General features: G+C 47.3%; 4 protein-coding genes across 7 annotated transcripts; all 4 read left to right on the top strand.

Annotated features, from left to right (window-relative positions):
• The first annotated feature begins 63,258 nt into the window (after window positions 1–63,258).
• On the top strand, window positions 63,259–78,818 carry HMGXB4 (HMG-box containing 4). Of its 2 annotated transcripts, XM_065658444.1 has the most exons (11): window positions 63,296–63,422; window positions 65,937–66,042; window positions 66,623–66,741; window positions 68,089–68,164; window positions 69,131–70,332; window positions 71,490–71,571; window positions 72,051–72,115; window positions 72,393–72,498; window positions 73,043–73,212; window positions 74,402–74,524; window positions 76,469–78,818. In XM_065658444.1, the coding sequence occupies exons 2-11, from the start codon at window positions 66,012–66,014 to the stop codon at window positions 76,511–76,513; spliced, it is 2,019 nt and encodes a 672-aa protein (XP_065514516.1). In that variant the 5' UTR covers window positions 63,296–63,422; window positions 65,937–66,011; the 3' UTR covers window positions 76,514–78,818. The 2 variants fall into 2 exon arrangements, with proteins under 2 accessions (XP_065514517.1, XP_065514516.1); XM_065658445.1 differs by lacking the exon at window positions 65,937–66,042 and having other exon boundaries at window positions 63,259–63,422.
• A 778-nt stretch (window positions 78,819–79,596) lies between these two features.
• On the top strand, window positions 79,597–100,613 carry TOM1 (target of myb1 membrane trafficking protein). 2 transcript variants are annotated; one of them, XM_065633406.1, is made up of 16 exons: window positions 79,597–79,702; window positions 87,266–87,350; window positions 89,072–89,150; window positions 89,296–89,445; window positions 89,549–89,683; window positions 89,932–90,078; window positions 90,855–90,971; window positions 91,408–91,541; window positions 92,204–92,237; window positions 92,797–92,902; window positions 93,906–94,026; window positions 96,458–96,533; window positions 96,977–97,039; window positions 98,692–98,751; window positions 99,090–99,126; window positions 99,231–100,613. In XM_065633406.1, exons 1-16 carry the CDS (start codon window positions 79,651–79,653, stop codon window positions 99,377–99,379), a joined length of 1,545 nt encoding a protein of 514 aa, XP_065489478.1. In that variant the 5' UTR covers window positions 79,597–79,650; the 3' UTR covers window positions 99,380–100,613. The 2 variants fall into 2 exon arrangements, with proteins under 2 accessions (XP_065489478.1, XP_065489487.1); XM_065633415.1 differs by lacking the exon at window positions 96,977–97,039.
• Window positions 100,614–111,599: 10,986 nt separating this feature from the next.
• HMOX1 (heme oxygenase 1) lies at window positions 111,600–117,949 on the top strand. Its single transcript, XM_065649773.1, has 5 exons — window positions 111,600–111,700; window positions 112,025–112,145; window positions 114,536–115,027; window positions 115,635–115,743; window positions 117,244–117,949. Exons 1-5 carry the CDS (start codon window positions 111,669–111,671, stop codon window positions 117,378–117,380), a joined length of 891 nt encoding a protein of 296 aa, XP_065505845.1. The 5' UTR covers window positions 111,600–111,668; the 3' UTR covers window positions 117,381–117,949.
• A 2,138-nt stretch (window positions 117,950–120,087) lies between these two features.
• MCM5 (minichromosome maintenance complex component 5) lies at window positions 120,088–130,882 on the top strand. 2 transcript variants are annotated; one of them, XM_065652747.1, is made up of 17 exons: window positions 120,088–120,130; window positions 120,344–120,526; window positions 121,438–121,564; window positions 121,676–121,804; window positions 122,459–122,631; window positions 124,518–124,673; window positions 124,778–124,944; window positions 125,549–125,720; window positions 125,899–126,010; window positions 126,788–126,931; window positions 127,228–127,293; window positions 128,246–128,422; window positions 128,528–128,640; window positions 128,885–129,013; window positions 129,274–129,416; window positions 130,010–130,137; window positions 130,586–130,882. In XM_065652747.1, exons 2-17 carry the CDS (start codon window positions 120,360–120,362, stop codon window positions 130,685–130,687), a joined length of 2,205 nt encoding a protein of 734 aa, XP_065508819.1. In that variant the 5' UTR covers window positions 120,088–120,130; window positions 120,344–120,359; the 3' UTR covers window positions 130,688–130,882. The 2 variants fall into 2 exon arrangements, with proteins under 2 accessions (XP_065508819.1, XP_065508827.1); XM_065652755.1 differs by lacking the exon at window positions 127,228–127,293.
• Window positions 130,883–141,492: the final 10,610 nt, after the last annotated feature.

The following is a 141,492-nucleotide window of genomic DNA, read 5'->3' as shown; positions in this document are numbered from 1 at the left end:
ACCAGCCAGCTCAAGCTTAGTCCAAAAAGTATTAATAAGGCATACCACTTCATATCCCCTACACAGAATCATAGAATTATTTCAGTTGGAAGAGACCCTCATGATCATCAAGTCCAACTGTAACCTAACCTAATTCTAGCACTCAACCATGTCCCTAAGAACCTCGTCTAAATGCCTTTTAAACACCTGCAGGGATGGTGACTCCATCACTTTCCTGGGCAGCCTGTTCCAATGCCTGACAACCCTTTCCATGAAGAAATTTTTCCTAATATCCAATCTAAACCTCCCCATAGTGCAACTTGAGACCATTTCCTCTTGTCCTATCACTTGTTACTTGGGAGAAGAGATCAACACCCTCCATGCTACAACCTCCTTATCATAGAGAGTGATAAGGTCTCCCCTCAGTGAGTGGCCATGGTATATACCCAGAAGATACACAAGATTGGTCAGAAGTCCTTCAACGCCCTGAGACGAAGTGCTCCTCAGCATCTGGGAAATATCTCATTCTGTATCTATGTCATTCCTGGGGCAAATTTGATGTCCAGTCCTGGACACGTCCCCTATCTTAGTGTACCCTGCATTGATAACAGCAGGCAAAGTTACAAATCCTGCTGAACTTCCTACTCTTTCTCCCACCTGCAGGAGCCCAGCATGAAAACTCGTGCCTGCACCTCCATTTGGAGGGGTGGATGTGACGGCGGGAGGGCATCTCCTCCTCCCAGGCTGAGCTCGAGCCAGAGGCCCTGGAGAGGCGGCGATGAGCATCACCAGCAGCCTGGCCCTGGGGAGCTCAGCACAAGCTCCCTGCGCTGGGAGAGAGGAACACAACCGCTCAGAAAAGCCAGCAGACAGCAGGGCTTTGCCTGTCATCCAGAGGGCAAACAGAACTCAGCAGAAGGGAACACAATTTTGAAATAACAAAATGGCCGTCTGCCTGTCTGTGCAATCAGCAAGCCTAAGCAGTTCTCTCTTACCCCAGGCCCTTCACCTGCCTCCCAATCCTAAGCACAGGTGTGCCTTGAAAACTGAACCCGTGCTCCGCAGTCCCTTAGCCCCTGTACAGGGTGTTTCCAAAAGATGGACCCAGTTTCAAAGCAGTATATTTCATGATGGCAACGTGTTACAATTACGCAAAAATTTACATCTAGCGGTAATCTAGCATCTAGTGGTAATCTTTTGAAACTCAATGTCCTGCCTTTTCAAGCGGTAAGGGTTTCATTCGTGGGTGGTTCGTGGTTGCAGAAATATAGTGATTTCAAATTGGGTCCATCTTTTGGAAACACCCTGTAGTTTGGCCTGCTGCCTAAAATCCCTAGGTGTGCTCTGGGGGTGGCTGGAACTAGATGCCAACATGCCGCCATGCCATGAGCGTGTCTGCCTCTGTTCCACCTCTCTTCTCCAGGCAGCACTGGATCCAAACCAGCTTGGCACGAGCATGCTGTAAAACAGGCCCACAACCAGGTCAGCTCGCAGCGGCCACCAAAAAAGCACTTGCAGCTCCAACCCCAGCCCACGCAGCTACCCACCACCCAGCAGCGCTGAGCAAAGAGGGTTATGTTTTAATCTGATTTGGGGCTTAGAAAGAGTGTGGCAGGGAGAGGGAGCCCTCAGCTGGTGCCTCCCTGGGGCGGGTGATTTGTGAGATCTGGGTTGTGTAAGGAGCAGGGGGAGAGGTGGACTGCAGAGCACCATGGGGAGCAGCATCTTCGCTGTGGCATGACAGGAGTCTCACAGTATCCAAGGCAAAGCCAGCGAGGGGGCCCAAAGCTTTCACCCTTCGCTGTCTGCACCGAGTTACCAATCTCCAGGTATGAGAAATCTCAGCAGCACCTCAGTCCCAGGGGAACTGAGGGGTTAGCAAGCCTTTGGCAAGCTCCTCTCCTCCACCAGCTCAGCCACATTGCCACAGAGCTTTCATTTCCCTTCCCATGCTGCACTTACTTACTGGGAACAAAATGTCAAAACAGGGAAAAGAGGGATCCCACAGCACCAGCCAGACAGGAGGGGGAAAGCTGCTCCCTAAAGCCAGGCAGAAGCGAGGGAGTTTGCTCTTTCATTTTGAGCAGAAGAGGAGCAGCTGTCTTCCCACCTGTTCCTCTTAAGCATAACTCCTGGATTTCAGTTTCTGAGGCTGTCAGCCTGCTATCAGTTTAAAATGCATTCCCATCGCAACTACACAAAATACCCAGCACTGTAAGCCAGCACTGGTTAAAGAGAGTTATTTTAGCTACATCAATTTATACCTGGAAGGAAAGCAGACAGCTTCTAAAGCATACATTACTTTGGAAGTAAGGCTTTGATAATAGGGGAAATTAAACTGATGCAAACTCCCAGAGATTGCTGCGCTAAGAGGGGTCAGATCAGTTTTCATCTCCTGTGAATCCAGCACATCAGATTCTTTTTTTCATTAATTTTTTCATAATTATTCCTGTATTTGCCAATTACCAGTAAAACAGCATCATGTGTTCAAACAAACTCACATCTTCCCAGCCTGTCTTTGCATCTTATTAGATCCGGCAGTGAAGTCATCGTGCTAAATTTGTGCCTTCCTGTTTATTTCCACCGCGCCAGATTGCAAGGAGCTGTAGACTTTGTGTTCCTTATAAATAATGATAGCGCTTTGCATTTATATAACCTTCCATCTGTGGATCAAAGAACTCCACAAAACAAGGTTTGATGTTCACATTTTATTATCATCTCCTCTTCTAGCACAGGAAGAGAGGAAGCACAGGGTGAAAGTCCCTCATTTCATTGGTTGGGGAACAGATCCTTTTGAGTCCCCGATTTTATAAGCCCAGGATGATTTTAAAGCCCCTAAGGCCACACCTGAAATAAAGGGGAAGCTGTAGGTAGCCAGGATCCTCTTGACTTCGGGTTTACCAAAAGCCCAACACATTGCTGCCTCTGTGGGTTATCCTACCTAAAGAAGATGAGGGGGAGTCCAGATGGCTTTTGCAGGAAGACACGGGGTCATGTCAAGCAAAGCAGGAGCCAGGTAACTGTGCTAGCCAGGATGCTGGCCTCAGTGGATACGCTGCCTCTCAGATGGGCTTGGTGAAGTGGATAACTGCTCGGTTCTAGTCCACTCAGAGTGTGAACCCAGTGAGACACTTCCTGAGAGAAAGGGGCAAAACAGCCAGGGCAGAGGCTTATTAAATAGCTTTACACCAGGAGGACTTTCAATTACAGTAAACAACTTAGGGCACTCTCTAGAATTAGGTGCCTGAGGCCAAATACCAAGAATAAGGACAGACAGACAGACATAGCAAAAACACCCTCCTCAACAGCAGGCCTGGTGTGACCACTCAGCCAAGTCCATGTGTTAACAGCATTTCTGGCTGTCACCTCCGTGGCTGCACACACAAAATCATTTCTGAGTCAGCAAACACACCCTGTTCCATTGCTTTTCATCACTGCCTGGTTGTTTCCTCTCTCCAGTACACACAGCTTAAAGTCCCTGTGTTGGAATACAGAACCTCGAGTGCCTGGAAACTGCTCAAGGTGCTATATTTTTTTTGGTGACAGTTTAATGCTTACATGTTCTAATGCACAATGGAGGGCCAGGGCTGGGGAAAAGGGGAGTGGAGATGCCCTGCGAAATATCAGCAGCAACTTTTCAGTCTCTGAATGGAATTTCAAGGATAAAAGAGCAAACCAGTTGACAGAGGAAACTGCTTTTAGTCTAAGTACTTGCTTTCATGCTGGTTTCTTTAAGTCCCCTTTAAAGAAATCTTGCATTGCTCTCCCTGCACTTCTAGACATTGCTTTTCCTTTGAAAACCTGCAACACAGTGGTTCTGAGCAGCTCTTCCTTTATCTACTGGCTGGAGATACATGTCAAATAAATACTCTGTATCCCCTGATGTGTTCTTATCCATCAAAGAACAAGCATGGCTTTAGGCAGTGTGACATTGATTCTGCATTTTGTGTTGTTTCCTCCTTCTCCCCTTCCTAATGCCTGGCCCCTGAGCAGCCCCACTCTCACACACACACACATCGAGGCACAAATTTGTCTTTTTGGCATTGTGTCAGCTCATAAGAGTCCGAGTTTAAATATGGCTGAGGGAAATGCAGAGATAAAGAGCTTGCAGGCAGCTAATCGGTGTGTGGAAGCTCAATGCAATATCCTTAAATAAGGAAAACAGCATTTTTAGGCAATGGCTGTATTAAGTCAAGAATATACTTACATTAACTTTTCCAGAATATGTAAAACCACCAAATATGTTACATATGTGCCGGAATACCAATCTGCATTTTGTCCATATGACCCAGTATCCCACACTCTATAGGTGCGATGACAAATCCCATATGCTCCTAAGCCAGCCAACCCTGGCCAGGGGTTTCAAGGGACATGCTCAGTTATTTGTTTTCCAGAAAACCTTGGTCCTGGTGTTTTTATTTTTTTTTTTAAATAAGAAATTCTTGCTGTTCAGTCAAAACTAGTCATTAATCCTCTTTTACTTAACTAAACCAAAACACATTTGTGACCGTGTTCTAGTATTCTCCACTTGATAAACACCCATCTATCTGTGATCTTTTATGGAGGTATGGAATTACTATTGTTTTAAAACAGAGGAAATTTACTTTCTATGGCCTATCTGTACATTACTAAGGTCCAGCATCAGACACAAACGTAGTGCTCTTCATCTCTCTCTGCAGTGCCGTATGGCTTTCACCATTCTGACACCCTACAGAACAACTATCTCCAAAAGCACCCTGATGCCAAACACATCTTCCTCAGCAGTCCAGGAAAGGGCTGAGGACAACATACCAGCACAGGGCGAGATTCTTCTCTGTCCTCTTCTCTGAGCATTTCCCTGAAATGGTTCGGTTCCACCTGCAAGGCAGATGCCAAAAACCCAGTGAGAGAGCAAACACTGCTAGCCTGTGTGATAGACCCTAGCATTCTTTGGCATCCTAAATCCTTCTTATTGCCCGTTACTTTTGTTATTGATTTTGTTCTTAGAAACTGAAACCTTGGCTGCGGAAATACAAGTGTTTGTCAGGTACTGTAATAAACAAAAAAAGACAGAAGTACCCTAAAGGCTGTAGCTTCACTACTCTTCAAGAGCTGTCGTGGGACTGGCCAGAAGCCACCCACTCAGGGGAACCCAATAAGCAGCACTAGATGACTACAGAGGCTGCCCTTCCTTCGCCTTCCACACACCACCATCCATCCCAGGACACACTCTCTTTTCTTGGAAAATCCCCCTGTCCTAATCCAAGGCAGCAGATGGGACAAGATGCAAAGCCAATGCAGATGAGGCTGGGCACCTCCACCTCTCAGCCACCTGGACCTTTGCCAGCGGCACAAGGCAGCAGCATGAGGAGGCCACAAAAATGATCAGATGGATGGAACACCTCTCCTGTGAGGACAGGCTGAGAAATTTGAGTTTTTTCAGCCCAGAGAAGGCTCTGGGGAGACCTCATTGTAGCCTTTCAGTGCTTAAAAGTGGCCAATAAGAAAGATGGGGACAGACTTTTTAGAAGGGCCTGTTGCGATAGGACAAGGGGTAATGGTATTAAACTAAAAGAGGGGAGATTCAGGCCAGACATGAGGAAGAAATTTTTTACAATGAGGGTGGCGAAACCTTGGCACAGGTTGCCCAGAGAGGTGGTCGATGCCCCATCCTGGAGACATCCAAGGCCAGGCTGGACGGGGCTCTGAGCAACCTGATCTAGTTGAAGATGTCCCTGCTCATGGCAGGGGGTTGGACTGGATGAGCTTTGAAGGTCCCTTCCAACCCAAACTATTTATGATTCTATGATCCTTGGCAGTTCAGCCCTGGGTTCCAGGGGCCTTGACAGACACACCACAAAGAAGGGGACAAAACAGTTATGAAGAACAACAAAGAAAAGGCACACGCACAGAATGAGGGATAGGGGAAGAGCTGGCAAACAGCTCCCCAAGGACAATGTGATTCTGTAAGTCTCAACAACACCAATCAAGCACCGCAGATTTTAATCTTCGCTGTAATTAACTTTATCCAAACGAGCAGCAGGCTGACTGGCTTTGTTTGGGAGTCTTCTGGCAATTTAATGTGTCTTTAAAATGACTTGGCACTCTTAGAGAAAGAGGAGAGGGAGAAGAAGATTGATGTAGTGCCAAGTGTTTACTCCACTAATGAAAAGGGATTGCTAAGGCTGTTTGATCATATATTGTACCCTATTCACTAGGTGCTACTCAAACGGAAGCATTGTTGTAAGCAGAGCGTTCTCAACACTGCCAGCAAAATAACCTACTTCCCAACACGTGTGTAGCATGTAGCACAAAGTGAATGGCACAGGTATTTAAAATTACATCTGCAGCATGTAAAAAGGTAATGTGGCATGAAATCGGTCTCACTTAGGCTGAAGCAATGGGAATGACAGTGCCTGCACTTCTGGGCAGGCTTTGGCTCTGAGATTTGCATAATGCCTTGACGAGCCATGCATGTTGACACAGAGAGGCCAGTTGCAAAGAAGGTCGCTCTGTTTGTTCAGCCTTTTTGCTGGAGAAGGGGATATTTTGCATCCCTTGCAAATGACTTGCTGTGAATGCTTTGGCCACCTCAGAGGCCATCTCAGAGCCTGGGGTGGAGCTCAGAGCTCTGGGACAGGATGTGAACTGATGGCTAGGAGGTACTTTACGGTAACACTTGGCCTTAGGCAGATGGCTTAAATGGTACATACTTCCCTGCGGTTAATGCTTCATGTTGGCTGGCTCTGACTATGGTCTCACTCCACATCTTATTTAAGCCCATAGAATAATTTATCAGAGGTCTTCAGAGGCACCTAACTCTCCCCTGCGCAGCACAGGAACTTTGATGGAATTCAGACCACCCAAATGTAATTAATTTTCTTAAGTTATTTATAAAAACTGCTTTTCTGCCTCCACATTTCTGTCTGCTCTAGTGGACTTCTTGTGCTCTTGAGAAAAAAGATATGATGAATATCTGTGAACAGCTGTGTTTCTTTGTGCTGTGACCTCTGCATAGGGACAGGAGGCCAGAGTTAGGTTTATACTTCCGTCGGCTGTGTAAGTGCTATGAGCATGGTGTCATGAGGTTGCACATCTCAACAGTGACATGGGTGGAGCAGGACTGGCAGTTCAGGAGGGACAAGCATGGGGTGGCCAAGAAGAAGTAAGCAGCAGTGCCTTGGTGTATCATAACAACTTCTTGGTGTAGTTAAGATTTGTTTCTAAACACTCTCCCCAGCCTGTTGCATCACTTACGGCTGATGTCCATTACTGTCTGATGCATCCCTCCTCTGGAGACACCACAGTGTTGCCTGATCTCATAAAGGGGGCTACATAAAGGAAGGTACTGCCTTTTGGAGGGAGTTTAGTGTCTGTGAGGTCAGGATTTTAGTGAAGATCCTGCAGTACTTCCTGCTATTATCAACACCTCATCCTCAGCATAATGGCCATACACCAGCTGCCTGGGTTCTTCTGGCTGTTTCTGTTGAACCTGGTATTAACTCTTCTCTGATGCTGGTGTTCAGGTCAACCCTCATAGCATTTGAGCCCAGGCAAGCCTGGCGTCAGTGCATGACCTGACTACAGCAAGCCATGCCGTCAGGGGCAAGTGCTGTGTTGGAAACATAAGCCGCTCTTTTTTCAGGGCTGAAAAGAGACTTTCCACAAATCTGGTGCTTTCCTACAATGGCCCAAACAGAAGGCAGACAGAGTGACCAAGAGGGTGAAGGAGTCACTGGATACAGCTATACTAACAAATCGGAGTTTGGGAATATCCCTATGCCAAGCGCCACAGAGCAGCCTGCAGCTGCCTAGTGCTCTGCTGCATCCAGAGCAGGGCAGCCTAATGCAAACTACCTCTGGGGAACAATCTGTGAAACAATCCAGTGCCCAAACCATGCCCAGCAATCCCATGGGCAAACGTGAGCTGGCACAGGCCAGCAGCGTGCCTGAGAAGTCTGTAATAGTATAGCAAATAATATTTTCATATCCAAGAGTGTTCCTGTGCACTGACTGTTTGGTTTACTGCTGTAAATGTAGCCACTCTGTCCCACCCTGCTATAACCACAATTCCTCGCAAATACCTTTACCAATACTTCCACCTTCTCCCAAAGCTTTGGCAATAAACAAGCCAATTCACCACCTGCTACAAGGACTGCTAGACCAGCAGGGATTAACATTTTAAAAAATTAATGACGTGTGGCTGAGATGAAATAACGCATGATCAAACACACAAGCCAGAAGTGAGGAGAAAAGAGAAGCTACCAGCACTTTAAGCCCACTGTGCACCAGGCAGTGCTGCATCAATCATGATATAGTGGGATGGGGGGTGCTGCGTTCCCAGGTTTCAATGAAAATTGCCCAATACCGCAAGTGATGCTGAGTATCAGGGAGAAAATCTCAATCCCCCTGACATCAGTGGCAAACCTCTCTGGGTGCATCATGCCAGGTGTCTCTGCGCTCCCCGTTTGGCTCCTTCCTCCCAGCCAGCTGCCTACAACGCATCTCAGCACCTGCACCAGGCTGCTTCAGCTGCTTGGAGCGAGTTTCTAGGATGCTTGAATTGCTTAGCCCTGGACTAATGATCTTTGAAGGCAGTGGAAACCTGAGGGCTCTGGGCTTTCAGGGGGAAGTATTCCTTTGGATGGACCAACACACCACTCCCTCTCCCTACATCCACATTCCTCATTCCTTAATAGGAGCGGCCAAGGGGCACATACACTCATCTGCACTGAGAGCTTCACAGTGGGAAGTCAGGCCTCTTTATTGATCACTAGCATTTTATTTAGCAGCAAGCTCTGCTGAGTTCAGGGGCTTTATCCCAGGGTAAAACACTAATTAAAAACAACATTAATATAGGGAAATCTAGCCCCATTGCTACACTCAATTTTACAGCTTATTACCTTAAATTTGTTTTGTAGTCAAATTTAAGGATTCACTCTTTTTGTTTGTCTGCTTTGGGTTGGTTTTTTTGTTGTTTAAAAATAGAGCCTTTATTGATAAATCATTGACAGAACATAGCCTTGTGCTCCCTGTGAGAATCTGATAACAAGATGAATGCCTGGACTGCTTTGAAATGGACAGATCAATATTACAATATGAAAGTGAGAAAATGATTTAGGGTTAGAGGTGGCATGCTTGATTCTGATCTCACACAGGACATAAATCAGGTATTATACCACTGGAGTCAATGCCAGTGCCCTGGGGTAAATCTATTAACACAATCCTGAATCAAACCAAATAATTTTCAGGGTTGTGGAAAGTGAGGAAGGACAGTTAAGTGGGACAAAACAGCAAATGAAATAATGTATGGAGCAATTATGGACTGTTGAAAGAAAAAATCCAGCTTCCACTTGCTTAAAATGGAGATGCTCTGAATTTCTGCCGGGGGGGAACAGAGAGGGCAATGGAATGGATTTATGCATTTATTCCTGAAATGAGCTGAAGTGCAACACCACCATAAGTGCATGTAATACAACCAAAGCTCCATGGGGCAAAAAATGTAAGTTGTTTCAGTAGAAATCCTCTGGTTCACCCCAGTGGTCGAAGGTTTCAAAGGTTTCAAAGTCTAGCTAGCCTAGAGAAGTACTTTTGACGCAGTCTATCTTTCACCTGGGAAGCTGACTCATATCCGGCAGATTGCCTTGGGCACCAGCTTTTCTTGTCTCTAAATATTTCTGTCCACAACAGCCTTAATTGTTTCTTCCAGAAGGAAAAGGTTGGTGACCCCCCAACCTTACCCAAGCCTGCAATTGCTATCAGCCATTGAGCTTGCCCATTGTGGCAGCAGTAACACGCTCCCTGATTTCCAAAGCACTTGTCCAGTCCATTCTACATTTTTTTAACTCACTAGCAGCAGATTTGTACCTAGCATCACTGCCCTCCCTTGCTTATTATCTTTGTACTTTCCACCACGCAACATGCGCTTCAGCGCCGCAGCATCTGGAAGGCTGTCTGTAAAGACAATCCGCTTCCTTCCACAGACAAGCAACAGCCGTGCCAGGATTAAACTGCTCATTTAAGAGCGATCAAGTTTACATGTGTTGTGTTTTCTTTTATTTTACTAAAGGAAACACATGAGTGAGTGATTAAAGCAGACACTTGGGTCGGTGCAATTCATTGAGATTGCTGTTGTTTGCTTTGATGAGATTCCAGTCCGCAGCAAATTTCCTCCCCATGATTAGCCTGCTGTGGAATACACAATGCTCACTCCACCAGAATAAGACCCAAGGAGAGTGCAGGCAGCATGTTTATGCACTGATGCGCTTGATTATTTATTGCAGTATCATCTCGGTGGAATAGCACAGGTTAACAGAGGGGTTGCAGCTAATCCATGCCAGAGCTACTATTGTGCCCTTCATTAAGCATTACAGGATGATCCTAAGTAGGGAAACAAAGCCGGCCTCAACCAAACTGATCACCCCTCTGCACCCCACAAACAGCCTGTGGCAATTTTTAACCTTATTTGATAGTCATGAATTCTCACCGGAGAAAAACTACCAGGGATTAACTATGATAATATGTGGCTGCCCGCTACGCTTCTCTCCCTCAGTCCGGGATTTTTGCCTGCTGTCACAGTTTCATAATCATGCAGAGCTTTTGCTGGGAAGGGAAGGAGGACCCAGGGAGAAAGCCCACAGCACGTGTGAAAGAGAGGCTGGCCCTCCTCCTCATGTCCCTGTGCCTGCAGACTTGAGTGGTATCTCTTCCCTGTACAAGCATTATTTCCCCATTATCTCAGGGCTACTACAGAAACTCACCTCCTGACAAGAGGCTAGCATGAACAGTTGTGCTTCTGCTGCAGCATTAGAGATGGACTAAAATCATCTTAAATGCTGCAAGTTCATGACTTGCATGTTTTCTGTTTGCACCACAACTACTCATCCATCTGGTGCTCCAGCTGTGTCTACAGTGCACCTGGAGGAACACCTCCAGGTCACCGTTGCATGCAGATTGACTGCTCACACACAGCCGGCAAGCACAGCCTCACACATAGCTGGAGGGTGCCTGAGCTCAGACATGCTCCCTGCCATACCATGGAACAGTGTGCGTTAGTAGGAAGCCACCAGAAAGAAGTTAGCGAGCGCCTGGAGGCACATGTGAGACAGCTGGGCTGGCAGAGGACCAGAGCTAGCCAGAAGAGCCGTGTAGCACCCAGGCTGTGCTTGGGAAGGGCCGAGCACAGAGCTGTGCTGGTGGCCTGTTGAGGCATTGGTGCAAGTTCAGGCTCTGCTATGGGGCCAAGCGCCCTCAGCTCTCCTCTCAGTGGATCCCTGCTGGGTTGCAGGTGACCAGTTTAAGTGAACAATGTGGCCAATAGCTTTCATAGCCTGGCTTACAGTCTATGAAAAAGGTGCTCAAAGCAGCACTAAACACACTCGGTGCACCCCTCCTGCAGAAAATATCCTGCCACGCAGTTTGCACCAGTGCCTGGGCTGTCCACCAGTCCATGGGAAGCAGAGGCAGAAATGCCCTGCTGGTATCTCCTCAGCCCACAGGGACAATGTCTGATGTGTCCGACAGGGCATGGGCAGGGGCAGAAGCACAGCCCAGCAGTACTGTGTCTCTCCTGGCCAGCCCTGCAAGCTGCAGGAGCAACCATCAGAGCAGCGCTGGCAACCTGGTCCAGAAGACAGGGATGCTTTCCCAATTACATCTCTGTGGCCCAGTGGGGCTTGAAAACTGGCAGAAAGAGACCTTGCAGTTTCAGTTGCCTCCTGGCCAGCTGGACTTTGCCTAAAGACTGTCTGCTGGCCTCCGCCTGAGACAAGCATACAGCACAAGGCCACCACGGGTCTTGGTGAGAGTCCCTGCTGGGCAGCCCTCGTACACAAGTGGCAGGACCTCCACATGGACCTAGTCTAAAAGAAGCAAAGCAGCGGGCAGAGGCAGCCCCTGTGCAAAGGGGAGAGGTCAATCATGCAGTTGGTGGCCGTGGTGACATCACACCACCCATGTAGCATTCCTAGGAGACCATGGGTGAAACCAAGGTTGCTTAAAGCTCCCTTTGCCAACTGGAAGGCAGTCCTTTAGAAACCGAAGCATGAGAAACTGAGGGAGAGAAGGGGCCCAGAGAAACTGATCTAGCAGGTTACTAGCCAGCACTAGTCCTCCAGAGAAGAGCAGAACTTTGCTTTACATCCTCTTGTCCCATCATCATCCTTTCAGGAGAGGTCTGGATGAACCTGAGTATGATCCAGCCTTTTAATGTCTCCCCTGTAACCAGCCAGATTTGTTCAGGATTGCCGTATTCCCCAGAGGTGCCCACACTTTACCTCATGGAGCTGCTCAGCAGTCACCTGCCCAAAGCAAGATATTTCATTATTTATGCATATAATCTGTTTCAAAAAGCCAGGGTAAGAATCCATCTGAACTCACAGGGCACAGACTGCAGCTGTTCTCTCTGGCAGCCTCAGCTGGTCTCTTCTCTGCTGTCACCTTTGCTGGAGAGCTGTCATTTGGTGAGGGACACCCACTGCCCCTTGTAACCAACCACACTACTTCCTATAAAGCAACTGAAGCAAGTCCGGTGCTCCAAGAAATATGAGAGGCTTGGCATTTGGCTAGCAGGTCACACAAAAACCAACTCCGATATTAATGGATATAGCTCATATATTGATGGTTAAATGAAAATTAAAATTTTTTAAAAAATCCTGCCAGGGATAACAAAAGCTTTGCCAGCACTAATACACTGCAGAATCCACTGTGCCCAACAATAGGATGAGGGGCAATGGGCACTGACTGAAACATAGGAGGTTCCATCTCAATATGAGGAGAAACTACTTTGAGGGTGTCAGAGCACTGGAACAGGCTGCCCAGAGAGGCTGTGGAGTCTCCTTCTCTGGAGACATTCAAGACCAGCCTGGACACGTTCCTGTGTGATCTGCTCTGGTGAACCTGCTTTAGCAGGTGGGTTGGACTGGATGATCTCCAGAGGTCACTTCCAACTCCAGCCATTCTGTGATTCTGTAATAGGCATGTTAAAATGCTAAGTATTCTATGGACTTCATTCCTTGATAGAGGGGGAGATATTTGGATTTGGTATCTTGGATAGCACCACAAGCACCTTCACCCCTTTCTATAATTCCCAGGAGCATTGCCACTGTGTCTTCTTTAGCACAGCGGGAAACCTAACCAAACCTAAGACACACAGGGATACCCAGGCCCTGAATGGGGCTTGGTCTGCTCCTAGCAGCAGAGCGGCTGCAGTAGCACAAGCTCTTTTTTGAGCTGCTCTCACTCTATTTCTCTAGAGGCAATGCTGGCATTCAGCTGGACCTCTTATGGTTTGGGAGCAGACCCACTGGACACTGTCTCCTGCTGCCTGCCCCGGCCATGCCTGGAGTGGCCAGGAACCAGGGCTGACCACGCTCACCACAGCTGCCTGCACACCCCACAGAGAAGGGCTGGGCCCCTGAACAGCAGAAATCCGTCCACGGCTTGTCTGTTTGCTTCTCCTGCTTGCTACATGTCACCTCTCTCTCTGAAACCTTAGACTGGGTTCTGCATAAGCAAATTTTCTTGTCAGTTCCTCATCACTTTGTTGCTTGTACACCTGTTTGATAACCCTCAGCATCCCCTTTATTTCCTGTTCTGGAGCTTTTCCTCTAACAACATTCCTATCATAGACCGAATTGGTCTTGTTGCACTTCTACAAGCACCTGTGTCCTTCTTTCACCTTTGTGGCTAACATTGCCTACCACATGATTTGCTGCTATACCTTTTTGCCCACCACAAAACAGCTGCCAACACAGAGTCACAGGCCACTAAAAGCTCTGCCAAGTGAAGTCACATCACCTCTCAGCGTTTCAGAAACTCCTGGCTTTCCTGGGAGCGCTGGGTATTTGGTGTAAGGCAGAGCAGCGTTCTGGCTATCCAGGTGGTGGTCTGGAGCAGATATTCCCTTATGTCTTGTGCTGAGAAGAGGCTGGCCACACTGGCCTTGGGGGACTCCTTTTTTTGCAGGGAGCCCCTATTTTTGCTGCCCCAGTGAAATGAGCTTTCAGCCTGTCCCCACATTTCAAACACAGGTCACCTCAGAGCAAATATCCTGCCCTGGCAACAGCAATTTGGCCCCACCTGCTCTATGCCAACAGAGTAATCCTTGTGTCCTAAGGGGAGCTTCAGAAGAGCTTTATTCCTGGCAAACAAGGCAGGAGAGATAAGGGAGGGAGGCATTCCCTTTGGAAAGCAGTTTCATACAAATAACTGCTTGTAGTCAAATGTTGCTCTCTTTATGACAGCACATAACACGAAGGAGGCCGTGAGAGGGTGATCCTGTATTACAACAACAGTCCTTCCTTTCCTCTTGTGCACCATCTTTGCTTCCTCTCTCGCCACTTGCTGGTCACCCCAGCCTGGAGATCAGCAAGCAGGAGGTTGTCTGCAAGCACAGGTGCTGCTCTGGCCATCAGGGGATATTGTCAGGGGAAGGAGTACTCTTTGCTGTGTGCATTTAGTTTTAGCTCCTTCAGACAACGATGGGAGAGACAGGCTGGACTGGGCTCAGACTGGTGTTTGTATCTCAGGCACATGGAAAACAGCCAGCATTGAAAAGACCGTCTCAAAAAAACAACCATTGCATGGTGTGGGTTCTGCTTATCTTCTGAACTCACAAGTCCTAGCCTTCAGAAAACCGCATTGGATTCTCCAGTCATCTTGGATATAAGGAAGGAGAAAAAAAGAAAACATAAAACTGTCAATCCTTCTCATTCTTAGATCTCTCATTTAATTTATTTGACTTTTTTTTCCTATCTTTGTAATTACAATATTGTACAAAGTGTAAGATAACATTCAATCACTGTAAAATAAGATTTAATTATGTCATGATGAGATTCATTAGTTAATATTTGTATAGCACATTGAACATGTAAAGTGGTTAGCAAGTGCTAAGTATTAATCTTGCTGTTTCAGAAAACAATTCACTTTGGGGTAGCAGAAAAAGCACACTAAACACATGCATTTGTGGTGGATCTTCAGTTGGAATAAAATCAGTACTAGCTCTTTGGCTGGGCCACCTTTGCACCTTTGGTAGAAGCCTTGCCCTCCTTTTGGACTATGGTTATACCAACAAGGTCCTCAGTGATGAGGCTCTGATGAAGCCACCACAGGGGCAGGAGATTTTTCCTACCATAATGGTCTGCTGTATTATTCAGTACGTCTAGTGCTGAGATGCTTTAACCTCTGTACTTTCCATCATCCAGGATTTCCACAGCTCCAAAGATACCGTATGACTGTATGGTCTCAGCCCCTAACCCAATGCTTGCACTAGCTGGGATTTCTTTTTCTCTGAAAAGGGCTGGGGCATCACAAACTTAGTTTGGGTGGCCAGGCTCATGGATACAAACTCTCAGCTTTTCAAAAATTTCACTAGCTTTGCTCATACAGAGGCACATTTGCCAAGACAGAGCACTTCTCCATAGAGCAAAGGAAAGACAGGAGGTCTGAAAGTTGATGATCTTTCATTGTACTCTGAAGCTGTTCTCCACTTATGGTAGTCACTGCTCTGCTGGTAGCAGCTATCACTTTCTCAGTGACTACAGCACCATGCAAAATAAAACCAAAACTAGGGATGTATTGCAGGCCACTGATTCTGGAGCAGCAGCAACCTTCCTTCTAGGCACTCTGAGACATACAGAGGGGGAAGAACAAGAGGTACTTTGCTCTGCCGTCATGAACCAGACCACCACGGCCTCAGGAGCAACGTCTTGCAGCATGCAAGGAAAGCAGTAGGTCTGGCACCTGACTCTTTTGCTTCTACAGACGGTCTATGGAGAAGCGCAGAAGATGGTCTGGAGAGACAGGCATTTCTTTAGTGTTCCCTCCAGCAATTTCCCTTTGGCTGCTATGTATGGCCTCTAAGAAGTAATTAATGTGTTATAATATCCACCAAGGACCATGTTATGAAAATGTAAAGGGCATAAGGAAAATAAATTTTGGGGGAAGGAGTATATTCATATGTAATAATGTGTGTCTCCTAATGTGTACACTTAAGGGACTAACCTAAGGTTGCGCAGCTTTGACTTACAGGAGCATGTACCAAAAAACACACTAATCCAAAATGCTAGATGGCTGCGTCACTGTTAGCTGGCTAGCTGCATCCCAACCCGTCATCTCTCTGTTGTGTGAAATAGCACAGTTAATCTGGTCTGAGAAGCAGCCCGGAGGCAGCAGTCTCCTAAAACGGGCTGCCCTGACCTTTTGGCTTAGCTTCAGCGCCTGGGAGGCTGGGACATCACAGTGACAGGGACAGACAGTTCCCTGAAAGGCTCTCTTGAGAGAGCTACCCAAAAGACAACAACCCTTAAGGCAATAAACATGGAGGGGTTGCTGCCGCAGGGTAACCTGATTAAGTTCCTACTTGCATGAGTCCTCCTAAGTTTTATATGATTGAGTCTGTGTAGTTTGTCCCCTTAACTCACAGTTTTTCCTTATAGCTCCAAGAAGAGTGGTATTAAAAGGCATTCACTTATTTTCATCATCCTCCTCTTCCACCCAGCATGCAATGAGGTGGTCTTGCCAGAAAGCTGGTATTTAACTCTCAGCGTCCAGTCCTCCACCTTAGCTGGCTTGCACAGAGAGGTTTACAGACCTATCACACTGCAATTTCCATACCTGTGTACACTGAGATTGTGCAACGTTCTCCAAATTAATCCCCCATCCCCAGATTGACTTATGCCTCCTGTAGGTCCAAGCTCCTCATGGTCAGGCAGACCAAAAAGGCAGTAAAGAGAAGCAGTGGGTTTGGTGAGTTCCACACAGCCACCGCAGAGCACAGAAATGCAGCAGCCCTGGGAACCCTGCTGTGTGAGCGAGACTGTGCACCAACGTATTTATTGCTGGAGCACTTTAATTAAGTGGGAACTGTTGGGAGAGTAAATACCGAAGTAAAGCAGCAGCTTCCCACGCAGGAACACCTCCCTCCACTGGTAAACCTGCTCTCTCTGGCTGCAAAAAAACCCTCGCTGCCCCTCTCCTTCATGCTTTAAGAGAAGCAAAAAGCCTATACCTTCCTCAGAGTCATCCTGGAGGAAGAAATCTTCATGGCACGGAGGTTTAAAGGGACCCTCCAGTGTCCAAGGGAGGCAGCAGCCAAGCTGCCCCATGGGCTACGAGTCCCATCTCTGCGTGCAACAAGCCCCCATCACTCAGAGCAGACGGGCAGGCTGTGGTCGCGGTGCTCAGCCTCCCTGTCGTGATCACTCTTCCTCACGACACTGAAGGCAGCGTGTACCCCTGCGTCACCCCCTTCATCTCAGCAAGGCTGGGGGCTCAGGGAAGCACCCCAACTCTGCGGCTCTCCCAATGACTGCGCCAACTCTTCCCCAGCCAAAACCATCTATCTGATCATCAGCCAAAAACTCATTTCCCCCAGAATTTTCAACTTGCAGCAAAATAGGGCATAAGGAAGTACCAGGAAAACACGGCAGGCCAAGATTGTCAGAGGCTGGTCCCTAAAGCCAAGGGGGTTGTGTTGGTTGTTTTTATATTTTTTAAGGCACTTGAATGAATGGATGTATTTTTCAGAACTGCTGAGCTCAGCAGGAACTCTGCATTTGCCAGTGTTTCTTGGAATCGGCTTCCTTATTATGGCTGCCTCGAAGAGTTGTTTACTCACCTCAAGTTGTAATTTCTCTGTTTATTTTAATCAACAGCAAGTTGTAAAGCAATGCACCAGCAGAATGACAGAGTGTTTTCTCCAGTGGTGCCTTCCACTCAGGCTGAGCCTGAGTCAGGGCTGCTCGCCCAGATGTTCCTAAAGGGAAAGCAAGGCAAGAACTCTGGACGTTTTCATCTCTCGCTTAGCTTGTCATCTCCTGAGCTTGCTCAGCCAACACTTCCACCTAGTGGCCTGCTCCATGCATGCTGTGGTGATAGATGTCTCTGGGTGTAACAGGGGATAACAACTTTCTGCGGAGGAAAAACGATAATCTTATGGAATAATCAATTTATTTCTCACTGGTAAGGGGGTCTGGATTGTATCGAGCCAGCTAGCGTTCCCCTCCAAAGTGCAGGGCTGATTATCAGGTAATGCTGTGCAGCTGCATACAACTAGCATGCATATTATAAAAGTAATCAGTAGTAAATTACTTCTGAGACAATACTCAGTTGCATGTAAATGATTACTTTGGGTAGTCATTTGGAATAGATGAGTTTTTCAAATGAAGTTTAAACAATCCTAGCAGGGGATTCTGCTCTCCTTAAGGGCACAAACTGCAAACAGCCGGCGCAGAAGATTGCACGCACATGGGTCCATCTAAGCTCCCACTCTGCTCCTGGCCTGTGTGCTTTGTGGGATAAATTGCTTAAGCTCTTTGCCTTGCTTTCCTTACCTGACCCATGCAGATAATATTCTGGGGGTCGTCTGTGAGCTAGCTACCATGTTACTGGTTTGGATTATTACTCATACCAGTTCATAATTCCCTTACAGATAATCTTTGTGCTTGCTCTCTGATGCCTCATCTGGATCTTGGCATTGCAGGACTTATAGAAGATAGTGAGGGAGAAAGCTGCCATCAGGTACTCTCTCTTTCTCAGGGCATGCGTGAACAGGTCTGAGATCACAGCTAACAGACATTGATTTTTTACCTTTAGAGCTAGGGGTTTATTTTTATGAGAGTATTGGGACATTGCCTTAGAGACTGGTGACAGCCAGTATCACCTGAAAGATGGCCGAAAACCCCCCACAGTGCAGTTACATCTGTTTCCCAGACCCTCTCCCAATCAGCGTCAATGCTCCCTACATTACTATATGCGTTTCAACAGCAGTTAAATTCCCCCATGTGACACTATTCCCCTGGACCACCGTCTCCTCTGCAGAGTACGAAGCAAGAAAACTAAAGGCTCAAAAGAAAGCACATGCCAGGGAAATATGTCTTGTTCTGCACCACAGTTAGGCAGCGAGAGCACAGAGGTGACAGTGGACACCCATGGCACAGTCAAGAACAAAAGTGAGGTTCTTGAAGTCTCTATCTGATACTTTATTTGTTAGGTTATTCTTTCTCCTTCAAATATCTTGCTGTGGGATAAAGCCTCCAGGCAGTTACAAGACAAAGCTTTACTATTATTCTTTCTTTCAGAGTAGAACGGCTCTGCTTAATACATTTTTAAAGACTATATTCATCTAGGAAGACTATCAATAATTAAGAGAATAAAACAATATTATCATGGAAATTAAGGAACCTCTGGGTCTGTGAGAATATGGTATTTCCTGGTGACTTACTGGCATCCCCTCCAGCCCCTGGACAAACAGCACAGAAAGCAAGAGACATTTGTACCCCAGAGGGACCACCCTTATTTTTCCAAATTTCATAAAATCAGATAATTTTCTTCGGACTGAGCAGTACCCATCTAGTTTGAGAAGCAAGAAGCTCCTCTCTCTCCCAGTGAAAAAGCACCAACGAGCCAGCACCCCACCACCTGCAGGGACTGTGGGCACAAAAAAACGCTTCTTCTTCCCTTCTTTCTTCTGCACGTCCTGATTTCCGCTCCTTTAAAGTAGTGCTGGAATGAGCAGCAGAATATCTGCAATACGTCTGTAGCAGAGTGGCCACCAAAAATGGAATTACCACTCATTGGCCAAACTCTCGTAACCAACTGAGATCAGGTGTTTCTGGATCAGTCCAAAAGGGAAATAAAATTTCTTGTCTCAGGTGACCTCCGTAAAGCCACTGAGCTACATGAACTTGCTTGCCTGTGCCCCTGGAATCTGCAAGGATTAAAGATTTCAGCCTTTTCATACCAGCTCTGCACCTAAGAAAGCTTTTCCTCGAGTCTGCTCTACACTGAGAGCTACAAATAAACTTGACAAGTTTTTGGTTGAGCTTTAAATGTGGCTACTTCCTCTCTAAGCAATGCTAGTAATGATGGGTGTGTCAAGTCTTCAGATTTTGCTGCCTTCTTGTGTCCCCAGTAAATACCAGCGCCCTCAGCTCAGGCTGGGAGTTCAGTAACTGACTCCAGTTTTGGCTTGTTTTCCTGCAGGCAAGCAAGAGTTAATGCCACAATACCATCTTCCCCAGGGTGTGCTTCATCATTATCCCCATGCTCTGAGTTGCATGCTAGGGTGGGTGCTTTATGGTCGATGAGTGGCTTCAGTGCTGCTCTCAGTGCCACTTCATTTATTTGCTATCAGAAAAGCAGAGAGACAAATAGTGTGTCAGTCCCTACCTATTCTTTAGGGTTCATCCCTGAGAGGTAAATCAATGACTCAGCCTCTTCCTGAAGCATCTATGTTAAAAAACACGGAGTGGAGTCTGACATTTTGTGTGTGTGTGGTTCAGCATTGCCATTCATCTTCACTCTCCAAATTAACAATTATCTGGAGTCCCCCAGGAGGGAAATGTGCTTCTCTCATAAGCTTGGAGTAATGACTCGGAAGCAGTGGTGTGTAACAGGATCCCCAGTGCTAGGCTTTGCCTGATAACCACAGACGCTAATAAAATAACCCTGAGTTGGTTCCATTCCTTAACATCCCCTTATTACTATTCTATGGGGCCTGTGTTGGGAAGAGAAACATCACTTGCCTGCAAACTAATATCCAAATGCAAGCCGTGCTTAGCATCTTGTATGGGTCCTCATAAATTCGAGTGAGTTCTCTGTGTCTCTTCCATCTCATTGACCTGACAGGATGATCACTCCCTGCTACTGCGCTGGCTGTATTCCTTGTCAATAGCCCAGGAGGAAAAATTCTACATTGACATACTTCCTTCCTAATTTCTGGGTCTATAACTTCTTTTTTTTTTTTTTTAACCTTTTCTCCCTGCCTAACTCAGGCCACTTCTGGAAGCAAAGATCAGTAACCCTTGAGATTTTTTTCTCCAAACAGCAGATCTCTTTTTTCTCAGAAGGCAAGAGAAGGAGTTGAAGGAGGTCAGCATAAGGGGTCCATGGAGAACCTTGCAATGAAAGTTTCTTGGCTTTGGGATGAGACAGCACAACGCACCCAAAGACATAGATCAAATGAAAACGCTGAAATACATACCTGGAAAAGAATCAGCCATTAAACTATGGGTTACATCTAACCTGGCTTGACAGGGGCACTCCTTTTCAGTACCTTCATCCTCTGTGTGTATGTGCTGACTCTTGTTTGCACTTACATGAGTGGGGAGAGCAGGAGCTTGTGTATTTGCTCTATGATGTTATTGATATTATTGATTATGAACTCTTTCCTGTACATAAGTCTGCTTGCCTCCTTACAGAAGTTCTAGCTATTCATGCCAATTTTTAGTTATATATTGAAAGATGTCTGTCTCTCACCCAGGAGACCTTGACATTGGTTAAAATCACAGCCTACACATAGAAGAACAGCTCCAGAGCATGAAAGCCACAGCACTCATCTTGTGGTCCGACACACTGTGGATTCTTGTACCTACGAGCAGATGCATTTGTTTTAGTCAGACCCTGCCTGGGTATGATAACAGCAGCAGAATCCCAAACAAAGACAAGGGTTAAGAAGCTGGCACGAGCAAAGAAAAAAAATTATGGAGAAGGTGGAGGAAAAGAAGGGAAAACAAAAAGAAAAAAGAACACAAAGCATATATTAACATTTACCTCCTCTCATGTACAGACCACAAAGCTCTCTGCCAAGGAACAGTCTCCCCCATTTTGCCTGCCAGGAGACTCAGCATCAAAAGGAGAACCACTTGTTCAGGGCTGCTCCCCAGGCAAAAGGCAGAGCTGCCAGACACACCATCACCTCTTGGGTCCCAGCAGCCCAGTGCTCCAGCAGCACAGCTACCGCAATGGGGACATCCTTAGCTTCGGCCGCCCACAGCTGGGATGTGCTCCCCAGGGGGCATGGCTCCACCAAGACCCCGGCTCTGATCCCAAAAGCCCACGGTCTGGAAGCCAGGACTGTGGTATGGAGCAGAAGAAAGGCATCACGTAGTGGTGCTGGGAGGAAAGGGGGACCTGCGCTCATGGAAACAGGGCAAGCGGCCAAAGTTCAACTTTCCTGACTATGTGTAATGACACCAAGGAGGCTGGGAGACACCTGAATATGGCAGGTGACAGGGAGCAAGAGAAGACAGCCTTGTCCTGCCCTGTGCTGCTTTGGCTACAGCTCTCTGTACTATGAAGATTAATTTTCCATAACTCATGGAGCAGCAGGGAATTTCCACAGGACTGACAGAAAACTTGTGTTGAGCTAATATTTTAAAAGGGTAAAGGAGACAACCCAGGTAATTATAGGCCTGTCAGGCTGACATCGATCCCAGGTAAAATAATGGAGCAGCTAATACGGGAAATATAATTCACACCCATCAGCAGGGGGTTATGGAAAACAGACCCTGTCAAGTGAACTTAATATCTTTCTTTGCCTTGATTACAAGTTTAGTTGATGAAGTCAATGGTGTTGATGAAAAAAACATTAAGATTTTCCAAAGCATTCATCTTGGTATCCCACACCAGCTGGATTTAAATCCTAGAACAATACAAAGCCAACGGAGTACGTAGTAAATGGACTGAAGTGACAGATGACTCTGAAAATATGATTGAACACTGAAAGCTATCATCCTGCAGTTGTCTCATGCGTTGGGCCCCACAAGGTTAGGTGGGTGGCAGGATGGTATTTTACATTCATATCTGTGATCTATTAAAATGTGTTACTAAAATATGTCATACTAAGAATGGATGAGTGGAAAATTATAAGGAGAGGTCACTCGTAAAAACGACTTTTTAATTTATTGGCGAACTTGGCAGGAACAAGTATGGCAGAACTACATGTGTTCCAGTTCAGTCATACATGAAATAAACATATCTAGGGACAGAAAATACAAGTGACACCTACAGGATGAGGAACAGGCAGGAACATCTTCAAAAATGAGTTATAGACCCCAATTAGTCAAGCACAAGTATCCAGTGTGATACTATCACCAAAACATCTGATAAAATGCCCGAGCAGGACTATCTCTGAGGACAGCAAGGAGATAATTTCACCTTTTATTTGAAACTGCTGCAACCACACCAGGAACCCAGACTGCTCAGCTCAAGAAACAGTTTGATGAGGCGGAGATGCTCCAGAGAAGATCCAGGACAACAGTCCCAGGATTTGCAAACCTGTCTGCCAAGGCACAACTCCAAGAGCCAGACTGCTCGGTTTAACCAAAGTGACGGCTGCGGGAGGGATCTGACCACCATCTTTTGGCATCCAACAGAGAAGAAGACATCAACAGCAAAAGTACAACTGATTTCCGTGAAGTAGCTACTTGCTGAGTGACGCCTGCCTCTGATGCTGGTCCTTGATGCATAACTCTACTCCCAGTATTTACCTCCTGTGTGTTGGAAAAGAACATTTACTTGCCCGCTGTGTTAGGACATTGTAGCAACAACTAAGATAACAGTCGAAAAGTGCTGCCTCAGTGCCAATTCACTATATTGTTATGCATTTTACTATTGTGTCTGCTTAGCACTGAGCAGACTGCAAAGTTTCCCTTTTGTCCCAAATGGCTTCTTTCGCCTCAGAGGCACCAGGAAGGGCTGTAGATGCTCTCACAAAACCTTCCTGCTGGGAATACTAACGTGCGTTATGCACCGCCTAAGTGCATGCCCTTTACTGTGGTTTAAGCCATGATGCCAAGTTAAGCTAGTACAGATGGCTGTACATTATTAACTGATTGCTAATAGTAATAAATGGCTCCATAGTGTGGACTTGTAATCTTATAAATATAGTCTCTGGCATCTGCATTGATGGTAGACAGCATGTGGGAATGTTCTGGAGAGATGTGATCTTCCAGTCCCTGTGGAATGCAAGCTGCCACCCCACATCTTAGCCAAGCAACTATTTATTTTGTATTTCAACTAGCAAAGAGCTCATCGGATCCTGGGCAACAAAATAAAAATAAGGCTGACCTCTAAGCCTACCTTGGGGGGTGGATTTTCTTATTTGTTTAACATTTCCCAGGTCCAGAAATAGAAAGGGTGGGTGACTAATAGACTTAAGATCTCCAAGGTGAGATGATGCTAGTGGCTGAAGAATATGCATTAGCTGCCATCAGCACAGCCAGAAAAAGGAGAAATCCACTTAGAGCTGCTTCTCCTGTAAGATAAGCCCCAGGTTCACAGAGTGAGATGCCTCCTCCCTGCTGCAGCAGTGAATTAAGTTTGTCATTTGTTATTGTGTCTTGCCAGCGCGCAAAATAGCAGCCCTGGGCTGTAATCTCCACTCATCTGAGTTCTGCACAGTAATTGCTGGCAGCCATGGAAACCAAACTTCCCACAGTCATTTATAAACTTGACCCTCCTTGCTTCCTTATTGCTGCATTCAACCGAGCCCTTGGTGGGGGTAAGTGAAGAAAGAGGAAATCGTAAACTGCATTTGCAAACTAACGTTTGGCGGCAGAGCCCAGAGAACTGGCCAAAAGCTCACCGTGCGTGTGGGAGCCCTTCCAAGGCACCGCTAGGCTTTGCAGCAGGCTGCTGGTGAAGAAGATGGAGCGGTGCAATCAGCCATGATAAACTCCAGTTAATGACTGACAGGCCTTAATCTGCATCGTGTGGGGTGTGAGGATGGCCTCCTCGCCTCCAAATCCCACCACTGGCTTCCTGGAGACCCTTGGCCACTTGATTTGCCTTCTGCCTGAGATCTCCCAGCCATAAACTGGGGATAGCCTATTTCACAGCATCATGATAAAGGTGATGTTATGAAGGCCTCCCAGTAGCTCTAAGATTTGGGCTGTAGAAGGCCAAAGAACTCATTTGGTTATTTTCCTCAAGGGTACAATATAAGTATTCTAAAAATATTTCCAGCCCAGATGAGGCTGGAGGACTAGTGCCTAGTTGACGTCACTTGGAGAACTCATTTCCTCTGCTGAGTCCTAAAAAGAAAGACAGGGAAAGCAGTGTCCAAGGGAACCCTTCCACCATGCCTGCCTCTGCCCCGCAAGCAGCTCCTGGGGCTGTTTCTAGTGGTGAGACTGGGTCTTTTCAGCCCCATCTGGTCACAGCCCACTATGAGAAGTGCAGGAGCGATGCAGGGCTTTGCAGGCAGTGAAAGGAGCACAGGTAACTTCCAAGCTTGCTCACTGCCAGCTCAGGAAGATCTGCAGCCAGAAGCTTGACACAGGACACCCCAAATTCAGCGCTCCTCCAAGCCTTCATTGCTCTGCTGTGGGCACTTGGCCAGCACTGTGGCTTGGACTGAGGCTGCCAATCTGATCCACATCAATCACCAAATACCACACACACAACCTTTAGATGACTGAAGCCAGGTGAGACCTTTGGCATGACTGTTAATTTCACAACTTTGTGGCCATCCAAAAATCTGTTTGTTTTATAATCACTATAAAATACGCACTGCACCAACAAAAAGCAAAGAATTAGTTGTGTGAAGTTTTGAAAGTTGTTATATTTTGTCTAGTTTAATCATTCAAGCATGCTAACCTCTCACACTTCAGGAATAGCAATGACTGAAGACTGACAGGAGTTTCACCACTACTGAAAAACACAACATCATTGACCATTGGGACCATCAGATAACACCATCTATCAAATAGCTGATCTAACACATCTCACTCCTACAATCTACTTATAAGGGTTTCTTTCTTTTTTTTGTAGTATTTTTTCTATATCAATATTATTAGATCTAAAGCCTAGTCCAAAAGGATTACTATTTCTTCTTAATATGCTGCACCAGGTTATTATACCCTGTCAAGACATGTTAAGCCAAGCTGAGTTATGTTAAGAAGTGACACATCTCTAACAGGTTGGGTATTCAAAGATGGTCCTTTCTGGCAAGGCAAATTAAGGAGTATATTACCTCATTCATTTTTTTTTCCTTTGGGAAGATGGAAGCTAATTAAGATATGCTAAGCTTGGTCAATTTTTCTCAAAGACAGACCTCCGTAATTCTTTGGACCTTATTTAAAAGGAAAAGAATATGCTTTAGCATCATTATTTACCCAAGAGCTATGTGCTAGCCACAAAGTTTGGCTCTAGTGGTTAAATTCTCTTGTATTCAGATTTGTTTTGAGCCAAGGTTTTCAGCTTGAGCCTAATGCAAAGTGTTACAGCTCTGGGAAGGATTCAGTCTCTTCCTCTTTAAGTACTGCATGATGCAACACGCTACTCTGGGTCATAGGAAAGAATAGCAACTGCACAACACTCCCTTTTCTTTTCCCAAATCCATGTAGCCATTTCATCTACATCTCCCCACAACCTTCTTTACATTTCCCATATTTGTCCATTGTTAGAAAGCCTATGTGGGGCTCGTATGAGCTTTTGCACCTCTGTGGTGTATATCACAGACTGGAAATTTTGCAGGAGAGAAGTTCAAGCAGCAGCATTTGCTGTGCCCAGTTGCCTCTGCTCAAATTTGGCCTATTAAAACCAGTGGAATATCAACCTTTCCCATCTGTGTTTTCCTCTGTAGAACTTGGTATTAAACTTGGTTGTTACTAAACTTAGTCACGAGAAATTATGCACCACAGCATCTGAAAAAAATAGCATGTGGTCACATAATCAATGAGTGCACCATGATGAACTGGCAGAAAGGGTCACAATTAAGCTTGGAGGGAGATCCTTGTATTTTCAGAATTCAGGGTGTTTGGTTTAACATGCTGAGTGTCTCTTTGGCATGCTTTGTTTTATAGAGGGACAGAGATCTTATTAGGCAAGTTCACTAGCCCTGAAGTTGTTGGTAGTCTAGAATCCACTCATGAGCTAACCTGCTTTAAAGATGCACACATGCAAGTGGAACACATGCACCACAAGTACTTTCATAGCTAGTAGTCTTAGAGGAGGCTAAAGGGACAGCATATGAGCAAGAACAGCAAGTTGAGAAACATACTAATAGCACCTTTTTCACAGCTTCCAGACCCACCCAAATCCACTCTGCGACCTAAAGGACATAACAGGTCAGCAGGGAGGTCCTGTCTGTCCCTAGAGTAAGATCCACTTCAGGTGATCACCAACTCCTTATCTGCAGCGCTGCCCACCACCTGGATAGGCACCATCATCTGTCATTTGCCCTAACAAATTTACCTGGGATTCAGGTGCAACACTGAACAAAATAGAATAAACCTACAGCTTTCTCAGCACACACTTAATTAAGTTGCTGTGATTTCTGTGTATTGACTTGGCCTAAATTATTTAACAAGGGAAGTTTGTTAGAAGAAGCAGCACATATGCTTGCCCTGTTCTTATTCTTCACCAGGCATCTGCTTACAGCCACGTTTTTTTAGGGGACCGAGGGAAAGTTGCTGCTTTTTGTTTGCATTTTTTTGGCTGGTTTTGGTTTTGTGTTGGTTTTGTTGGTTTTGTTTTGTTTTGATTTGAGGCTGACACATTTCCTGATGACTACAAAAGATATTCTCTGGGTGAGGTTTTTGGCCCACCGAAATGTCCCATTGGCTGCAGGGCCAGCCAGCAGGGTGTGGGACAAAGGCAGGCAGGACCAACCCCATTCTTCTCTCCTTCCCAGTCAGGCCTACGAAGGTGTTGTCTTGCTGCTGGCCATGCCAGGGTACAGGACAGGTGGCACCATGGTGTGGGGCGCTACAGCTGCACTGGTGCTCTGTGGCACAGTGGCTGGGTGCAGGTGGGAAGGGGCTGCTGGAACTTAAGGGTAGCAATGTCTCCTGCAGACAGGATGACAGGAGCTGCAGGTCAGGATAAGCATCACAGGATCTCAGCCCTGATGATCTAGAGGAACACTGTCAGCCCCACAGCATCAGGCACAGACCCTCACAATCACAGGCAGCAAGTATGAGTTATGCAGTCCTGAAATTTTTCCCCAAAAGCTTTTCTGGTGGTCCTTCCATCCCATCCCAAACCACCACCCCCTCCCCCTAGAGTCCCAGCCATTGCAGGATCCTTGTCCGTTGGGCTTACTATAGCATTTGGTTAGCTTTACTGCAACTCTAGAGGCTTAGATATTTTATAGCCAGTCTTTATGTTGTCAGCTGCTCTATCTAAATGCGGTGCCTGGGAGCTGACATTTAAAAGCTGTTTCTGTGCGTGCACAGCATTCTGGTGGCAATGCTTCCATGAGGGTTTGCATGTGTGCTGCTTCTGAAGCCCATCTGTTTCCCTCAGCATAGCTGGGCTGGGGTGGGCTCCACTGCTGTTTGCCCCAAAAGATCAAGAGAAATAAGGGAAGACGCAATGACTTGTCTGTACCTGTTCTTCAGTAGGAGGTAGGAAAGATGCAAGTGGGAAACGGCTAGGTAAGTTTCCTCCAAAATCTAACTGGGCATGGCAAAATGGGCAGGCAGACCATGGATTGTTGCCTTCTGTAGGACTAACAGCCCTGGTGCTAGCCAGACAGAATGACAGAAAACAAAGCTGTAAGGGCTCAGACAACAACTTGTCCACATCATTTCCACACGGCACTGCCTACTGTTTGTCTAGTCAGCTCTTCAAAGCCTCCCACGATGGAGATGTCACTGCCTTCCCAGGCAACCTGCTCCGCTGCTTTATCTGCCATTACTATCAGAAAGTTTTGTCCTAATGCCAGAACTTAATCTCTCTTTCTACAACATAAGTCCGTTATTTCTTTCCCTCACCACAGCAGGCAGGAAAATAAAGGTATATTCCTGTTCTCCTTACTGCGGCTTTTTGTGTGTTTAGAGATAATTCTTATGTCTGCTTTCAGTCACCTTTTCTCTTGGTTAAGCCCAGTTCTTTTGCTTTTTCCTCACCCATTGTGTTTTTTACCCTCTCTGCTCTCTGTCTGACTGCCATCAGTTGGCTCAGACTTCTTTTGAAGTGTAGTGATACTGAATCCAAAAGAGGACTCAGCAGTCTTCTGACTGGTGGCTGTCCTTCTGAAACCACAGACTATTATCCAAGGCCACTTTTCCCCTTAGCCATTTCAAATCCTGCCTTCCAGATGTGTGTAAAGCCCCTTCCAGCTCACCCTCACCTGCAGATTTTATAATTCCCTAATCCATCCACCAAGCTGCTAATGAAAACACAGTATTATAGGAGACCCAGAGAACCCACTCAATAAATCTTCACAGCCTGACAGCCAGTCATTGAAAACTTATCTTTAGACCTGTTTATCCATTTTTAGCTAGACTATTTTCTAGTTTGTGTAGCTCACTGGCTGCAGTAGACAGATGTCTTGCTGCTGCCACAGTTTGGACAGCTGAAGCACTAGCAGCGGAGCAGCGTGAGAGTAACCCTTTGGAAGGCGGTTACTCTAGGTGCACCTTCCGAAGAGGTGGAGTTTTCCCTTGCAGGAGCTCTTGGTACAGGAACATGACTATGGGTGGCTGAATTCCACTTCTGGTAACTGCAGTAAATGGAAGACCAGACTCCACAGAGTATTTAAGAAGGGAAAGCTTTCTAGAGCCATTAACTTACTAACGTCCATGTACGCAGACCTGAAAGAAAGGCGTTGAATTGATGGATGTACTTGTCATATTTATGGTTTGTAGCAGAGTGATGAATGTGCTTTGTGGTTTATAATGCGATGCTCATTTAACTCTCCTTTTTAAGATCTGGTTGATTTATAGAAGCCGGAATTACTATTGCATTTCAGTGGGGTGACAGGGATAATATTATAGCGCAAAGGTTTGTCAATTAGTCTTGCATGACAAAGCCAGGCTCCAAATGGAGGCCTCTGATTAGGAAGAGTTAACCCTGGCAAAAATGGATTCATTTTAAACACATCTCTTGTGCTGGACTGACACACTGTTTTATGTCCTTACTCTTCCAGTTTTGTCAAAGTCCTAATTTATGGGGCTAAAACTTCAGCTGCCTCAGGCAGTCAGCCCGCGAAGGTGTGCGTCGGCACACAGTGCATCTCCAGCTGTTGCTGACCAGCGTGACAGTTGTCAGGTATCACAACCCAGCTGTGAAGAGCACAGCCCAGCCCAGCCCCTGCCCTACTTTTCCAACAATGGCTAGTGGCTTGCAGTACATTTGTTTTTGTTACCTATGGAGAAGCACTTGTTTTTCTGAAGTCAGGGGTTCAGTATGCACCAGAATGTGAGGGATGCAGAACCTCTAATCATGCAAGGTAGTGCATGCAGATAGTGCTAATGAGAGCTTTGATTTACCAGACTTAGCATACATCAGCATCCATGGTTTCAACCTCTGCTCAGCGGTGGACCCTTTCTGAATTTTTTAGTGTCTCTCTTCCTCCATCAGCCTCATCTTTCCTCTCTTTTTAAAGCTAATGGAGTACTTACCTCACACAAGTAATTAGCAATCGGAGAGGTTTATAAAACCACCAGGCACATATGTGTTTTAAGCTTTTTCATCCCAGTAGGGAAAATGGCAGAAAAAGAAGCCCATGTGTAGTACAAAATATCGTATTATTTATGGTAGGATCTTCCATATTCATTTAGCTCAAAATTTGCAAGGTTACTGGAAATGCAGTTAGTTATCAAGCTAAATATAGCAAAACATCAGAGGTGGAGGCAAGAAATTTAGAAAAGTGAAAATGTGTGCAGACAGAGAAGCCACAATGGCCCATTTAAATCAGCTGACACACCTAGTTATTCTTCATTCGCTTTCTCGGACTCTTTGGACTATGTTTACTGCTGTCACTTTTACGATGGCTTCCCCTCAGGAGTTCATTACACACTCAATTTAATCCCTGGGACAGAGACATTTTAAGCCACTGGATGGCATGAGAAACAAAAAGCCGGGTCCACAGCCACCCCGTGCTGGTGGGCAGCCAGAGGTCAGGCTGCAGGAGGGCAAAGTGAGGGCAGCATCGTTTTGGGAATGGAGGGGGCAGACCTGGCCAAAGATGCTGTCAGGGATGGGGACGGAGAGGCACCCACTGATGGAAGGGTCCCAGCAGCAGAGCTGGTATGGGGCTGGTGGCATGAAGATGTGGTTGGGTTTGGGGAAAAACCTCTTCTGTTGGCTCAAATAAAACCAAACCTTCCTGATTTGGGATGGTTTTGAAGGCTAGTGAGAGCACCCCGAGATAGCCCCAGAAAAATACCTCCCTATGAGTGGAAAATGTTCACAATAAAACATCTGTTAGCGGTGATGTGGCAGTCAGGCTCTGTCACAAGAAAGGCCACAGACAGCCTATATATTGCTCTGACGTGGGTCTCCTGCTGGTTAGTTCTCACTGCTATTTTTAGGCCAAGGCTCTTTATACCTTCAACTTTCCTCTTTTTCTTTTTTTTTCCCACCGTCTAATGGCCATGAACTCTCTCACAGTCGGCAGAAATTTGTATCCTTCAGCAGTAATAGATCCATCAAGAACAGGCTGAGGTAACTGAATGCAAAAATGCATATTTGAGATGCTGTTCATTTTAATAAACTACACTGCATGAATGGAATAGATATTGAATTTAACACATACTGGCATGAAATAACTCTTACTAAGTGGTGTCTGGAGTCAGCTTTCAATCTAATTTCCCCTTTGTAGATTTTGTTATAAATAGATTCTATAAAGATCAGCAAATTAATTTTTTTAGCATGTAGCAGGTTTCCCTATGATGAAGAGGACAAGTCCAGTTAAGCATCCACCTGTACACTTAAGGGACTGAGATTGTTTGTTGGCCCCGATAAGCTGAAATTCATCTGAATGCACCTCATCAGAGAAAAAATTGAATTTTCAGAGGTCCAGCAGGCTTTTGGAATGCTAAGGCTTGTGTCAAGGTTAGTTAGCAGATAACTTTGGAATGGCACCAAGGTAGCTGGCCCAGCAAGGAAGACAGAGCCATCAGGCTGGCCCTCATCACAGAATCACAGAATGTTAGGAATTGGAAGGGACCTCGAAAGATCATCTAGTCCAATCCCCCTGCCAGGGCAGGAACACCCAGATGAGGTTACACAGGAAGGCGTCCAGGCGGGTTTTGAATGTCTCCAGAGAAGGAGACTCCACAACCTCCTTGGGCAACCTGTTCCAGTGCTCTGTCACCCTCATTGAGAAGAAATTTCTCATATTTAAGTGGAAGCTCCTGTGTTCCAGTTTGTACCCATTGCCCCTTGTCCTATCATTGGTTGTCACTGAGAAGAGCCTGGCTCCATCCTCGTGACACTCACCCTTTACATATCTATAAACATTAATGAGGTCGCCCCTCAGTCTCCTCTTCTCCAAGCTAAAGAGACCCAGCTCCCTCAGCCTTTCCTCATAAGGGAGATGCTCCACTCCCTTCATCATCTTCGTTGCCCTGTGCTGGACTCTCTCCAGCAGTTCCCTGTCCTTCTGGAACTGGGGGCCCCAGAACTGGACACAATATTCCAGATGAGGTCTCACCAGGGCAAGCCCTGCTGAGGCTCAATGAGGCTGGCTGAAGCTGTGCAGCCAGAGAGACTCCTTCACACGCCCTGGGGTGAGGTGGTGGAAGAATTGGCTTTGCTAGGGTGAAAGGCAGCTCTCCACAGCAACCGCTCAATACTTCTGCCCTTTCTCCCCAATGCATCCTTCAAAATGGGGTCCCAGCAGGAGGGTAAGAGCTCCACACAGGTGTGATTTCTTTCTCCAGATTTTATTTTTCTTGTTGTCGTCTTATTCGTCTTCAAGACAGGAAGTCGACAGTTACAAAGCCAAGAAGAACATCATGATTATCCAGTCTGCCTGCAACAGGCAGTGCAAACAGGGGTGGTGTTCATCCTCGCCAGCAGCCTTCAGAGAGGACAGGAGAGATGCTGCCCTCAGGCACACAGCCTGTGTACACAGCAGATGAACATGTTTGGTGGATATTTCCTATTAAAACAAATAGGGGGAGGACAATATAATATGTTGCAGCCATTAAAAAATGAAAGATGCTGATTTCCCCAAAGGCTTTACTACAGGTCTTCAGCCCAAAGCAGTTTGCACCATACACCACATGGCCATCATTCAGTACACTATCATTTTACCCCCTCGCTGGAGGAGAGACTTGTCTGAGCAAACCCCTCTTCCTGGCTGCTAGTTTCACGATGAAATCTGAGCCAGCCTGTTCCTCCTCGACAATATGCTGAAACCAGCCCAGTCTCTAAGCAGCTAGAGCTGTTGGTATCTGACGGGTGGTTGAGCTCAGCCCAGTTCCCTGCTGGGGGGAAAAACAAGCATGTTTTCTATCCACAAGGCTCCACAGCTTTTGACAGAGCTCCCAGGATGTGACAGCGTGGGAAACCCCTCGTCATCCCCCAAAGATGTACCTCTAGGTTCGGGCCACTGCAGGGACACATCACCCCACTCACCTTCTTGGTTCTGTGGTTTTTTTAATGCCCTGTGTGTAGTGATCACGCAGCTGGGAACTTCAGATCTGCCCACCTTCAGCAAGTAGCTGATTTACAGAGTCCTGCTGCCACCTCAAAGAGACTTTGTATAAGATACACTCTCACTGAAGCCTAAGCTCAAGATCAGTCTTCAACTCAGGAGCCCAACCTCAGCAGCTCACTTGAAGAGACAAATATTACACTTTAGCCCAGACCCAAGCTCTCATTCAGGAGGTTGGCATTGACAGGGGAGAGAGCCAAGCACACTCCTGCTCTGCCCACTGACAGATACCTCCTGCTGACTCTTCCTATGAAGAATATGGACACATTGGGCTTAATTCACAGGTCACAGGACTTGGAGAATACTTAACCTCTCAGTCAAGGCATAGCCTTGCCAGGTCTAAACAGAATCAAGTGGGAGAAGGACTCTTCACTGCTCCAAATTCTTGCAGCTCCAAACCAACCACATAGCTATGGTGAGCCACAGAGACTAAGCTGCAGGCAAGTTATCAAATAACAGCTGTACAGATTGTTTATTGTCCACTTGATGCCAGTCCTCGTCAGCATCAACATCCCAATTTCTCTTGCTACAAACAAAGGTTAAGTGAGTCAAATTGCTCTAGTAAGGCAATATCAATAATGCTACTAATTACAGCAATTGCATTATGGATCATTAGTTAGTGATTATGACTTTGTCAAGTGCTTGGCAATTTTATGCAAGAATCACTCACAATGTGTCATGGAAAAGAAATATCTTCTTGGCATTGCTAGTTTCCAGCCTGTATAAACGATCTTAAAAGTTCAAGTGAAGACTGCCAGAAGCTTTGTAGGAAGAGAGATGTCTGTCTAGTATTTGTAGCTCCACAACACAAAAGAGCAAGAGGGTGATGGTAAGAGAGAGATGGAGACCTCCTACCATATGCAAATGAAAAATCATTAGTTTGAGTCCTGAAGAGTTCGAGAAAACAGGATCCCATGCAAATAAAATGGCCCCAGTTTGTGTGAGGTATTGACACGTTTTTCTCATAAGAAGCATCATTATCCTTAGAGCCTCCCTGGAGAGTCTTGACATGTCTTATTTTATTTGAATAAATAATTAATTTAATTTAATTAAGATCATCCAACAGCTTGGAGACAGGTTTTAGTAATTCAAAATTCATGGGGGGATCTAAGTATGTAGATGGTAACCACGGAGACTGATTTTTTTTTTCTTTAAATTAAATTGAAGGTGGTTGAAAGCTCCCCTTGTCCTGTAAATTTTCCACTGCCTGTAGCTCTGCTGTCAGAGCATTGCGACCAGGGACACTACGCTCCAAAAGACAAGCAGTGGGGACCCTCTCTGTGATCCCTTCCTAGGTAAAAAAACAGGTGAGGTCCAAATGTCTAGATCACATTGAGGAACTTTTTGCTGATTTAATGGCTTTTTCAAGGCTTTTTCCAAGATGCTCCATACCTGATGATAACCGATATTTTCAACTGCTTGCTTAGGTGAGTACTAAAATAATTCCAATGCAATTTTCATTAAAAATAGAAAGAAAAAATAATTTAAAGCCACAGAAGAGACCATTAAGATCTACTAAACTCACACACATGATAGACCATGGATTTCACCCTTCACTTCTTGCACCAATATGCAGTAGGATTAAAATGCTTCTTCTAGAAAAGGTCCTTGTCTGGAAGATTATGAGCTTCCTCAGCTTATCGTCCTATTAACAACTTCAAGGACTCTTTAGCATTTTGAAGGGTCATATGAAAGTCTGGAAATGTTGCAAAGCTAGAGCAAACAGCTGGAAACTAGATTTATTCACAGACAACCCTGGGATGCTGGAATATCCCTGGAACACGTAGGCATCTTGTCTACGCAAGTCTTGACCTCTATATTGTGCTCTTCACTGGCCTTCTGGACCTGCTGCAGGAGTCAAACTGGCAAAATAATCAAAGTGGAAGTCCAACACACAAGAATGCTGTAACCTACCACCACTCATCATATTTTCAGAAAAGGGGTAAAGTCTTTCTTGACATTTCTAGCCTTAACAGTGAAATTCATGGCTGGATACGTGCCAAGCTGCATGGCTGGGCAAGTGCTGCAAAAAAGCAAGTAAAATTGAGAGATCTCAAAGAGCATGAGATGGTAAATCTGAGATGAACATGACTGTAGAAAAGTGGTACTCAGAAAATGCAGCCTCCCAGACCAATTTCTGCCACTTCTTGTCAAAACAAATCTCAATAGACACCAGTGCTCTTTTGGCCATAAAGCTGTAATACAAGCCATGATGTATTTGCACTGCTTCTGTCAAGGTTAGAGCAAGCCAAAGTAGTAGGAGAGAAATCCAACCCCTCACACATGTTGTATATACCACAATGAAATCTGAGAAGACAAGGACTTGACTTCATTTACTGCCATGTAATCCCTCAGACTTAGGAAGCTGGCTCAGGCAGAGCTGAAAGCAACGTTTGGTCCACAGTTGTGTGAGATATTTAGCTGGAACAGCAGATGCTTACTAAGATTTTAAATTACACATTGGAGGAAACCTTAAGCAAGAGACAATATACACAAGCACATTAAACAGAACATCATCATGAACTTTCCTGTTCCCTTTTTAACGTACAAGTAAGCAACCAAAGAGAAAAAAATTCTTAAACTATCATAGTATTGAAGCTCCTGTCCACATCATAGGAATACCAGCTGGAAAAAGACAGATAATTCACCTCTATTTTCATTTGACAAGATCAGATTAATTGTGATGGTGTTTAGCTTTGGGTCACAAGAGTAAAATCTGCAATGTTAGTTCTCTGTGGTCAGCATTGATTTACCCTCACTTGAACTGAGAGGTTATTTAAGCAATAATTTCAGCTTCCTGCAACTCAGAAGCAATAAATGGATTCTCTCGTGCATTTGAGACATTTTTACTAAGCACATTCATGGGGAGACAACTGTTGATTACACTCCAAAGGCATCTGAAATAATTATTACGATAACAAAATGTCACAAGAAAAGCATGCCTTCTAATGGCTTTCTAGCAAGCCTGCTACTTGTTTCTCTTCTGTCTCACTGATGGGCCTATAAATATCCACGCTCCTCTTTCTTCTTAGGGCTCCAGGAAAAGAGGTTTCAGGGTGGGGGGAAGGGAGTGAGATACAGGCAGTGGGGCCACTACTGACACCCCTGGTGACTGGGACAACTGGCTCTTGTCATTCATTGCTGTATGTTGGGCAGCTTCATAGCAATGGGAAGTGCTGTTGTACAAAAGAACTGGGAGTTCATTCCTTTTTCCCCATGGGACCATTTGGCCTGTCCTGAAGACCCTGCATCCAGTACATTGGTTGGTTGTGCTTCAAGTGGGCCAAGAAGTCCAGTCCAGACTTGAAGTCGCTGTTCTCCGCTGCCTTCAAGGGTACAGCAGGGACCACAGCCTAGTCCTACGCGTTAACGTGCCCAAGTCCATGACAGGTGGCTGGAGACCACTGTTACCCTGCTGTTTGCTTTGTGGTTCATACAACCCGATTTCTGGCAGTCCCATTGCCAGGGGACATGGGAGGACTCATCTCATGGTCCCTGAGAGTGCACCAAGGAGACATCAGCACCAATAATTCCCATCCAAGCAATAGGGACATGGTTTAGTGGTGGGCGTGGTAGTGTTAGGGTTGGAGTCAATGATCCTAAGGGTCTTTTCCAACCTAAATGATTCTGTGATTCTGTGTTTCTATAATAAAGCTCGAGGCACAAGGAGCAGCCCTTATGCAGGCAGACATAGACCCTTGCTAGCTGGGCTGCACCGCTTCCATGACCTAACCCCCCAGAGACCCTTTGGGCTACATGGGTGTTGGGAGTTCAAATAAATGCTGTCTCTGAGAGAAGAAAAGAGACTCTTCACTCCACTGCACACTGTATGCACGCCCCATTACCACTGTCAGGCACAAGGCAACAGCGTCTAAGTGCTGCACAAGCGTAGAATCTTCTTCCGCCTACTCCCTATAGTCCAAAAATTATTCCTTTCACCAGGAAAATAAGAATGTGCCTTGTGTAGCTGAGATAGGGCTGCAAAAAGTGGCAAAGATGCCACTTCATCCTCAGCACTGGGACAATGCACCACACCACTAAAGGAGGAGGTGCAGCTGACTGAACCGTGCTTCCTCAGTGCATCCACTCCTGAGCAAAGCATCTCTTGCTCATACTGTGCTAGGACTAGTTCCCTGGCTGCAGGCTGCAGAGCTGTCATTTTGGCACCGTTCACCAGCAGTAAATTCAATTTTGAAAAGGAAAAGACAAAAGGGAAGAACATATCTGTGGGTTCTTGGCACTAATCAGTGAAAATTACTTCGGTAGCACCAAATGAACGTAAAGGTAATTGAAATGCAATGGCCAGCAAGCTGACCACCTCAAATGCAATAGCAGCATGGTCTTTGTGCCAATTTAGGAATTATTTGGGTTTTTCTCAGGGGTTTTCATAGGTATAATTACATTTGCATATAGGACCCCTGTAATATGCCAAGCTGACAGACCTAAAGAGCACAGTCCCCTGTTTTTATACAGAACAGATTCAATCCAGGAACAGATGCTGCCCTCTCAGGGAGTCTCATCCTGTCCATTAGAGGTGCAGCTACTCCAGATTGTTGTCCAGTTACTGACCAGCACTGGTACTAGTGCTAGAGTAGTTCGAGCAAAGATGTTTATCCCCACACCTGTATTTTACCACCTCTGACCTTTAATTAGGAGCAACCAGCCTGTGCCTCCTCAGCCAAGACTCCCAAGCAACTCAAACACAGGTCAAATGTAGGATCTATCCCACAAGAGGGGCAGGCCGGGAGTTGCAGGTAATCCATATCCCCAGCTGTGATGGGAAGTGGATCAAACCAGCCCCATCCTCATGTCTGAGTTAAACTGGTCCCCTGTTACCATGGAGAACTAGGACTCCTGGCCAGCCTTTGTCAATCCCAGCCTGTAAACCTCTCCTAGCATTTCTCTGAGGCTTGGCTCTAGGAAGTACTTGTCTGCTGACTTTTGCCTGGAGAAAGATGTTGACATGATTTTTTAGGGTCAATAAAATCAGACACACCTATACCATAGATAGTTTTCTTCCTAAAGAAGGTCCCTGGAAGGCAAGGAAGCTGCCCAGTCACCACTCCTGCCCAGCTTTTGGCCACAGTGTCCAAACTGTTCATACATGAGATGTTAGTGTTTCTTTCCACGACCAAAGAGTCCACAAAGCACAGATCCCAAACACAGGAGGTTTTGCTGTGTCTGTCTTCACGTAGCCCAGCCTGTGACAAGCAGCAGTGCTGACCTCACCCAGGTGGCTGGTCCCTCTCCTCCACGCACACGTGGATGCAGCCTTTGGGGATCTGAACCAGCCCAGGTCACTGGTTCACACAAAGCCAGCCTGGGAAGTCACCTCAGAAAAGAGCTGGGTGTAGCATGAATGCTGTGTGTAAAATCAGGAAAGGAGGATTCGAGGGATGACCAGCATGACTACCAACACAATAGTCTCATTTCATAAAAACTTACTGATGAATGCAACTGGCACTTGGTCACCTCCAGTCTCCTCTGAATCTGAGCCATGAGAGTGTTTTGGTTTCCATTATTAACTCTCCAAACCCGACCTGTCTTGCAGTGAGTCTGCTTTTGAGATTTCTTGCTTGGCAGAATGAGAAAAATGGCTTCTCAAAATGTCCAGACAGGGAGGACAAACTGCACTGAGCATCTCCTGTATCTGTAATGCAGGCACAAAACGGAGGGTGCGACCACAGAGCACAGCAGAGCTTGCTGATTATTCTGTCAGGAACAACTTAAGGTGGCAAATTTTAAGCTCTTGCTTCTGATCATGAAGTGCCTACAAACACATCAAGATTTTAGCACCTGCACTCATTATTCAGAATTATTTGATGAGCGTTTTGTGCAAACATGTTTAACTCTATGTGGATCATCCACAAATCATTTGGTGTGACCTTCATTCAAGAGTTTGACATTCACAGACTGCCAAGAGACCTGTCAACCACACCACTCTTCTCAGCCTTGATTTCTTCAGGCTGAAAAAGGGGAATCATTCCCAGGAAGAAGAATCAGAGGAGAAGACAAGCGTAAAAGATCACAGGACATTTTGCTTTTCCATGAGATAAAGTATGCCCTTAGAATGTGAAGGCAAGGTTCAAATTCAGAAATATTTTCATCTCTTCCTGACTAAAGGATCAAGATAGGCATAAGCCTGATTGATGGGCTGTTTGGAAAACAGTGTCTCCCATTTTCTTCTCATGGTCTCAAAAAGTAATCACACTTGCATACATGAGGGTGATCCCCTTTGCCCTGCCTTTCACATCTACTAATTGCTTTAGCTCTGGGAGTCTGGCTAGAGCTATTCAATGGCCTGCAGCGTCGTGCAGTCCCCTTAGTAACACAGCTCCCACAGATGCGCCCACTCTCCTCCTCTCTGTTTGCCTGTTTTAATTTTGCTCTCTTTCTCCTGGAGCCAGAGAAGGAGGAAAGAGGGAAGAACCGACTGTGACAGACACCAGCGATATTGCTTGATAAAAGGTGCTCCTACACCATAGTGATGGGTGAGAGGAACCCGGAGAAAATCAAATTTGACTGACAGCATCAGTGCTGGATCTCTTGCCTGGGGTTTTGGTGTAATAGTGCTAAAGGTCCCATCTCTAACACAATAATATTTCATATACCTGCCAAGAATGCCGATTTGAATGTATTCATCTCCCACTTTCTGTCACCACCTATCATGGTTCATCACAGTCACTGTTGCATTATTAATAATCCTTCTTCTGTGTGTATGTGTTTGTTTGTAGCCCAAATGGAAAAGAGCTCCACCTGATCAACAGCAACCTCAGTGGAGAGAACTGTCTAGGGATTTGGGGAAAATTCACAAGAAGTCTGCCCTGCTATGTCACTTTGAGGAACAGTCCACTGCTAGTTAAAACATCCTCTCCAGCTGGCCATGCACAAGACAGGTGAAGGATGAGGTGACAGAGAAGAGAATTTACACATTCAAATGGCACTTACCAGGAAGTTATTCTGATAAAATCAGTATGAAAAGAGTGTGCAGATGAATGGGGATTTTACCCCAAAACTCTGCAGGAAACCAGACAGATAACAGCTTTGCCCAGCCAAAGTGGTCACTGGCAGGACATCATGCAATATTTTAGTGAGCTGACAGCATTGTCAATAGGATGTCATTATCCCATGACTTCTGACTGGTGAGGTGGGAAAACTTATGTCTGGTGTCAAAGCAGTGCAATAAAGAACCTCAGCTACTAGTCAAGGCTTCTGTTGGGGAAAAAAAAAAAAAAAGGCTAGCCAGAAGACCATTGGCATAAAAATAAATGTTAGGGGCACTGATACGTAACCCCTACTTCAGAAAATACTCCGAAAGAACATTAAGAACCCTGTGTTTCCCTTAACTCTGGCAACGGCTGATGGCTCTCCGGGACACGGGGATGTGACCACTGATGTTTCCAGTGAAGACTTCCGTGCTAATAAACTTATCTAATCCATGTTTTGCCAGAGGACGAGCTCTTTCATACAACCATACATGTTCCATCACCATCTTCCTTTGAAGACAGAATTCCAAACAAAGCTGAATTGCAGTCCCCAAAAGTGAAAGCCCAGCCTACGTTTTACTCTGCATGAGGTATCTATGGCACATTAGAAGGATATAATTTTATGTTTAGGGCCCAGCTGTTGAAATGGCAAGTTATTCTTCCTTGGCAGAATTGCCCTGGGATTCATGTCACAGCAGATTTGCAGCTTTACCTGTCCTTTGTTCACTATTTTCCCAAGCAGATGGAGCTTCATGGCCAGTGAATAACGAAACCATCTCTTTCCAAAGAACAAGACAAGGCCAAGATAAATGTGAGAGCTGAATCCATGCTTCAGCTCTGAACCCAGATCCCAGTTACTCTGGAATGCACTGAAGAGCCATGTGCTTAGCTTGGCATGTATTTATTTCTTTGACAGAGGGCTTGTCTTGTCAGTCTAACAGTAATGTTTGATTCTCACGAGGCTGTTGCAAAACAGCACGTACATCATTCACATCCCACCCATCCATGTCTTGCCGTATTCCCATCCTGCACCCACCTTGACCAATTCCTTATCTGCAGAAACACCGCTCCACTGCCCCTGCAGCACACTGCAGCGTGAGGCTGGCAGAGGTGGAACTAACTGCTGGTATCCCCAGCGTTGTTGCAACACCCTGTCCCTGTTGCATCAGAGGAAAGGCAAGAGAAGAGTCACTGGACAAATAACAGCGCCCAGGCGAACTGTGGACTCTGACAAATAAGCTCTGCCCAGTGGAGCTGTACCAGATTAAAGAAGGGTTTTCCCTTGCCACCTCTCTCACTCCTTTGCTGGAGCTGACAACCTTGAGGCATAGGCTTGCACCAATTCACAGCTTAGGACAGCTGTGAAGGTGAGTTCTTGTTAAGATCCCATCCCAGGAATGAGAGAAGCTGAGTTGAGGCTCATGTTCCCTTCAAATGCCTCCACAGCGAAGCAAAAACCCCTGGCAGGAGAGTGAGGGGTGCACAGGGGTTGGAATGTTTAAACTCACCCCAGCCACCTGCAGTGCTCTGGTGAGATTTCCATCCTGCCTCAGGAGCAGGATTTCTGAGGTTTTGCCCTAAATCATGTGATTCAATACCTGTCTGTTTTGCCTTGCCTCAGGTAGCCACCGATGTTGTAAAGGGTTGTGAAATCAGTTCCATCTCTTTAAAACTTGGCCACAGCCTTTGCCTCCATGAGCTGGGGGAGAGGGACAATAAATTCCATGGATAAACTACATGCAGCATTTTTAAAAGAAGAAAGATTTCTTTTTATCAGCTTTAAAGCTGCTGCTCTTTAATTTCAGTGAGTGACCCCTTGCTCCCATGTTGTGGGACAGAGTTTAAAAAAAATAAGAAAGAAAGGAAGGAGCAATCAATTTCACTTTCCATCTTTAATCATGGTGAATGTCTCAGACAAGTTTCCCTCTAACTAGTCATCATTTCTAGCTAAAGAGTCCCTGCAATCTCTCATCATCTATAAATTCAATGACACTTCTATCTTCATTGACCTTCTCTGGACCTTTCAATATCTCCTACATTTTTCTTCACCTGACAAACGATTTCTGACTCACAGTGCACCATCGGCTCAATCCTTCCTGTCCTCCTCTGGAAGGGAGCCCGCTGCATTATTCAGCCAGTCCCTGACTATTGCTTCCTTTCTGCTTATTTAAAAGTAAATACTGGAGTCCCTGTTTTCAAAGCAGTCCTTTATTTTAGGCAGATTGTCAATGCAAGAACAAGTTGATAAAAATCTCTACATAAACCCCAGAAGAAAGCTTTGAAAGTGAGTTATCCCTTCATTCCTACTACTAACACACATGTAGAGCTGGAACCTGATATTGCTGTTGACAAGCCTGGAGAGAACAATGGGAGCAGTTTTCATTGTTATGGCATCAACTTGTTTTGGAAGCTGCTCATAATTTAGCTCTTTTGAGCTTATTTGCCCTTAAAGGAAGCCATAGTTTTGGGGTTGAACACAATATGGGTCATAGAAAACACAGTATCTGTTGCTAGGAGATTGTGAGCACATTGCTCTGTGTATTCTCACACCTCACTGTCCCTCTCTATAAAATAGTCAATGGTGCTGTTGACCTGCTTCGAAAAACATTCATGGCTGCTAATGAAGAGCTCTAGGAAAGAGCTGGCTGTTACCTCATTAGTTTTCCCTTAGCTTTGGACTGAGTGACGTACGAAAGAGCCACATCTCCAGAACATCTCCCCATCCTCATAGGACATGAAAGCAATAGCATGTTCTTCCCCCAGCCTTACCCCCTGCTGTCTTACAGCATGTAGCTCAAAGCGTTGCCCAGGCACTGGTCTGTCTGAGAAGCATACACAAACCTTTGCAAGCCCAGCCTTCTCCCTCTCCTTCCCAGGCTTCATTCAGAAAAAAAAAAAAACATTTCAAGTTGAAGACACTGGAATTGTCAGGGCTGGCTGCAGAGATTGCACCTACTCAGATAAACCAGTGTCATTCATATACCACAACTGCTTTTGCAGGTTGTCTGCAAACCTGCTCAGTGCTGCAACACTAGACTTCTTCTTTCTTTTGAAATTTGCTGCAGAACCCTGGCAGCAAGGCACTTCTTTTTTTCCCATGAAACCCGAGATGCTGAAAAGCTGGTAGAGGCTTCTGCCAATCCTTCCCTTTCATTTCCTTGCTAAGGTTTCCCACTTCCCACAATACTACTGCACTAACACTCAAACTACCCCAGCTTAACTAGTTTCTGCTGCCAGCCCTTCGCAGGATGGGTTTCTGATAGCGTGGGGATGGGATGGGAAGAGAAAGTTTCTTTGCTAAACCTGACACTTGGAAAAGTGGCTGAAAGCCAGGACTATCAGCTGTTGTGCTGGCAAAGGCCAGGAACAGTGACCTCCTGAAAATCCAGTGCTATATCCTTTTTATTCTGTGAACCACTGACCTTGAGTAGAAAATAATCTGCTATTGAGCAACATTATAATCGAGTACATGCAACGTGGGCACCTCTGCTGATATTTGCCTGTCTTTGTTTTACTATTTATATCTGTAATCGTCCTGGAGAGAGAAATTAATTACAGCCTGTCTCCCTATCCAGAGATTCTGTTCATATTACAAACCCCTGAAAGCGCAACTCAAGCAGCTTCTGATTATCAGTGAAAGCCTCAAACTGGAATACAAGCTGCTTAATTAATCTCTCCCTCTCTTCCTCTTTTTGAGTGATGATTTCATGATGTTTATGAAAAAAAAAGAAGTTGAAGAAGAAGGCAGCAGTGAGAGATTGAGAGCAGAAAACAAATTTCTTCCATTTAAAAGATAATTGTAGGGAAAAAGCTGGAGGTAGATGCTGGCAGGAGGCTTCAGGCACCATGTGTGGCATTTCTCCTTCTCTGGAACAATTATGGTAGTTATAAAACAAAAACCGAGCATCCCACTTGCACAGTCCTTCACCTCCCCAAGGCTCTCATGGCATTTTAGTCCATCTTCCCCTTGCTGAAAAATCAGACATTTTGATCCAGATTTTCTAAGGAAACAGGATTCACACAACTATGTTCTTTGTGCAGAGGTGTTTATGCATGTGTGTCTGTCTGTTCAGTTGTTTGCCTTTCCTTCCCTCACTCCCCTGAGCTCATATTGCAATTTTAGCTGAATTTCACTGGCATGACAGGCATAAATGAAAGGTTTTAATGTCTAGGTAGAGGACAAACTCCCTGTGTCCCAAATGATGGAAAGTCTACAGGTTGAACTCACAGCTTATTAGGCTCAAGACAGACCACCTGGATGAGAAGCCTTATAAATGCCTCAACCATAGGAAAAGTTTCAATCGGACTGACAGTCAACTGTGAGACAAAAATGTATTGAATGCAGGACTCACTAATTCCAGTCTTCGTAGATTATTCACTTCTTTCCTCCTGTGTCCTTTACAGAGTCCCAGCAGGTTTTCACCACCTCTTGGGTCCATCAGCAGTGTCCTCTCTGGGCACTGACTCCTCTCCATCTTTTCTGTCCTTAACAAGGAATGGGGAAGGGGAGAATTGCCACTTCTGCCTCCACCACATCCACCTGCCTCTCTGGCTGCTTAAGCAGAGAAAAGGCTTTATTTTCCCTGCTTCTCTTGTAATTATATAGAAGGAGGAAACTATCCTTTGCTCCCACCTTCCTCTAAACTGCCTTTAAGGGAGAGGAAAATTATTTTCTTTGTGACTACCACCCACAGGTGACTTCACTCTTACTATGTTACTACTAATCTGCTAATCCACTGTCACTCAGAAGGACGAGACCTTGTCAAGGCCCAAGAATAGCAATGGAGAGCATCAGAGCCACTTATGGACTGCACAGCCAGCACAGGGCCAGGAGAGCATCACCACCAAAACTCCAATACACCCATCTGGGGATGATGGCAAAGGCAGCAGTCTTTGAACCCCACCTGACCCTCAAGGTTGTAAATGTAAGGCAACACAGCAAAGGCAGGACTCCCTGTGTCAAAGCGGTGCCAGCAGCCAGGGGAACCTGCTTAAGACCACTGGGGTGGCTAATTATGTTACTTTAAGCCGTATCACTGTCTCTTGCTGGAGGGTTCACCACTTGACTGCTTGCTTTGGAGGGGAAGCATGTGATGGAGTGCCTCCTAGGGGGTTCCTCTACAAAGCCCCTGCTCAGCACTCAGATAAGCAGCTTGTATCTGAAGGCAGTGTTTATTTCTGAGTCAATTCCTCTCCCTTAGAGGTTATGGAGGGATTTTAGAAGTTCATGCTCAGAAGAAAGTAAGGAGGATTCTCTACCCATGGCGATACATGTGGGAACCCTGAAGGAGGCTGGGTGCTTCTTATCATGCACATGGCTGATCTTTAAGTCAGTGAAAGCTGCGCAGCTACAGCTAGGGGAAATTCGTCCTCCAGTTTGGGAAGAGAGGGCTGAGCTCGGTGTTAATTAAAGCGGGAAGCATAATTGTTTCTTTTAAGATACTGTAGATAGGACCCCACATTAGATCATGGCCTTGCTGCAAGGTGGATTAGGAAGAAAACAAACAAGCATGTTGGGAAGACCACCTGGGAAAAGCAAAGATTGCTCACTATCACGATTTCCTAGCAGACTGTCTACAGAGCAGATTGAGAGACCTACAGGCATGTCAGAAGAAACCAGATGCATTAGTATTTTAAGTCATCTCCTTAGTTGATGGAAAACTCATTGGATCTGCATTTGTTACCTTGCTTTCTCACGGAAGCAAGGCTAATTAAAAAGGCTAATAGTACCATCAAGTTCCAATCCCCCTGCCTTCATACGAGTGACTTCTGAACAGGCTGATTGTGATACCAGCCAAGTTGGATAAAGAGGTTCAGAGACTGTTATGTCCCAACAAGTCAGTGAACAAAATCTGTCTGAGTGGTGGAGAGAGACTCTTGAATAGCACAGCTGAAAAACAGCTTTCAAGAGTGAGCTCAGCTCTCACAGAGATGAGAGGATCCATAACGAGGAGACATCTGAGACACCCCAGCCACATGAAGACCCCGAGGTGGAATTTACCTCCCCACAAAGCACAAATCCCAAGGCCACCGTGCTGTGTTGCTGCTCACATCTCCTGGTGCCTCTCCTCCTGCATGGTCCTTTCTGTCCCCTGCCTCCTGGAGACCCCTCATTTGAGCACAGGGCAAAGTCTCAGCACACATCCATCTGTGCCACCCTGCTGAACCAAGAGAAAAACTTTTTGCATAAAAGAAGGTGAAAGAAAGGAGAGGAGGAAGGGTAGGAGCAGCTACTCAGGAAAACTAGATGAGACCCAGAAGGCCCAGTTGGCAGCTACTGAAAAGGAACGTGCAGTGCATTGCACCACAGTGAAACTGTACTCAGCTGTTCCCACAGAAGTTTTGGACAGATGTGTTCAATACCCAGTGTCACACTTCATTTGGCTCCCCTCTTATCTGTTTAGCAAGGTATTTTGATTCATGAAAGCATGAGCAGGCAAGCACCCTTTGGTGTCCGATGATGTTTTACCCAGCCCCAGGAGTCTGAGGCTGGGCAGACATCAGAAGAAGGAGGCCATACCACAGCTTCTTAGCTAACCAACTGATCTGTGAGCCACGTTCCTTGAAACACAGCTTACATCACTGCAGCCATTCATCCCAGGACTAATTGTCTTAACCTAAATGACACTGGACAGGGAAGGCAAAGCTGGCTTCTCTAAAAATCAAATACTTTGGTGAATGCTCCAGCAGCAGTGTTACTGGGTGAGACAACAAAAGCTGCCCAAGCATAGTGGAAAATATAACAGGATGAAATAATTCATGTATCACTTATCGTCTTGGAGCTGACATGGAAGAACAATCCATCTTTCCTCTCTGACCCCACCCTGAGCTGGCAAATCAGAGGAAGAAAGCACCTTCTTTTAAGCAGCATGATCTGATAAGGGCTAGAGAAATGCAATAAACATGGAGCCACAAAGTGAGCTTTTCAGAGCCTGCTTATCAGAGCAGAACGGCACCAGAAGGCAAACCTCATGGAGTTCCACAGACATGACAACGCAGCTCTTAGACTGCAAGGTGTGTGACGGTGTCTGTAACCTGCAGCATCGCTGATAGTTGCACTGTGTTGTGTCTGAATGCATTACATTGCACCGCTAATTGGCTCTTAATTTCTATCTCTCTGATGGATGGTCGAAGTAAAATCCAGCTTTATGTATGATTACTAACAAAACTGCTGTCATGAGCGATTGTTCTATACATTAAGTAAGTTGGGTTGAAGTGAACACAAATCAGCCCTATGATCAAAGCTTTTAGAGTTCAAAACTTTATTTAACCATGCTTCCTAGCAAGCTCTTGCTTTCACATCAATAATAAACTGTTATACTGAGGCCCTCAAGGAGCAGCAGTTAGGCTTAAAATCATAGACAATGATTTTTTTCTTTTTGGCACATACTGTACACTGAGAAGTCTTCAGCTTGCCATGCAGGTTGTTCCTTTGCATTTCAACACTCACCACACCAGTGTCACTCCTCAACCCCTGTCTAGTCTTGCTTTCTGTTTCCCGTAGCCAACCCGGCATCCTGTTTTACGAGGCACTGGGGCTTAGACCTGTCATCTCTTACCAAGCACAACAAGATTTCCCTTCCTTCCTGCAATGCTGTGGCACATGCCAGTGATGTCTGCCTGACTGTGTGAATTTGGAAAGACTGTCACAAGAGCTGAGGTACACAGAACCTCAGAAAATGTGTCTGTGCTCTTTTACCTCATTAGGACATTTTAACTGATGTGCAAGATGGCAGATCATCAAAGTTATTAATGCTCTGGCACCCACTGAAATGGGTGGTATTTAAGCAACTAAAAACCAATAAGGACCAGAAACACTATCCTTTTACACTCTTATAAAGCCTTCTGTATGCTTACTCACGATGTGGGCTACCAGACTCTGTCCTAGACTCTCACCTATCATAAATCAATACCCTGCTGGTTTGCACAACCAAAGACCTGAGCCAATGAATCAACAGCTTGTTTTTCTTAATCTAAACTCGCAGTTCGAGTGAGGAGTCTAGGCAGACCCCCACCTATGTCTTTTGTAAAGCTTTGATATTTTAAATCAAAAGTCGTTCTAAATTTAATACTTTTCTTGTCTCCTCTTTTCCATTTGAGTAGAGCAGGAACATAATACAGCATAGTCCCACAGCAGGACGAGTTTGTGGCTAGCAGCTGGATAAGCCTCCAGTAGCAGAAAATTAAGGGGTCCAGGGCCTGAAGCAGAGAGAATTAGTTTGGCTTTTGAGCATGGTCCAGCTTCGTTTTATCAACAATGAATTTTACTAAGCTCACATCTGAAGCAGCACAGGCATCGACAAAGTAGTTCAACCACTAGTTTGATCCCCAGGCACTGACTCATGCAGAACTGGTGATGCATCTCAGAGGTTTACCCTCAGGACTGGCCTTTCCTACCATCCACATTGTGAACCTTCAGATGGGACTCACATGGATGTTCCATGTATGCCAGGTGAGTTACCATGCAGTAGGGGAACATGCAGAGGCTGTTCGTGGCTGTTCGTGGCAGCTGAGGGTGCTGCCAGCCCTCCCCCAAACTGCTCCTGCACAGCAGCATAGACCTCAGCAATTCACACAGCCATGGAAGGTGAGGATGTGGTGCCAACCTGCAGTTGCTCAGGGGAAAGTGCATTGGAGGCCTCCAAGTGGTGGGAGGCATGGGCAAAGCTGGGGTGAGAAACATGGGCTATCACAGGATTCCTCATGGCTCTGAAGCGACACTCCACATGAGGGCAACCTCACCTGTTCACCGTGGAAACACTGGGGATGCCACCGAGATGGTGGGATCAATGAGGTGCAAAATGCAATAGGGGCTTCTTTTTGCTTGTGGCATTGTCATGAGATGTGAGATTCTTCACTCTTTGGAGCCAGAAAGCTGGCAGACAAGCATTGTGCAAACTTCTCATGCCTCCCTCCACCCAGAGTCACTACCAGATATGCCAGACCTTGCTGCTTCTGTATTACACTTCTTCTGTTCATGCAGCTCAGTTCTCAGCTACCTCATCCCCTGTTTTACTCAAATCTGGTGATATCTGAACAGCAGTGACAGTCCTTCTGATTTTGCTTTGCTCTAAGCCATTCTTATCATGAGCAGAAACTGCCACAAACTATTGCCAGCCCTTTCCTCCTTTTCCTTTTCCCTACAAAAACAGGTTATGTTGCAACAGGAGAACATTCCGCCTCAATTTGAAGATCAACTTCTTGTCATAAAGGGAATAACTGTGGTCACAAGGCAGCTCCCAAGGCCCCAGTTCAGCATTCCGTCTCTGATCAGCAAAGCATTTAAGCACATGTTTACCTGTAGGCTGATTATTATATCCCTTAGACTTTCCAGAGCCATGCTTTTCTGCCTCTGATTTATGGACACCTAGAGGCTCATGAACTACTTCTAACGGGGCCTGAAAGGTACTTAAGAAGAGCAAGCTTCTCACCAAGAGGCTTGTTTTCTACAGAGAAGGTCCAGACTCATGGTCAGGGAACAGAGAGACTGAGGTCCACGGCCTGAGAGCAGAAGAGGTCTCCCTGAGCCATACCGTGGGCTTTAACAAGCTGGGATGCAAACTCACCCAAAGGGCTGAGATCTCAACATCTCTAGGTATGTCTTTATGATATCTTGCAAACTGATGCTAACTCATTCTGGAGCCAACCTGACAGGTAAGAGCTCCAGACCGAACATGAAGCATCGGTGGCGAGCACAGGGTTGAGTCCGAGCTCAGACACCATGCTGAGGGATGGGCATTAGCACCAGACTCCAGTTTGGGGATTGTGTCAGATGGATCAGAGCAAAAGCATAACGCACTGATGTCTGCCTGCAAAACACCATCCAGACACCTCCTTACACAAAAATCTGTGGCAAGCCTGGCATTTTTTATCTTCCCCACCATTTGGACAGAAATGACACAAGCTGCTCATTTTTGCCAGGACAAAGCTGCATCAGATCCTTTTCTCACAATGCTGACCAGGAAAAGGCACCTGATTTCAGCCCTGAGGGCATTGTGCCCGCTTCTGCTCTTGTTTTGCCTACCCCGTGCAACCCCAGCAAAATACAGAAGCCTGTGAGTGCTGAGCTAACCCAGCCCCATCCAATCATACTAAGTAAATGTCCCACATCTGCTCTTTATTGATCCATCTACAAATGTGCATATGAAAGTAGGTAATTCGTGCTGAGATTTACTAAAAATATGTCTAACTCACCTTGCGTTTTAACTGGTCATTCAAATTACTTTCAGAAACCTATTATGTGCATTATCATTTTTATTTTCAGTGCAAAGTGATTTTTTTTTCCCAACCAGTCAAGTTAGTGTCTACTTTTATAGAATAAATTGAGATAAATTAAGTTAGCAGCAGTATAAACAGAGGTAATAGATCCCTGTCTCTGTAGTGGCAGCTGACAGCATTATGGAAATGTAGAATGTCTATTTCTGAGTTTATTCTGATGCTGATGAGTTCGCACTGATGTTCGTCTCTCTCATTTCTCGTTTTATCACCTCTAACACAGTGATTTTCCCCCGCAAGCTTCTCTTTCCTGAGGTTTGATTTAGCCAAGTAAATCCTAAAGGCCATTTTAAAAATTAACTATAGGAAAATGTTTAAAGTTGGCATTGTGGGTAACAGCTTTTGTTTGAATAACCAGACTTTGTTTTGAAATAATAAAAGTTGCTGAATTGAATGCATTCAGTCCAATAAAACTATAATCCGTTTTCCCCTTGAAATATGCTCATAATAAAAGACAGCATGTATTTTTGCTTGAAGTCCATTTCCAACTTTCAACTCCTGCTGGAGGACAGCATGAAGAAAGTTAAGTAGAAGGGAGAATGAGTAAGTAAAATTTGAAGCCTCAAATGTGTGAATGTCTGGGTGTGCAAATACATACAATTGTCTCCTTTTCTTTTCCACTTACTACTTTTCCACAATTCTGGCCATGTAAAGAAGGCTTTAAAAATGGGTGAAATGGCACCAACTTCAGGGATTCCTTCCACTGCCAAACTGTAACAAGAACACTTACAGGAATAAGAATTAATCCCTTAATCTTGTAAAAGTTTCCAGATGCACTAATACCCATTATCAACTGTAAAAAAAAAAAAAAAAAAGTAAATTCACAGGTTACATAGGATGTGACCTTGGAATAGAATCATAGAAACACAGAATCATAGAATCATTTTGGTTGGAAGAGACCCTCAGGATCATCAAGACCAACCATAACCTGACTCTAGCACTAAACCATGTCCCTAAGAACCTCGTCTAAATGCCCTTTAAACACCTCCAGGGATGGTGACTCCACCACTTCCCTGGGCAGCCTGTTCCAATGCCTGACAAACCTTTCTGTGAAGAATTTTTTCCTAATATCCAATCTAAACCTCTCCTGGTGCAACTTGAGGCCATTTCCTCTCATCCTATCACTTGCTACTTGGGAGAAAAGACCAACCCCCTCCATGCTACAACCTCCTTTCAGGCAGTTGCAGACAGCGATCAGGTCTCCCCTCAGCCTCCTTTTCTCCAGGCTGAACAGCCCCAGCTCCCTCAGCCGCTCCTCACCAGACTTGTGCTCTAGACCCCTCACCAGCTTCGTCGCCTCCTCTGCACTCTCTCCAGCACCTCAATGTCTTTCTTATGACGAGGGGCCCAAAACTGAACACAGGATTCGAGGTGGGGTCTCACCAGTGCTGAGTACAGGGGGACGATCACTTCTCTAGTCCTGCTGGCCACACTATTCCTGACACAAGCCAGGATGCTGTTGGCCTTTTTGGTCTCTATCCAGCAACGTGTTTGATAACCCTGAGCTTTGAAGCCTCTATCTGCTTTTTGCTGACTACAACAGCATTTTTTTGATTTTGTGAGAGTTTGGTAAAGGTGGTTTTGAAATCTATGACAAGAGTCATGTCCTTTCCAGTAGGTTTGAACAAAATTGCCTTGATTCATTCCCAGACCTAAAACTCAATTGAAAGGAGCTGTTTCAGGAGGAATAAATCTGTGGGTTGTTTTGGGGTGGGTTTGGGGTTTTTCTTTCTGTTAAAAGAAACAAGCCAGATGAATCACAACAACCTTTCCCTCTTCCCCCTGCCCTAGTGCTCGGCTTGTCACTGAGGCAGACAGGCAAGGAGCTATTGGACCCACAGAGACCAGATCCTGACTACCAGAGGAAACTTCCTCCTGGTTTTGGCACTGACGTCCAAATGGTTCCTGGAGACTTCTCAAGTTCGGTGAGGTTTCTTGGGAAAACAGGCAAAACAACACTGACGCTGCCAGCCAGGCTGCTTTCCTGTCTGTGGACCCATCCATCAGGCTGCTACAGACGCCGGTGTCTAACGGTTGTAGCTGGGAAACTGCCTGGGAATTATTTCTTTTTGTAGGAAATTCCAGAACTGGGAAACTTGAGGATTATTCCAGATTAAAATTATTCTGAATTTTGTAATTCTTCAAGGTATTTCTCTTCTCTTAGCATTTTGCTTGCAGGATTTTATTGAGCAAAACTGACAGCAACAGTGGAACAACAGCAAATAGTGTCATTAACAAGATTCCTATTAACCAGTGGCATCCCTGAGCCACGGAGTCAACCTCTGCTGGTTCCAGAGACAGTCTCTGCTCTTAGCCAAAGCAAAATAGCTACCTTGCATTACCTTGGCAGTATATAACATAGCATAACAACACAGCTATTAGCACGTGTACATACCAGTGTCTGCAAGCTATAAAATCGGGGCAGTTCTGGAGAAAAACAAAGAACTTGGAGAAAATCATCCCTTAAAACCCAGCCTTCGTGGAGGCACTAAATGGAGAACATAAATCTCTTCCTGAGGAAGAGACAAATACTTTCTCAGTAGGTATAGCTGCCTTTGCATACCCTGCGAAGCTGGGAACTGTGGCTACAAGGAGCACCCCAGAGCGTGCAAGTGTGACAAGGAGCACGGGGCAAGAGGAGACCAAAAATGACTCTGCTGCCACCTGGTGATTTTTGTAGCCGTTTGAGCTTAAGGAAAGATGCTGTAAATCTTGGCAGGTAGCACTAGCTTAGCAGTGCAGGATAATACGTACAGAAACTGTGAATTTAATGTGGTAAAGAGAGGAATACGGTGAAAAATTCCTTGCTGGACGTCTTCAGAACATAATGAACATGTTGTATAAATCCACGTTCAGCCCAAAAGACATTGTTGAGACATTATTGCTGGCAATGACTGAAGTAGGAACATTTAAGTAATGCTGCAGTTGACATTTATGTGATCATTTGTCTCCCAGGAGCATTCCTTGACAAGTTGTCAGAATCCAAATTTGACTTCTTTTCTGGAATATGGCAGCTCTGCTTTCCAGAATGACAGTGTTTAAATATAAATGCATTTGCAACTGTAGTAATTACACTAGAGTTAACACAAAAAATTCCACCTTTGTTTAGAGCTGTGCTCCTGGAATCCAAGAAACACAAAAGCAGGGATGTCCACTACCTCTTCTTGTCATCTGGAAGAAAGCTTCCTTTTACCAGTCTTTTTCCTCTCCACTAAACTTTCCTTCTTGTTTCGCAAAAAACAGCAGTCAGTGGTCCATCTTCTCCTGCACTGTACCTTATATGGTGCACATTTCCCATTCCTTCTCTTCTTCATCTCTTCACTGATATTTCATTCTTTCTTTATATTGAAGTTTTTCCGTGCGTAGACTCATCCTGGTGGTCTGACACAATTCCCCTCTCCTTCTCCTTTGGAGGTGATCTAAACTGAACCGTAAGCTCCTGCTGAAGGCATCGATTTGTATAATAGCACTGCAATATCCCACATCCCATAGTTGGTGCATTTTGCTTCTTTTTAACCACTAATTTTGTCCATCCACAGAGACTATTCATTTACTGAATGTGCTGAAAATATGCAAACACATTTAACAGAAAAGGAAGAATGTCTGTTGCTTTTCTCCTTGTCTGATCTTAGATGCTGTCCTCACCCTCCCACCTATAAGAGTTTATAATTTACCAGTGCTATTTCCAGGACAAATGTATCTAAGGAGTCCTAAATTTCAGCTTGGTAATGGGATTGCTAAATCCGAAGACAGAATGATCTAAATAAATATATACAGGTTTTAGCCCAGCCTCACTCATTTTACTAGAACACTGCTGCGGAGGTGTTTTGAGCTGTGCTAATTTGCAAATTTCTCAGTAATAATCATCTTTTCTTCAGGTTCCTTCAACTGGAAACTAATGCATTTCAAGGAGCAAAATGTGGAGAAAACAGCAACAACCGAAATAGACTCAGTGGGGGAGGTTTTCAGATTTGCTTTTTATTTGGTCATTTATTTCTTCAGAAAAAGCAAGCAGCTCAACTAAATAAAAAAGAAATCTCCTTGCTTATGAAATCTAGCAGACAATACAATGGTCTCTCAAGTGATGTGGTAAAAGCTTCCATTACCTGAGACATATAACCGTGAATTGAATTTAGGACCATAAAACATCCCATTCTTTCTGTGCTCCAAGTGCAGCACCAATACTCAATAGCCTCACCAGGCTGATACTGTTAAAAAGAGAAATCAGTTGTGACTGGGATGTAGACTGATAAAATCTCCCTACTTCTCTCTACAAAAGTACACTAAGTGTTGTATCCTTCACAGAAAACAACAACAGCTTTTTTCTAGTTTGGGACTCCCCCAGTCTGAAATCTTAATTACAAATTCTTCCCCAGGTTTCTCACCAAAATAAATGTGGGGCATACAGACCTGCATGCCTTCTTTGGGACCTGTACTTTTTGGGAGAACAATTTATCTGCCCTTGAAAAGCGTACAACTGATCAGTACACAGCCTGGGACATGGTGAGGGGCTGAGGATCACTGGAAGGATGGTCAAAACTGCTTCTCAGACTGTTACAGCTTCAGCACCCCCAGACACTGTTGAAACCCTCAACTTCCATCTGGGCAGCAACTAAAGGAAGAAAAGAAGACATTTCAAAACTTTGTTGCATGGTTGCAGTGAGCTATGAGCTGAAGGAGCTTCAACTCTGATTCATCTCAGAGCATCTCAACTTCTGAAGGTTTCTGATGCAGATTGCACATAAAATGTTCTTACTGCAAGTTTACATCATGTTTTTACTTCTGCTTCAGACCAACACTGTCTTCATAAAAAAAAAAAAAAATTAATCTCACTTTTATGATTCCTTTGTCTGTTTGGTGCAAAGTATAGCTAGAATTCATTTTAGAGGCCTTCCACTCCTACATCTTTCCCAGCATTAGCTCAGTCATGGCCCAGACTGCAGACTTCCAGTTAGATTTCTCTTGTACCATGTCGTAATGCCATGGGTCCTTGTTTTAGGTTCTTCTGTAATACAGAAAAGTGAGCTTAAGTTTATATTTATTTCAGCAGGTGGCACAGTGAGAAGTGAGGCTTCTTTAAGCAAGTTTGTTAACAAACACTAGTGCAACCACACAAAAAAGTCACTGTATCCCTGACCGGCTATACTTACCCCAAGGTCAAGGACCAGTTGCTTTTAGACAACTGAGGAGAGGTGGTTTGATGGCTACATATAGTACAGTTTCTCTTTCATTTGAGTGATGATTCCCTGAAAGTTTCAGCACTCCAAGTTCTTTCCACCATGACACGTGCCCCTGCACACAAAAGCCAAATGATAAGGATAAATATTCTCTCTCCAACAAATGTTACAACCATCTCCCATGTACCTACTTTTGCAAGTTCATCCTGTATTCCATTTGCAAATGCTACAAGTCTTATGATCTGTCCAGCACAAGATAGCAAACAGTTAATTTTTATTTAAGATACTTAAGACTGGTACCCACTTAAATATAAATCCAGTATCATCTCAGACAGATGTGGGCCAGGCAAACAGCTGATCAGTTCGTGGTGAGTGGTAAAAGGCATATCTGCATTTAAATAACAAAAAGGTCATAGCTGCATGTTCAGCATCCGCTGGCACCTTGACGATCAGGGGAAAAAGTAGCATGGGGAGGAAAAGACAGAAAAAAGAGAAGAAAGATGGTACGGCCCTGCAGTAACTAGAGCATGTTGGAGAAACAAAGCAAGAGGAAGGTCAGCTCCAGGCCCCACATGATCAGCACCCCAAATCCTCCAGTGTGGTGGTGGTGGCCCACCCTGCAAGGCGATATCATTGAGTGCTACCTACCGGAGACAACAGTCCCTCCTTCACATCACATGTGCTGCAGTCACAGAGTAAACCTAGAGCTGAGCAGGCTCTGTCCTCCTCCCCAAAATTCCAGGAAGAAGTTGTATATGTTCCTTGTTTGCCACATCCCCTCGTGACTACAGGGAAAATGATAATGCAGACTGACTCTTGATGGTTTTTTAACATCTTATCAGAAAGTTGTATCCAAAGGTTTTAAGCAAGTACTCAACTTTTCCATTCTCACCAAAAAAAAAGAAAGAAAAAAAAAGTATTTCCGCTAGAGAGAGGGTAGTATTAGAGTCATTGTCTGAGACCTTGGTGAGACCTCTGAGCCAACTGTCTCAATTACCAGTCACCCATGTTCACAGAAGAATTCAATGTGAGCAAGCACAGAGCAAGGTTGCCAGTGTGGGCAGAGGAAGGAGGAGGCCACCAGCTAGGAGGGAACTAGGAGAGCATGTCTTGTTTAGCATAGCAAAATGAGAACTGAGAGGAGGTATGACGGCCCTCTATAAACATATCAGCGTAAAAACAGCAACAAGAGACAATAGGTAATTAAATTAGCTAAAAGAAAATGTTGGCAAAGGAACAAATGGATGCAAGCTAACCATGAATACATTTAAGCTGGTAATCAGGAGATGGTTTCTAACCATCAAACTAAGGAGATTCCGGAACAGCTCTCAGCAAGGGCTGTGGGGAGGATGAGAATTGATTGTTTTTAAGATAAAGATCGATCAGTTTACAATAGGGATTGAATGAGAGTGGCCTTGCAATAGCGGGGAACAGCACTTAGTGGCCCTGATCATCTTGCCTAGTCCTGTGACCCTGAAAGCATTGCAAATTATCTGCTGAGTAAAGGGCTGCAACATGCCCTTCAAAACCACCACGTTCGGCCACACATACCATTCTGCAATGCAGACAGTGTACAAGGCACCTTTTGTTGTTCCTCACCTGGTCCTAACGCCAGTGCACCTCTGTATTGCTTTTGCCATGCCTACAAACTCTGGGAGTCTGGAGCCCTTTCCACACATCACCTCTTGCCTGTGTTTTTCCAGCAGCTCCACAGGTCACGACACAGGACAGTCATGAGGGTGGCATTAGCCCAGCTGGTATCCCAAGAGTTTTGCAGGCAGCACTGTCCCATTGCCAGCCTCTCTGCACAGTCCACTGCCACTTTGCAGCTGTTCAGGGCACCATGAAGTTTTCTGCTCTTCCCAAAAGTTCTGATCTCCAGCTACAACATCTGTAGCCAGAACCAGAAGCAATACGCAGGCTTGGTCCACAGAAATAGCCATGAGCCATCAACATTATTTTAAGAGAACTTTTAGCAATATGATATTTTCTGGTACACAGAGCAGGACAGATGCTGAAGCTGTGGTTCTGTCATAAACAGAAAACTGTAGGAATGAAACAGCACAGAGTTATGGGCTTTTTTGTACAGATGACAGATTCTATCACTGTCTAAAAAGAGAGGAGCAGGACAGTCTGGCCTGTACAGAAGAGGGCCGTAATTGAGAAAGTCCAGGCACAAGAAGAGGAAATGGGGTAAATCATCACATACAAGGAAAAAAGGAAAAGGTAAGACAAGAATACAGATAGGGTTGAATGCCTGATGTTTTATTGGACCAGGGTTGTGATGAATTGTGGTCAGCAGAGACCAGCGAGGTCCCCAAGGAGCAGGCATGGAGGGAGAGCTGAGCACTGAAAGCAATGGCAGAGGTCTTGCATGGCTCTGTGAAACTCAGATTAAACCAATTCTGCCTCCCTGGCAGGTGGTGAGGAGGAGGAGATCAAAATCAGTGAAAAGAGGTAAATCCGAGGCTGACTGATTCTCTGCATTTAGCCTTTCCTCTATGCATATTGCCCTGGTACTGTCCCTTTCTGTTTGCCTAACCGGACCCAGGAGCACTTCCTCTCCAGACCCCACTAATCCTGCTGTAACACACAGTGTTGCTTCCCCACCAAATGGAGGAGGACACATCCCACCTCACCTTACTTCTCTCAGCATGTGAACACAGAGAGTGCAGCGCCAGGAGCAAGGGAAGAAGGTGTGTCCCCATCACGACAGACGCTGTGGCTCTGAGGAATGTTCAGGCTGCTGTATTGACATTACAAATGGATGCACACACCTGTGGGCTTCATTAATGACTAGATTTACAGATGAAGAGGGAATAAAATGAATGCATCCTGGGAAAAAAATAAAAAATAGAAAATAAAAAAATAAAACAAACAAGGACAAATGGGAAGTAATTTAAGTAAATCCCCAACACCAAACCACGCACATAAATCTTTTGAAGTTTTGCTTCTTTAAGGAAGCAAGTCCTTATATTCAAACAGGACTCAGTAGCCTTGTTTATAAATAAGACCAAGGAGATTCTATGGCTGAGGTAATTGGCACACAAAGTCCATTACAGAATCACAGAATGTTTGGGGTTGGAAGGGATCTCTGGAGATCATCCAGTCCAACCCACCTGCTAAAGCAGGTTCACCAGAGCAGATCACACAGGAATGTGTCCAGGTGGGTTTTGAATGTCTGCAGAGAAGGAGACTCCACAACCTCTCTGGGCAGCCTGTTCCAGTGCTCCCTCAAAGTGAAGAAGTTTGTCCTCATATTCAGATGGAACCTCCTGTGCTTCAGTCTGTGCCCATTGCCCGTCACCCTGTCGTTGGGCACCACTGAAAGGAGTCTGGTCTCATTCTCTTGACACCCACCCTTGAGATATTTGTAAACATTGATAAGATCCCCTCTCAGCTTCTCTTCTCCAGGCTGAACAGACCCAGCTCTCTGAGTCTCTCCTCATTTCACCTTAAGTCCACTGTAACATTGTAATCCCTTCATATTCACATCCATAAGCCTTTTAAAATGTAATTATTTTTCAGAGAATCTACCCAGATATAACAAGCCATGCTTCCTTTTTAAGGGCAGCTTGGTAGCTGGTAACATCTGAGTGTTGTAGTGTGCACAGAGTAGCACTGCCTGTGCAAAATAAAGCAAGCTTTTCATGGATGGGGGCCATCAGAGGTTTTAACTCAGGTCCCATTCCAGTTAATGCCAAATCATCATGGAATCTAGGAAAAATTACGGAAAAATGAAGAAGTAGTGAAAAGAGATTTGTGAGTTGCAAACTGTGACAGGGAGAACTGATAACCATTCACACAGCTCTGAGTGCTGTATTTAATTTTCTACATAACTTGGCTATGCACTTGTGCTCATGTTACAGTTCATTCCTCCTATATGCACTGCACCTGAGACCCCACTGAACTCAGCACTAAAAGGCAATGAAACAAAAGGAGGACTACTAAATCCAGAAACTTGAACCTTAGTGCAGACAGGAGAAAACGGGCAGACAAGAAAATATGGTGGATATAACGGGGGGAAAGCTGGACCGTATTGGGTGGCTTCATGGGCGGTCAGACCTCAGCACACAACTAATTTTGCATTAAGAAAGCATACACATGTGCTAAAATGTTCTGCACTGGCAAGAGCATTTCATACAATATGTATCTCGCTTCCAAGAAAACACCTGAGAGAACATACCATGTACCCTTTTGCAGTCTTTCTCCCTGGCTATAGGTAAAAGAACACAAGATGCTCTGAAAAAAAGGAATAAACAATATTCTCACCATAGTCTGAGACTGACTGAAGCTGCCCTTCAGGTCTTAAAAACAATGGGGACTGTTTGATTTCCTGATTCTCTCACTAAAACCTCTTTCTTATATTCAGGAGTACAAAGAAACAATTCTGACAGGTGTTAAGGATTTGAAGGTGTTGTGACTCTCTTAAATTTGCTATCAGCATCCCGAGATTTTCCCCACCTGACCTGTATAATCTAGGTGTACACTCTGAAGGGATTGCTGGATTTTTTAGAAAACAGAAAGGCTAAGCTGTTTGAAAGTACCCAGTAAATGCCACTGTTTTCTGCTGGCTGGTTCCCTTTATTAGCTCTGAAGAATGGGAGTGATTGAAATGAGTTTCTTCTGAGAATTTCTGCACTGATGAAAAGTGCAGTAGGAGGGACTACATGTTGTTGTTGCTATTACAATTACTACTATTATTATTATGAATGTTCTATGGGAGGAAAGGAGCATGGATAGATCTCACCAGGGGAAATCTGAATGATTGGTGCTTCAATGGCTTTATGTGCAAGTATCGTGCTATATGCTCGTTTTTGCAAATTCACCTGCAAATTCATTCTCTCTCCTCCACACACAATCACGGACACAATCTGATACCTACAAAACATCCAGCACTAAAAACATTAAACTGCAGGGGAGCTAGATTCCTTTCTCATTCGAGGGTGCAGAATATTGAACGTACCATCCTACACATCTACTAGCAACCATTATCAAATATCTGCCATCATCAAATACCAGACTAATTTAGGCTTTCAATTTCCATAGCAATCTGTATCCCTGTTCCTTTAGGCTGCATCTAGCCTCTCCCAACCATGCTAATGACTTATTCTGACTTACTCCCATTCTGCCTCCACGTGACCCCTAGGCCAAGTGCTCCCAGGAGTTAACTGATGTTTCTGTACAGCCTGTAATACGAGGAAGAAAGCTGAAGACTGTAAAATCCCAGTGACAGGAGCCATGTTTTTGTTGTACTGTGTGTTGCCGCATGGGGTATGGATCCATCACTGAGACCCCTAGAAACATCATCGGTAATCGCAGGTAAAGAGCAGGTCTCAGGGAGATCAACTCTGGCAAGATCTTGGTCATACATTTGCAGAAGCACTAGTCCACCTGAGTAACTCCTCCCTGGGTTATGGGTTGGAGGCCAAAGAGTGATTTTAGAGAGAGTTTCAGCAGCAGCAGGCACACATATGCACATGTGTGAGAACACCTTCACAGGTCTCATGCTCAGCCCAAGGGCTGGTGGGTTTTACTGTGATTTATTACAACTGCCGCAGTCACAGACATTGATCCGTGCATAGAGACTGTACCCCTCACTTTGGATCAAACTATACTTTCACAAAGCATAACAGGCAGAGGTCACTATCCTCTTCTAATTCCTCTGGGCCCTAGTGTGCCGCAAATAATTATTGTCATCACTATCTACTTGTTAGGACACAAAAGCATCAGCAGGACCAGAGGTGGATCTGTAAGTGCCGAGGAACCAGCATGTCCATGATGGGTCAGGTTCAACCTCAGGCATGGCTGGGAATTGTAGTCTGCAGACAGCATGGGACTGTGAACAGCCTCCGATAGAGTCATGCAAGTGTCTGCCCGCATCTAAATAAAACGAAGACTCCTGCATCAGTAGAGATGATGGGATTTAAGGTAAGAGTTACGTGAGGCTTGTTGAACAGGGACCTCCTGAGCCAGTCAGAGTGAAGAAAGGCAAACCTGGTGGGAAAAAGACTTATCTTTTCTGATCAGGCTGTTTCTTGAGCTTTTTCACCTCTGTCTTGAATCTTTTGCAGTAATGAATGAGCCCTTTAGAAGATGCAGGGGGTAATTTGCCTTTCTCCTGCTTGCCACCTTTGGACAGTTGATTGGAAAGGGCGTGAGGGCTGCATGATGCCTTCAAGGGCAGTACCCCCCAATGTGCTGTTCAGACACGCTTATCTCGGCTCCAGCTGGTCCTGACTCTCCACCAGCGCAGCACATCCACTCAGTTCCTCAGGCAATCATATAGACTTCCAGGAGATCTGCCTGTTCATGTGCATGCATGACTAACCCAATGAAAGCGCTGGACCTGTGACAGCTTAGTAACAGGATTTCACCCTTTCCCATTGACCCGCTGTGGCGGGCACAAGCAGCCAACAACTAACCCTCACTGCCAGCCCAGAGACTTCTCGCTTAAAGAAAGAGGAGGTTGCACCAAAGATGGGGAAGTTGGGCCGCACTCCACACGCCGCGGTCAGGGTCTGAGCCAGGGCCCAGCACTGAAATGGAGAAACAAACTTAACAGCAGACTCAGTTATACTGTTAAGTGGCATTTTTTATTTTATCAGCGCTGGGCAGCTCTGGGGATCACCCTCCATAAGTGCTCCAAAGGTTGGATACTCTTGCATGGCTTATATGTGGGGGACTACGGTGGGTCTGTGGATTCCCTGACAGAGAGCATGAGAACAGAGATCAGACTTGAAGATATTAAGGTGTATCCATGAGAAAGATGGGAGGAAAGGGGTATACAGACATATTAAGGTGTACCCGTGAGAGAGAAGGGAGTAGAAGACTAACATTGATGACAGCAAAATTAGCCAATGAGGTGTTACTACTGCAACTTGTAACCAATAGCAAAAAGACATTTGAGCTGGTAAAAGACTATATAAAAAGCAATAAATGGAGACTGCTGTTTGTACTTAAGAAATTGGACTATGTCATTTGTCCGTCTCAACCGCGACACTTATATTCACATAATTATTACATATGTATTACAATTTTTGAAAATTTTGACATACATCCATACTAAGAAATAATTGATGATGTTAGTTATAATTGTTTAGTTTCTTATTTACAATACATCTATTAATTATTAAATATAAGCTAAGCACTCTGCTCCTAAACAATGTATCACTTAATCTTCTGCCTCCCTCTTGTCATGCAGAGGGATCTAAAACTTGAAAAATACCCCCTCATTTTGCAGGTGGTCAGAAAACATCTATCACGTCGATCGGTTAATGACGGGTATGTCTTTTGTAAGTTAATGACAGCGTACGTTTATGTGGCAGCTTCTCTCCACTGGGCCCGTGCGCTCGCACCAGGGCGGCCGGAGAGGCCCCGGCGCACGGTGCTCCCCACCCCGCCCGCGCTGGGAGCCGCGGGCCGCGGCGGGGAAAGCTGAACGTGTGGCGGCTGCGGCGCCGAGGCCGTGCGGCCCGGTGCGGGGCGGCGGCGCCCCCGGCCCCGCTCACACCCCGGGGCGGCCCTCCCCGCCTGGCGCCGCCAGCGACGCGCTCGGCAATCCCGCACCCCGCCTTCTCCCCCGGCCCGCCGGAGCCACGTTGGATGCGCTCGGCGCTCGGCTGGCTGCCCCTGGCCCCGGCGACGCGGGGAGCGTCCCTTTTCTCTTTCTCCAAGATGGCGGCCGCGGGCGGCGGCGGCGCCGAGTGAGACGGCCGCGGTGTCTCCTCGCCCTGCGGCTCGGCACCGGCGGGCCGGCAGACCCTGTCACCGCTGGGCGGCCGCGGCACGCCCGGGCCTGCTGCAGGGGCGGAGCCGCGGGCTGGAGCGAGGCCGGAGCCCGCTGGGGTGAGAGGGCGCGCGGGCGGGAGCGGGGCGGCCCAGCCCGCTTCAAACGGCGGCGGCGGGTCCGGGGGCGGCGGCGCGCATGCGCGGGGACGGGCCCCAGGGTTTTCCCCTCCGCAGCGCTCGGGGGTCCCGTTGGGGCCCGACTGCCCCTGCCGGGCCCGCGGCCTCCTGGCTCCTCCAGGTCGCCCTCCGCTTCCACCCGCGGGCTGTGCGGCCGCCCCTGGGGGACCGAAGTGGCCCCTCAGTTCAGGAAGGACCGGGAACTGCTGGAGAGAGTCCAGCGCAGGGCAACAAAGATGATGAAGGGAGTGGAGCATCTCCCGTATGAGGAAAGGCTGAGGGAGCTGGGGCTCTTTAGCTTGGAGGAGACCGAGGGGTGACCTCATTAATGTTTATAAATATGTAAAGGGTGGGTGTCACGAGGATGGAGCCAGGCTCTTCTCAGTGACAACCAATGATAGGACAAGGGGCAATGGGTACAAACTGGAACACAGGAGGTTCCACTTAAATATGAGAAGAAACTTCTTCTCCATGAGGGTGACAGAACACTGGAACAGGCTGCCCAGGGAGGTTGTGGAGTCTCCTTCTCTGGAGACATTCAAAACCCGCCTGGACACCTTCCTGTGTAACCTCATCTGGGTGTTCCTGCTCCAGCGGGGGATTTGGCTGGATGATCTTTTGAGGTCCCTTCCAATCCTTGACATTCTGTGATTCTGTGAAGTGCCGGGCTCTCTGTCGAGTCCAGGGAGCTGCACAAGGGCAACACGGGGCTTCGATCCCACAAGCATTAAGGAAGGAGAGGCGTGAGGAGGGAACTTCTGCACCGAACCTGTGCGATTATCGCAGAAACCGAGGAATCTGAAGCAGGGAAGCCTAATCAGGATTTATAGGATGAGACAACTCAGGGATGTGCTTTGTATTTGCAGGGTTAGAGGCCTGGGTTGTAAGCCCCTTTGGGCCTTATCTGCCAACCGTTAACCTGCCAAGCAGATAAGGTTGAAAAGGAGAGTAAAAGTTGTGCGTGTAACCATAAGCAAATCTTAGCTTCTCCAAGTCATCCGTTCATGAATGACTGTCTTCAGCCTTGTTTTGCTGAGCAGCATCTGGATTAGGCTCTGGTCTCGTTGAGCTCAATTCTTTAGTATCATGTGTGTTCCCACTGAAGTCCATGTGACAACTGAGAGCCAAACATCACGAAATGATGACAATCTGATTCAAGATTGTGAGCCCACAAGTGGCAATATGTTCTTTTTTATTGTAAAGTGTATTGTATTGTAAAGCTCTCATGTCCATACATAAAATTTGTCTACAAATTGCTGTGCTTGCTACCAACAATGTATAGTGGTCAGAATATTGACTTGAAACATTTGGTGGCAGATGATTTCCTAAAACCTGATGAAATAACGTATATTCCTATGAAATTAAACATACATCTCCTGTGTACCTGCAAGCTTGATTTATTTGGGACTTTGTTGTTTCACTGAAGTAACTAGGATGAATATGTTGGACATTCTCAACCTCAGTAAATTATTTATAAATCTGAGGTATGTGCAGGGGTGCACAAGCACAAGTTCCCTGCTTTCCAGGTTTTCAAATGTAGCTTTGGTGTGGAAAGATGACTGTGACAGCTAGTAAGAGAAGCTGCATGGTCTTTGTGGTTGAACACTTACAGATGTGTGCACAAACACACCAAATCAGTTAGATTGAATTGCTTATGAGAAGAAGGCCAATCTTTTCATATTAAGCTGGTCTCTGACTGAAGAAAAAAAAACTGTTTACTCTGAGGGAACCAGAGTGTAGCTATTGCATAAAGGCACTGTCCTGATGTATGCCAGCAGCTGTGGAACATAATGACTCAGAGAAGGCCTGAAGCTTGGGGGCTGACAGGAGTTCAGGTGCTGTGGAAGCCCCAGCGAAAAGGAGCACTTTCTTCCATTCTCTCAGGCTGGCATTCGGAATGGCTGCAGTGGTAGTGTCAGGAAACACATCAGAGGGATGCACGCCTTCGCTACAAAATGAGCAGTTATTTAGTTCAAAACATTTGAAATAGTTCTTTTGTAGCACAATTATTCCCACCTGGTTTCTTCTATTCCTTCACTTCATCTGAGATTCAAGGGTTTGGACTTTCTTTTTAAACATGCCACTCTTTGCTACACTGGCTCCTGACAAAAATGGTTTTGACACAAGTTCGAGTGCAGTTTTGAATGTCATGAAAATGAAACTCAGCTATCTTGTTCACCCTCTTTCTATTTTTGTAAATAAATTACTTCAGTGATTTGGAGATTTTCCAAGGAAGAGGTGATCTTATTATGTGTTTAAAATAATAGAAGAACATAATCCAATTTAATTTTAAAGAATAGTCTGTGAAGCCTGAGGAGTGAGCATGAACTGATGAGAAGGTAGACTCCTTTCCCACTGCCTGCTAGAGAATCTTCACTTGGTTCAGAGGAAGTTTCACATTTTACATCGTGATTCTTCTTTATGGGAGGGTTATTTTCATTCTCTCTTTCTCAGACCTTTTCCTGTAGATGGGAACGGGGCAAGGAGCCCAGACGTGGCAACGCATTCTCAGGCTCCTGCAGGACCACCATGGCTTATGATGACTCCAAGAAGAAAGAAGGTATGACTGCTTCATAATCTCAGAGGGAGTTGCCAGAAAAAAAAAAAAGAGTACCCTCTGCAGCTTTTGCCAGGCCATGGAGTCAGAGTGAGAAAGGGAGCTAGTCTGCTGTGGAGCCCTTAAATTTAGTCTGGCCACGTTGCTGGAGGATCACAAGCCCTTGACTTTCAGGTGTACAGAGCTGGGATTAGAACTTGGGCGAAACGGGTGGTGTTTCCTAATGCAAACACCTTGTTTGGAAACTCTGCCACTGCAGCCTTTCTTCCTGCCAGGTCAGTGGAAGCATAAACCAGAGATGGGGATATGTTTTGTCGTGGTAATATTGCTAAGAGCAGTTGTATAGAAGGGTTAGAAATGGAATCTTGAGTGATTGTGTTACAGCGTCATAGCACTGAGCCCCATCCCTGTGGTCAGAGAGTACAGATTGTTACCTTTTAGGCCCCTGTGCTGCTTGTGTTTTGTGCATTATTCTGTGCCAGTGTGTGCTGTTATCTTATTTTGTGCATAGTCCACATGTCTATCATTCCTTAATGGGGTACTTCATTTCTTCCTTTTGTTCCCCATTTAACATAAATCTTAGAGTTCCTAGAGAGCGATCGAAGTGTTGATGACGTCGGGCTGGCAACTGGCAGGATACAGCGAGAGAAAAAGCGCTCTTACAAGGATCTGCTGCAAGAGGGAGACGAGACAGTGACTCAGGTCAGGAAGCTCTCTGAGAAAAAGTTGAAGGTGTAAGGGTATGTGTAAAGCTAGTAATGTGATGGGTGGGTTTATTCTTTTTTATGTAGAAATGCATGTAGAAGACAGCAAGAGCAGCTAATCGTGTCTTGTATTGTTCAGTAATTTTCCTGGGGAAAAGGTCAGTCTCAATTACAAGTGATACTGATTTTTCTGGCCTCAAAAAATAGGGTAATAGGGTACTGCCCTAGTCTTGGTGTAGAACCTTGCAAGTTTTAAGGTAGCATGAGTAACTTTTTACACCAAAAAAAAGGATTTTTAGAATTTATGGTTTATAAATAGCCAGCAACGGATGAGTATAATGTTAACTGATGCGCTGTTGTCTTCCCGATTCTGCAGACAGCCTGAAACGATAGCTCTTGAGAGGTATGAACTTGCCCTATTCACGTCTTTGGGGCCTTAACTCTGAAATCACATAGTGGCAACTTAAGTTTCTTGAAAACTTTCCTCTTTGAGCTAAAATTTCCACTGTTAGCTCAAAGGTGACTATCTTGTGATTGCTTTTATTTTTTTTTTTTATCTGGAAAACAAGTTCTAGTTGAAAATGAAAATCTTCTACCACACAGATGGAATTCCGTAGAGAAGCTTCATTTTTAGACCATAAACTGGTCAAGAGACATATAATAATTGTGTGACATGAGATATTAAGGTCAATTTTTGGGCCCATCATTTTAATTGTCACCTCTCTGTACTTCCTTTCACTTATTTTATCTTCTTCAGCATATTAAACATGAACTGCTCACCTTCATTTTCAAGGCTTGACAGCCTGTGCATGCTTAGTTATTTCTTAGCTTTATTAAGAGGTAGATGTCTATCTTTTGTCAACTCATAAGCTGATCTCCAAGTGCTGGCTCTCATTGCCCATTTAACACTTCCAAATATGCTTTTTCAATTTTTCTTGTGTATTGCTCCACTCACCTCGGGGGAGCTCCCTGTAGAGATCTGTCTTTCAGTTTCCTTATAGGCCTGTTGTGCTGCAATGCCTACAGAAAGCTTGATGCCAGTTAGGTGGCTGATGTGCTGAAACCAATCCCGACTAATACCATTTTTTTGTATTCTCCCACCTTTCCGTACTATGCTTTTTGTCTCTTACTTTAAACCTACACTGTGGGCTCTTGGGAACAGAGTATGTTTGCTTGTTTTAGCACCTAGAATAATGATCCTGGTTCATACCTAGGGTTCCTTGATGTTACAGTAGTACAAATAACTCTTGATATCTCCTACAAATTGCTATCTATGCCAGTAACCCATGTGAATCTCATATTGTTTCCCTCTTGTTGGTTAACAACTTTTTTCTTATTATTCTAGGACAGTGACCTTTTTCCAGGGACAGAGCCTCACAAAAAGAAGAGAAAGCACTCCTCCGATGAGTTCTGCTACAGAGGTAAGATAACAATCAGGCAGGGGAAGGGCCTAACAGATCATGACTTTGAAGAAAGGCTGCTGTTAAACCAGTGCCTTCGAGCTTTGTGGTTAGCACTTCATGGGGGGAAAGTACATCAACCTGTCTTAGGACAAGTAATCAGAAACCTGACACTGATCAACACCAAACAGCAAAAGATTAGGGAATGATATTTTCAGAGTCTAGGTTAAGAAGTTGCCATTGTTGGGGACAGAGATCTTCCACCCCCTTTTCATTGACAGGTTGTAGTTTTCTAACCCGTGCCTTCCCTTCTGGCATTTGCACTTCTGTTTTCCGTGTTGCATTTTAGGCTGTAATTTTACTTGTAGATAGTATTACTTTCTCTGAATTTATAAAGATAGAGTGCATCAAGGTGATAAATAAATGCTTTTGGGTTCAATTTAGATACAGAAGCATTATTCTCACAATTAATAAGCTGGCCAGAAAATGATGGTTCTGTTCATAAAAGCTTAACAGGTTTAAGATTTAATTTTGGCCCAATGAAAAGAGAAAGCCAAGCTGAAATTTTTCAAAATCTGTTTTCAGAATTAAAAAGCTTGTATTTTCAGTTCATTGGTCTCACCTTGGCTAAAAATGGCACAAAAACCTTGCACTTGAGATGTAATTTCAGGCTAAGTAAGATACATTTTCATCAAAATACGTTGTTTCACAATAGAATACAGAGTTTGACAAAACTTCAAGAATTTTCCTACTCTGTCTTCCTGCCTCAAATTGTTTGACCAGCTCAGGCATTACAGCTCCTGAATCATGTCAGTAAGGCCATGCTGAGCTGGCTACAAACTTCAGAGATCTTCTGTTTAAACCAGGATGCAAATTCGTTAGCTGTAATCATAAGTCTTGCAAGATTCCCATTTCTCTTCTTTGGGCTAGCATAATGCTGTCTTTAAGGGAATCAGCTTGGTGTACTTTTCTCTCGACTTTTTTCAGGTGTTTCACCTTTGGATCTACCATCAAAGAAGAAGAAAAAAACAGTTTCTAGCCCATCCTCAGCTGACACAACCATGGATTTACTCAAGACTGCCACCTCACCTTTGTCCACAAGCTCAAAGTCTTCAAAGAAAACCTCTGAGAAATCATCTTATTCTTCCTCTGGCCATTCCGAAAGCAAAAAGGAGCACCACAAGAAGAAGCTGAGTGGGAGCAGTGGGGAGCACTCAGTGGACGATGGCAGCTTCCACAAATCTAAAAAAATGAAGCCTCTCTACGTGAACACAGAGACACTTACTCTTCGTGAACCTGATGGCTTGAAGATGAAGCTCATCCTTTCACCAAAAGAGAAAAGTAGCGCAGCAGATGATGACTCTTTCTCCTATTCTTCAGCACCAGCAGCTGCAAAGAAATCTTCAAAGAAATCAAGTCGAGATGAGCAAGGCTCATTCCTTCTGGGTCACGAACTGCAGAGCTTCCTGAAGTCATCTCGGAAGAAGCACAAACCACATCCAGACGCACATCCACCTTCTGAGAGTTTTGGTGCTGACACCTCCCTTTACTCAGAGGGTCATGGGAGCGAATATGAGGTTTCAGGTATGGAGGCACCACCAGAATCTGGTTCCTCATCTGGTGGGGAGTTGGAGGCTGGAGAGCTAGTGATAGATGACTCCTACCGGGAAATCAAGAAGAAGAAGAAGTCAAAAAAAAGTAAGAAGAAAAAGGACAAGGAGAAACACAGAGAAAGGAAGCACTCTAAGTCTAAAAGAAGTTCTGGACATGCTCCTGTGGCAGTAGCAGAAGCAACAGTGTCACCACCACCACCTCCTCCCAGTACCCACTATGTTCTTCCTCCACCTCCTCCTGCCATTTTTCATTCAGATGGTCAAAGTGAGAAGAGAAGGAAAAAGGAAGACAAGGAGAAGGACAGATCTGAGAAATGGGAAAAGGACAGGGAAAAGGAAAAGGAAAGAGAAAAGGAAAAAGAAAAAGACAGAGAAAAGGAAAGAGAACGGGAGAAGGAAAGAGAAAGAGAAAAGGAAAGAGAAAGAGAAAAAGAAAAGGAAAGAGAGAAAGAAAAGGAAAGAGAAAAAGAAAAGGAAAGAGAAAGAGACAAAGAAAAGGAAAGAGAAAGGGAAAAAGAAAGAGAAAGAGAAAGGGAAAAGGAAAGAGAAAGAGACAAAGAAAAGGAAAGAGAAAAAGTAAGGAAAACTTAGAGGGAAAGTAGAAGTTGGGTGATGGGTAATGGTGAATTACAAGGAACGTTAAATTGAAACAGATAACTAATAACGAGATCAATGGTTTCACTGAAGCTTGTTTGTAAAAATGTGTCAGTCACTGTGACTTCTGTTTGTAGCAAAATTAATATATATCATTCTGGTTTTGTGTCACAGGCAGTCTTTAGCCAATAGAGGATCTTCGAAAAGGTGATACTTAATTTGCTTTTTATAGGTTATATAACAAACACAGCTACGTCATTTTCTAAAGCAACCAGTTCTAGCTATTGCCAGGCAGACTTGGACTAGTAATCCATCATCATGGTTCCTGTAAAAAGGAATCGAGCTGCAACATGAAAAGTGAAGATATTTACCCATTTACTCCTGTATTCAAATGAAATTCTAATTCTTACAGACTACCACATTCCCAGTTTTGTCCTGCACTCATAAATTCAGTTTTCCATGGTTGGTGTATAAGAATATAAGTAGGAGAAATGGTAGCTAGCATATGAATGAGTTTACAGGTGATAGCACTGCAGCGGTGTAAATGGGGAAAAGCAGTTTTCTGTTTGTTCAGAGAGACAAGAGTTGCTTTGTGTCAGGAAATGGGCAGACGTAGCCCAAATTTGTGCAGCCATTATTCTGTTCTGTTTGGTAAGTTTTCTCTGATCATAGCTCAGCAACTGCTTATGCCTCTGCTGTCAGTGTACTTATACTGTATTTTCCTGCCAGTTTGAAGTGTTTTGTAAGGATGCAAAGAATGGAACAAAACACCATGATGAGGACTGAATTGTTTTGACAAATCTATGATAAGTACTGTGAATAGTGATAGATAGTTCTGAGATATATTAACAGAGTTGTATGTTGATCCTAAGATTTAGAATAGCAAGTTGTAACTTATGAATGAAAAGCATCGATAAAGTTGTTGTAAGATTAGCCTTGTACTAAGGCTGGTTCTGGCTCGTTCCTATGCTTTCATAAACTCCAAATTCAGCCAGAACATGTAAAACACTGCTTTTTTAGGTTCCTGATCTAAGCACCACAACTTTCTTTAAATCTTCAATAAATGCCAAGTTCTTATTAAATTCAAGTAGGTCACATTGTAATTAAAAATCTTTGTTTTCTTTTCTTCTTCTGACTAGCCAAAGAAGAAAAATATGTCTGCCTACCAAGTGTTCTGTAAGGAATATCGTACAACTATTGTGTCTGACCACCCTGGAATAGGTGAGAAAGTAATGTAGCCTTCCCTTCTCTTGATTATACACTAGCCAGGTTAAGTAGCAGAACATACTGTCTCTGTTAAAGAATCTGCCAATTTTCTTTGAATAAGAGGTGGCAAAGGGACAGGAGCAGATTTCATTGTTTTATGATTGCATTTTAACCAAGCTGTGAATCTGGATAAAGAAATTATTAGCTCTTTCTTATTTTACTTAAAGAGTTATCTTCATTGTCTCACTTTTCTGTAAATGCACATGTGACCGTATATTCCCAGTATGAGCTTTTTTTTTTTTCATTTTAAACAGTAATGGGAATGCATACTGGCAATCATTTTCAGGACAGTGTGGAGAATTCCACTTGTGGAATGGATTGCTTCCTAAAGGTGTATGCATAAGCCAGTATATTTCCTATGTTCTCTCCATGATTTATTATTTCATTTGTTTCAAACATTTGTTTTAAACATTTTTCTTCTTTCCTTCTGCCAGATTTTGGAGAGCTAAGTAAAAAACTGGCAGAGGTGTGGAAGCAGCTACCTGAGAAGGATAAACTGGTGAGTGTGTGTGAGATGTTTTTGTAAAATTATTTCTGTGAACTAGGTGCTTAGGTCAGAATATGCTGGCAACATGGCTACCATACCTTGAAAGATGCTACCTATGTTCCCGAAGTATGGAAACCTTGCCCTTGTGATCATAAAAGCATCCGTTTTCTTCTCATGGCATTGCTTCACCAGTTAGCTACATAACGTCAGTGTGCCTCCAGGTTCTGGCGTCAGGTAACAGAATTACCTAATGTTACAAATCTCTCTTTTCATACCGTGGTAACTGCAGATCTGGAAACAGAAAGCTCAGTATCTCCAACACAAGCAGAATAAAGCAGAGGCCACCACCGTGAAGAGAAAGGCGTCAACTTCAGATGGGGCGCCAAAAATCAAAGGTAATTGGTGCACTTTATTTGCTCTGGTCTTCTTTCTTGGCCAGGGAAGAGAGCGTTGCCTGTGGAATAAAGAATGAAGGTCCTTTCCTGCTTCACACCCGTACCTGCTTTCTCAGAAGTCTTGACCTTAACTCATCATATTACTCAAAAACAACATTTCTGTAAGAGTGAGAATGACATCAGCGTTTTTTTTAAAAAAAATTCCTTGTCTAATTTGTAGGATGGTATTGTTTTTAGTAGTTCAGGAATTGAAATGTGAATCAAGAACAGGCAGCAGGGAAGTTCTAGTGGGATTAGCTTGCTGCAAGAGGAAAAAGGGTTGTTCTTGGCTTGGTATCTTTGTTTACCAAATCTCCTGGATTGTATTTAGCTGAGGTAGACGCTTTGCACACATAAAAGGAAAGTTTTGACTCCAAAGGCCACAGGACCAGCTCCACATACCTGTTTAAGTACCTCATGCCTTGGAGATTTGAGCTTTACTAAGTCAATAGGCTTGTAAGTAAAAGAATGAGAGAATATGGAATTTTAATTTGTGCGTTTCCAGCTTCTCCGACAGGAGTGGTTTCCCCTCATAAAAAATCCCCCACCAGCACTGTGGTGGTATCCTCCTCACCAGCCAAAGTCCCTGAAACAGATCCTATTGATGTAGCTGCACACTTACAGCTGTTGGGTGAATCTCTGAGCCTCATTGGACACAGACTGCAGGAAACAGAGGTGAGTCTCTAACCAGCAATGTCACAGTGGTGTCAAGTAATCTACACATAGGATTGGGGGACATTGTTATTTTATTTTACTTAAAAGCTTAGCCAATGCTTTTCTGTTAGGAAGATAAATTAGAGATGGTGTGTTTTGTTTCTTTGATGAATTGCTGTTTCTTTTCAGTGAAATAAAAAGCCTTCTTTCTCAAAGACAGATAGGTCCTTTGCAGCTCTAGGTCCTTGAAGGCAATTCTTAAGTTCAACAGGCTCTTCAGTCTTTCCTTACTTTATGTTCACCTTGGATCTGTTACTTCCAGTTTCCGTTACTGTTTCAAGCCTTCTTAGAAAACCGTCAGAGAAGGCGTTTGCCAAGATAGTTTTGCATGTCCTGTTGTTTTCTGGCAGTATCATATTGCCAGTGCTTTGGATAGGGGCCACTATTGTTTCAACTTACCTGATAACGTAGAAGATGTCGTATTTTAATGGTTTCCTACAGTTAGATGAGAATGATTGTATGCAGGTGTGCATGTGCACACACACACATCCCACCCCACCTACCAAGCCTGTAAGGAGAGCACATATTTGGCTCAAACAATATCATTGAATTTTATGGGTAATGTGATCATCTCATCCCACTATGCTTGCTTGTTGTATCAGCAGTAAAATAAAATGTGCTTGCATTTTGTTTCTGGTATGACCGATTGAGGTCATTCTTCAGAGGAACAATCACATTGAAATCTTCCCCGTTGCAGCAAGGCAGGCAAACAAATTCCCTTTCCTGATAGTGTATCAGTAACTAAAACATTTGTTACAGACTTAGCATTTCTTTAGACTTCAATAGTAAAACAACTATTGTCTTTAGGACTAATGTAGCTGACAAAATAGGTGGTACAAAATGGTAAAGGAATTGCATTACAAAAATGGTGGAATTAAGTGTTTCGTGCAACTGACAAGTTCTGACCTTTTCTGATGTTCCCTACTTTTTTCCTATACCAGTATGTTGCCTACTGAATCCTTAAATTTTTTGAGCCAGCAGTCTCTCTGTGAAGTTCATGGCATAGCATCATTACTGTGTAAATTATGAAAGTGGACTAGAGGAGCTCAAGAGTGAAGATACTTGTGTCTGCATGAGAACCAATACGGTTGTGGAAGAACCGTAATTTCCACTACTCATTCCTATGCATTTTTTCTTCCCTTACTTCCAGGGAATGGTGGCTGTTTCAGGAAGTTTGTCAGTACTTCTAGATTCAATCGTCTGTGCTTTGGGCCCGTTAGTGTGTCTGACCACGCAACTACCCGAGTTGAATGGCTGCCCCAAGCACGTTTTGGTGAGTTCCTTGTAGTTATTTCCATTCTAGCACTGTTAATTTCAGTAGAGTCCAGCTAGAGTTTTTGATGAATCAGTCTTACGATGTGATTATAATTCCAGTACAACACAAAAATTGTTTTGGTCGTAGACTTTTATAGAGGAATATTTCTTGAAATTCTTTGAAATGTTACTGTTGTAAGGTATTGTGCAACTTTTTTCTTTCCGGTGGCAGCTGACTTAATAGTTGTACCATTGATTGCAGCATGTGTAGATCCTGTTTTAATGACTGAATCAATCCATCCAAATCAAATAGAAGTGCCTGTATACATACATTTTGAAATCTCTAATTTTCCACTGAAAAATAAAAAGCACCTTCCAGCTGCTCTGTTATCACACAACATGTTTTTCCTTTAGTAGCATGAAAAATTTGTGATCTCAGGATTCCTGATGTGATGGAGTACGGCCTTTTACGTGTGGCTGTAACCTTCTCCAAGGAAAGAAAAATAGTCTCTGTTTTAAGGAACTGCATAACTGCAGGTTCTTTTCCACCTTAAACTACATCTTCTATTGAGCCCTGATTTAGCAAGGCATCTATGTAGTGTGATGTAGACATAGATGAAGATGGCAGCAGCATAAAAGAAATCAGGAGTCAGACCTCCAGCAGGAGACATGAATAAAGCAGAGAAGGAGAGGAGCAGAAATGAAAAATAAATATATAGTCTGCAAAAGTTAAGAGGTTAAAAACTAATCTGGCAGGGAGAACAAAAAAGGGATAAGAATTGGCATGTCGTAATAGGGCAGCCCAGGCACTGATTCATTCTGAAAAAGAACTATTAACAAGAACAACAAAGATGACAGCTTAGGCTGTGTGCTCCCACAAACTGGCTGTCTGCACAAAAGCTGCGTCAGTGGGGTGTTCCCTCCTGAGCCCTGGAAGAACATCCTATGCTTTTTTTCCTTCTTGCTTGCCAAGTGCATTCAGAGCAATGACGGCACATGACTAATGGTGCGTTTATTGGAAACTTGATCAACTTATTGTTATAAGGAGCAGTGAAGCTTTAGGTGGATTAAGGCACTTGTCCTTCACTTCTGAAAACTGGTATTCAGACTTGAATAATAAATTATTCTGAGTTTTACCATCAGATACATAACGACAGCAGTAGTTTAAGACATGGATAAAATTGTCAGTGGTCGTGTTGCATGTGGGATGCAATTTATGTTTTCAGTCAGTAGGTGGCATTGTTAAATTCCAGAATCACAACTGGTGCAGATCCAGCTCCTCTGTCTTTAGCAATTAAAAGGTGGTGTTCTTAAGGCCTTCTTCAGCCATCCAGCCACAAGCTTGAGCTTACTGAAATACTGCATTTGAAGAATGTGCAGATAGTATACTGCTGAGTTTTGTTTTCTGATGTGCACAAGAAGGACTTTTACTCTCAGAGCCGTATTATATTTTTGGAAAGAAAACTGGAGGGTACTTCTTTTTTCCATCTGACACCCTATTAATGGGTGTATTTGAGGGTTTTGTCTTTACTTGTACACTACAGAATTTAATAAAGGACTTGTGAGTGTAAAGTCAAGTAATTTATTTTTTATATGCTACAACTTTGATCACTTTGCTCAAGTCCTTTATCACTAGTCTTTCCTGTGATTGATGTGATATGGTTGATGTGGCTTCTTTCATATTCAGAGACAAGAGTATGAGGTTTGTAAGGAGGAGGTCACTTGAGGAAAGCTTCAAGCACTTTCATTGTTTCCATGTGTTTACAAATAGTGAGTGTTAACTTACATTTCCAAAATATGGAAATAAGCCTAGCAGTGGTGGTGATGATGACACAGATTTGTTTGTTTCATAATAGGATAACTTGTAAGACAAGTGAACTTGCTTAGTACCCTCATCTGTGTAGTTTTTTAAGGATTTTGAGTCATTACTTAACACTAAAAAAACCTGAATTTCTTTTCCCAGTCAAACACACTAGACAACATCGCCTACATCATGCCTGGACTTTGATGGGAGAGGATCCTGGGATGTACTCAGCCTCTGCGTAACTGACTTGTGTACACATGCACTACACCGGCACTCCAAAAGGGCTCCGTGTGTAGAGTTTTTAAGTTTTATATCTGTATAGTATAGTACTATAGTATAGTAGTAGGACTGTACCTATTTGACTTCTATTTTATGAAAGGTTGTGACGTTAAGCTGAGAAGACCCTTTTGTGTTGGTTAATGAAATGTCCTCCAGTCTGGAAGTATTTTGAATGAACAATTCAGAAAGCTTTTGAGATACTCGCCTTAAATTCAGATCCTTTAGTGGGGGAAGCAGCCAGAGAATGGACTTTTCAATATAAAGAAAAAAAAAAAGTCACCGTGAGAGCAGTCATTGAAACAGGTGGCCCAGAGAGGCTGTTGACTCTCCATCCTTGATGATATTCAAAAACTGAATGAGCAGCCTGTTCTCTTTGGACTTTCTTTAAGCAGGGGGATGGACCAGATGAGCTCCCGATATCCCTTCCAACCTAAACTATTCTGATATTCTATGGGCAGGTAGAGATAATATATTTTGGACCAAGGAATAGTATTGAACTCTTCACCAGCCCTATTTCTAACTGGTTTTCAGTATAAAATCTGCTTCTTGAGGGGAGAGCTGGATAGCCGATCAAAGATACCTCTTGGTCACTTCTTCTGACCGCCCCTCTTCAGTCAGTAATAACTTAAATTTGTCAGCATCAGCTGGCTGGTCTGGTAGCTGGCATTTGAAGTAAAGTGGAAGATGACAACTAATTTAATATTTTCTTGTGGACTTGCACCCAAATTGTCTTTAGGACAATCTATCAACCAACTGCATTGGCTTGAGAGAATGAACCTCCTGCTGATTTTTCCAGGGCATGATTCAGCCTGCTTTGATGGAGAGGGGCGTGGAAGCAGATTGGGAAAAACTTGGGATTGCTTCTGCCCATCTTGCAGCTGTTCTGTGAACAGACAGCTTTGGTTTCCGAGGTGGCTGATCCCCCATCCCTTTCACCAGCACTACTGAAAGAGCCGTGGTGCTGCTGCGAAGCAGTGACTGATGACCAGTTTGAAGCAGTTACGGCTGTGTAAGGCACATGTGGGTTGACTGGACCGATTCCCCTTCCAGCCACATACTTGGTGTTTGTTTTCTACTGCTCTAGAAGAGGAGCCGCAGGAGAGCACTTGATTCTCATAGGGGCTTTCGTCTGTCTGTATGTACATGTATGTGGTGTTCATATCATATGTATTTAACTTTTACAGATATCTGTAACAGATTTTAATTTATCCTGTATTTTTCTCTGTGTGTGTATATATATACATATTTTAAAAGCAAAAATCCCTCCCTCCACCGACAGTGCGTGGAAAATATGAATCAAGTTTGCCTCACCCCGCTTCCTGCAGGAATCAGCTATGTGTGTCGTAGTATGATGTTGTATGGGGAAACACTAGGAAGATTTTAAGTGTTTGTAGAAACAGGCTATCATTGAACTACAATGTGGCTCTAGCCTTTCCAGCCTTATAGAAGTTTTTAAGTGACAGAAGAGCACTTATTTACATCAAATCTGAAGTGTAGCTTCTGTTTTTCAGGGCAGTTGAAAGCGAGCTGTCCCTCATTGTGGCTGGGCCCCAGATCATATTTAAATTAAATCCTCAGTTGTGCGGGAGGGTTTTTATCCCCATGCCTCTTTACCATGTATTCCCCAGCTGTGCCTGTACAAGGTAGCCAATCTCTTACAGAGCTTTTCTCAGTGCACTGTTAGATTTTCTCAGACAGCAGAGGAGGCAGAAGGTTCTCAGGCCACCTTACAAGTTCTCAATGCAAGCCTCAGACCTGAGTGTACATGTTTTAACAACATATGACTAATCCCAGTGAGCCTGGAATTGGGAAGGGCCCTGGAGGGACGCAGCCTGATCCCGCTTCGGGTCCTGGCCCGTACTAAAGCATCTGCTCTTGGGAGCGGCACAAAATAACTGGTTCTTTCCAGCCCCTTGCAGTTGAGAGCGTTGTGGTGCAGGGGTAGATCTGCTCGCTAAGGAACAGAAGGGGATCAGCTTTACCTTTGTCGTCTCTATGATGGAAAACTCTTGAAGAGTTTGAAAAACAACCCTGGTGTATTGTATTTTTATTTAAAATTTGTACACTTTGTATAATCTGTATCTTGTGGTATTTGGTACTAGAGGGAAGACTTTGGCAAGACTTAGCAGTTTTTGTATTTTTGTTATTTCCTTGCTGTTTGATCCAGATTACGTTACACTTATACAAAGAAACTTTTTTGTACTGTACTTACAATATATTTTTTTTTTTACGTTTGGAGTACTGTCATTCATTTCTGGCATGCACTGTGTTTTTTGCAACTGTCGTTACTACTGTTACAGCACGTAGTGTTTCTCAGCAGAACACGTCCAATTCCAAACTCGTTAAACTCGGTTTGCAGGCCAGCTATGCTGCTTCCAGTAGCACAGTTCACCCGCAGTATCACCCGGAGAATACTGACGATTTGGGGCCCTTTCTGGAAGGGAGCCGCACTGCAGATAGCACCGGGGCACTTTTCCTCCCTGCTGCCCCCCCTCCCACTCGTTGAGAACCGCACGGGGGACCCGAGCCAGCGACACCGGACGGCGTTCGATCGTGATTTGCGTTGGTGATTCGCGCGTCCCCGCTGCCGGGGTCCGCGTGTGGGCGGTTGCAGCCCCGGCTCGGGCGGGGCGGCGGCTCAGCCCGGCGCAGGACGCGGAGCTTCGCCCGGACCCGCTGCGCTCCGGCTCGGGGTTACAGACAACGACGCGCCCGTCACCGCGGGCTCCGTGTCTCCGGGTACCGCCCTCACCCGCGGATTTTCCGCAGCGGCGCACCGCGCCCGCAGAAGGCGGCGGCTCCCGGTTCCTACGGGCCGGCGGGAGCGGGGACGCCCCGGCAGCAACACGGCCCTGCCTCGGCAGCCGCCGCGCACGGAGCGGACAGCGGCGGCGTGGGGCCGGCCGGGCCCCGCCTCGCTCCGCGCCTCAGCCCCGCGGCGGGGCCGGGCGGGCCCGGGCGGCGGCCGCTGGCGTCACAGCGGGGCCCGGGCGGGGACCCGCCCCGGCCTGGCGCTGCGGGTCACGTGAGCGGCGGCGTCAGCTGATCGCGGCGCGGCGGCGATGGACTTTCTGCTGGGGAACCCCTTCAGCTCCCCCGTGGGGCAGCGCATCGGTGAGCCCCGCGGCCGCGCGCCCCCGCCGCCCTCCCCGCCCGCCCGCTCGCCCGTCCTCTCCCCCAACCCGCGCCCCCGGGGGCGCTCGCCCGCCCGCCGGACCCCTTCCTCCGGGAAGCGTCGGCCCCCGCCTTCGCGGTGGGACAGAGAGGCCGTCGACCAATTAGAGGAGAGATCCGCTCTGACTGACGGGCATTGGCGACCAATAGTGGGCGCGCAGCCCGAGGCGGCTCCGCCGGCGGCCCCGCCAGCCAATCGGGGAGCGAGGGGGTCTTGAGGTGGCGAGGCGAGGTTTCCTTATTTAAAGGGACCGCGGACCAGTGGTCCGAGCCACGCCCCCCCGGTAGAGGCGAGGTCCGTGATTGGCTCGGGGCCATTCCCGCCCGCACCTTTTTGGGGGCTTCGCGAGAGGGGCGGGGTCCTACCGGGGGTGGGGGGCGCAGCAGAGGTTGCTGATTGGCTGGGCTCCAGCTGCAGCGGCCTATCACATTCTGGGCGGGAAGGGGCCACCTGCTCTGTGAGCTGAGGGCATCACTGCGCTGGGGGCTGCGGGGGGACAGGGGCTGCGGGGTGGCCTGGCCCTGGGGCACCATGGCGCACCTCATCCCATCAGAGCTTCCCACCTGAAGGACGAGCACCCTGGGCACCCCGGGCATGGCTGCCCAGCCTGCACTGCCCAGCACAGAGGTCTGGGACAAGCGGGGCCTGGGAGGGCCATGCCCCGGCTCTGGGGAGAGCAGCTCCCCTGCGGCATGGGCCTTGTCGCGGGGCTGAGTACCAGCCCCGGCAGTGAAATGTGTGACCTTGCAGGCCCGCAGACACACAGTCTCTTTTAGCTCCTGTGCTCAAGTCAACTAGGTGAACACAGGAGAAGGACATAGTCTGAGAAAGTGGAGCGAAGAGATGCTCTAGTTAGAAAGAACAAGACCATCCACAGCTGTGCCGGTCTCAAAGCAGACATGCAGTTCTTAAAATACTTAGAATAACGATTCCTTTCTTCCCATCTTGCCCGCATGCCTTCAGGTTGTCCTTGAAGGTTGCTGTTGCCTGTTTAAACTCTCCAGCTTGTGCAACATCCATTTGTAAGTTTACACGCTTGCTCAGTCTTGCTTTTTGTCACTCATGCAGACCTTTGTTCTTCGCTGTGAACATCTGGTCCCATCTGATCCAGTAGCTATCGGTGTAGGTTGTGTAGTAGTTGTTTCTGTGGGCAAACAGGCTGCTGTGGCTGGGGTGGGAACAGACCAAGCAGCTGCTTTAGGTAAATGCTTTTATAAGTGATGCTTGTTTTAGAGGCTGCCCAAAGCAGTGTCTGAATGATGTGGACAGGGGGCACTGCAGTGTGTATTGGGTAAGATAGGTGAGACACACAACAGCAAGGTGGGGTAAGGATCACCAGGGAAGGTTTTCTGTAACAAGAACCTCCAGATGATCTTTGATGTCTTCCCAGATTAATGTCACATGTTTCATTACACTTCCCAGGAGAAGCCATTTCCAGCCCTTTCCACAATGAATGCTCTTTGATTCCCTCAGTGAGTGCATCAGATATGGTTTTATGTTTGGGTAGAGGCAATCCTTAGATGTTATCTTTAGTTGTTATCTTTAGATGTCACAGACGGCTTCTTGCCCTCCGGATCTTCTCATCAGTACAGTAGCCAGACTGTAAGTGGGTTCGCTCTGGGCTTTGCTTTGGTTAAAGGAGGGATTTTTAAGCAACAAACCCAACAGCAAAGAATAGGAAAAAAGTATTTCAGTATTTCAAGAGTGTTATCAAACAGGAGTTTAGAGTCCTTAGTACCAGAGGTGTGACAGTAGAGAGATCTTAATAACTGGAGTTGATTGGGGTTATGTGAGTCCAAAAGGGTGGAGGAATTGCAGCATGTGAGAAAGAAGCTCAGTGTGGAGGACTTGAAACAGCTGGTGGCTGAAAATATGAAAATTTTCTCCTTTTGAACATTGCCTATCAACATCCCGGGGACATGGAGAAATGCTATCCTCCCTGTTTAATCTCAGACGTGAACATGACTTACGCAGACTTGTTTGGTAGGTCCATGGCAGCTCACGTTGAACCTGTGAGCCTGATCACCAAACCTGCACAGCACTCCTGCTTTGGGCTGTCTGCAGAAAGCTAATACTGTGTCCTTGTAAATCACTTGGGCAAAGTCACATAGGCCTGATAAAGCTTATAGAGTCTAAAATAGCTTCAGGTGAAGCCTACGAAATTAAAAAAAAAATCCTCTGTGGGACACTGCAGCGACAATCTCAAATTCCTTCATTAATGTTAATCTAGTAAGTCCCATTTATTTTGCTGACAAGGAAACAAATGCTCAGATAATCTCAGTGATCTGTCACAGAACAAGTCAGTTGCAGAGACGTAGATTTTCTAGCTTCTTACTCTCAGTCGAGATTTAGTCACAAAAGTTGCCTCTGTCCTGTTTTTGGACAGTGATGTCGCTTCCTAAGTAAGATGAATACAGACTTGTTTGAGGGGGGACTTTGTTTTTTGGTTGGTTGGGGGTTTTTGTTGTTATTGTGTGGATTTTTTTTTTTAAACACAGTACTTCAGTGGGAAAAATTCCAAAGAGTGCTGGAGCATCGTAGTTTGGATTCCCCTCTCAAAAAGGAAACATACTGTACCTCCATCTAGGAGCTAAGAGAAGCTTCGAAATGGAAAATCTAAATTCAAGGAGGTGCTCTGAGTGAGAGAACAGAGAGGAAACCACAAATGCTCTCTCCTGACCCTGGAAGTCCGGAATAACTAGTAATTATAGCAATACGAAAAGGGACAGAGACAGGTTATTTCAGTTATTTCAGCACAGGCAAGGGAGAGAAGTAACGGTGTGGCACAGAGAGGAAGAGGATTTTTGGGGATTGGGGGTTGGATTAAGCATGAGAAGCAGGAAAAGTTGAGACTGTAAAGAGGGAGCAAGTAAGAGAGGCTCACGGGTGAGGAAGAGGGGCAGATACAGCACAATACGCCAGAAAAAATCCCCACAGCCATTTGGATCTCACCTTGCAGGTGTCCCTAAAACTCCTTTGTGGGCTGGGACCGTGGGAGCTGGTGGGCAGATGTTGGCAGCTGTTGCCAGTAGCACTCTCCTCTCGGAGCCAGATGGGTCCCTGCAAGGTAGTGCTTCTCAAAAAGGCCTTGCCTTGCCTTCCATGCCTGCTCTGTCTGGAGGAGATGGGGCAAAGGCCATGATTGGAGAGTCGTTTGATCCCTAAGACTTTGAGCTGATTCACAGGAAAGAAGTCAGAGACACAAATACCGGCAGCACTATGTCAGCACAAGTCAGTGTCCATCACCATCCTTCAATTAGGTTTGGAGACGCATCTGTTTTCTCTCTAGAAAGCGCGTTGTCCCCTCCATCTTTGGAGGAGCCATACAGCTGGATGGGGGAGCCTGGACTGAGCTGGTGCTGAAGTTTCCTCAAGGGAAGCAAAAGCATGAGGCTCTGCACGGAGACTTTGTACGGGACGCTGGTTTGGGCTAGGGGGTTCATTGATTGAAGAGAAGTTGGGAGAAAGGACTGTTAATTTTGCTTTCTGCTGACCCTACGCTGCCTTATGCAGCGAAACCACCTGTTGCAATGGGTGAGAAGGTGCTCGATGGCTTTGCTGAGGAATTTAAAGCCAGCAAGACTGTGGGCAATGTTGGTTAAGGGCCTGACTTGGAGGAGGGGCACAGAGTCTCTGGCGAGCTGCGGCAGAGCTTGTCACAGGCGAAGCGTTTCCGAGTGGCGCCAGGCTGGTTATGAGAGCTTCAGATCTGTGACGGGGAGCAAAGGGGACAGGAGCCTGCACAGTATCTTCCGTCCCCGGCTCCTGTACTTCCCCGCGCTACTGACGGTCCTGCCGGTGTGCTGCTGCAGGGACAGCTGGGTGGGATTGCCAGCCCCACGGTGGGCTCTTCCCAGCCCCAAGGGCAGCGACGGCAAACTTGAAAAGAAGCAAAGCTGTGACATTTTCTCATGGCACGAAGTAACGTACAGTTCCGTTTTGTCAGTTGCGCCGAGCTCAGAGTTCTTTCTTATCTGAGGATTCCAGATAACTTTTATAACCTAGTCATCAGGCTCAGGCACACACCAAATGCCAGGCAGGCAAAGAGTCAATGCTCTGGTTCAACCCGTACCACAGTCCTCAGCGGTTCTGGGTCAACCCGTGCAATTTGTGAGGCAGCAGACTGGAATCAGGCAAACCCCAGCGCTGACACACCCGGGAAGCCGGACTGGCTGCCAAAACTTTGTGGCTTTGAAGCGGCTCCCTGAAGGGCCTCCTGTACCTTCAGCAGCCGGTTGGTTTCGGTCTTGGAGGGAGGCAGCATTCATACAGCGTTCATACAGCATTCGTACAGCATCCATACACTCGCTGTTAACCTCTGCCCTGGGAAATTCTCTGGGCCAGGTCAAGCTCGGCTCATTAGCCAGCTCGGCTCATTAGCACACAGAAGCAGACGCTGCCTGATGAGCCCCATCAGGCAGAGCGCTGGGCGGGCGGCACGGCCCTGCCTCCTCTGCTCGCTGTTTTTAGGGACTTATTGCTGTCCCCAGCCATCCCAGGCTCAGATTTCGTGCGGGGCAGACAGCTCATGTGCTAATTATGACTTCTAAAATGGGGCCAGCCACCCTGATCTGTCATGTGACTAATGAATAGACTTCATTTTCTTCCCTTCTGCAGGCTTTAGTAAAAGGGTAAAGTTCAGGATTTCAGATAAAACTCTGACATATCCTTCTAGGCTTGGGCAGTCCCTTAGGGCTTGGAAGCAAGGAGGATTAAAAGGGCATTAGTGCCAGCTCTCCCAAGGCCAGTTAGGCCAGGCCTTAACCCATACTGGGTAAATTCAAGCACTTTGTCCTTGGAAATGCCTCATGGTCACGTTCCTGTTTTCCATATGCCCTAATACTGCCCTTCCAGCTTTGCATTTTTTAAGCCTATGTTGCATTTATGGCAAGTTTGCTGCTTTCCTGCAGCTTTTTGTTGGCCCACGTGTGAACAGGATAACAGCGAGGTGGCATATGTCACTTCTGAGGAAGCCCTGTTTTCCCATAAGTGGCCAGCCAGGTGAAGGAGCACATGCGGTTTGTTTGCATTCCTTTACGGAAAGCAAACCTGCTGCCCCACCATGGCAGGACCGGTGTGTTTGGAGGAAAAGGGCGGGTAGGGAGCAGGTCACAGTGTGCCACCAAGCATAGGGAAGCGAGGAAAGGGTGTTTGCAGACTCAGTTTATGTTTGCAGACAGTGAAAATGAGGATGAGGAGGGTTGGGGAGACTTTTGAACAGCAAAGATGTGATGGTTAAAGGCAGTTTTCATTTCATCATTGGCTTCTTCTGTAGGTCAGAGCTTCCTGGCAGCCTGAGCCCAGTTCCCAAGTTGTGGGGTTTTTTTTCCTTCCGTGCATGGTGTATTTCTTCAGGGGTGAGAAGGGTGGATGTGGACTTCCCTTCAGTAGAGCAACTCCTGTGTGATTGATTTGTGTGCTTCGTTGCCAGAGGCAGCAAACAATACAGAGACACTTCTGGCTGGGCTGGGGTTCCAGACGAGGTGTGTCATGAGCAGGAGGTGCTCCTCAGCATGCTGGTGGAGAACACAAGTAAAGGGTGGTTTGGTGACCACCTGTGCCAAATCCATCAGACCAACCTGAACTTCAATCTGCCTGCCGGCAAGGCTGGTCCTGTGGTGTCCCGGAGCTGGAGGAAACCTGGAGCTCTGCTTCTGTACCAAGCCTTGATCTCAAAGGAGCCCTGACAGAAAACGTTTTCCCCCTGTGTATTACCACAGTTTTACCCATTCATTGGTATATGCTCTGGTGCACCAGACATGCTCCTCTGCACCCCACTGCCCTGGAGATGTTCTCCAATACATCACCCAACATGATGCCACCTCCTGTGCCTTACTGGGGGACCTTAGATCTGCAAGACACCAGGATTCTTCTACAAAATTAATATTTGAAGTGAAAAAAGTTCACCTGCATCAGGGAGCCTTCAGGATATTACAGCAGCAGCCAGACTTTCAGAAAGGTGGAAGAGCATCAAGAACGTTCTGCCATTCTCCTTCCCTTGTTTGCCTTCTTTCATCTGGCTGTGGCCACAATGTACTCAACGTAATCACAGTGTAATCAGTGCATTCTGCAGTCAAAAGAAAAGGTGGTGGCTGGATTGTGATAAGATTTGGATAAGTAGCTTCATGCCGTGGTGTGTGAGCTATGGAGGGACACAAAGAGGCTGCATTGCAGAGTGCTGTGAATAACTCTCTACCTGACCCTTAAAAATGGGACATCTCAAAACATGATGGATGTGCTTACCCAGGCAGGAGGTTAAAAAAAATCTTATTTTTCCTATGTTATGGCCCCATCCCACTACAGCTCTGTGAATGGGCATTTCATTTCATTCCCAAAGAGGGATCATTACCTGCTGGGTCAAAATCAGGAAAAGGCAGCTCTGCAGAGGGAGGCCTCCTCCAAAAGGGTAGAGGACCCACAGCAGCAATGACCAGCTTCAGATTTCACAGGGACAGCAGTTTCAAAAAAGACCTTGTTGGGTCTGAGCTCTCCTGAAGAGCACCTGGCAGGTGCTAAACCAGTCTGGCTAGTTTTAATTCCTTGCTCCAGTGCTAAGTCAAGCGATTTATAGGATGGGAGAGCTGGGAAGGATGGTTCTTGTCCTCTGTTTGATGCGTCTCTGTGTTTCCCCGTGGTCTGGAGAGTGCCTGGGTCCTGCATGCCCCACTGGCGGTTCTCTTCCCCGCAGCCACTGGGGCTGTCCCTGAAGGCATCAGCCAGCGGGAGCGGCCAGGACTGAGACATGGCTGATTATAGGGTGGAGACACTGGTGCTCTCAGTAATAGCTGCTCATTTCCCAAATCTCTGCCTTGAATAACATCAAGGCTGACTGAGGAATTCCTAATTAAAGGGGACACGATCAAAGCTGAAACAATATTGCTTCCACTTCAGCCTTCGGTCCACTTTTGTCCATTCTTCCCAGAGGCCAGAAGTTCTGGGGAAAGTCGTAAATGTCAAACAAGAGAGAGCTCTGCTTTGGCTGTTTATGTTTGCTTGTTTGTTTTTGTAGGGCCTGTGTAAAAAGAAGGGTGTAGATTCTTTTGTCTCCTTAATTTGGTGCAAACCAGGCGTGGTGCCATTTGCCTCAGATCTGTGTCAGTGTGAGCAGACCAAACTCACGTTTTCTGGCCCTGCAGCAACAAAGCAAATAAGCCCCCTTTTCTCCAACTGTGGAGCTCAAGTCATGCTGAGCCACCTCCCTTCATGTGCAGGACACCAGAAATCACGCAGTGTGTTGTTTGTGTGTTGGTAGCTTGGGTGGTGTGGGCAAAGTTGAGCAACCACCCATCCCAGCGCCAGCCAGCCATGGGCTTTGGGGTGGTGACATCTAGCGGGGAGCACTTGTGGCCTGGACCTTGCAGCCAGAGTCACCTCCTTGCGTGTTGTGGTGGAAGCCAGGGAGAAGGTGGCTGGGGTCTGGGGTGTTGTGACAGCTGAACAGCAACCCATGAGTGTGCCAGCACTGCTTTTATCCTCACTCTGTCTTGGCTTCTGTTTTCCAGAGAGAGCTACTGATGGGTCCCTGCGGAGTGAGGACTGGGCTCTCAACATGGAGATCTGCGACATCATTAACGAGACTGAAGAAGGGTAAGGAAGCTGGCAAGGGTGCACATCCAGCAGCAGGTCCCAGCATAGCCTGTAACGCTACATCCCTACACTGCAGTGGTAGCATGCACTGGTGGAGGTAATTAGCCAGGCTTCCCAACAGTCCCTTAGACGAGACTCTGCTTGTCAGAGCATCTGTTAGATGCTTCCCTGTAATCTTCTTGAGTGCTGGGAGCCATTTAAACAGGCTTTATGGTCCCCAGAGAAACCTCGATTCAAGTCAGTCTGCCTCCCATCTCCCAAAGGCATAGTTGCAATTCTTCCACTTTGGTTTATTCCTCCTTCAATACCCTTCTCTTTCTCTCCTCTGGGAATATAAAAATCTGCTGGCTGGTGACTAAGCAGAGAGGAAAATCTCAGGCTGCTATTTGGTCCTCTGACTGTGCAAGTCCTACTGGGGTTCACTTCTCAGGTATTTTCGTGTATGGTCACTCAGACATGCGCAGAGTGGATGGGGGAGCCCTTGTCTCCCTCTCCCTGCAGGGAGATGTTCAGAAATCTGCCAGACTCGTTAACTCTGGACCTGGGAATTTGCCAGTGAATTCAAGGGGGACTGCTCCTTCTCACAGTGGAGGTGCCAAGAGCAGCATGTAAAAAAGAAGGTGCTACATGGAATAAAAAATGTAGGTTTCCCTCCTGCTGTCCTACCCCACAGTGATGCTGACAGGATTAGCAAGCTCAGCCTTCAGCTTAACAGTTGTATGAAAACAGAGTCAAGCATCTCTACTCACAGATCTGTCACTACTTCTTTTCCATGCTATCCCCACAGTGCAAATACGCCTGTCTCTGCCCACAGTTCTCAGTCTCAAGCTGTGGCCACTTGGTGTTTCAGTTCTGCCCACCTGATAACGCAGCCGTACCCTCCTGGCGTGGTGGGCTTTCCCATTGCCTTCTAATGTCCATCCATGGCAGCCATGCTGCCCCGTGGGCCAATGCACTCCTGCCCTCCTCGTTGCCTCCGTGTCTCTACCCCACTCTTCTCCTCCAGCTCTGCTGCTCTTCCAGCCCAGCCTCTCTTCGTGTGTGCTGCCAGAGCGTGTTAGTTCACTTGTGCCCTCTCACAGGACCACATTGGGCTGAGACCGCAGTGCTTCTCCCCTCTGAGAATGGTTAAGGAGACCCTGCTATGCTGCTGCTGTCTTGGCCACCTGCAACATAGACAAGATTTTGCCACTGTGTCTCCGTGCTGCTTTTTAGCCCACTTTCCTCCAGGGGAATATTGTTTAACAGTCTCTCTTTCAGTAACACAGGGATGGTTGCGGCTTGCTCTCTCCTTCACGTTTCTAACCCACGCCAAGCTTTCTTGTGATCTCCTCCTCTACAGTCTTTCTGCCATGGGATTTTGCTCTACCCCAGCTGACATTTTTGTGTTGTTTTCTTTAACATTTTGCAAATGCATTTCTAGCATTGCTTTTACTCTGCTCTCCGTTGTGCCCTGTACACCTCGAGTTGTTGCAGACATCAGCACAGGGGCCTCCAACTTCAGTAACAGCATTTAAAAGCAGGACCCATCTCCTTTTGCAGAACCACAGGCAGAAGCTGCTTTACCAGTCATTTCTTCAAGCCCCCCTGAAAACATGGTGGGGAACATCGTGACCACCTGCTGAGCATGAGGATCTAGAGCCAGTGGCTGTTGTGCTTTACCTCTCTGTAGGTAGGTCTCAGCCTTCTGATGATCGTTCTTCATCTGATTTCTCTTGCAGGCCCAAAGACGCTTTCCGAGCCATTAAGAAGAGAATTGTAGGGAATAAGAACTTCCATGAAGTTATGCTGGCTTTGACGGTGAGTGGTCAGGGCTCTTTCCCAGCTCTGTGATATCCTGCTGTAAAGCTGAGTCCCTGGCTGAAAAGACATGGGTACCTAAAGCCAACAAGGGGAACACACATAGGCAGAGAAGGCTATAGCTAATGCCTTGTTGTCTTTGAAGGTCCTGGAGACATGCGTGAAAAACTGCGGCCATCGCTTCCATGTCCTTGTGTCCAGCCAGGACTTTGTAGAAGGTGTCCTGGTGAGAACAATCCTGCCGAAGAACAATCCACCTGCCATAGTGCATGACAAGGTGCTGACCCTCATCCAGGTGAGCCAAGAAGCATGAGCATCTGTGCCAGTTCAGACAGCGTTTGTCTTTAAGTGTACAGAAGACTAAATGATGATGAGCTGTACTGTCTCCTTCTCCCCAGTCCTGGGCAGATGCCTTCCGCAGCTCACCGGACTTGACTGGTGTTGTTGCTGTCTATGAAGACCTTAGACGGAAGGGCCTGGAGTTCCCCATGACTGATCTGGACATGCTGTCACCCATCCACACACCACAGAGGGTATGGGAGCATGCCTGAAGAGAAGGGTGTTAGGTAGCTGCTGTTCTGGAGCTATGAGGGAACTTCAGGAACTCTAGTTTGCATTTAGAGGGCTTGTGGGGAATGAGAAGCTCCAAGACAGCTTCTTTGCTGGAAGAGCTCTTGAAAACAGATGGGGAGTTGCCATCAACATTTCTCTCCACTGCCCTGTCAGCTGCGAGTGTCTAACATCTCCTTCTCTCTGTCACTTTTCCCACCTCTCTCTGTAGACTGTGTATAGCTCCAACTCCAAATCCGGACAGAACTCACCTGCAGTCAACTCCCCTCAGCAGATAGAGTCCATCCTCCACCCTGTCACCCTGCCCACCGGGAGAGGCACATCCAGCGACGCGCCCATCACACCCACACCAGAGCAGGTGAGTTGGACATGAGCCCCATGCTGCTGCTGAGGTTGTTTCACAAACACTGGGACCTGGTCCTTCCCCAGCCTCTGTCCTCACGGAGCCATTCCTCTAAAGCACAGTCCCTCGAGAGCTCCCCAGAGCTCCACTGTGGTCACAGTGATGAGCTGAGATACCACAAACATGGAGAGGTTATGTTTTCCTCAGACAGGGCTGCTTGCAGGTAGAAGGAAGACCTGGCTATAGGGAACTGGGGAACAGAGGAGCAGAGATTTCGAGTGAGGTCTTTGTAGTGCAGTACAGCAAAAGCTTGCTCAGTACATGCCTCCCTATCATCTGTTTATCTTGCCTCACTGCTGATTTTGAATCAACCCTGTCTGGCTATGTGGTTACCAAAGACTTTCTCACTTGCTTCCCCATCCTCTTTTCTCCTTCCTCACTCTGACTTCATATGACACCATGTTCAGCACCAAACTTCCAGCTGTTGGTAGGCTGCATCCCCTTGCAGAATAGAGGGTATAAAATGTTCTCAAGAGGCTCAATAGCAGCTTGTGAAACCAGAGGGGTAAAGCTTCAACTCTGCACTTAGCAGAGGCTCACCTTTTGAATGGGAGTTCATTTCCCCCTTTTACACCGCTTTGGAAATGAAATTATTCGAATGACTGTCACACAGGAGCTGCTAGCTGTGGAGAGATCTGAATCAGAACAGATCATAACACATGGAGTGCACTGCCATCCAGAGCTACCTCAGTCTTCCCCAGCAGAGCTGTCACTTCCCCTCCCTTTTGCAGATCGGGAAGCTGCACAGTGAGCTGGAAGTGGTGAATGGGAACGTGAAGGTCATGTCAGAGATGTTGACAGAGCTGGTGCCGTCCCAGGCCGAGCCTTCTGACCTGGAGCTGCTGCAAGTAAGGAGCACTGGCGAGGTGGAGGGCTGGCACACGCAGCTCGATTTAAAAATGACTTGATAGACTGAGGCATGACACTAGCCAGGCGTGGGGAACAATTGGACAGTTCAGTGCAGGGCTTATCGGGGAGAGATGGGATAAGGGAGGCACGGGAAGGGTGAAGTTTCAACTGCACTACTGAGGCTGGAATCATCTCACATGGGGACTTGTAGTCCCTGAGGGTTTTTCTTCCTGAGTAGTGCATTACACAAGAGGCATACAAGTCTTGTCTGTAAAGCTCAGACTCAGTTTACGTCTCAGTTTATCTCCTGCCCATCAACCCTTCCTAATAGACCCCAGTAGCCTCTAGGGTCTGTCTGTCCCAGTCAGATTTCCAAATCTGTGGGTGCTCAGCCTTAGCCTGACCTTTGCAGTAACTTCCCCCTGCTGTGAGCAGGAGCTGAATCGGACATGCAGAGCCATGCAGCAGCGTGTGCTGGAGCTGATTCCACGTGTCCTCCATGAGCAACTCACTGAAGAGCTGCTCCTCATCAATGACAACCTGAACAACGTCTTTCTGCGCTATGAAAGGTACCTTTCTCCTCCCTTCTCTGCCCTGCTCTTCCACAAGAGTTTACTGCCCCTCGAAGGCCTTCTATCCCACGCTTTTGATCTGCCCATGAGTATAACACTCAAGATGTATGAGTTTGTGTCATCCATCTTGAAGAACTAAGCCAATTCTGGTTTTGCCGATTATTCCTGTCTGTTCAAAACTGCTGGGTAAGTTACTGATGGAAATATAAAGATGTCCTTGTGACATAACCTGGAAGGAGGGAACTGCATGGGAAGAACGGGTTTTCTAGCTCTGAGGCAGATGGGGACAGAAAGGACTTGCCTAGGTGGGATCAGCACCCCTTTCTTTTTTCTGCTATTCAAACCCATCTCTTAAGCTAGGATGAAGTCTGGAGAATTTAGTCCCTGTGTCTGTATGGAGAGCTGAGTTTGAACCATATTGGTTAAAAGTAGCTCTGGAGATCACAACAAGCTTCCTTACACCACCTCTCAGGAGATATCAACTCTGTGGGCCTTGTTGTTGTGTCTTTGGTATTGAAGAGGATTTGGTTCCTGAACCATATTCCCCCTTTCCTAGTATGTAGGAAAGTGCAGGCTGTACCCAGCCTTATAAGAGATCTCATGGACTGTCAGTGAATAAGCATGAGCTACTGAAATGCATCCTGTTGTCTTTCTTGCAGGTTCGAGCGTCTTCGGACAGGACAGCCTGTTAAGGTAACTCAGAGCAACCATCCCCCTGTGCAGCTCGGTTTGCATCCTACAGGTCCAGCAGTGTTCTGCTGAATTGGAGAGAGGTTCAATCTGCCTCACTTACAAGCCGCAGGCTTTTCTCTCCCAGCCCAGCTGCACCAGGCCATGCTGGTGTGCAGGACACTCCAGTTCCCACTGCTCACCTCTTCCTCCCTGCCAGTGGGAGCCTTCCTCTCACCTGAAGAGCAAGAGCAGACCAGCACTAGTTCTGGTTTTCCAGTACCGAACATTGAGATGACTAACTCCCATATGAGCCTCCCTTTGTCCTCTGAACCAGCACCTACCCTACTTACTGATATCCAGCAGAGCTGGCAGGCTACCAAGCCATCTTCTGACCTGGGACACTATTCCCAGCCACTTCTCTGACCACTGTCCCCCTTCTCACAAGGAGAGGCTTCACAGCTGATATCTCTCAATGGGTACAGAAGGACTTCCCTCTCCAGTGTTAATGAACTAGGATTGTGGGGTCAGGGTGTCTGAGGTTCAGAAAATCTCCACCATCTTCCTTTGTTTTCCTCCAAAGGCATCAAATGAGGCAGAGAACAGCTTGATTGACCTGGGACCTGGTACTTCTGCAGTGAGACAGCCTGAAGTCACCAACAACCTTTCCTCTCAGCTGGCTGGAATGAGTATGTTGCCATGCAGTTTTCCCCTCAGCCCTTCTCCTGTGCTGCTCTGGGAATCCTTTCATGCCCTTGAGTTGCCTCCCAGAATTATTTAGTCACATTCATGAAGTAACTTAGAGAAGTAGGGTGTGCTGTCAACTAATAAACTCATGAAGAAACTTGTATATGCCCAAGGCACACAAGCAAACATCTCAGCATCACACCTCACATTGTGCAGGAGGTGGACATGACTTCAGAAGGACCTCAGCATTAGGCTGTAGCTGAGGAACGGACCTTCCAGCAGGGCAGAGGAGAGAGTTGCTCCCCCTCCAATGCCTAGCAGCAGCACGGTTACCTCTCTTGCTGTGTGGTGTCAGGCTGACCACTGAGGTCTGGGAGAAAAAAAGCAGCTGAGTTGTGCTGCAAAGGCAGCCATGGGCTCAGGATCCAGCACTTGACAGGTTGTTTACTCAAAAAGCCTGGTAGTCCCTGAGGGTTCTTCAAGGCATACCAACAGCCTACATAGCACTGCCTGAAGCTCTCACTAGCTGTGAGCACATTCATGCCTGGATGCAGCTACAGAAAATTGGCAAGACTGTTTTTTCAGACCAGATATTTTCAATTCAGGGTTTGTGAGATGATGCCTGAGTCATGAAAATCCACTCATCTGTCTCAGAGGTGCTTGCCCAGAAGCACAGGTTATCCTCTTCCGCACGTTATGGAGCAATTCCCTCTGAGTTGTCGTAAATAGTCAAGAACATCTAGCCTTCAGCATCAGGGCAGTAAATTGATGCTGCTGCTGCTTCCTGAAACTGAGCTAAAAATATTTGCTGAGCAGGCGAAGAAACTGCTTCTGTTACTTCATCCACAACACTGCACACACGTGTAGACTGTGGGCAGGATAGAAGAGTGGGCCTGGAGCAGTTTAGCCGGTTCTGATACCAGCTTCCCACCTAGCACCCTCCAAGCCCCCAGCCCTCCATTTACTGCTCTGTGCTGCCTGCTCACCCTGCTTTCCCTCCCACAGACCTGGGCTCGAGCAGCGTAAGCGCAGCGCTACGCTCCCTCGACACCTCTGGCAAGCTGGAAGAAGAGTTTGACATGTTTGCCCTGACCCGCGGCAGCTCGCTGGCTGAGCAGCGCAAAGAGTGAGTGTAGCAGCCCTGCTCTGTCCTGTCCTGCCTTCTTCTTGCAGAGGGGGAGGGCTCAGGGCAACTGCGGCTGCGACCCCAAACCCGCAGCAGCTCCTGGGAGATGGTAGGATGTGAAAGAAGAGCACTCTTCTGACGCACAGTGTTTGTAGGATGACCTCTGTGTTCCCAGTCTTTCTGCTGCTGTCATCTTCACAGTGTCCTGCTGGGCACAGGAAGAAGGAAGCAGCCTCTACGTGCGCATGTCCCTCACTGCTGGATAGTGGACTATGGTGCCACCTGTGCTGGAAAGGCTTAGTGTCTGGATGTGAGGGTGTGGAGTGGGACTGGCTGAATTTTCTTGTCTGTCTCTGAACTCACTTGCCCTGACTGGGATGATGTTGAGTTTGGGAATCACTGAATTTTGATGCAGCCTGATGGCAGAGTATTGAACTGGAGTGCAGGACATATGCAGGCAGTTGTGCTTTGCAAGGCAGGGCACTGCTCTTTGCCTCAGCTTCCCTGTTGGTAAGTGGGACTGATGTTTCTTCCTCCACAATGTGTTTGAGACCTCCTGGTGTAAAGTACTGAGAGTTGGGTCTGCATAGTACTGGCTGAACTGAAGAGGTCTCATTTCTACTGCAAAGAGAGGATTCCTGAATCCTTGTTCTGGGAGGAGCTGATAAGAGCTGTTCTGACCAGATCCCTTTGGCTCGTGAGACTGCAGCTGATCTCACTCTGTTTTGCCTGTCAGAGCCATCCGCTGCTCTCCAGCAGTTACCAAGAAGTAGAGCCCACAGGCACATGGCTGCCTCCCACCCTCAAAGACCTGTGCTCCTGATCTTCATCGAGGGGAGCACCTTGTTCTGCAGCTGGGCAGTAGCAAGTCAATGTCTCTTAAGGATGTCTCCTTTCATTCCTCTGCTTCAGACTGTTTCTGGTAAAAACGGTGGAGAAGTCCGTGGCCTACATACAACTTCATGTGCTTTTCCAATGGGTCTCCCCATCACTTCTACTGGAGGTTGTGCTGCCTGAGGACAGAGGCAGTCCAGGACAAAAAAACAGTGGTGCCGACAGCACCCAAACTGGGGCTGTAATCCGAGCCACTGGTATGTGCCCAGTCAGTGCTGGAGGCTAAGGGAGATCTGGGCAGGGATGCAATCGTATCCACTCCGCTGTGGCGCAATCCTTAACAGCCTGAGGCTTGTGATCTCTGCACAAGTAAAGAGACATCTTCTATTTATTCCTCACTGCCCTCCGTCTGCCTGCGCTTGCACTCTTGCCAGGTGGCCTCTGCTCTCACTGGCTCAGGCTTCACATTTCACTCACCAGTCTCTTCTCTCAGCAGACCCATTGCCCTGCTGCTCCCGGACGGGACGTGCTGGCAGGAGACACAGGCAGGGCTGGTGGAGTTTGTTCCTGACTCCCCCTATTCTTCATGTGTGTCTCGGTGAAGCAGTGCTTGAAACACCTCAAGCCTTTCCTGCCGTTCTTCCTCATCAGTGGCATGATAGCAGCGTTGTACTTCATCCTTGATGCCATTGTTCACAGCGGCCCCTTCACTGATGAGCACTTCTTCGAGAAGTTTGAGCGCCGGTGGCCCAAGCCCCTGGCCCTCCACAAAAACAGCTCCACTTGACGGTCTGCTGGATCTGCAAAAAGGGGCCTGGGAGCAGCTGGAGAGGAGACTTGTGGAGAGTTTCAGGGAAGGGCTTCATTCTCCCAGCACGGACGGACTATTTTCCCCACTCTGCACAGATCAAATGGTGACGTGTGGCATTAGCCTGTGTGGTATCAGCCTAATGGGGACTCAGAAATGTAATGAGGGAGGTTATGGGTGAGACATGTCTGTGTGTGGAGTTTGCTCTAATGGTGCATTTGGAGACCCTGAAGCAGCACTAGGCTCTTCTGATCATCCAGTCTCATCTCCTATGTAGCATAGACCAGTGAGTGTCTGCCACAATCCGTTCTTGAGTGGTATCAGTTAAAGAGATGTTTTTGAGTTGTGTTTGTGTCTGTGAAGGTAGGTTAGTATGTAGAAGCTTGTTGCTCGAATCCTTTCTAAAGTAGCTGTAATATTCCCATCAGTCTGTGTTAGTTATCTCTCTTCTGTAGTCAATCCCAGAGCAGATGAGTGTCCTTTCTGTAAGTCTGTGGTTTTGGTCTGTTGGATGGTTGTTCTCATATGATGCCTTGTCATCCTCCTTTCTTGTGCCAGGGCTGTCCTGTGGTATCCCACAGTGGTGTTGCAGTGCATAGATCAGTCTGTTTTGTGGTGGGCTACACCTTTAGTAGGGGTTTTGCACACCTTTCTAGAAGCTCTTGGGAGCAGAATGACAAGAGATGAAAAGCTGCGTAATCAGAAACACTGAATGTATGTTTAGGAGTTCCTGCTCTTCACTCTCACGCATCTTATCAGCCTGTGTGTTATCTAACTTCATGCTTTCAGGGTAAAGTACGAAGATCCTCAGGCCTCCAAAGGACTCGCTGGTGCCCTGGATGCCCGGCAGCAGAACACAGGAACGGTAAGTGGCCACAGAGCTTTTAGTGCATCAGCAGGAATGAGAGTAACCTCCTTGCTCACCAACACAATAAATGTGCTGTCTGTCTGGAAAAAAATCAACTGCTTCTCATGACTGATTATAACTTGCATTCTCCATCAACCTGCATTTCCTGCCTGGGCTCTATACCTCATTCTTTAAACCCCAGAGGTGGGGGACTATGGAAAGTCTGGAGTTGACTCTGTCAGTAACAGGATGGCCTCCTTATATCTGCAGGGAAATTTCCACCTGGAAATGTATGCTTTATTCCCCTTCAGGAGGTTTCCAAGTCCAGTTGCCTTCTCTCTGCCATCAAAGAAGTAGATCACCAGTATTAGTGTGTTCTTTCCCCCACCCTAAACCTACTACCTCCCCTCTCCCTCACCCTCTGCGATAGCAGCTTTCAGTGCGGCCTCTCTCTCGAGCAGGGGGAGTCTGGTGCCACTAGTGATGGAGCTCAGCTGACTAAGTGGATGATGCGGCAAGGAATGGTGAGATGGTGGAGTGCCAGCAGGGAGGAAGGAAGCTGGGGCTGCTGAACTAGAAGTGGCACTGGCACAGCACATGAGGATGCACAGCAGACATCAGCAGAGACTGCAAAGTGAAATGGAGTAACCATGGGCTAGGCCAGTAGTGGAGACCAGAGCTGGGAAGGAAGCAGGCAGAGTGTCAGTCCTTCCTCAAGGAAACATGTTTGTAGGAAAAAATCCTAGGATTTTTTGGCCTGTTTTGGGGCAGGCGTCTGAGGCAGAGGCGCTAACTGGTGGCATCATGAGGAAGGCTACTGCCATTCATTCCCCCTGCAGCCTCTCCTGCTCAGCATGAGCTGGCCCATTTGGAGGAAGACACATCTTGGCTTTTACCCTCTTCAAGGCCTCCTCCTCTAGCTAAAGTGTTAGAGCCTTCAGGCTGTTGAATTTTGTCTTTTGGCAGCAGGAATTCCTTTGATTCCATCCTCTCAGGCACACTGAAGCTTTGACACACTCCCAGGTTTGAAGCTTGTTAGCCTGTCTTCTTGAAATGGGTACCGCCCAAACTGATGTCTGCTCTAGGAAGTCTCCCCACATGCTGTCCAGTTGGTTTGAATGCAATTCTACCCCAAAGAGTTCCTCTCTGGGTAGACAAAGCCAGTTCGCTTTTAAACTTCCCTAATCTCACACATCCTCTTCCATCCCCATTGATCCATCTGCCAGCTGTGGTAACTGGTAACGCTCCCTGGTTTGGGGAAATCTGCCTGTCCTTGGTAAAAAGGCTTTGCTCTTTTTCTTGGTCTTGCTGTTTTCCTGAGAGCAGGGGAGCTATATATATTAGGAGACTAATAAATAACTTCCCACAAATGCTCTCTCGTGCTTCTGCTTGTGGAGCCTCTAGCAAGGGCTGCTCCTTGCTCGGCTTTGTTCAGGAGCTTGTGACTGGAAAAAAGGATCTGGGGTTTTGAATCAGACTTGGTTTGCTTCAAGGTTGCCTCTGTCCACTAGGAAGGTGTCTCTTTGCTGCTTAAATTGGTGAGGGACATGAAGCCTTCTGAGCAAGCCTCATCCCTACTGGAAGTAAAATTTACTTTGTAAAGGACTTTCTCTTTGGTAGGTCTGTTTCTGTAGTTTGGTGTGATGTCAAATCCTGCTGTGCTCCATGATCCTACCAGGGAATCACTTCTTGGCAGATGTCATTCCCCCTTAATGTGGTGCCAAACCTGGCATGTCCGATATCTTCAGCATCGCAGACTTTGACATCAGACTGTCACTGGTTTGTAGAAAGGAGGAGGTGTGGAGAAAAACACATCTCCTGTTCTCTGGCTGCCTAACACAAGCAGCCAACTTCCACCTAGTGAGTCCTCACCAAAATGGAAAGCTTGGTCCAGTCCTAACACCCCAAAGCCAACCACCAAACCCCAGATGCTTCGAATGGTGTGTACCCTGGAAACTGTGCATGTCTGGGTGTGGGTGGGGCAGAGGAAGCAGGTGAGCGGTGGCATTGGTAGCTGGGATTGCTTTGCAGTGGCACTGGCTGGATTCAGAAGGGCCTGAGCTGACTGAATGGTGGAGCGAGAGGGTTAGCTTTTGGGTCGGGCTGTTTGCAGAGTGGGTTTCCTGGAATATCCTGTCTTTTCTTGGCCTCATCACTCTTTTTCCTTCTGTCCTAGGTGCCGGTTCCCCAAGCCAATTTCATGGAAGACATAGAAAAATGGCTCTCCACTGATGTGGTAAGTGAGGAGCCAGCAGTCCTGCCAGATTTTGTCTGTGGGGCTGGATTTTAGGCAGGGTACAAAAGTGCTGGCACTGCGGAATGTGTGGTACAGGCTGCTCGGAGGGAGCAGGGAAGGAAGAGCCAAGGACACAGGGTTTGGAATAACATACCAGTATAAATAGCCTTTTGGGAGGCATAGCTAATGAAGTGAGGCTCAGAGCCACTCTAACCTGTTTGTACACTAGAAGTGGGGGCAGCACTATCCCATCTCTCTCCATGCAGACAATGAATCACATCTGTGGAGATGCCTTTGTCTACCTTGCTTCTAACCGTGCCCTTCTCCTCCTTCCCTAGGGAGAGTCAGAAGATGCAAAAGGTGTCACCAGTGAAGGTAAGACTTGCCAGCCAAGCCCTTTCTCCAGCTGTTCCTGGCAGCACCTTGGCTCTTCCACAGACCTCCCTCCTTGCTAATCCTCTGCTCTTCTCTCACCCCAGAGTTTGACAAGTTTCTGGAAGAGCGAGCAAAAGTTGCAGACCGGCTACCCAATTTGTCCAGCTCCTCAGCAGGGACGTCCACCTCCCCTCCTGCCGCCAGCCGTCATCGGAAGCAAGAAAAGGAAGACGATGCCATGTTTGCCTTGTGAACACTGTGGACTGGTGTGCTGTGGAGCAAGAGGCTGTGTGTGCTGTTTTGCTTGCCTTCGACCAGGGGCCAGCAGGGGAAGGACTCTGTCCCCTTCCTCCACTCTCTTCCTGTTTCCCCTTTGAGTTGTTTTTATTTTTAAGCTTTCAGATTTCAGATAATCTTCGTTGTGTTTAGGGATGTCACACAATAGACTTGTGAAGGGGGTTTTCAAAGCTGCTAGAGAATGTGCAAGTTCAGTGGTCTTTTTTTTTTTATTTTGGTACAGTGTGGGCTAAGTGGATGGAGCTCCCCATCCCCCTCTCCAGTGAGGTAGTTAGAGATCTTGCCCATGGAACAGGAGAGGCTGCAGTCTGCTGCTGAAATCATTCCTGCCTGGCTCTTCCCTTGGCCCTTCCCTAGGATGGCTCTCCAGCCCTCTGCCTGCCAGTGTTAGACTGGAAAGCACTGGGATGTGAAGCATCACAGGTGGCAGAGCAGGAACACTAATGGTACAATAGAGGCGCCCTGTTGCTCTAGTCTCTCTTGCACAAGTGCTTGTGGTATGCAACACCTTCCCACTCACGACCTCTTCTCTTCCTCTTCCCTTCCTCCCGCTCCCCACCATTTTATCCAGAATCCCACCCACAGCCCGAAAGTTTCCGTTGCGTCACCAAAGCCCTGGGCTGCACACAGGGCTTGAGTTGTGAGCGGTGCCTCAGGCTGAAGGGTAGGATGTGCCTTCGGCAAACTCTTTGCAGTTAATTTAATTCTCCCATTATTATACTTTTCTCCCCTGCTTCCCCCGTGCAATCCCACCTCCTTCTCTCACTTCCACTGATGCCTTGTACCATGTTGTGGGGAATCTCTCTGAGCCTTTCATCAGGCCAACACTGCAGACTCCCTCAGGGTAGCTGTTTGTGCTGGGGGTGAAGAGCTGTGCTCCCTAAAGCAGGAGGCTCTTAGATCGACACCGTTATACCAGCAAGACCATGCTGTTTCTGGAGCAGCTTGCTCAGCTCGTGAGCACCAAGGTGAAGCGAGACATCAGTCATCTCATGCCTGCAGCAGCTAGGAGTTCCTTCGCATGGGGGGAGAAAAACCCTTCTGAGCAAACCCCACACGCTGCCCAATTGTAAAAGGCAGCCAGGGAGGAGGGTGCCAAGCCTGGGGCTCCTGCTCGTGGGATTTCTTGTTGAGCACGGTAGAGTTGCCTTTTTTTTATTGCACATTAAACGAGCAAAGTCTTGAGCTTCCCTTGAAGATATGCGTGTGCTGGCGTGGGGAGGGAGGGAGCCTGGGGGGAAGAAGAGAGGTGCACCCGTGCAACCACATTTGCTCTGCACAAAAAGGCAAGGTCATTGTGGTGCTGAGACGAGGCAGAGCACGGGTGCTGCCAGTCAAGGCTCGCTGCTTTTTAAGCACAGTTGCCTGGGGAGGTGACTACAGCCCATCTCAAAATAGCAAGAGAGTGAATCACCTCCTCTCCTTAACCTCTCTGCCTTGTGACCAGATCCATATGCCCACCCTGCAGCCTATAAATCACTTAAAGACATGCAAGAAATACAGTTGCTGCAAAAGGGCTCTCTAGTATTCACAGGGAATCTTCAGTTGCCCACATGCCATCCCCTGGTGTCCAGCTGAGTGGGAGCTGGGGGAAGGATTCTTAAAAGGAGGTTTAACAGGTTGAAAGTGTCATCTGAGCCCTAGACTTGTAAGGAGAAGTTAAATTAGCTGAAGTTGTCCAAACCTCAACAAATCCCTCTCCATGTAGCCTGCACTGCAGTCTCAGCTGTACCCAGCTCAAGCAGAGGCTTGAGGGCCAGAGCTGTGAGCAAAGCAGGGCTGGAGAAAAGCAGAGTGCTGGGTTTCCTCCTCTGTAAGCAGTTGGGGACTGGAGGAAGCTTTGTGTTTTCTTCAGCTTTCTGTATATGTTATCCCTGAACAGTTTGTCCCTTGGAAAAATGAATTGCCATTTCCAATTCCAATTGCATTCCCAATGCCTCTGGGAGGAATCAGGAAGAACCCCTGCCTTTCTGAACCAGGTGGTATTACATATTTAATATAACCCTCTTTGAGAAGCAATCCTCAAACCAGCGTGTGCATGCTGTCTTCTGGAGGTGGTGGGGAAAGGAAAGCCCAGTCTAATGATTTTCCCACACAGCACCCTGCTCTCACCATGAGGGTCCATGAGTTCCAGGCCATGGCAGCATCCCCCCAGTGCTGCAGACCTGCAAGGGCAGGTCCCTCCTGAGAGAAGGATGCTGAGCTGAGCCACAAGGATCTGAGAGCCCCTGCAGCTTCCCTCCTGCCAGTCTCAACAGAAAAACACAAGAAGGATGGAAGGCAAAAGGGACAAATGCTGAGCTTCCCCTCCTGGAGCACCTACAGGAGAGGAATAATAGAATCATTCTGGTTGGAAGAGACACTCAGGATCCTCAAGTCCAACCATTAACCTAACACTGTCAATAAACCATGTCCCTAAGACCTTCATCTACACATCTTTTAAACACCTCCAGGGATGGTGACTCCACCACTTCCCTGGGCAGCCTGTTCCAATGCCTGACAACCCTTTCCGTGAAGAAATTTTTCTAATATCCAATCTAAACCTCTCCTGGTGCAACTTGAGGCCATTTCCTCTCGTCCTATCACTTATTACTTGGGAGAAGAGGCCAACCCCCTCCATGCTACAACCTCCTTTCAGGTAGTTGCAGACAGCGATCAGGTCTCCCCTCAGCCTCCTTTTCTCCAGGCTGAACAGCCCCAGTTCCTTCAGCTGCTCCTCATCAGACTTGTGCTCCAGACCCCTCACCAGCTTTGTTGCCCTTCTCTGAATTCTCTCCAGCACCTCAATGTAGTGAGGGGCCCAAAACTGAACACAGGATTCGAGCTGGGGCCTCACCAGCACCGAGTACAGGGGGACGATCACTTCCCTAGTCCTGCTGGCCACACTATTCCTGATACAAGCCAGGATGCTGTTGGCCTTTTTTGCCACCTGGGCACACTGCTGGCTCATGTTCAGCTGCTGTTGACCAACACCTCCAGATTCTTTTCTACCAGGAAGCAAGAGCAGAGACACAATGGAGCCCAAGCTGATGGGTTTTGCAGTTTTGGGGCCAGAAGGGAGCAAGGGGCTTGATGCCCAAACCCTCTTGCCTGTGCCTGGAGGCTGCCCAGCTCTGCCAGGAAGGGAGAGCTTATGGTGCTCAATCAGCATTTGCACAGGACACCAACCTCTTCACAGGGGTGATGTTTTGAACACCAGTTCATGCCTCAGTGAGTGCTTAAATCTCTCCTCCAGCTGTCTTGGTGCATTGCCTGCACTTTCCCCTGAAAGAGAAACCTTTGGCTTTTGAAGCCATGCCCAAATATATACCTTGAGCACAGGGAGCCCAAGCTCCTCCTTGCTGCCCCTGGGATGCCCTGAGCTCACCTTGGGATAGGGATCCTTTCTCCACCCTCACCTTGTTTTCTTCCTCCCCAGACAGCTGGCACATGTGCTGGCAAAGCCAAGAGGGGACTGCCCCTAAGGAAGACTTGGGCACAGGGGAATTGGCACGCCACTATTTTCGTCACAGAGCGAACAGGTGGGAAGGGTTTTTGGTGGCTGTCAAGTGGGGTCAGTTTGAAGCAATGACCAACAGGTGACAATTCAGAGTGCTGCTGGTGGCCCTCCAGGTGAGCCTGTCCCCTCCCCACCACGCAGCCAGCCATGGTCACAGTGCTCTTCACTGTGGGCCACCTGACACAGAGATTTATCCCACAGGGATGATGTATCTTTTTTCACACAAGTGACAATATGAACAATGGGGATGAGGGCATGGAATCTTTCTATGCCCAAATTAGCACTTCCACAATCATGCTTGTTATAGATTTTACCAGTAATAGCTTGAGTAATGTTGCAGAGTTTCTTTCGAGGAGGAACTTGTAGAAAAAAACCTGCCAGGTCCACAAGGGTCAAGCGTTTTCCATTGGCAGAAACTGCATTATGATCGTGAAAAAATAAAATTACACCACTATAAAGAAGTCCTTCAACTGCCTTTTCCTTTTTAAAAGTATTTTCTGATGTTGCTATTTTTAAAAAATAACGCTGCCTGCTCTCTTCTGACCACCAGATGGCTGTGGTCCCTCAGCCTGGGCTCCGCCAACCACAGAGGACAGCCTCTTGCTTGGCAGTGGCTTGCTTAGCAGGCTAAGCAACCACTGGAAACAAAACAAAACAGAGTTTTTCCTTATTCTAAGAACTATGCTGCAAGCAGTAGCCCAGCATGGATGCACACAGCCACCGCTCCAGAGCACGCGTTCGGGCATTGTGACCGCACGGGGACCGGGAAGGAGCGCTTACGCTGTGTCTGAGCATCCATTAGTAACCACACTGGGAACAGGATCCTGACCTGGATGGATATTTCGCGTGACCCAGAACAGTTGTTTCTATGTAAGCTGAAGAAAGGCATGACTTCCTTGTACTGGGTCAGAGTTGCTCCACATCTATAAAAATCAAATACATGCTAAAAGTTAACGAGAATTTCCATGATGTTTGGGTTGCATGGTTCTTGGCACACCAATATCAGATGCATAAAGGCAAAAAAACCCAAGCTTCTCTTTTACCTACTACTAACTTCCAAATACTACATGATTTTTTTTTTTTTAAAGAGCGGTTAACAAAAATATTGCCTGATTTCCCACAACATTGTTCTCACAAATCATCACAGAAGTACCCCATGCTAGTACACTGGGAAGGCTCTTCTCCATCCCACAGGACTTCTGTGTTGCTCTGCCATATCAAAACTTCCTCAAAGCTTATTTTGAGTAAAGAAATTCTCCCTTCCTTCACAAAATGAGAATAAAGCCACTTCCCCTTCCCTTCAGATCGCTGTTGGTGGTGCTGCTTATGGCAGACGGAGATACTGGGAAGGGACATATGGTGGGGACTCGGGCAGCAGAGAGGGGGTTGTGAGGAAGGAAAACATTTCTGTAGGTAACTCATTTTATCTGTGTGGGGGTGTAAGTAAATGGAAGCACAAGAAGAGAGCAAAGAGACAAAAAAAAAAGAGAGGAGGATAGGAAAATGTGCAGACACATGAGAGGGAAAGCAGGTGCTGCAATGCTTGGGAGCAAGGAAATGGAGGTGGCTGGTGGTCACGGGTGCAACACAAGGAGTCACACTGGCAGCCAGCGTGGGGGGTTTTTTCTGTTTCGCCTGAAGATACTTCCACGAACCACGCAGACAGAGGTGACTTCTTGCACCAGGGTGATGCCAAGGTGTTTGGTAGCCCTGAGAAGATTTCTCTTTCGTTGACTTGCCTGATCTCCCCTGGCTTTTAGGGCACCCAGAGCATCCATCCCACCCGGCGTCCAGCAGCTCCGCCACGTGTTGGGTGAACAAGCATCCCTGTTGCTTTGTGTCAGTGACCGGCAAAACCTGAGCAAGGGGACAGAGACTCAGGGGCACAGGCTCACAAGCAAAATCTCCCACTTCCCTATCTGCCCTTGTCCTTGCAAAATCCCGTGTGTGTGTCAGGGTGCAGGGGAACCACAGCGGGTTCAGAATGCACAAGCAGGCAGATTCGCTTCCCCCTCCCCCTGCAGGGTCAGAGGGATGGAGGTGGGTGAGGGGGGACAGGATTGCTCCCCAGGAGCAGGAGAAGTTTGCTGCAGCACCGGCTCCAGCGGCGTTTCTTGGTCCTTGCCGGGAGCCCCTGGTCAGGGGGCGAGGGGATGTTCCGCTCTGCAACACTGAGGCTGGGGGCTCTTCTCTGGGAGGATCAGTAATTCCCTCCTGGCACAGAAAAGCCACATGTGCCAGTCTCCAGGAGCTGTGTTTTCCTGAGTGATCTCGGCAAAAAAGCATGGATCAGGCACAAGGTGAATTTGACGATGGGGTGAGGCAAGGACATGGCTTTCCTGCAGCTTTAGGAGAGCTTCTTTCAGCAGTACAGAGCAGCAGGAAAATCTGTTTAGAAAAATTGCTGCGAGGCACTTCAGTGCTATTTTTAGCTCCTTGACCAAAAATAAAGGGCCTTAAAAACCAGACCAGTCTCAGTGGGAGATAGGTGCCGATTTCTCTGAGCTCCTTTGCACAATTTTGGTCCAAATAGGAAAAAAAAAAAAAAAAAAAAAAAAGCCAGGGTGTGTGTGATCTGCTGCCAGCAGTGCCTCCCTGCCTGCCCCCGCTGACACCTTTTGTACAGCAATTCACACCATCCAGCACCGGCCCCGTCAGAGCGATAGGGGGGCGGCTCGCCCTGTGCCAAGCACCTTTGGCCCCTCTCGCTTCTGCCGAACCATACCCAGCAGCTGAACACTTCAGTTCAAATTCCACATTCCACGTCTGCCAGGTGCTCTCGTTAATGATTATTTAGCTTAAGAGCCGCAGCCACAGCCCTGAGGTCCTGCTGTGCCAGGCTCTACTCAAGCGAAGGGGGTCTCGGCCACACAGAGGCGACAGACCTGGCTCCCCAGAAGACCTTCCCAAAAAGGGGGATGTTCCTGCTCTTTTGCACTAGCTGCTGTGGTCCATAAGCACCGTGGTGCACAGGGATCTCTAATGTTGAGCCCACCCTGCCCCCTAAATTAAGGGCTTTGAAGAAATATCTGCCCATGATGACCCCTCTTTGTCTTATTCCTTCTCGTTAGCAGGTAGTGTCGTGCTTTCAAAACAAACAGAAGCTCCATGGGGTAAACACAGACTTGTCTGCCTGTCCTGGAGTGACCTTTGGTAATACGTGACAAAAAGGGAGGGGGAAGGGGAGATACAGGCTGTGCCACAGACACCTTGTATGGCCTTGGGCAAGTCACTTAAATTCCACGCGGCCCACATGCCAACCTCTAAATTAAACTCTTTCCCACACCCTGTATCTCCTGGGTTTGGTGTTTTCTACCAGCACAGGTGAAGCCGGGTGCCCCCCGAGCACCCCAGAGAACAGTGTTCCCACACGTCGATTCCCTCCATATGGAGCAGGGACTGTCCTGCTCCCAGGGCAGATGGCCACAGCACCCTCCGTGTCCCCAGGTCAGCGAGGTGTGCAGCTTTGGTGGCCTGGGACACCAGCTTTCCTGACCCTTCCTGCCCCCCCGTGCAGCTGCAGAGCGCTGGGAAGCACAGCTGGAGCGGGGGGAGCGTTTTGCCACTGCCAGCGATGCTGCACGTCCCAGCGGGACTCCCCACTCTTGCATGAGCCCCAAAACCCCGCAGTCGGCCTCCCGCTAATGCTGACTCGCCTTTTCCCCAGTGTGGGCATCCTGCTGAGTCAGGATCACGCCGGGTCACCCAGTATTGCTGAGTAAAGGTTTCGGGCTGTGGCGGAGGGGCTGTTTTGCTGAGTCACGGTGGAGCAGGGGCCATGTGAGGATGTTTGTTCAAGGGGCGGTTTCCTTTGCGCCGCCCTGGGATTGCAGCTGCTGCCCTTGGCTCTGGTTCCGCTCCTCGGGACAATCGGAGAAATCTCCAGAAAAAGCCGCGGCTGCTCACAGCCCACCGACCGCCCAGCGCCGTGCAGGAGGGGGACACGCACCTCCCGTACTCCAGGGGCAGGGAACCACGCAGAGGTGGTTTGGAAACCTTGGGCAGGGGGGCGTGGGTCTCACTCTCTTTGCAAAACTTGGTTTCCAGCTTCATCTCCTCCCCTCCCCTTAGAAACAGGTGTGAGCTGTGGCGCAAGGTTCTCCTTGTCGCATGTGTGGGATTTCCAAATCCGGATTTTCACAGTTTGTCCTGTCTCGCAGTCAGGGCACACTTTGTTTTACACGGTTGTAGCACCGAAACAAAGGAGGCAGCACACACTGAAGCAGTTGCACAAACGGGGTTTTTATTTGCTAACTCTGCCCTGCTCCCTCCCGCACATCCCTTTTGCTCTTAAAGCAGAGCCCCAGCAGGTCACAGGGTCTGTCCCCACCAGCATTGATGCTCTGAGGATCGTGGTGGGCTCTATGGGTCTCTGGTCACAGAACAGGCACGCACCTTGCAGGGTGCTGCTTTTGTTCTCCCTCCTCCTCCCTGCTCTGTTCCCAGCCAGCCCAGAGCTCTCTCCTTGCTCACAGCCATGTGCTGGAGACACCCATGCGCTGCAGCATGTGTATACCCATACATGTATAAAAAATATGTATTGTAATCTGCACATCCTGTTTTTGTCATGCTGGTTCATTCATGCCCGAGAAATCTGCCTGCACCTCCCTCTCCCACAGTGTCGGTCTCTGGGGTTCCCATGTGGGGGTTTGCCCAGCACAGCCACGTCCATCTATGGGACCCTACCAAAGGTACCAGTGAGGCCAGTCCAGAGGACGCCAGCAGTGCCTGCGCTCCCCAGGGGGATTTCCAGTGCGTCTCAGTCCCAAACTCCCTTTTTCCTCCTGTATCTTTGATCTGGTTTGGATTGTTCAATGCTGACAGCAGCGAGCACAATCAGTGCTGCTGGAGCCAGGCTGGGCCCAGCAATCTCCCTTTGCTAAACACGAATTAACCCGCAGCACATCCCCCTACACTCCAGCACTGGCTCCCTTCTTCAGCAAGTCATGTTAAGCCGTTATCGCAACTCCTTTGTTCTTTGTTATTTGGTGGTTTGTTGCTTTGTTTTTTTTTTTTTTCCCCTACCATTACTCAGCCATTCCTGGTTACTGAGTCAGCTCTCCATGTGCAAAACAGGCAGCTGCATTTTGCTGTGTCACGGTCTGAGAGAGCCCATTAACTCCTCCGAGCCAGTGAAGGAAGGCTGGCTTTCACCCAGACCAGACGTGCCTTCCCTGCCAGCCAAACCGAGCCGAGCAGAGCTGAGCTGCCGGGAGCCGCGCTGGAGCCCGGCGTGGAACCGCGATTTCCCACACGGGTTCAAGAAAGCTGGCTTGGCAGTCTGTAACTGCCTGTGTAACCAGGTGTTTCTATCTCTAAATGTATTGGTATAACATGCTGTTCAGTTTATAAAGAGGATAAAATCCCCCGCTTCCCTACCTTTGATGAAAACACCGACCCCTCAATAACTTTCTGTTGTTGTTAACTATTTATTGACACAATCTCTCGATTAAGCATTTTCTCAGGGGCTGGGCTGTGCAGATAGAGGCTTTTAAGCCCAGCAGGAACTATTACGAATATCTCACCTGAGGCTACTTGATTCGTTTTTGCTAGGAATCTCCCAGGCAGTTTCACTGGTGCCCATGTACATCGCTCTCACAGCGAGCAGCTCTGGTACCACCCGGCTGCTGCTTGCTAGAAGAGCAGGAGACAACAGGACTTCTGACAGGCATGACGGAGACCACAGGTCTGACACTCCGATGCGGTCCAAGAAAAATCTCCCAGTGACCTGGATGCAGGCCGGCCTCTGCGGCCTCCAGTAGCCCACCATGCCCAGAGTGAGTTGCTCTGAGGGCCAGTTTGTTCTTGCTGCTAAAAGCACACACCTCCTTCCTCTGGGAATCACTTGCAAGGGCTGCAGCAAAAGCAGCGCGGCCAGCGTGTCGAGGGAGGTGATTCTGCCCCTCTGCTCCGCTCTGGTGAGACCCCACCTGGAGTCCTGTGTCCAGCTCTGGAGCCCTCAGCACAGGAAAGACATGGACCTGTTGGAGAGGGGCCAGAGGAGCCACAGAAATGATCAGAGGGCTGGAACAGCTCTGCTGTGAGGATGGGCTGAGAGAGCTGGGGTTGTTCAGCCTGGAGAAGAGAAGGCTCTGGGCAGACCTTATTGCGGCCTTTCAGTGCTTAGAAGGGGCCTGTAAGAAAGATGGGGACAGACTTTTTAGCAGGGCCTGTTGTGATAGGACAAGGGGTAATCGTTTTAAACTAAAAGAGGAGAGATTCAGGCCTGACATGAGGAAGAAATGTTTTACACTGAGGGTGGTGAAACACTGGCCCAGGTTGCCCAGAGAGGTGGTCGATGCCCCATCCCTGGAGACATTCCAGGCCAGGCTGGACGGGGCTCTGAGCAACCTGATCTACTTGAGGATGTCCCTGCTCATGGCAGGGGGTTGGACTAGATGACCTTTGAAGGTCCCTTCCAACACAAACTATTCTATGTTTCCACGATTCTATGATTCTGTGACTTTCCAAGTTCTTTTCTAGGAAGAGACAGTCCCTCGCAGATCTCTGCCAGCACTCTGGTGCACTCGGTGTCATTAAGCTCCCCGCATCGCAAAGCAACAGCACAGCAGAAGCAACGCAAGTCCTCACTGCAAAGAGCCGGATGGGGCCAGAAATGCCCTGGGCCAGCAACTGCAAAGATGATGATGCCCCACTTTCAGTTCTCCTTCCGTCTTGCTGCAGGGCATTTTGGCCTTTCTGGAGACCTGGGCCCAGTCTCACGGTTGCTCCATTCAGCTGAAAAGGACAGAAAATGTGAGATATAAGTAGCGGTACCAGAGGGAAATGCTCATTTTGGGGCTGTATTTGTGGTAAAATGGCATCAATATTTTCAGGAGGGACTGGCCATGCAGCCCTGTGCTCCCATGGGCTCTGCACAGGAACTCTCTCTCAGGGGATATTTGGAGCTTTGTCACACTTGCTTTAAAGATTCACACATCCCAAGAAACATTTCTTTTACCTCACAGAAAAACGAGCAAGCCAGTAGCAAGCTGTCTGCGATGGCATGGGGGTAAAGAGTGGAACGTGACAGCTTTTGCTAGCATGCACTGTTGCTTTAAAAGACAAAAGCAAGACAGGAAAAGTCTGGCTGAGTCAGGGTGGAAACGCTGAGTAATCCTTCCTGAGCGCTGCACCGCACACCAGATGTCTGCCCAACTCGAAAAACAAGCGTGGAAGCATATCTCCTCCAGGATGCCTTTCTAACCTACGGCACCAAACCCAGCTGTGGCCAGATGTAGGTGCAGGGACAGGGAGACAGGCAAAGCAGCTGGCTTGGACAGCCACATCCACCAGCAAAGCCACAGAGCGGACTTGCTGGAGGGGAAAGACAGAGAGACAGAAGATGCCACAGCCCTTCTCCCTCCTCCCCAGGCTCTGCCTTCCTACCACCCCCTGCACGGGGCTTTCTCACACCCACAACAGCAGGGAAATGGTGGCTCTAAGTGCCCTGCTCTTTGGCTTCAGCACAAAACATGTTTTTCCAAAGTACAGCTGGCCAATGCATGGTCTGTCCTGGCTGGCCCTGCTCCCAGCACAGCTACAGCTGGAAACAAAGGGCCCCGCTTCACCTCTTGGCTGCCCCATTGACCACTTCACCAGATAAAACAGCAGAGTAGCCAGCTACTGGCCGAAGTACCTTGTCCAACTCTCTTTTACCGAATCAGATAAATTATTTGCCTTTGGAAGTCTCTGCAGACTTCCTCAGTTTCCCCCAAGCCCTGTATGACATCTTTTCAGTCCACCAGCTACCCCAGGTTTCTGGCTATCCAGGAGATGGAGCGCCGTTCTCCTAAATCGCCCTGCACACAGCTGCACTAACAGCAGAGGCCAGTTGCCACACAAATCAGACAGTATTTTCTCCATGCACAAGAGAGCACGGGAGGGATTTCACTGCACACGTGTGCTGGCACACCTGTGCTGGCCCTGCGCAAGGTGACAGGATTTGTTCCCTGGCGCTGTGCAAGGGCAGTTCTGGCACTTGCAGACCAGGGCTGGTGTGTGCAAGTGCCACAGCAGCCAGATCACCCCACAGCTGGTACATCCCCCAGGGTCTCTGCTGTGCTCCCTGCCATGAAGGCGGGGGGCGGTATGCTCCCAATCTGTAGTGCTGAGCTCCCCATCCCCGTGCCCACAGGTGCCGTGTTACCTGAAATACTCTCTGAAGATGTGCAAGGTCATGGGAAATGAGAGGTTTACACCCGAGTTGTGCAAGAGCAGGTGCTGCATCAGCTCCCCCAGGCAGGGTGCCACAGACTGGGGTACAAGGAGAGGAGGCTGCCCACCCCGCCCAGGCACTAGCCCTGTAAATCCAGCCCCCGCTCCATCCAACCCCACTGCCCCCAGCACAACGAGCACCTCCTGCAGCACTTGGGCTCTGCCTGCCATGGGCGCTGCGCTGAAAGGGTTACGGAGCGGGGCACCCTGGAAGGAGAAGTTGCTGGACATCCTCTGGTTTGTGCTTAGTTACCAAAAGGCATCAGGTGACTTCCTTCTGGTCCCTGGGGGCTGCAGGCGAGGAAAGGGTGACAGCCAGGCTGGGAAGGGAAGTGCAGTTGTGTTGCAAGAAGTTTGTGTTCACACAGAGGTCAGCGGTTCGGCTGCTCACGTGGCTTGGAACTATAAAGCTGGGTGCGGGAGCTGGGCTGCTCAGCTCAGAGCCTCACTGTCCTGGGAGCAGGAGGAGGAGAACACAAGCAAGAAAAAAACAACAGGGAAGCGGAGGAGTCAAACAAAGTGGGGAAACATGGAAACGTCCCAGACACACAGCTCCGAAAGGTGAGAGCGGGATGGGAACGAGAGGAAAATTTTTTGCCGGCAGAGTGTTGTGTTTCTCCCCTTGCTTTTAGGCGTGCTGTTCCTGTTTCTGCTCTGCGGGGAACGGCATGCTCCTGCTTTCACCTCTGGATGGAGTCTGTCAGTCTTCCTCACTCGGGACAGCGTTTGGGAGGCTGGTGCTCCCCGGTTCCCATCTGTGGCTTTTGGGAACGCTCTGCTCCTTCTCCTGGCATCCCAGGCTCCCCCTTTTTTCCTGGAGAGTTAAGATCCATCTTGCCGGAGGAGAGCGACAGCACTGACATCTGTTTTGCTGCTCTTCCCCAGCATGTCCAAGGACCTGTCAGAACTGCTGAAGGAAGCTACCAAGGAGGTGCATGAGCAGGCGGAGAACACGCCATTCATGAAGAATTTCCAGAAGGGGCAGGTGTCACTCCACGAGTTTAAGGTACTTGGTAGCAGCATTGCTTGGGGATGAGATTTCCTCGCCGGGAAATACACTGTTAGATCAGGCAGGGCAGCATGCGGACTAGAGTGGGGAGGAGGGGGACGGCGCAAGGAAGGAGGTGCTTTGCATTACAGCTGTCGGGGATCAGCGTCTCCCCTGCAAAACATGCTCTCCATCAAACTCCAGCACCCTAAGATCTTACCGGCTCCTCTTGCAGAAGGTGGGGCGGGACTGTGCACATGAGGACAGGCAGCCAAGCTGAAACAGGATGAAAAGACAAAGAGGTTGATGGGATTAATCCAATTGCTTTTCTCTTCATAAATGCCTGCATGTTAATTATTGGAAATGGTAGTTAATGCAGATGGGACTACGTGCAGATAGTTGAATGGCTGAAATAACAAAAAGAGGGAGAATACTAAGTTTATAACACTCTAAGCAGCTACAGCTAGAAATAATGATGGAAGAGGGAGAAAGTGAGGATGTGGGATCATCTCTGGCACTGAACTTTGCAATGTTTCAGTTGTCACTCGGGTTATACCAGAGCTGAGACCATGAACAATAACAACTCACAGGCAGACTGAGTGTGAACAAGCCATGTCTGCCACCAATAGGTAGGAGTTTTTTGCTTTACTTAAGACAAAAGAGAAACATTTGCAGATATTAGTCTGCAGCTAACCTGCCTAGATACATGATTCCTGGGATCCGAGCCACATAACAAAGCCGTAAGTAAAAACAAAGTACACACCTAGGCCAGAAATTCCTAGGAGGCTATACGATGTGACGCATGGCCTTGCAAATAACAGCCAGTGATTCACCCTATGGCTTAATTACTTTGTTGTTGAATTGTTCCTTGGCAAATAAATCCACAGGAGTAAGAAAAAGACTTCTTATTTCTGACGGGCCACTTTAAGGACACTTAGTCAAGCATAAATTTAATCTCAAATTCTGACTTTGCGCTGTTAGAAATGTGACATTGGTTAGGCAGTGAACTTTGAGACAGGCTGGCAATACTGTAAATTAAAGTCAGGCCTTCAGGAACGCAGCTCAGTTTATTAGAAGATATTTACATGCTATCAGGGGGAGTGAGATGTGACGTGAGTTTTAAAAAGTAATGACTGTTTTCAAAAGCCACGTTTCCCATTAAACCACTACCTGCCTCTGAAAACAACCAGTCAAGTTATACTTTCTTAATTTGTTAGGCAATGTTCCCACATTTTATTTCTTTTCCAGGAAGCTGGATAACTGGTTATTGTTTAGAAAACCTCTGTTTTTGTTTACTCTCTTGGCAAACCTATCTATCTACCCTCACACGTGGGTTCTCGGGATCGGAATATTTGTTTCCACAACTAAGCCACTGCCTGTGTGCTTATCAAAGTCCTATTTGCTGAAACAGTGGGGAAAAGTTGAGATGACAACTCTGATTGCTTTGTGTGAGAGTAAACTGCTTTCTCTCCTGTCATCGGTGTAATCCCCCCCCAAAAAAACTGGCTCACCTGTACTGCTATACCTTTGTGTTTTACCCTTTGCTGCTGAGAAGGGATTCCAGTGCAAGGAAGGGGGTGGTGTGGGTGTAAATATGTATACAGCCTCTGAAAAGAGCATGCCCGGGGAAGGAAAGAACACAGCTGGATTGTCTTACGCCACGTGGAAAATCTGGCAGATAGAAGAAAGTATCGCATAAGCTGGGAAAAACAACAATAACAATGGTTTAAAAATAGAGAGGAGAACACAGGGCCTCGCAGGGCTCCCTCACAGAGGCGGCTTTCAGAGGCAGGCTGTGCTTCCAGCCCCCTCTTAGCTTCTCTCCTGGAGGCAACCGAGGAGGCAAGCCCACTTGCAAGTCTGAACAAGGAGAGCGGTGGTGCCTCAGTTCCCAGGGCAGTGGGATGCCAACAGGATGAATATGTTGGAAAATAAACAGAGTGTGTCATCATCTGACAAGGCTCCACAAAGGGAAGCCACATATTGAAGCATTCAGATTCGAACAATGCACCAGAAAATATACCTTTGGGAATATCCCCTCTCTATTGATCGAGGGAATGAGAATATAGCAGGCATGATTTCATAGGGCTCCAGTTTCCATTACATCAAGCTGCAAGAACTTTGACTTGAAGGTGAAGGCAGTGGCTTTTAAGGTCACGTAAGACCAATATCTGCTGGAAAGGTCCTAGGTCTTACCTGATGCTGCCTCAAGCAGAAGGGAAAGGGCTAAATGGTGTCCCACTGCACCTTGCAACTCTGTTTTCTGCATAGGAAACCTGGAACATCACAGATATCCCTGACCCACACAGTGTGTGCCCATGGGTAACTTTCATTAGCAGGATTTGTCCCCAAAACCTGAAGAAGACAGACAGATGCACCTGTAACTCGTTCTCTTCCTTCTCTTTCAGCTGGTTACAGCATCCTTGTACTTCATCTACTCTGCTCTGGAGGAAGAGATTGAACGTAACAAGGACAAGCCAGTTTATGCCCCTGTCTATTTTCCGGCGGAGCTGCACCGGAAAGCTGCCTTGGAGGAAGACCTGGAGTACTTCTACGGCAGCAACTGGAGGAAAGAGATCCCATGTCCTGAGGCTACTCAGAAATACATTGAGAGGCTCCACTACGTAGGCAAGAACCACCCAGAGCTCCTGGTGGCCCATGCCTACACTCGGTATTTGGGAGACCTGTCTGGGGGGCAGGTGCTCAAGAAAATTGCCCAAAAGGCCCTCCAGCTGCCCAGCACTGGAGAAGGGCTGGCTTTCTTCACCTTCGATGGAGTCTCCAACGCCACCAAGTTCAAGCAGCTCTACCGCTCCCGCATGAATGCCCTTGAGATGGATCTTGCCACTAAGAAAAGAGTCTTGGAGGAGGCCAAGAAAGCATTCCTGCTAAATATACAGGTGAGTAACAACCAGCCAGCCCACATACTCTGTCAAACAAGATAATAGCTACAGGGGAAAGGCACAGCTGGTATTTCTGCTGTGGAGCTTACAGGAAGTCATGGATTAGGGCGAGCTAGTCAGAGTTGGATGGCTACACTTGTCCAACCTAGGAGCCTAATAAAAGGGTGGTCTCTGAACGTCTCTTCTCCCTCCCCCAGAGTTTGAATTCAGTCTCTTCCATGTGCCATTATTCAGATGTGAATGAGGGCTTATACTGGGAGTGGGGATCACCACCTATCTGTCCTACCTCTGTGCTACAGCTCCACAGGTCCTCTGTGGATGCTGATTAGATGCACAGGTACCTTGCTTTCCTTCCCATCAGAAGATGGGCAACAGCCTTCTCCTGAGCTGGAAGCTTCAGGGAGAACCTGTAAAGTGAACAAGGAGTTTGAAAGACACACACTCAACCACACAGGCAGATTATGTTCTGTGCAAAAAGTGCCAGGAGACTTGGACTGAAGGCTCGTGTCTTCCTCTAGTTCCTAAAGTGCCTGGGGCAGGGGTAAGGGGTCCAGTGAAAGGAGAAGAGGAGGCCCCATAATGAGACAGTGTTCCCTCTCCTCAGGTGTTTGAGGCACTGCAGGAGCTGGTGTCTAAGGGCCAGGAAAATGGTCATCCTCGACAGCCGAAGGCAGAGCTTCGCACAAGGAATGTTAATAAATCATATGAGCACGGTAAGACACTTCTAAGTGCAGGTGTTTAACATTGCCCCTTGTGGTTTTGTTCTCCTCCCTTCCTCTCTTCTTCTTTATAAAAGCCACTGAGAAACAGGCATGAGGTGCTTGCCCTGTCTCTTCTCCAGCCATCAGTAGGCAGGGCAAGGAGAGCCACTGGTATGTGCATAGCTGCTTCTAGACGTGAACACAGCAGGGATGACACATGTGGGTTCTCCAGAAATAGTGTCAATGCGGGAGCTTTACAAGAAGAGACTCCCCTCTCCTCCTCTTAGGTGTTAACAAGTGTAAGGTTCATTCGCCACATGAGTTTTGACCGCAGGGAAAACTGGCCTTGAGTTCACAGAAGCAAAGGTGGCAATTTTGGGCCCAGCAGATCAGCCGTGGTGCTGTGATGCTGACAGAAGGTTCTTCTGGACACACAGCCCCATCCAACAGCTTGTCCTTTCGGACTAAATCTCCCTCTGGCCATTTTCCTGCCACCCAGAAGTATTTTCTGAAAACACTCCTGCAAGTGTACTGGGTTTATAGTGAGCGTTGTTCTGGATGGTGAAATGTAACCAGCTGGGAAGTGGAGATGTGCCGGCTGCCCATCAATTCTGCAAAACTGAAAAAGCTCCATCTGCTGCCAAGTCCCGACCCAGAACGGGGTGAAGCCCGAGTAACGGCTGTGAACAGCGCAATCCCTTTTCATAGAGTCAGGCTTGTGACCAAGTTAGGAGCAGGCTCAGATGTTTACGGAGGAGAGTGGTTTCCCTGATGACATGTGGTTCAAATAAAAAAGCCCTTATGACCTACACATTATAAAACTGAAACATATTTTCTCGGTGCATACTGGGTTGAACCACCATTTTTCTGCAGCAAAGAATGAAAAGCAAACTTAGTCTTGTGCATCTCTAGACAGTGAAGCATAAACCAACTTATTTGGGAAAAGCAGTAAAAGTTCCCTGTGAAACTTTGCTGCGCCTTTCCCAATACACTCTTAAAAGTAGGATTTTCAGAAGAGTTTGGTGTTGGATGAGGAACCCCATCCTAAAGTTGTACTGGGAAAATTATTTGTCTGGAATGCTAAGGACTACCTGTTTAAGGTCATTAGATGCCTAATCAATTAAATCAATTGGAAGTATGAGAAAAAATGCCTTTTAAAATTCCGGCTTAATTATCTGGCTGTCTTCTGCATACACCAGGGGTTTGATGGAGCTGGGCAGAACATTTATAAGCCTGTAAGGAGACAAGGGAAGAGGGCGGTACTCACGTAAGGCAGAGGGGTTGTGCGCCTTTGTGATTCCCCGGTGAAATCTGCTGGTTCCCTTATTCACCCATCCCAGGAGCGCAGAACCTGCTGTCGCTGTTTCCCTCTGGGATTCCTCGCTCTCCCCTTGACAACTCCAGCGGGGTCTGCTCCAGCACGGGCGAGAGCAGGCATGGCAAACCAGCAGATTCTTGCCTCAACCCCTTCTCACCCACCTTTTTTTTTTTTTTTTTTCCTCTTCAATCTAGGTGCAGCACCTGGGAAAGAATGCGAGAAGACAAACAGGAGACACACAGGCATGATGCCCACCACTCCCCTGGTGCGGTGGATCCTGGCACTTGGCTTCCTGGCCACGACAGTCGCCGTGGGCTTGTTTGCCATGTGAAGAAGCAGGACCTTCACCTTCTCTTCGTGCCTTCCCTCACTATGAACTAATCCACCTTCCCCAGTCCTTCTGAGAGAAATTCTCCCTGACTGGGTACTGTGATCTTGGCTCTGCCACTAATATTAGGAGACCTTTTTCCCCAGAAATCAGAGAGTGCTGTAAGGGGGCTCAGGCAAAGTCTCTCCCGTGCTCGGTGTGAGCTCTTCTCGGAGACTAACTTTATCACCAAAAACTAAGGGTAGAAAAAGCTAAAAACAATGGCCAAGAATTGTTGTTGCTTTACAGAGTGCCTGCAAACATCCTACAGGATCAGAAACGCAGCTTTGACATCTGTCTCTCCTCAGAAATGCAAAGCTCCCCAGAGCTCTGTTTGCTCAATTTTTTTATACTGCTAGATAATACTGTGATCACTTTTTTCTGCGGAGCCACATGGTTCCTGTGAGTTATAGACTGTTTTATATGACACTAGTAGGTCTTTGTTAATTCTTTTTCCAATCATTTTTGGTTTTTTAAAAAGCAGAAGACAGTTGTTGAAGATACCGTGTCATTCTCTTGTCTGTTATCTAATTTATACACATAATAAACTTCAATGTAAAGTCTTCAGACCTGGTGTTTCTTATTATTAAAACCTTACCTAGGGAGAAAGGAGGTGTCTTTCTTCCTCCCAGTTTTATGTCTTTTCGAGCTGCTGCCTGCACAGACATGACAGACGAAAGTGGGAGCTACTATCAGAGCCAGACTCTGCTCCCTGTAATAATAACCTGTTACAAGCTGAGGCAGGTTTCTTCAGTTCCAATACGCTGGTCTGTTTCTCGAAATGGCACAAAGTATCTTTAAGGGGTGCAAGCCGTATGGAAGAGCTGGTTGCTATTTCATTAAAAGCAAATGTGATGGGTCTAAACCAAGACAGCTCTCCCTGACCACTACCAGCTAAGGGCTCCGTTCCCAGGCTGCCTTTGCAAGAACTTCAGCATGAATCGGAAAAGCAAGGATGTTTTCAGCAGTCAGAAACGAAATGCGGATTAGGTTTTGATCCTACGAAGCAGCTAAATGGGAGACATCAAGCATGCAACTGCGTCCCTCACCCAGGTGACAAATCCACCCAACTTACTCCTAGGACTTGGTGCACACATGGCGTTGCTAAGGGCATCCCAAACACACGGCTTTCCTGCCCCACTTTTGCTGAGGCAGATCTGGAAGGCTGGCTTTGTGGCCAGCCACCGCTATAGCCACGGGACCTATCTGCTTCAGAGGGTCTTCTAACACAGGAGTCACCGCAGGAGACGCTGCAGTTCAGGTATGGCACAGCAGGTACCAACAAGGCCGTTATCTGTCACCTCAGAGTCCTCTCCTCTCCAGGAAGCCTCTGGGATCAACCTGTCTCCATGATGCTGCCTGTTCTGGCTGTGATTTTAATCCCCAAAACACACTTTACTACTGATCGAACAACCAGCACTGAACCTGCTCAAAGAGCAAGAATCAGAAGGCAGGTCCCGCTGAGAATAAGCAATGGGAAAGAGGGGCTGTCATTATTCTCAGTCTCTTATCTACCCTATGTCCCTTCCAAAATCCCCTTTAATACTTCTCTATTTGGATTCATCTGCCAACACCTGGTAGAAAAAATAGTTAATTAATTAAAAAGACAGTCAGACGTTTGAAAAGAAGGGTTAGGAAACTTGATAGCTATTCAAATATATTCATTCAAATTCTTATTCTTCCTATTCAGTCCCTCTGACCCACCCCAACTAAATCATTATGTTCATTCAACCATGCTGGGTAACTAAACATCCCAAAACATGCAAACAAACACCCATGAGCTCAAATGCACTCTACCACCCTCAGGCCCTCTCTGCTACCCGTCTTAGGGCATAACTGTGACCTCGAAGTTAGGAAATCCGGATTCCGTCCGACACCATCCCCTCCCTGCTCATGGCAGAAGAGGCACGGTGCTTGCGGTATCTCACGGCCATCGTGCACACTGAAGGACAGACTCCAGACTGAGACTAAACAAGCCTTCAGAGGTGAAGACTAAAGGTTTGCTTGTACTTGTCTACGCTCTTTATTAATATATCCAGTTTCTCTGCAAAATGAGTTGGTTTCACTACAAGACAGCCTTTATTTTCCACGTGCTGCAGTGAAAACCTCCCTTGCAACGCACTACACTTCGCAAATTTGTTTTCATTTAGGATGCACGACCTCACTTTTGAAGGACCAAAATGCTTACCCAATGACTTCCCAGCCTTCCCCCAAAACTCACTACGAGTCAGGAGAAAACCATCCCAGAGAAAAAGTATTTTGAGGCCGCAGCATCCTGTTTGCAGGCTCGGTCATTGCAGTAATTTATTTTACTGTCGCTAATTAATGCCTCCGCCTCCGCCCCGGCCTGCGGCGGCCTCTCTTCCCGCCACCTGAGCGCAACTAACGCGCTTCCCCCCCCCGCTCCCGCGATGGTTTCACCCGCGCGCCGCCATTTCGCCTCCCCCCGCCCTTGCCTCCCAGATTTCGCGCCAAACTGCGCTTGGCCGGCAGGGGGCGGAGCGCCCCGGCCAATCGGCGGCAGGGGCCGTGCGGCGCGCTGCCTCTCGGGGCGGGGCGGGAGGGCGGCCGTGGCCCAATCCGCGGCGGCGCGCTGCGGGCGGGCCAATCGGAGTGCGCGGCGGCGGCGCTCCCAGTACAGCGGCGCTGGTTTCCGCAGCGCGCTGCTTTTGCCGCGAAAAAGTTGGTGGCGGCGGCTTCCCGCGGGCAGCGAGGTGCGGGGCGGGGTCGCGCGTGGGGCCGCAGGGGGACATCGCGGGAGACATCCCGTGGAGCATCTAGGGTGGGGGAGGAGGACGGCGCAGTGCGTGGGGCGCAGTGCAACCGGGAGTGGGGGAGCACCGCGGCGGGGGGCAGCATCCCGTGGGGCGTTTGGTGCGAGGGAGAAGGAGGTGGCTGGGGCCGACCGTGCGCTCTCGCCCCCGCAGAGGAGCAGCAGTCACCATGTCCGGCTTCGACGACCCCGGCATTTACTACAGCGACAGTTTTGGGGGCGATGCGTCGGCGGACGAGGGGCAGGTGCGGAAGTCCCAGCTGCAGAAGCGGTTCAAGGAGTTTCTGCGGCAGTACCGGGTGGGCACGGACCGGACGGGCTTCACTTTCAAATACAGGTGCGGCTGTGACCCCCCTTCTCCTTCTGTCGCCTCACCCACCCCTCTTTGCACATCTGATGGGCTCTTAATCTCCTTCCTGCTGTGCACTCCCCCCCCGGTATACAACAGTGCATTTTAGCATTTTTCATCCCATAGGCCATAAAGAGATCTTTGTCAGTATAAGAAATGTTATTGTTTTCATTTAACCCTATAGAAAAACTGTGATCTGGTGTCGTCCCAAATTTTTAGACAGCCGGCTGGTGGCAGAAGTAGCAATAGAGGGATCCACGGTGCCAAACTTTTACCTAGTTCTGAAATTCAAGGTTTGGCTTCCAGTTCTAGTGCTTTCTGGTCTGGAGTTTTGTCTGTAGCCATTAAAATCGGTGCAGCACTGTCCATGTGTGCCTTCTGAGGCTGTGATGGTCCCTTGGCCATCCCTTTGCCCGCGCAGCTTGGAGAGACAACTGTGAGAGGACATGCAGATGTGTCGTGCAAGGGCTGGGACAGTCTTTCATCTCTGAATTTCATGCACCCTGGCTTTTTTGAGGAGACCATTGCCTGCTATGCTATTACTTCCATTTTAAAAAAAAACATTTTAGGTATAATAGGTATTACCCTGTGTAGAATTTTTGAATTTTTCTATTTGCCTGTCTGGTTATGCAACTCTAGTAAACAATCAGTTCTATACTTTACATTGTCACGGTAAGCACTGGTGTCCCTGATCTTTTGTCACATCTCAAAGTGGGTTTGGGTGAAAGATTTGCCCAGATCCCCCTACACTTGGCAGCTCTCCTGATTTTCCTCGTTTGCTTTCTAAACTGAGGACTCCCTGCAGAACCTGCCTTCTCTGCTCCCTACTTGTCATGAGGCCACGGTGGGTGACTGGTGCTTTCTGGTCTGCAAACCTTCACCACTTAACTGCCTTCCAGGGATGAACTTAAACGGCACTATAACCTGCGTCAGTACTGGGTGGAGGTGGAGATGGAGGACTTGGCCAGCTTTGATGAAGATCTCGCTGACTATCTGTACAAGCAGCCAGCGGAGCACCTGCAGCTGGTAAGGACGGAGGAGGTTGGCATTGTGGCGCACTGACATTGTCACAGCGTGAGAGCAGCCCTGACGATATACTGTAATATACCCCTGACAGCCTGCTCGTTCCCTTTGTAGCTGGAAGAAGCAGCAAAAGAAGTTGCAGATGAAGTCACCCGTCCTCGTCCTTCGGGGGAGGAAACTCTCCAAGACATCCAGGTGATGCTGAGATCGGATGCCAACGCAGCCAACATCCGCAGCCTGAAGGTGAGGTGAATCGGCTGCCACGCTGGGCAGCGAGTGGCAGGGCTTGCTTGTGTGGGAGTTTGCAGGGAAGCATTTGGTGCTTGATCACATAGTTCAGGACATGACTTGTACACTAATTTACAAGCAGGGATGGTCTGCAATTTAAATCTGACCACAAAGGACTATTATTACTGTTTCCTGCTGTGGGAACTGTTATTGCTGTTAGTGATGTTCTGCATGGAGTGTTTTGTCCTTTTCTCACTTGTTTTGAAATCATAGAATAGAAACATAGAATCACAGAATAGTTTGGGTTGGAAGGCATCTTCAAAGCTCGCCTAGTCCAGCCCCCTGCCATGAGCAGGGACAACTTCAACTAGATCAGGTTGCTCAGGGCCTCGTCCAGCCTGGAATGGAATGTCTCCAGGGATGGGGCATCGACCACCTCTCTGGGCAACCTGGGCCACCCTCAAATCGACATGGATTAAGTCATGCAACATTCCTCTACTACTGTAGAGCAAAAGAGTGACATTGCGCACGCTTTTTTGTTCTGGTCCCTTACTCCCATGAATGTGGGAAGTGTCACTAAGAAAGACCTGTGTTTCTTTAACATCTTTAGTTTTCTATCCATCCTCCAGTGACAGCTCTTTCACCTTCCCTTCACCTTTTCTCTTTCAGTCTGATCAGATGTCCCACCTTGTGAAGATCCCTGGGATCGTAATTGCGGCAACCCCTGTGAGAGCCAAAGCCACCAGAATCACCATCCAGTGCCGCACCTGCCGCAACACCATCAGCAACATCGCGGTGCGCCCGGGCCTGGAGGGTTACGCTCTCCCCAGGAAATGCAACACGTAAGGACTGACGTGGGGATGGATGCATGTGGCAGTGGGGAACAAAAGGCTGCATCCCCTCCTGCTGCTCCCCCTCCATCCCATGGATGCTGCATAGAGTCAGCTCCCTGTTGCACAAGGCAGAGGTGTCTGTGTTGCTCTCTGCCTCTTTTGTTGCCCTTGTGCCTGCGTGCCCCCGTGGCTGACAGATGTCCATCTGTCTGTGGTCACACTGGTCATGACACTGCATGACAGAAAAGACATGGACCTGTTGGAGAGGGTCCAGAGGAGGCCACAAAAATGGTCAGAGGGCTGGAATACCTCTCCTACAAGGACAGGCTGAGAGAGTTAGGGTTATTCAGCCTGGAGAAAAGAAGGCTCTGGGGAGACCTTATTGCGACCTTTCAGTACTTAACAGGGGCCTGTAAGAAAGATGGGGACAGACTGTTTAGCAGGGCTTGTTGTGATAGGACAAGGGGTAATGGTTTTAAACTAAAAGAGGGGAGATTCAGGCCAGACATGAGGAAGAAATGTTTTGCGCTGAGGGTGGTGAAACACTGGCCCAGGTTGCCCAGAGAGGTGGTCGATGCCCCATCCCTGGAGATGGGGCCAGGCTGGACGGGGCTCTGAGCAACCTGATCTGGTTGAAGATGTCCCTGCTCATTGCAGGGGGCTGAAGTAGATGAGCTTTGAAGATGCCTTCCAACCCAAACCATTCAATGATTGTATGGCCAGTGCCACAAGCAGTGTTGAGTGGCTGTGTCAAGGGAGTTCTTTTTATCTGTAATGCATTTTGCCTGTTGTACCTAAAGGTTCATTCCTGTCTCCAGCTGTCCCATAATGCTGCATTCAGCCCTGTCCCTGCCTGCACAGAGTCAGACGTTGGTAGTGATATACTGAGACAGCAGCAGGATGTGGAGTTGCTCCTTGTCTTGGAGAGCTCCTATTCTAGCAAGGCAGATACATCTCAAGAGACTGGGAGGTTGATGGAAGCCTCATCACATAGCTAATTGCTTTCTCGCTAGAAACCACTTAATGTGTGCTTCCTGTGCGAGGTTATAAAGAAAAATGCCTTGCCACATCACTGAGTCTACTGTTACCTTCTGTCTAAGTAACGAATTACCTTCCTCTCTGCTTTTAGTGAGCAGAGGAGAGCGGGGAGAGAGGACAAGTATTCAGGCAAGTCACCCTGTCTTTGCCTTTGTCTCATGCGCACTTTTGGTGGCTGTTAAAGACAAGAATCATAGAATCATTTTGTTTGGAAGAGACCCTTGATGTCATCGAGTCCAACCATTAACCTAGCAGTATCACTAAACCATGTCCCTAAGAACCTCATCTACGTGTGTTTAACCACCTTCAGGGATGGTGACTCAATCACTTCCCTGGGCAGCCTGTTCCAATGCCTGACAACCCTTTCCATGAAGAATTTTTTCCTAATATCCAATCTGAACCTCCCCTGGCACAACTTGAAGCCATTTCCTCTCGTCCTATCGCTTGCTACTGGGGAGAAGAGACCAACACCCTCCACCGTACAACCTCCTTTCAGGTAGCTGTAGACAGCGATAAGGTCTCTCCTCAGCCTCCTTTTCTCCAGGCTGAACAGCCCCAGTTCCCTTAGCCACTCCTCATCAGACTTGTGCTCCAGACCCCTCACCAGCTTTGTTGCCTCCCTGAACTCGCTCCAGCACCTCAATGTCTTTCCCGTAGTGCAGGGCCCTCTTGTCACCCAAGACTGAGGACTTGATGAGCCTTTGGTTCAGACCTGTGTCACTGCCCTTCTCATCTGCTGGGCATGGCTCAGAGGGGCAGCTGCTCTGGGCTCTGTCATCACTGTCCCCTCTACAGGGGGGCTTCCAGAGGTGGCTCTTGAGTGCCAGCAGCCTTCTCTGATTGATCTCTCTGCACAGAGAACAAGCCGGCCGCCCAAAGTGCCCACTGGACCCCTATTTCATCATGCCAGATAAGTGCAAGTGTGTGGACTTCCAGGTCCTGAAGCTGCAGGAGTCTCCAGACGCTGTGCCCCATGGAGAGATGCCCCGGCACCTGCAGCTGTACTGCGACAGGTACCAGCGTGGTCTCCCCACTCTCACCCCTCGGGGCTAGTGGGTGTTGCTGGTGCCATCCTTTCCCCTGCTACCAACCTCTGCTTTCCTTTTCCTCCTCTCAGGTATCTGTGTGACAAAGTTGTCCCAGGGAACAGAGTCACTATCATGGGCATCTACTCCATCAAGAAGTCTGCCCAGAGCAAGAACAGAAGACGTGACAATGTGGGCGTGGGCATCCGTAGTGCTTACATCCGTGTGGTGGGCATCCAAGTGGATGTGGAGGGCTCAGGTGAGGGCTGCTTTTGGTGCCTGTCTGGCCTGTGCGGATACTATGGAGTTGGGAGAGCCACCTCCTTGGACAAGGTGGTTCTTCTGCAAGGACTGTGTGAAATCACAGCCTGGGTCCTTCTCTGCTGCTTATATAGCAGAAGGTTCAAGCCAGTCCAGGGCTCTGGCTTGCTCTTGATGTGTCACTTGTGTGACACTCAGGTGTCCTGTGTGACTTTTTCTCAGCGATATGAAATGAGGAGGCTTCAGCCTGAGTCCTTCAGAGTATTTAGGTGTTTTTATCTTGCTGATCTTAGTGGGAATCTGCTAGTCCATCCCTCAGGATCTGAGCTGAAGCTGATAGTTAAAATTGACCTATGTATTTAAAACATGGTCCTGACTGTAATTCTCCCTCTGGTTCCTCCAGAGCTGCTCTGCCCAAGATCCTCGCTTTTTCCTACCAGCCTTGCTGGGATGGCAAACGCCTGCCTTCTCCACCTTCCCACCTGGTGGCACTTGGCATGATATTCAAGAAGGGATTTTCGTGATAGTGGGTGTGGAGGGAGTAGTGTCATTTACTTTAAAACACCTATTTGTTTGCTGTTGCTTTATTCTCCTCTGTACAGGACACAGCTTCACTGGCTCTGTCACCCCTCAAGAAGAGGAGGAACTTCGTCACCTCGCTGCCATGCCCAATGTCTATGAGACCATCACCAAGAGCATAGCGCCCTCCATCTACGGCAGCACCGACATCAAGAAGGCCATTGCCTGCCTCTTATTTGGAGGCTCTCGCAAGAGGTGGGGAAAGGCCAGCCTGGCGGAGAGAGGGTGGTGGCAGGGGTGTCATTTATGGCACAAAGCCCTTGGATAGTCTTCTGTTGGTGCTGCCAACCACTTGCCACTTCTCAGCAATGCTTGGTTATCAAAATGAAGGCTCACCGTCACTTGTGCTTTTTTCCTCACCCTGTTTCTCCAGGCTGCCAGATGGACTGACCCGCAGGGGAGACATCAATTTACTGATGCTGGGTGACCCCGGCACAGCCAAATCCCAGCTGCTGAAGTTCGTTGAGAAGTGTTCACCCATCGGGGTAGGTGGTTTGAGGTGCCCACTTATAGTGTGGCTCTTTTCTTCCTTCTGCTTCTTGTGTAGCACCGAAGACCAGCTTGTGGTCATCGCAGATACAAACCTGCCTGTGCATCCATGGCTGGACAGGCTGGCAGAGCTGCAAACCACCATTTCTGGTGCTCACCTGGAAGAGATGGGCTGCAGGACAGGGGAGAAGGGAGGGAAGGGGAAGCAGGTAGTGCCTTTCATTGTGACATGAGCTGGGCTATTTGCAGATGTCTAAAGACATGACTGTTGCTGTTGTTTATCGTTGGAACTTGATCAGTGGAGAGCCTGGCTGGTCAGGACAAATGAAGTTGACTGCGTCTCAGACATGGACCTCCAGGCTGAGTCCAGGCATGAAATTAGATTTTCAGCTGTATTTTCTTGTAGTTTCCATTAAACTCAGCTCCTGACTGCATTGTTCCCTCAGGGGTAAAACAAAGCTAATGCAGCAGCCCACCAAACAGTGAATCACTCCCTGTTCTGTGCTTAATACCTGTATTTGTGTGTCTGCAGCCCCCCGGTGCATTACAGCTGCTTAGTCCAAGGCCTGGGACTAGGCAATATTCTTTCTCTGTACCCAGCAGGTCTGCTTTTGGCATGGGCTGAATGATTTTCCTGGAGGCCTTTACATTTTCTCCAGCAGCTCTGGATTTTGCAGTGCCAGGGAATGCTTTGTCCTCCAGCTGGGGTGGTGGGATCCTTGGTCCTGCGGTGGCTGATGTGCTGTCCCTTCTCTTGTCCCACACGCTGCTAGGTATACACCTCAGGGAAAGGCAGCAGTGCTGCCGGCTTGACGGCCTCAGTGATCCGCGACCCTTCCTCCAGGAGTTTCTTCATGGAAGGAGGGGCCATGGTGTTGGCAGATGGAGGAGTGGTGTGCATCGATGAGTTCGACAAGGTACCCATGGGGCTGCCTGCACGGGAGTGGGGAAGAGAGCCCTTGGGCTGTGAGCTCCTGGGAAATCACACACCTGAAGGAGAAAGGGTGACTCTCCTGGGGCTGTCTCACTTGCTTTTGGGGAAGATCAGGGGATGGGGCTGCAGGGAAATTCTGGTTACATAGTGCGCTCTGAGGCAGAGGTTCCTTGGGAGGTCAGCATTGGTGGGTGCACAGCTGAAGTGTGGTGGAGGTGACCGATGGTGATTTTTTTTTTTTTTTCTGCCCACCTTGTTTCTCCCACCTCAAATGCGAAGATGCGGGAGGATGACCGTGTGGCCATCCATGAGGCAATGGAGCAGCAGACCATCTCCATTGCTAAGGTGAGCTGTGGGCACACGTCTCCCTGGGGCAGGAGCCTGACTTGCCACTGGGTTTCCTTGAGAGCCCAGCAACTAGTGGTCACTCATCTTTTGCCAGAATTGCCCGTTTTAGACTGGCTTGTCCAGGCAATGGTTTTGATGGTTACTGGCTTCTCTGATCTGAGACCAGTCAGCCCTGACCTTAGGCTTTAGGTTGTCTTCTCTGAGGCTGCCTGAACTTCAGGAGGACTGAAATGAGGTCCCTCTGCTCTGCTTGCCCTCTGCTCCTCTCAGTTTAGTAGTTCTGCTCACACCCCTGTGCTACAGGCTGATGTCACTTTTCTATCTTCCTTCGTACTGCTCTCCACCTTCTCAGAAGATCTACAGAAACTGCCTGACATCCTGGTGCCAGGTCTTCTCTCAAATCAGAGTTTCTCTTCATTTCCACTGCTTTTTTTTTTTCGTAGCACCTCTGCTCCCTCCTGGTTGCTCTGGCTCACCCCTTAGCTGTTCAGTCTCCAGTAACAGAGCACCCACCATGACTGGTCACTCTTACCCTACTACCTTCAAACCTGCACTTTGCCCCAAGGGCTGCCCAGGGGGACTGAGCCCTGACAGACCAGTTTCTGTCTCATGTTGCAAACTTGGTGATAGGTTCTTGTGTGTCCCTGCCCTTGACAGGTTGTTTTAAATGAAGTTACTCAGTGCTCAAGCCTCAGCTGAAGCCAGTCTTCCTCCAGAAGGACACACAGGTCCAGCCCCAGGTGGTTCCTGTGCTGACCCTTCTCCAATGTGGAACCATTGCAGAGCCATTTGGTGCCACTTAAAGGGTTTTATTTAAATAGAAGTGCTTGAGGATGTGTCCTTGCAAACTGCTTTGGACCTCTTACTACAAGTTAGTAGCGTTCTAGCCTTTCTAGGACATGGATATGGACATGGTCTTGACCCCATCCATTTCTTTTTCTCCCCACAGGCAGGAATTACAACCACACTCAACTCCCGTTGCTCGGTGCTGGCAGCTGCCAACTCCGTCTTCGGGCGCTGGGATGAGACGAAGGGCGAGGAGAACATTGATTTTATGCCCACCATCCTGTCCCGATTTGACATGATATTCATTGTCAAGGATGAGCACAACGAGGAGCGAGACATGGTAGGTTTGGGGCACATGGGTGCAGCCAGGACCCGTGGTGCCCTGTTTTTCAGGAGGGGGAGACAGTGGGGTTTCCAGCTGCCTGACTGCCCTCTGCTCTCCTAGACGCTGGCCAAGCACGTCATGTCCTTACACGTGAGTGCCTTGACGCAGACCCAGGCTGTGGAGGGCGAGATCGAACTGAACAAGCTGAAGAAGCTCATCTCCTTCTGCCGGACGTGAGTGCGAGGCATGATTTTTTGGCTGTGCCCAGGCTGCACAGTGGGAGATGGTGGTGAGAAGTGAACCCCACAGCCGATATTTGCAATCTCTTTATCTGCGTGACCTTTTTTTAACTCCAGCCTTGAAAAAAGGGAAGCGAGAGCAGCTTGCAATGGTGCTACAGTGTGGCGCGAGGAAGCGAGGGGTGCCCAGGGGACCCTCTTCGGTGGTGCCACCTCCAGCTCCTGTCCCCTTTTGCAGGAAGTGTGGCCCCCGGCTGTCAGCAGCGGCGGCAGAGAAGCTGAAGAACCGCTACGTCCTGATGCGGAGTGGCACTCGCCAGCACGAGCAGGAGAGCGACCGCCGCTCCAGCATCCCCATCACTGTCCGGTGAGCGACCCTGCCCTCCTCACCCCACCCAAACCCTCGGGGTTGGGGTTGCATTGCTGGGTGCCACCTGGGATAGCCCAGGAAGGGGTTTAGTGGGGTACTGGGTTTTGAGGGAGCCCTCTGTGAACAGGGCAACACTGGAGGTGCCACATGGGGGGCAGGAGTGCGTGGAGTGAGGTAGGTGGGGGTGTCAGTGGTCATGGGGAAGAAGACTCCTTAGAGCTGCAGAAGAAAGCGGGGAATGTCTCCTTTGGCTGCAGGCAGCTGGAGGCCATCATACGCATCGCCGAGTCCCTGGCGAAGATGAAGCTTCAGCCCTTTGCCACTGAGGTGGATGTTGAGGAGGCCTTGAGGCTCTTCCAGGTGTCCACACTGGATGCAGCCATGTCAGGCAGTCTGTCAGGTGAGGAGGAGATGCTCTGTGCTGGGGGGGCGGGGGACAGGCTGGCCCTGGGTGCTCTGGGCACAGAGAGCCAAGCTCCCGCCCTGGGACCAGGCTGGCAGCGCCAAGGGGTCTACCAGACACCCCCTGAGCAGGTGCTGGACCTGCTTTCTGAGCTAACGCAAAGTGATGCCTGTGGAAGCCAGGGGCCACGTGGGCTGTGGCTCACGGAAGGGGCAAGAACAAATGACACCAAGGGTCTCCATTCATGCTGGGGCAAGGGGGGGATGGTTTGGCCTCTCGTGGTCCCAGGGGCAGAATACTGTGATGGAGGTGGTTCCCCAATGTGTTTGTCCTCTAACTGCTTCCCTGTGGGAGTGGAGACGTTTCCTTGGGAGGCAGTACGACATGAAGGGTTGCAAGGAAACTCCAGCAGTCAGGTCCACGTTCAGCTGTGTCTTTGAAGCTCCACAACCTTTGATGATGGATTTGCTCGTGGGTTCCTTAAAGTCTCTGAGACATGCAGGTGTGGCGGGAGAGATGGGAGATGGGCACTCTGGCTTTGAGAGTGATGTCTGGGCAGCGCAGAGAGCTCACGCAGCCTCTCCCTCCAGGGGCAGAAGGCTTCACGACACAGGAGGACCAAGAGATGCTGTCCCGCATTGAGAAGCAGCTCAAGCGCCGCTTTGCCATCGGCTCCCAGGTGTCGGAGCACAGCATCGTGCAGGACTTCATGCGGCAGGTGCGCCAGGGACCCTGCAGAGGGTTGGGCTGTGAAACCAGGCACCCCAGGCTGCTGTTCCGGGGTCAAACCCATTCCCCAAGAGGTGGCAGGACAGCCTTTTGGTCATATTTGCTTTTGAAGTTGTTTGTAGGGAGTGGTGCATAATGTGATTGTAGAGTTTAAGGAGAGTGAGGCAAGAACTCATTTTTCTGCAGAAGCACTGCGGTTTGGAGGCTGTTCAGGTAGTTTGGGGTCATACCCTTGAAACCAGAATTGTTTGATTTATAATACTGGCTTCAGTCAGACCTGAAACAGTGAAACAAGAAAGGAGCATCAGCACCTGGTGCTCCCAGGCTCCTCGCTCTGGAGAGGCACAGCCAGGCTTCAGGGGTGGTTGCAGGTTCCTGCTGGACCCTGGTGAGATTTTTCTTGACAGCTCATCTTCCCCTGTTCTCCCCTTTTCCAGAAATACCCAGAACATGCCATCTACAAGGTGCTGCAGCTGATGATGCGGCGGGGGGAGATCCAGCACCGCATGCAACGCAAAGTCCTCTACCGCATCAAGTGACCTCCCAGTCCCATGTGCGGGGAGGGACCTTTTGCTGCCTGGCACCTGTCCATGTGTGGGCAGAGAGCCTCGTGGGGTCAGCGCCTGCTCCTGGAAGAAGTTTTTCCTTTGGGAGCCAAACAGCCAGGAACCTCCCTCTTGAACCAGGGTTTGGGGTGGTTGGGGTTCCCCTTGAGTGCTCAGATCCTGTGTCACACCAGTGTTTCTTTGAACTCCAAAATCTTTTAGATTATATTAAAATAAAAACTGATATTGGTAGCCCAGGGTCTTTGGCTGCCTGGAGGGACAGAGAGGATGTATCCTCTTCCACTGTTGGATTTTAGTTGGAAGAGCATCCCTCCTGCTTGCCCTGTGTTACCCACTGCCCAGCACCCACCTCAAGGTGGGACACGACCCCATGGGAAGCACCAGCAGCCCTAAAGGCAGAGACCCATTTCTCACTTGGGGTTTGATCTGTCTGTTAAGGCATAAATCCTGTTGCCTCAGGCTGCCCTGCTGGGCTCAGCCATGTGGGAGGCTCTTTACCCAGTCACTGCGTGCAGGCTGCAGCCATCTTTCCTGTCTGCCAGCAGCAGCAATGGAAACAACCTGCTGTTCCCTGCTCCAAAGCTGCTCTTTGCTTATCCCTCCTCATCTCCAAGGAATGTGGTAGGCAAATGCTTTACCCTGCAGTGTAAAGGGCTGTGTGAAGCCCTTGCTGGAGGTGTGGGCAGAGCCCTCCGCTTGCCTCAGTGGGGTGGAGCAGTGCGCAGTGAGGATGAGGATGCAGGGTGATGTCCAAGAGCTGTGTGCTCTCCTCCCCGTGCCTCTACCACCTTGTTCGTGTGTTGGCAGCTATAGAATCATGTAATAGTTTGGGTTGGAAGGGACCTTCAAAGGTCATCCAGTCCAACCCCACCTGTCATGAGCAGGGACATCTTCAACTAGATCAGGTTGCTCAGAGCCCCGTCCAGCCTGGCCTTGAATGTCTCCAGGGATGGGGCATTGACCACCTCTCTGGGCAACCTGGGCCCAGAGGTTTCACCACCCTCATTGTAAAAAAATTCCTACTCATGTCTGGCCTGAATCTTCCTTCTTTTAGTTTGAAACCATTAGGAGGAGGGATGTCCCACTTGCCAGGAGCTTCTTGGGCTCTGTGCCCTGGGGTGCACTTGTGTGGTCACTCGCTCTCCTGTATTTGCTGCACAACCTTGCACTTGTCAAACTGCAGGTTTCTGTCATTTCTAGCAAAGCAGTATTGGTTTTCATAAGTGACCTCCTGAAGATGCAAGGTGTGGGTGGGTCTCTGCCCTCAGCATCTTGGGGCCAGCTCAGATGTCTGAGAGTACAAGTGGGGGACACTGAAGACAGTGCAGCGTCGGGCATCTCAGGGGAGTGAAGCCGCTGTGGTGCTGGAGAGGCTGCTGTCATGTCTGCGAGTGGCCTTCAGGCTGAAGAACTCACCCCAGGAGAGGCTTCATTAACAGCAGAAACATTCAGGGCCAGCAGAGGGTACCAGAGCCTCAAGGATGCCGAGCTGCGGCACTGCAGGCAGTGCTGCCTCCTCCTCTGAGAGGGGAAACCGAGGGGTCCCTTTGGGCCTGGGTGGTGGGGTGCAGGGTGCACCCAGCCTGGCAGCTGTCACACGAGGGCTGAGCTCTGCTGCAACCCTTGGGGGATTCAAGAGCATCCCTCTTTTATAGAATCATAGAATCGATTTGGTTGGAAAAGACCTTTAAGATCAAGTCCAAACATTAACGTAATGCTGCCAAGTCCACCACTAAACCATGTTGCTAAGAACCTCATCTACGTGTCTTCAAACACCTCCAGGGATGGTGACTCCACCACTTCCCTGGGCAGCCTGTTCCAATGTGTGACAGCCCTTTCCATGAAGAAGTTTTTCCTAATATCCAATCTAAACCTCCCCTGGTGCAACGAGGCCATTTCCTCTCATCCTATCAGTTGTCACTTGGGAGAAGAGACCAACCCCCTCCATGCTACGACCTCCTTTCAGGCAGTTGCAGACAGCGATCAGGTCTCCCCTCCGCCTCCTTTTCTCCAGGCTGAACAGCCTCAGCTCTCTCAGCTGCTCCTCATCAGACTTGTGCTCCAGACCCCTCACCAGCTTTGTTGCCCTTCTCTGCACTCTCTCCAGCACCTTAATGTCTTTCTGGTAGTGAGGGGCCCAAAACTGAACACAGGATTCAACTTGCGGTCTCAGCAGTGCTGAGTACAGGGCCACGATCGCTTCCCTAGTCCTGCTGGCCACACTGTTTCTGATACAAGCCAGGATGCTGTTGGCCTTTTTGGCTACCTGGGCACACTGCTGGCTCATGTTCAGCTGGCTTTGAACCAACACCCCCACGTTCTTTCCCACCAGGCAGCTACTTTTCCCCAAGCCTGTAGCGCTGCCTGGGGTTGTTGTGACCCAAGTGCAGGACCCAGCACTTGGCCTTGTTGAACCTCATACATCTGGCCTCAGCCCAACGATCTAGCCAGTCCAGATCCATCTGTATGGCCTTCCTACCCTCCAGCAGATCAACACTCCCACCCAACTTGGTGTTGTCTGCAAACTTACTAGGGGTGCACTCAATCCCCTCATCCAGATCATTGATAAAGAGATCAAACAGAACTGGCCCAAATACTGAGCTCTGGGGAACACCACTCATGACTACTCTTTTGACCCACCCATCCAGCCAGTTTTTTACACAGCAAAGAGTATACCTGTCCAAGCCACAAGCAGTTTCTCCAGAAGAATGATGTGGAGAAGTGTCAAAGGGTTTAGTAAAGTCCAGGTAGACATCATCTACAGCCTTCCCTTCATCCACTAATGGGTCACCTTGTCACAGAAGGAGATCAGGTTGGTCAAGCAGGACCTGTCTTTCATAAACGCATGCTGATGAGTCCCGATCGCCTGGTTGTCCTACATATGCCACATGATGGCATTCAAGATGATCTGCTCCATAATCTTCCCCAGCCCCAACGTCCTCTCTCTCTCCAAACCTTCCCTTCCCAATAAAGACTGTGGATGTCATCCTGATCTCTGTTGCCCACCAGTACTTAGAAAGAGGTTTCAATTTGTAGGGCAGCTGGGGTGGGGGATTCCCCTTGCTTTTCCTGTTTCATATTTAGTAAAAAAAAAAAAAAAATAATCCGGTAACAAAAACAAGTCATGGACAAGAAACACTGGTCTTGTTCAAGTTTCTCTAGTGCAGCTGGGCCCATCAGAGTCCTTCTCAGGCTAAAACATGCCACACACTGGAAACCAATACCAGGTGACTTTCAGATGGAAACTATGAAGAACTAAGACTCTACAATAAAAGAAGAAAGGCAGGGTATGAAATATATGGATATTAAAACACTTTTTAAAAGGAGTAAACTCTCTTGCTATATGCTTCTTTACTGATTTAATTCTACAAACATTTTCACATGTAATTACCAAAAATTAGGATACATAAGAATATTCGCAGAACAGTTTGCAAGCTCTTTGTATGAAACTATTTTATGTCTGGAGAGTATATATACTAAAATCTTGTGGAAATATTAACAAAATCTGAAAAGCAGCAATAACATGGATGGGAGAAGACAAAGAATATGCAAGTACTGGAAGAAAAACACCATAGGGGGCAAAGTGGAGAAATTCAGAGGTGAATGTAAAAAAGAAGCTTAAGACAGCACTGGTCATCCCAACCAGTGTCTGGGACCTGAATACCAGAATGCCAAAATCCCACTTTCTTAGCGTTTCTCACTGCAGCTGTGAGTGTGGAAAACAAGTATGAGAGCTTTCCCCTTGATTTCTGTGGCTGTCACATTCCAGGGCCTCAGCACCCAGCTTAGCACAAGGACATTAATCACCAAGACTGTTGCAGCAGAACTGCCCACTGCATCTCTATGGGTGGCAGAACTCCTAGGAACACCCAGCTATATTCTTAGCCAGCTCAGTCCCCTAAAGTTCCTGTGCTTAATCCCTTGCACCTCATCTTACAGATCTTCCACAGAAGGGTTTTCTCTATGGTAGATTGCCATTGAACGACAAATAATTTCTGCAGAGATCTTTAGATCTCCAAGATTTTTAGGGACATATGGCTGTTCTGTTACAGCACAGAAATATTTCCTGCTTTGGTCTCCCTTGACAGTAGTAGACGATTAATTCTGGATGAGGTTTAGTCCCTACTTTCCCAGCCATTTCTTAACAGACATTTAAATAGAAAAAAAAAAAAAAAGAGCCATAAGATTAACTGAGTAGCTGCAGAATAGCCAATTGATACAACTGATGCACAGATGGAGCCTAAATGCTGAGGCTAAAGAGCTGCTTTTCATGTTCCAGGTAGCCTTCCTGAGAGCGAGGGACAAACTTTGATGATCAATGCAAGGAACAGGTCAAACAAGATCATTACAAACATCAGTGAATAAACAGCTTTTATCACATCCTTAACATTCACTAATATGATTATGTCATATTGATAAGGTACTTTGACAATCCTGTCAGGTTCTGCCAATGGAGAGCAAGATGACTAGTTATGTTCTTTGTGGAAATGCAAGTACAGAGGAGCTGTACATGGGGACTGGAGGAAATAAATTGCACGATCAGCCATTAAAAAAATGAAGGATCCAAGTTCTGAGTTATTTCAGAAATCTAAACCCTCCAATTCTAACTACTGCTAGAAGAAGAAACCCAGGAAAAGATCACTCAAGATGAAAGTATAGTGTGTGTCCCACTACAACTATACCATAACTAGGCTTTCTGGAGGTTAGGGTCGTTAAAGCAGAACTTCTCTGTATGTCATGTGTAAATCTCCTTCCTTATAGATATTTTTAAAATCAGAATACTAATATACCACTGAGAACATAAGAAATAATTTTTAAAAAGAACTTTACTGCATATTAATTATGCTACACAAACTTAAAAGATCACAAGATCACAAGCTTCAAGATGATTGTCTCTCCAGAACAGCCTGTTTTCTGTGTAAAGCTCAGGATGCTTGAGATGTAAAGCACTGTCTCACAGACTACTCTGGCAGCTAGATAAAAGGACACCTTGGTATAAGTTTGTCTGTAGTTGTCCGAGATTCATTGATGAATTTATTTTCTACTCTGCCAGTCTGTCATTCTTGTACATATGTGCACTCCCTCTTGATCTTCTGTTTCTTTCCTGCAAGACAGACTTTTAGTCAGACCAAATGCAGCCCCCATTTTGAAGTGGAAAGGGCAAGGGGATTGAATAACCACTGTCTGGACATAAAGTTAAGCAGTGATTTGGTTTACTCTCTTACAAAGAAAGCAATGCAATGCGCATGTACTCAGTATTAGGAGCCCATGGATTCAGTCCTCTTCTTGCCTTGGGTCTCAAGTGGAGCTCAGGTTGATTTGCTGATGGTGATCCAGGCTGCTCCAGGATCTCTGGGAATGTTGGAGTTTACAGGTTTCACTAGATGGACAAACATTAGTTTTGTGTATTGGTCAGTAAATTCTGGATCACCATAGTCACTGAAAGATGACAGAACTAGCACAGATATAGCTCCCCTCCTAGTAAAATTGCACCCCTTCCCTCTCATATGTTGTACTGATGTTACTACTTCCTTGGTCCACAGAGACAACCTTTCTGTTTCAGTGCCACAAATGTGTTCTGTATTTAGATGCTGTTGCTTCATGTCTGTCTTTAAAAAAGTACTGATTAACAGGCAGGCAACTGGACACTACAAAAAACTTCTCTTCATGCTTGGCAACAAGTAGTTGTATGCCACCAATTCAATGGTGAGGTGGCATTTGATAAAGGAACCATCTGAATCAAGGGAGGGCACATAGGTAAAGAAAAATGCAGATTAGGTAGCCAAGAAAGCAACATGGCTCTTCAGAAGGATGACTTAGCAAGGTACAATAGTTTATTTCAGGAGGTATTTGCATCCATGCCTGCTTTGGGGGAGATTTAATCTTAGGGAAACTCTAAGAAACTCCTCAGCAAATCCACTTCCAAAGTGGACTTTGGAATACACATCCCAGATTGATAACAGCCCTGCTTGTGATGGTAAGGAACACACAGGGAAGCTACTCAAATTAATCTTCAAGGTTTCAAGTCAAGGCTACACCAAGGCACTAGTAATACCTCTAGTAAACACTCCAACCTCCTTGTCTAGCTACTAGCATTGTCATTTAACTGTACATGCTGTATGTAAGCTGTATGTTAAAAGCTGTATTGCCAAAGCTATGCTCTCAAAAATAAAGAGCCATTTGATACCAGCAGAAAGGTGACTTTGTAAATCACAAGTAAAATCAGTCATATTAGCAAAAGGAGAGTACTGAGGCTTTTCTCAGGAGTGGATAGCTCTTTCTGCCTCAAGTAAAATAATACACTGGCCTGTAAGGCTGCATCAACCAAACAATAAATTGCGGAGCAGACCACAAGGTCTGCAAGGGAGGATGGTACAGCAACATTGTGGTCCAAAATAAAGGATGTATTCCTTGTATAACAGGCAGCTATAATGCAAGCATGGAAGCTTGCAGGGGAGACGTAGACAAAAGAGTTAGCAAGGCTGGGGCAATTCTAGGAGATCCATGATCCGATGCATAGAATAGGTCTGAGTTAAGAAGCTGCTTGTGTAGTAAAATGCTCTGCTGGCTTTTGTTGTTAGTAACAAACAGTTCAAGAGCATCACGACAGTTAAAATAAATTTTTATCTTCCCCTCCACTAACCCAAACTGCAGCCTGACTTTAATAGTACTTCAGGCCTGACCTCATCATCAGCTGTAGTTCTGTCCATACATGGCATCCCAAACAGATTGGGTTTGGACTACACCCTACGTTTGCTCTCAGACTCTCCTAGATATAGGTTGTCCCTAAATACATTTCAGTGTTTCCTCAGCAACTTCAGATTTCAGGCTATTAGCCTGTGCACACCCCACACACCCTTCTGGGCTAGTCCCTTGAGCAGAAACTGGGTTTGCACTAGACTGAATAGTAGATTTGAATGAAAAACGAACACTGAATTGATAGAACAGTTCTAACCTGACCTGGGGTCTTCCTTGTTTGCTTAAACAAGGCAATGACCATTGTTAAACTGAGGTTTTCTCTGATCTAATTACATGCAATCAAGTACTCCTACAGAAGAAGAGATCACTGGATTATCTAATTTTCACAGCTACAGATTAGTAGAGCAGGAACTGGTCACAATCTAGCCAGATACTTCACCCCTGCTTAACGAGAGTAGGAGAAAAACCCATTTCTTCACTCAGTGATGTTCCTAGCCAAAACTAATGAAAGTAGGAAGAGCCTTTTCCTGAGATTTTTCCCTTTCAGTTTTTAGAGTTGCTCCATGGGCTCCAAAATTGAGGACTAAGCAGAAAAACAGGGAGGAAAAAAACCACCCAAACCTTCCATTCCATGTTAGATACTGAGCACATCTAAGGAGAAGTTCAAGATTTGTGGTTTTGCCAGTTGGCCTCCCTTCAGAAGGGATTGTTTGATTTTGCTTGTTGCTGACTGACCTGCTACCAAATAGGAATCAGATTTGGGCAGACAGACTACCAATGCCTCCCAGGTGCACGAAGGAATGTGTACACCAACTAAACAAAAGCAGAAGAACTTCTGTCTTCTGATGTGGGATTGTTACAGCTCCAGGTGGTTTTGAAGCAGTTTGTACTTGAATCTCCCAAAAGCAGGGCACACCTGGAGTGCCTGCAGGAAAGAGGTAAAAAGGTTGTGAAAAGTTGCCAAACAAACATTTTATCTGAGACCACCTCTGCCAGTCTACATTAAGTAATTCTATGGGTTTTGAAACAAACAAGGTCACATCTGGAGTTAGGGAAATGTATGAAACTGCCTATCCCATACCCAAACCACCCATAAAATGCTGCTGGTGGTGGAGCCCGGGGTGCGCACACAGGCAAAGCCATCCAGTCCCCAGAGCAGCTGGGTATGCTGGGAAGCCCTGGGCAGCCCAAAGACACAGCTCCTGTGCACCAGAAAAACACAAGTTCAACAGCAAAGCACAGCTTAGTGCTCCATGTTAAACAGCTGCAATAGCATGGCGTGTGGTCTTTGGGTTCCCACTGCTGCTATGAGCCTTGCTCTTGGTTTCTGCTCGTCATTAACGCCTGCTCAAAATTAACCCCCAGAAAGGCTGCATCCCCATTTTCGTTTAGTTGAATTTGGGTATCATTTACAGTAAGATGTATCTGGTGGTGGTACTGACAGACCTCTCCATTAAGATAGGTCTTAGCTTATAAAGTACAAGTTCTCTGAACCGAATATGCTATTTCTGGCATAAGCATTTCTTATCAATGTGCTTTTTGTTGCACAACAGAACAGGAATGTCAAGAAAACAACAAAATTATTTCTCTTTTATTTGTACAGAAGCATATGGAACCCCTGTCTGGCACATGGGGTCACGGCTGCAGCAGTCAGGCCTGGCAGAAAGCCCCGTTAAGCCACATGTGCCCCAGCTGCATTTCAACATTTGCTTCTGTCCTTTTGTGTGGCTGTGCCTGACAATCTGTGGCACATGACCGATCACTGCTTTGTGTCATGCTAACAGAGATGCAGTCTATATGCTTCGGAAACGATACATCAGCACGATGTAAGGTCCCATAGTCGTCTTCTGATTTTTTTTTGTCTGGGAGCAGTTGGTAGCACATGAGGTTAACCCATCTGATAGCCAAGAAGCAGCAAACAGGTTAGAGATGAGACCTGACAAACCCTGGCCACCTCTGCCTCTGCTCGGCACCTGGGAACCTGGGACTGTTTCATTTATATGTTGGATGCTGATTAGGCAGCAGTCAGGAAAGGGTAACTAGGACACCTTGGAAAAAAAAATACAGTGAGGAACAAAAATCTGAAACTGAAGTCCTTAACAGTCCATCCGTTCACTTGAGCTGGGCACCCCTGCAGCACAGTGACCCATCTTTCCTCTAGCATATGTGCCTACAGGTAGACCAGATCCATCTCAGAAAAGAATTTGACTTGCAAGTGTTAAACAATGAGATGTCTACAGTTAGAATCTGCATTTATATTTAAAAGGGTCTCATACCATGTTAGTTAAGCACAAGGTAAAGTGGGTATCTCCAGTTAAAGCAGTTGGGCGACATCTGCTCCAGACATTTTCTGTAGCATCATAAATAAAATGCACAGATGGGGTCTCACCGTAGCGATGTCTCCTTTTCTTTGTATGACCTTGAAGTAGTGGGGAAGTCAGCTTATACAAGCTTATTCCTCACCCTTCAAGTAAAACTTCATTATACTTGTCCAGAGTTCTCAAGCATAAGAAAATAATTATGCATGTTGATGATGCAGCACGTGCTGTATTAGTGACAACCTGGTGACAAACAGGACAGAAGTGGTGCAACACTGCATGTCAGAAAATATCCCCTGATTTCCCTGAGCAAGCACAGACAGCATATTTTCCTACTCGCAGCCTCACCTTACTTGAGATTAGTCTGTCTGAGAAAAGAGATAACATGACTGACAACAAAAATTCTCGACAGAAACTGGTTTTGTTTATTCTTAGCAGTTAATGAACTGGTAAATTCTTATTTAAAGAATCCCAATTTAAGCTCAAAGTCATTGGTCACAAGATGTTTATTGGCTGAGAAGTGGAAATAGAAAGTCATAGTAACCAGTTCAGTAAGTCTCGGACTGTAGAAAATTCATTGCTAATTTTAAAAGCACCTTAATTTCCACACAGCCTTACAAAATGCTACGGTGCTTAAGATGAGGCTCGATAATGTGCTATGTTTTGGGGAGAACTACATAAACAACCTATTTTTGTTTTGCTTCAGTTCAGTAAAATGCATTTTGTACAGGAATGAAATAGTTTTCATGCCACATCAGGACAAGAGTGAGTACCGATAATACCACTGTTCAGTGTCACATCAACTGAATATAGCCATTTGATTCTGTCCTCTTGCATTTCTGTGTAGATGTAATTTTCTCCTAATGATGAAGCTAGCTACAGAACTCAGTAGCTGGGGTGCTGTGTGGAAATGAGCAGTTATGTGACTTTGCCATGGCATGACATTTCACTTAAACAAGATTTCTGTTTGCCTTGAAACTCTAGTGCTAACAAGAGGTGAACACGCTTTGCAAAATTCTGGCAGCTTCTCAACTGTCCCTCACCAGACCTTGAGCTTTATGCTCCAGAGGGATAAGAAGCTCATCTTGAAAATCCGTCATCACACAAATAACTAGATTGAAAGCATTGCTGGAATTTTTACAAGTTGCCATGGCTGCTGAGAATCTATATTTGGGCAACGGACAAGTCCAGGCAGTTATCCACTGCTTGTTTGGACAAGTTAGTTGTCATGGAAAATCAGCATTACACTCACTCTGGTCTAGTGTACGTATCTTTAAACACTATCTCCAGCACTCATATTCTCTAACAAATCTTTTCACTATTCAAATATAATTTTAAAATGTCACCATGGGCAAAGAAAAAACCTGAGAATTAGAAAAGGGAGACTAAAAGCTCATCAATTCTAATTGAAATGTAGTAATTAGTAAGTAACCAGCAAAAAAACAAAACAAAAAAACAACTTCCAAATACCCTACACTTAAAAGATATTCAAAATTATAGAACAGGAGATGACAGGAATACATGACAATATGACAGCCTGCAATAATCCTCTTTGGCTGTAAAGTTTTCTCCCAGTTTCCTCTCCTAAATTTCAGTGAAAAAAAGGCACAAACAAGCATTGGAAATCAAGCCAGTATACAAAGGCATCATTGCCTACTAGGCAGGCAACCAACGCTTTTATTGTGTCCCTGAATTTACGAGGACTATAAGCAAGAGTCTCGGCCTTTATTATCCACGAAATACATTGAAGTGATGAAGCTT

Source organism: Caloenas nicobarica, chromosome 1 (genome assembly GCF_036013445.1).
Source record: "Caloenas nicobarica isolate bCalNic1 chromosome 1, bCalNic1.hap1, whole genome shotgun sequence".
Classification (NCBI taxonomy): Eukaryota; Metazoa; Chordata; class Aves; order Columbiformes; family Columbidae; genus Caloenas; species Caloenas nicobarica.
Note: the sequence above shows the minus strand (reverse complement) of the source record. Positions and strands in the feature narration are given on the sequence as shown.

Excerpts from the sequence above, each read along its gene's own strand:
- HMGXB4 (XM_065658444.1), top strand. The coding sequence starts at position 66,012 with ATGGCTTATGATGACTCCAAGAAGAAAGAAG. Across the intron at positions 71,572-72,050 it reads GTCTGACCACCCTGGAATAG|ATTTTGGAGAGCTAAGTAAA; the intron begins GTGAGAAAGTAA and ends TCCTTCTGCCAG. Across the intron at positions 73,213-74,401 it reads ACAGACTGCAGGAAACAGAG|GGAATGGTGGCTGTTTCAGG; the intron begins GTGAGTCTCTAA and ends CCTTACTTCCAG.
- TOM1 (XM_065633406.1), top strand. The coding sequence starts at position 79,651 with ATGGACTTTCTGCTGGGGAACCCCTTCAGCTCCCCCGTGGGGCAGCGC. Across the intron at positions 87,351-89,071 it reads ATTAACGAGACTGAAGAAGG|GCCCAAAGACGCTTTCCGAG; the intron begins GTAAGGAAGCTG and ends TTTCTCTTGCAG. Across the intron at positions 89,684-89,931 it reads CCATCCACACACCACAGAGG|ACTGTGTATAGCTCCAACTC; the intron begins GTATGGGAGCAT and ends CTCTCTCTGTAG.
- HMOX1 (XM_065649773.1), top strand. The coding sequence starts at position 111,669 with ATGGAAACGTCCCAGACACACAGCTCCGAAAG. Across the intron at positions 115,028-115,634 it reads CATTCCTGCTAAATATACAG|GTGTTTGAGGCACTGCAGGA; the intron begins GTGAGTAACAAC and ends CCCTCTCCTCAG. Across the intron at positions 115,744-117,243 it reads TAATAAATCATATGAGCACG|GTGCAGCACCTGGGAAAGAA; the intron begins GTAAGACACTTC and ends TCTTCAATCTAG.
- MCM5 (XM_065652747.1), top strand. The coding sequence starts at position 120,360 with ATGTCCGGCTTCGACGACCCCGGCATTTACTACAGCGACAGTTTTGGG. Across the intron at positions 126,932-127,227 it reads GCATCGATGAGTTCGACAAG|ATGCGGGAGGATGACCGTGT; the intron begins GTACCCATGGGG and ends TCAAATGCGAAG. Across the intron at positions 127,294-128,245 it reads AGACCATCTCCATTGCTAAG|GCAGGAATTACAACCACACT; the intron begins GTGAGCTGTGGG and ends TTCTCCCCACAG.